At 42.3% G+C, this 143,367-nt stretch overlaps 4 protein-coding genes and 6 long non-coding RNA genes across 13 annotated transcripts; 7 read left to right on the forward strand and 3 right to left on the reverse strand.

Moving 5' to 3' along the window:
• The first annotated feature begins 8,544 nt into the window (after window positions 1-8,544).
• On the forward strand, window positions 8,545-17,198 carry LOC101482789 (26S proteasome regulatory subunit 6B). Its single transcript, XM_004571098.6, has 11 exons — window positions 8,545-8,700; window positions 9,199-9,297; window positions 11,851-12,037; window positions 12,347-12,493; window positions 12,663-12,772; window positions 13,395-13,488; window positions 13,597-13,764; window positions 13,870-13,946; window positions 15,631-15,799; window positions 16,238-16,293; window positions 16,763-17,198. Exons 1-11 carry the CDS (start codon window positions 8,668-8,670, stop codon window positions 16,874-16,876), a joined length of 1,254 nt encoding a protein of 417 aa, XP_004571155.1. The 5' UTR covers window positions 8,545-8,667; the 3' UTR covers window positions 16,877-17,198.
• A 374-nt stretch (window positions 17,199-17,572) lies between these two features.
• Window positions 17,573-18,346, reverse strand: LOC143412498 (uncharacterized). The gene is made up of 3 exons (XR_013093050.1): window positions 18,242-18,346; window positions 17,888-18,141; window positions 17,573-17,807 (listed from the first exon to the last, which is right to left on the reverse strand). It is a non-coding gene; the product is annotated as an uncharacterized LOC143412498 (long non-coding RNA).
• A 1,785-nt stretch (window positions 18,347-20,131) lies between these two features.
• LOC143419452 (beta-1,4-galactosyltransferase 3-like) lies at window positions 20,132-43,475 on the forward strand. 2 transcript variants are annotated; one of them, XM_076886210.1, is made up of 7 exons: window positions 20,132-20,302; window positions 30,521-31,755; window positions 35,088-35,323; window positions 36,293-36,480; window positions 37,980-38,102; window positions 38,449-38,553; window positions 40,587-43,475. In XM_076886210.1, the coding sequence occupies exons 2-7, from the start codon at window positions 31,482-31,484 to the stop codon at window positions 40,798-40,800; spliced, it is 1,140 nt and encodes a 379-aa protein (XP_076742325.1). In that variant the 5' UTR covers window positions 20,132-20,302; window positions 30,521-31,481; the 3' UTR covers window positions 40,801-43,475. The 2 variants fall into 2 exon arrangements, with proteins under 2 accessions (XP_076742325.1, XP_076742327.1); XM_076886212.1 differs by lacking the exon at window positions 20,132-20,302 and adding an exon at window positions 22,475-22,577.
• Window positions 43,476-49,092: 5,617 nt separating this feature from the next.
• On the forward strand, window positions 49,093-54,129 carry LOC143412567 (uncharacterized). Its single transcript, XR_013093107.1, has 4 exons — window positions 49,093-49,179; window positions 52,739-52,834; window positions 52,938-52,963; window positions 53,521-54,129. It is a non-coding gene; the product is annotated as an uncharacterized LOC143412567 (long non-coding RNA).
• A 3,059-nt stretch (window positions 54,130-57,188) lies between these two features.
• Window positions 57,189-60,192, forward strand: LOC143412621 (uncharacterized). The gene is made up of 4 exons (XM_076874064.1): window positions 57,189-57,295; window positions 58,276-58,467; window positions 58,561-58,586; window positions 58,885-60,192. The coding sequence occupies exons 1-4, from the start codon at window positions 57,238-57,240 to the stop codon at window positions 58,951-58,953; spliced, it is 345 nt and encodes a 114-aa protein (XP_076730179.1). The 5' UTR covers window positions 57,189-57,237; the 3' UTR covers window positions 58,954-60,192.
• A 10,895-nt stretch (window positions 60,193-71,087) lies between these two features.
• On the forward strand, window positions 71,088-76,551 carry LOC143412922 (uncharacterized). The gene is made up of 4 exons (XR_013093473.1): window positions 71,088-71,177; window positions 75,161-75,298; window positions 75,401-75,420; window positions 76,452-76,551. It is a non-coding gene; the product is annotated as an uncharacterized LOC143412922 (long non-coding RNA).
• A 5,230-nt stretch (window positions 76,552-81,781) lies between these two features.
• LOC143419454 (uncharacterized) lies at window positions 81,782-85,329 on the forward strand. The gene is made up of 4 exons (XR_013099431.1): window positions 81,782-81,939; window positions 84,283-84,366; window positions 84,469-84,494; window positions 85,109-85,329. It is a non-coding gene; the product is annotated as an uncharacterized LOC143419454 (long non-coding RNA).
• A 1,374-nt stretch (window positions 85,330-86,703) lies between these two features.
• On the forward strand, window positions 86,704-89,333 carry LOC143419456 (uncharacterized). The gene is made up of 3 exons (XR_013099433.1): window positions 86,704-87,354; window positions 87,749-88,005; window positions 89,220-89,333. It is a non-coding gene; the product is annotated as an uncharacterized LOC143419456 (long non-coding RNA).
• Window positions 88,452-98,517, reverse strand: LOC143419455 (uncharacterized). The gene is made up of 5 exons (XR_013099432.1): window positions 98,361-98,517; window positions 91,281-91,376; window positions 91,105-91,178; window positions 89,210-89,308; window positions 88,452-88,697 (listed from the first exon to the last, which is right to left on the reverse strand). It is a non-coding gene; the product is annotated as an uncharacterized LOC143419455 (long non-coding RNA).
• A 30,641-nt stretch (window positions 98,518-129,158) lies between these two features.
• On the reverse strand, window positions 129,159-141,975 carry hjv (hemojuvelin BMP co-receptor). 3 transcript variants are annotated; one of them, XM_004571095.5, is made up of 6 exons: window positions 141,146-141,975; window positions 140,482-140,727; window positions 137,083-137,133; window positions 133,895-134,014; window positions 130,844-131,388; window positions 129,159-130,474 (listed from the first exon to the last, which is right to left on the reverse strand). In XM_004571095.5, exons 4-6 carry the CDS (start codon window positions 133,971-133,973, stop codon window positions 129,842-129,844), a joined length of 1,257 nt encoding a protein of 418 aa, XP_004571152.1. In that variant the 5' UTR covers window positions 133,974-134,014; window positions 137,083-137,133; window positions 140,482-140,727; window positions 141,146-141,975; the 3' UTR covers window positions 129,159-129,841. The 3 variants fall into 3 exon arrangements, with proteins under 3 accessions (XP_004571152.1, XP_004571153.1, XP_076742347.1); XM_004571096.3 differs by lacking the exons at window positions 140,482-140,727; window positions 141,146-141,975 and adding an exon at window positions 137,756-137,925; XM_076886232.1 differs by lacking the exons at window positions 137,083-137,133; window positions 140,482-140,727; window positions 141,146-141,975 and adding an exon at window positions 134,155-134,243.
• Between the last annotated feature and the right edge of the window lie 1,392 nt (window positions 141,976-143,367).

Consider the following 143,367-nt stretch of genomic DNA (forward strand, 5'->3'; position numbering starts at 1 on the left):
CATAACTAGCTCTGTGCGTTTGCAGAGGTGTGAAGACCACTCGCTCTTGAACAACTTTTTTAGCCACTGCCTCTGCACACCTACCTGTGGTTAAGACATGTAAAAAAAACACCAACTTTGTACTCAGGCTTTAGAAAATGTTAAAAAATGTGTTAGCTGTGTTTCCATACTGCTTCTCCAGTTCAAACTGGCCTGTTTCTCACTGGTTCTTACAGATCTCAGAGCAAACCTCCTCATAGACTGTATATAAAAGATGGACAAAGCCAACTTTAGATTAGCTGTTGGTTTGTGAAGCCCAGTTTTAAAGCTACAGCTTTATAATTGTGACTGCTAACATTATGACCTGGACGGGAGGGTGGACTGCAGTGTTATTGGCTAACACTAGCTAGCTTAGTTAGCAAGTTGCTTTTATATTTTATTATTAGACAAAGATCACCTGACTGTAAAAACTGCAGTTTTAAAATGATAAACCACTTATTATGGGAATAGAGGTTATCCAAACCTACCTGGCCCTGTGTGAAAAAGTAATGATAACCTAATAAGTAAAAGAGCCACAATCAAGAATTTACAATACCTGGTGATGTATGTATGTATGTGTATATATATATATATATATATATACACATACATATATATGCCCCAGAGACAATCCAGCACATAACAGCAGGGTGCAAGATGCTAGCAGGCAAGGCATACATGGAACGCCATAACCAAGTGGCCGGCATAGTGTACAGGAACATCTGTGCCGAGTATAACCTGGAAGTCCCGAGGTCAAAATGGGAGATGCCCCCAAGGGTGGTGGAGAATGACCGAGCTAAGATCCTGTGGGACTTCCAGATACAGACGGACAAAATGGTGGTGGCTAACCAACCGGACATAGTGGTGGTAGACAAACAGAAGAAGACGGCCGTAGTGATCGATGTAGCGGTTCCCAATGACAGCAACATCAGGAAGAAGGAACACGAGAAGCTGGAGAAATACCAAGGGCTCAGAGAAGAGCTCGAGAGGATGTGGAGGGTGAAGGTAACGGTGGTCCCCGTGGTAATCGGAGCACTAGGTGCGGTGACTCCCAAGCTAGGCGAGTGGCTCCAGCAGATCCCGGGAACAACATCGGAGATCTCTGTCCAGAAGAGCGCAGTCCTGGGAACAGCTAAGATACTGCGCAGGACCCTCAAGCTCCCAGGCCTTGTAACGTCGGGTTGCGTTTAGTGGTTGAGAGGAGGCGGCAAAACACCTAGCAGGGTAGCCAAAAGAATACACACTCACGCTGGCGTTGGGGATTCCACAGTGTGTTCTTTAATATACCTTCTCTTCATCAACCATATAAGCCCGGTTGAACGGCTGCAGCTTAACAAACATAGCGCACAGGGTTCGTACAACCCATAACGTTGCAAACAAAGGTGTCTGGAGAGGTAAAACATAAAATCCGTCCCTCCTCATGTACTAGCGTGCAAGCACATGTCCACACCATCACAGAGAGAGAGAGCAGAGAGCAGTGGCACAAACTGATGACACCATCAACCCTCGACTTGGGTGTCTTAAAGGGACACCACACCATAGTGGCTGTTACATATTCCCCCCCGGTTAAACAAAGGCTGTCCCCAGCCGAACACAGCAAAGGTACAGTTCAAACTTAACCAGCCTCCATACATGGTCAGCAGGATAAGACGTTAAAACCAAAATAGGGGAATGTACAGTCCAAAATTGACAACCTGGCATACATGACAGTGTCCCACATGGTGAATGCCCATTCAAATAAATGTCAAAGAAAGAAAATAAGCTTAGGATAGCCAGGACAATGACAGAATGAAATTCCCTCTTATTGTTACATTGCGTTTCCACCGTTTCCCCAAAAATTGCAACAGTAAGCATGAACATATCATCACAACATGAAAACAGTGCCAACATGAATCGTAGAAAACTCAAACAACGGTCCTGTGACAACAGTAGACCACATGAAACACATCAGAAAGCAAACAAGGTCACTTTATGTCAAATCTGTCAGTATGAAAAGGGTTGGTCCACCTATTGACCGACCAGTCAGCGGTGACCCTAGGAACTCGTCTCGGTCTGAGGTCATAAGAACCTCTAACAGCACACCCATTGGCAGCAGGAGGTGAACTGTTAACCTCTGTCTCCAGAGCAACATCAGCAGTCTCTTGGAAAGAGTTCTGGTCCATGACAAGCGGGGCAGCGTCAGCACAGTCAAAGTCAGTCTCAGCAGGGGCGTTGCTAAAGACCGCGGGAGTTGCGTCAACCGCGTCACAGTCAATGCGGCCCGGGACTGAAAGAGCAGGAGGCAAACTGCTGTCCGGGACACTGAGATCCAAAGCTGCTGTAGCATTTAGCTTCGCACGCTGGCTAGACAAAGCTGAGTCCCAGGTACGGAATGGTTGCATGTTCGCAACATGAAAAACTCCCACTCTCTCCCCAGTGTCCACTGTGGTGAGAGAGTAATTCACATCCGACATCCTCTTGGAGATGCGGTAGGGACCCGTGTAAAGCGGGGCCAACTTAGCAGAGAAGCTGGACGATGCATCTGATTTTGGGTGTGACTTTACCCTGACGAGGTCCCCAACTTCATAAGAAACCGTGCGACGTCTCAGATCATAGTAGCGCTTTTGCCTTTCATGACTCTCTCCGAGCACCAAGCGAGCATGTTCGTGAGCATCCCGAAGCGAAGCTCTCAGGTTATCTGAGTGGGATGTTTCCGGGTCGCTCAGTCCCTCCCAGGAGGGTTGAGTGACAAGGTCCAAGGGCGTGTCCAACTCTCGCCCATACAGCATCATGGACGGACTCAGGCCTGTGCTCTCGTGAGGCGCAGTGCGCAGTGCAAAACAGATCTGGGGAAGATACTTGTCCCAAGAGGTGTGTTTATCCCCAACATAGGCTCGAATGGCCGTTTTCAAAGTGCGATTTACACGCTCAGTTGCATTCGTTTGAGGATGGTATGCAGTTGTTAGTCTGTGTTCAGTCCCAAGAGTCAACAAAACATGCTCAAAGAGTTCACTGACGAAAGGCGTTCCCCTATCAGAAATAAGGTGTGAGGGAGAACCATGTCGGGCAAAAATGTCAGTAATGAAATTGTTCGCAGCAACTTGAGCAGTGGCTTCTCTCACAGCACTCACCTCGACCCATTTTGAGAAATAGTCCACAAAAACAAGGATATAAGCATTCCCCCTTTGTGTGCGGGGCAGTGGGCCAACATAGTCCACCCCTGCGTACTCCCATGGTCTTTGTGGCTGGATAGGGACCATAAGGCCTGCTGTTTTTCTTTGACTCGGCTTAGTGGTTTGACACAAACAACATGAGACCACATACTTTTTCACGTCAGAGTTCATGTGTGGCCAGAAGAATCTGAGACGCAAGCGTGCCAGCGTTTTTGCAATGCCCAGGTGTCCAGCTGTGGGATGATCGTGGTAATATTTGAGCAGATAACCACGGAGGGCAGTAGGAGCAAACAGTTTAAGCTGCTTGAGTGGGTGGAGACCACACTTTGTCTTTGGGTCGAGGAAATAGAGGAGACTGTCATGGACAACGTACTGTTCCAGATCTTGATTATTCTCCCCCGTTTGTTGGTCAGTTTCCAGTTGATTGAGCAACGGGCCTGTGACTGGGTCCTCAAGCTGCAGCTGACGAACATGCAGGCGGTCCGAAACAATCACAGAAGGTAGAGCACGAAGGTCCATGCTCCCAATCACGGCATAGGGAGGGAGAAGATCAATGGGGGCATCCACATCTGGTAGAGGATTACGGGAAAGGGCATCGGGCACCTTATTACGTTCTCCAGGTTTGTGGATGATGCTGAAGTCAAAGTCTTGAAGGCGCAGAGACCACCGAGCAAGCCTGCCAGAGGGATTCGGTCGAGACATCAACCACTTGAGGCTGCTGTGGTCGGTGTAAATGGTGACGTGCAAGCCTTCGACATAGGGTCGGAAATGTTCCAAGGCCCAGATCACGGCCAGACACTCCTTCTCTGGAGTTGAGTAGGGCTTTTCCGATTTGTGCATAGCCCGGCTAGCAAAAGCTACAGCAACGTCTTTGTCATCCTCATCTTTTTGCATTAATGCTGCCCCAAGACCAGCATCGCATGCATCAGTGTGAATGAAGAATGGACGCGAAAAATCTGGGAACCTGAGGACCGGCGCTGAGGTTATTGAATGTTTCAGAAAGTCCACAGCTGCCTGGCACTTGTCATCCCAGTGAAACTGTACGTCCTTTTTAGTGAGGGCGAAGAGTGGCTCTGCATGGCGGGCATAGTCCTGCACAAAGCGGCGATAGTAGCCAGTCAGGCCAAGGAACTGTCGCACCTGCTTTGTTGTGGTCGGCACTCTGAAGTCAGTCACAGCTCTCACCTTGTCAGGGTCAGGATGAATGCCAGCCGGCGTAACCCGATAACCAAGGAAGGTGAGTTCTGAAAGGCAGAATTGGCATTTGCTCAGCTTTAAAGAGAGGCCAGCGGACTGAAGCCTACCAAGGACCTCTTTTAAGTCAAGCAGGTGTTGCTCAAAGGTCGGTGATGCGACAACAATGTCATCTAGATACACCGCGCAGGACTTATAAATCAGGCCAGCTAGAACATTGTTCATAAGCCGCTGAAAAGTCGCAGGGGCGTTACACAGGCCGAAAGGAAGGACTCTGAACTGAAACAGGCCACAGTGCGTGATAAAAGCAGTCTTTGGTTTAGCTTCTTCAGCAATGGGGACCTGCCAGTAACCTCGAGCGAGGTCTAGTGTTGTGAGAAACTTCCCTCTCGACAGAAAGTCCAGTGATTCATCCACTCGCGGGAGTGGGTAAGAATCCTTCACGGTCAGCTGATTCAGACCACGGAAGTCAACACAGAACCGTGGTTCGCGGGGGGGTTTGTTCACAATGACCACGGGGGCTGCCCATGGTCCTGATGCAGGTTCGATGATGTTATCCTGTAGCATTTTTTCCACTTGCTCTTCTATGATCTGCTTTTTAGCTGGTGAGGTGCGGTATGGTGGCAAGTTAACAGGCTTTGCATCCCCAGTTACAATGACATGTTCTGCCAGAGAAGTGCGACCAAGGTGGCCATCAAACAGGTCACCAAAACTATTTAACAACTCCAACAGTTCTTCCCGTTCCTCAGAATCCAAGTTAGCTTCTCCAGCCTTATCATGGAGTTGCGGGGTGTTCTGCAGGGTCATAGTTCCACACTCAAGATCAGCTTCCACAAAGCCATTTTCACAGAGTTCATCAAGACATGGGGGATTATCATCCATAATTACAGTTCTTGTTGGGACATGTATTGTCAGTGAAGTGCGAGTCATGAAGTCCATCCCAAGAACAAAGGGGGATGACAGGTCCTGCACTATCACAAACCGCTGATAGACTCGCTTGCCCATAAATCCAATGGTCAGCCAGGTTATTCCTAATGGACTGCAGTTGGTGCCATTGGCCAGTCTTATTGGGGGAGAATCCCACGGATTCTCTAATGACTGGTTTCGGTGTCTCTTAGATAACAGGTCTGCATTTACTGCTGAAAGAGATGCTCCTGTATCTAGTGTGGCATCCAGAGCCGCCCCATTAAAGTTCACTTTAACTCTGAGAGGGGTGTTCCACGATGCTTGCGAAGTTCCATCTTCAACGTGATTGAGCACTGGTGGCACACTTTGATTTGACAAAGGCGATGAGGGCTGAGTTATTGGTTGGGGGGAGGGTTGCCCCTGTGAAACACTCTCCCCCCCCTGAAGTTTCCCGGCCTCCTGCCCGTTGCTCTCGTCTCCCTGACCCCGCCAGTTTCATCTGGATCGGCAGGCTGAGTTACTGGATGTTGGTCAGGAGACAGCGTTTGGGGAAGCTCCGGAGCCATCCTGGGAGAGTGTCGAGCTCCCTGAAAATCAGTGGAACAGTTAGGGCACGAACGAGAGGTAACACCAGGCATGGCACATTTGAAACAGCGGGGTCCTCCCTCAGCTCTGTTTTTCGGCTGAGCTCGGGAGGGCCGTGAAAGGTTAGTGCCAAGAACAGAATGCAGCTCGTGGGCACGCAGCACTAGATCAATTACTGACTTTACAGGCGTTCCGTACAGCGCTACTCTGTACTTCTCCACTGCGTGTTTACAGATGAGCTCAATTTGCTCCAGTTCAGATGGTGGGTTCCTCAGTCTCCTAAATTCACTGAGCATGTGGGCAACAAACGTTGGCAGAGGTTCTTCGGGGTGCTGGAAACAGTCCAGGATGCCTCTCAAAATCTGCTCCTGGTTGTCAGCAGGCAAGAAGACGGTTCTGAAAAGTTCACAAAACTTAGCCCATGTAGATACGTGAGGAATGAGCACATTAGACCACTTTCTTGGTTCCTTAGCTAGGAAGTGTGGCAGCTCTCTGAGGATTTGGGCATCTGTTAGGTCTAAGGAGGTTTTATAAGCAGCAACAGACTGCAGCCATTCTTCCGGGTGAAGGCTGCCGTCATTAGCGAACACCTTGGGCTCCAATTTAGCTTGGTGCAATGCCGCAGCAAGGACTCTGGTTGTATTAATTAGCTCCAGTGAATCTGAGTGAGATTGTGACAAGGCTCTGGCGGGCTGCGTGGGGCCAGGTGTTGAGATAGATTGCTGCGTTTCCCTGGTTGGCAGGCCTGGCACATATGGGGTAGAGGAGGCCTGAGGAAAAGGGTGAGTAATCTGGGCAGCTGGCACTTTTGGGACTGGTCGTTTTTGTTGAGTCCACTGCTCCAGAATATTCCTCTGGAGGTCCAAAGAGTCATGAAGACACTGCTGAAGCATATCAACCTCTGTTTGCAGACTTTGCACTTTATGCCCAAGGTCAGCAGTACTATGTCTGGCAGTAAGTCGGTTGGGGTGTAACATAAAGTCTATATCATCACACATGTCATTCAAGTCAGGATGAGTAGCCATAATACACACTTATCAAAGACCCAAATCTATACAAGGTAGCAGTTAAGCAGAAATCAACTTCAGTTCTGGTCACACAAAAGTATATGAAACATGTGAATTCTGAAGTTTAGCTACACATGTCTTATCTGACTTTGAAACGTGGAGGTGGAAGGAGCAAACACCCTGGATCAAAAGCATTTAGGTGTAAAATAGATCCAAACTTACGAGTAACTGAGTATGAGCAACACCTTTTCAAGTCAGATGCACTTAAAACAGCATTTCAATAAGGACAGATAAGCCAGTGAGAATCAATAGCAAATCAGTTTGAAATATAGACAGCGGTCTTTTTTTTTTTTTTTTTTTTTTTTAAAATACACTCACTACATCAGTTCGGCGATTTTCCAGAGGACACCAAACTTGTCCAGTCCTGACGCGGTATAGAGGTTTGTCCCGTGGAAAAGTTCCCACTTGCAGAGACCGTACGAACGAAGCAAAGTCTGCAGCGTGAGCTCAGCTGGCGAGGAAGAAAAAAAATCCGGTGCGCTTTACTCCGCTTACGTGTACTTCAGAAACTATGAAGAAACGGCATCCATCTCGCGTCCAAGTAGCGTGAATCCACGTTAATCCAAAAATGTCGCAGTAAAGGCGTTCGGCAGATGACGATAATACATCCCGAAAACAGCGCTGCGGCGGCTCCACTCGTTGCCGTAGAAACACACTTCCGTGATCCGGCGAATCGGACGTCCGCGTCGAGGCCAGCCTGGTCTGTCTCCGCGAAGTATGGCAGGCTACTACTAGCTCTACTTTGCCGCTATGTACCTTTCAGTGTATCAATCATCCGCTGCTCGAAGATACTGCATACTGAGGTCCAAGAGAAGATGTTCGGGCGCCATTTTGTAACGTCGGGTTGCGTTTAGTGGTTGAGAGGAGGCGGCAAAACACCTAGCAGGGTAGCCAAAAGAATACACACTCACGCTGGCGTTGGGGATTCCACAGTGTGTTCTTTAATATACCTTCTCTTCATCAACCATATAAGCCCGGTTGAACGGCTGCAGCTTAACAAACATAGCGCACAGGGTTCGTACAACCCATAACGTTGCAAACAAAGGTGTCTGGAGAGGTAAAACATAAAATCCGTCCCTCCTCATGTACTAGCGTGCAAGCACATGTCCACACCATCACAGAGAGAGAGAGCAGAGAGCAGTGGCACAAACTGATGACACCATCAACCCTCGACTTGGGTGTCTTAAAGGGACACCACACCATAGTGGCTGTTACAGCCTCTGGTAGAGGACCCGAGCTCTAAGGATAAACCGCCCGCAGGGATATGAGGATATATATATGAGGATATATATATGAGGATATATATATATATGAGGAGGAGGAGACAATCAAAATCTCAGTAACCTAAAAATCGAACTGGATCTTGTTGATTTGTTGCGAAAGGAATCGGGAAGTAAAAGTTATCAGGCCTTATTTCAGTTTTTAAAAGAGGGAAACCTGTTTGGAAGGATTTGAGGATTTTTTTTTTTTTGAGCGTCGTTCCAGACCCTACTCCATACCAGTTGGTGGCGATAATGCACCTTTCAATTGTTTGCCAACCGCCAGTACAAATGTAAGAAAGAAAGAAAGAAAGAAAGAAAGAAAGAAAGAAAGAAAGAAAGAAAGAAAGAAAGAAAGAAAGAAAGAAAGAAAGGAAGGAAGGAAGAAGAACGCTTACACTCCACTTCAGCAGGTGGCGCTAACGCACCTCTACAGTGATTTCCCGACCGCACTACGGAAGCCGTAGAGGAAGAAGAAACTCGAAGATGGAGGATTTGGTGTCTGTTGAGAAGAGTCCGGTAAGAATCGGTTTCCCCGGTTTTCCTTTTCTTACAGTGAATTCTGTGTGATGGGCTTTCGTAAACTCACGTGTTAGAGTGTGTCTGTCAGCGTGTGTGTGTCGCAGTTTGTTTTGCTGGTCGTTAAAACGGTGAACCGCAAACCTGCCGATTCATTCTCAGCGCCGCTGCTATGTCATCCAGTTAGCCGCTAATGTTAGCATCACGTTCGCAGATCTCAAGGAAAATGATTTGTTTTCTAAGTATGTGAGGAGTTTGTAAACCCGTACTCAGTAAATGTGTGTATTAATTAGTCAGATGATGGTTTAATTGCGGAACTCGGTGTTTTAAGCACCGCAAAGTAGTCAGTTATTGGTAGCTAGCTGTGAAAGTAGCTAATGATTGTGATGATTGTGTAAAGCAGCTGCTGTGCGGGTCTCTGTGATTTTGGCTTTGTCCCTGAATGCTGAGGGCTGTTTATAACGCCACATGTTTGTGTTTTTATTGTCGCCTTCGCAGGAAGACATGCCGGCGGTACTGAGCTCCAGACCTCAGACGGGACTCTCCTTCCTGGCACCAGAACCAGAAGATCTGGAGGACCTGTACACCAGATACAAGGTCTTATTATCTGCTGTTTAAGTTTCACAGATTTACACACACTTAAATGGGTCCACTTTGGTAAAAAGACTACAGGAGTCCTGAAAAATCCTATCGTGGAAGGACACTGTCCTGGTTCTATAGGATTTTGCATTGAATGTTAAGTAGATGGTAAATGGACTGGTTCTTATATATATATATATATCTTTGTACAACTTGCGTCATTCACACACCTGAGTGCTTTTAATGCACACATTCACAACTTGGGGTTCATTATCTTGCCCAACTAGGGAATTAGAACCACCAACCTCCCAATTAGGTGACCTACTCTACTTCCTAAGCTAGGAACGGAAGGTGAGAGGTGGGGGACACAGGTTCATGTAGAAGGCAGTTAGGTCCAAATTAGTGGCTTTTTCTGATTTCAAAGCTCTTCTCACATGGGCATCAGCAGGTTTCTGCTGGGATGTGGTGGAAGACACAGGAGAAGAAGTGCAGCTGACTCAGTTGATCTGCTTCAGTAGCAAACAGCAAATTAATGGCGACTTCAAAACAGACCAAGTGAGAGACCCGTACTTATTTGAAGTTCACCGCCTGGAAAACAGTGGGCGGTGCATTATAGATCCAGGATTATACTTTGTTGGGTCCACTTGACAGAAATGTGGATGCATGTACCCTTAAGGCTTCAAACAAATTGTTGATGGTGTCATCAAGCTGCGCCTGTTTTGGTCGAAAGCATTGCAGCAGCTGGAAACGACGTCATCTGCAAATTATGGCAAATAACAAAGAGACAAAGCACTTTTGGAATATGGGGAAAGCCAAAAACTGCGCTTCCTCCACTTCCGTACCATTGATTCATTAATGTTGAATTCTCTCCAGCTGCTCTGTTCCCATGTAGTTGCACTATATTAATAACTAACCTCGTATTGTGAATGAATGAGCTCAGTTGTTCTCCAGGCTGAAGTTTGCCCCGTGTACAGCATCCTGCTATGCGATTGCATTTGTCCCTGACCACAGAATCCCTCACGTCAACTTTTATCGAGTGGAAAAAAAGTTGGCTTCATCCTCCAGCTTCACTGTGTTTATGTTATGCTAACATAGCTGTGTCGCTAGCAATCACGTAGCACAACATTATATACCAGGTAGTCCAACTTCAGAAACCCTGCAAACGCCACTGCTGTTTAGTTTCATTTATGTTGGAAGTGATAGCAGAGCTGTACGTTTGAATTAGTTTCAAAAACCTCTCAGTCAGAACATGCTATATCATGTTTAGGTGGAAACTAGCGAGCTAACTTCCTGCAAACTTCTAACTCCGTTGAATTTAATAAATTCTGTTTTCATGGATGTTAAACTTAATTGTTACACCTGGTAAAGCAGCAACGCTGATGATTTTATTACAGATGAAATAATTTAGACAGTTTTTAACTCTCAGTGATGCTGCAATGTTCGTTTGACTTTGGGACCTGAAGCTGATGGAGTTTAGGACCCAGATTACTCCGCGAAGCTCCTGCTTACGGCAGCCGTAATGCTCTGACAATCCATCAAGCAGGGCGGCTTCATAGCTTACCAAAGTCGTATAATTTTTGGACAGTTTCTGCGCGCCGTGTAGCACATAAAATCTGTTCGAGGTGAGTAAACACAACCACAATTCATACAAAAGGCAAACTGACGATTTTTGAGAAAATTAAAGGATTTTAAGTGTGCCTTATAGTGTGTGAAATACGTTATACAGAAGAAAAGAATATATCGCGATACATATCGTTCCCGCACATGCTTCAAATTATACCATGATATGGACTTTAGGGCATATCGCCCTAGTCTGCAGCTTTCTGTGTCCACATTGTCTTGCTGTTGTTGCCCTCACAAACTCTGGCGCTCTGGTGTCATTTCAGCTTGTTACACGCACACTCTGGTGTGAGTGGCACATCTGTGTTTATTTTCATTACAGTGACATATGTATACATGAGCAAGTAGTATTACTATGAGATGCTGAAAGAAAGAAAGAAAACAGAAAAACCTTCACCATCACTTTCCTGCTCTTTGAAATGTCGAGGAAAAGTGCCGAGCATGTACAATGTGTGGACGTGGCCTCAGTAACAGTACCAATAGTTGAAGTGTTGAGAGGATGTTCAGGGTGAACATTTTAATAACGGTTGCTTTTGTCTTTGGAACATTCAGTGTTTCTCAGCTGGGAAAAAAGGTTGGTTTCGGAGCTGTCAAACAAATTTCAAAAAATGTTTATAGAATCAAGTAAATAATTTTTTACTCAGAATTCCACGTAGTGTGTGTGTGGTTAGGATAAACAGCCTGTGCTACTGTGGGCTGGTGGTCCCTGCAAGACAAAGTTTACAGTCAAAACCCCCTCTGCTCAGGACTTAACTGTGTCCTTCAGCACTCTCACATTTTGCTTAGTTTGAATTCAAAATTTTGTTTCTAATCATCATGTTAAATAATCCAGGTGAAGTTATTGTGGCTGTTTTCATCGAGCAGCCTTTGGCATGGAAGCTGCAGATGTGACCTGCAGCTCCACCTTCATCTCCAGCAGGCTCTCACGCTGCTTTTGCTGTGTCTTTGCAGAAGCTGCAGCAGGAGCTCGAGTTCCTGGAGGTGCAGGAGGAGTACATCAAAGATGAGCAGAAGAATCTGAAGAAGGAGTTCCTGCACGCTCAGGAGGAGGTGAAGAGGATACAGAGCATCCCTCTCGTCATTGGCCAGTTCCTGGAAGCTGTTGACCAGAACACAGCTATTGTTGGTTCCACTACAGGTACTGTGGGGGAAAAAAGGCAAACTTTAATAGATCTACTAAACCAAAAGAAAGGGTTCTCTATTAGCATAAATGGAATATTACATCACTTGGAAATCAGTAATAATTGTTTTTGCTATCTTTCAGCAAGCCCTTTAACCTGACTCTGTGATAAATAATTAAACCCATAGATTATAAATGAATGAAGCTGCAGATGATGCATACGGGCTTTATCATGTTCCGGCTTTCAGATGTGCCATGTGCCGTGTACGCCTTAAATGTGTAATGAGCCCTGTTCCTCCTCCTCATTCCTCGTTGTCAACCTTTCAGGGTCGAACTACTATGTGCGGATCCTGAGCACCATCGACAGAGAGCTGCTGAAGCCCAATGCCTCGGTGGCCTTACATAAGCACAGCAACGCTCTGGTGGACGTGCTCCCCCCGGAGGCCGACAGCAGCATCATGATGCTGACGTCAGGTACGAAGCCTTCAGGCTCTGACATGTTCAAGCCCTGTCGTGGAAACTCATCACAGTGGGCCGGAGCTTTCTTTGTTTCTGCACTCGCGTCTCATTAAAAATATCTGAAGCTGGCGCGTTCACTTTAACCATCAGAGCTGGTTTAACTTGTGTGTGTTTCTGCTTCCAGACCAAAAGCCTGACGTGATGTATGCCGACATTGGTGGTATGGACATTCAGAAGCAGGAAGTGAGAGAAGCTGTGGAGCTGCCTCTCACACACTTTGAGCTCTATAAACAGGTCAGATATTCAAGTGACATTTTCACACTCGTCATGGTCCACACTGCTAAACGCCAGACGCACAAACGGTAACTAAAGCCAAGTGTTAACTACACCTGGTCTTAGCAGTGCAACACAAAGGTTCAAAAAGAAAGTTTTAAAAATATAAAATGAGATTTACACTGAGCGCAGTGGTCGTCTATGCTTCCTAGACGTGCTCCAAACTAGTCACATGACTTCTGGCCACAGGCTGTATATAAAATATGGACGTCGTGTCAGCGTTTGGAAAGTGAAGCCAGTGTAAACCTTAACCTTGATTCTTCATAATGACCTGCAGGACCATTATTGTATACATGTGTATGAGAGAACCTCAGTAAAAACCTTCCTGATAGGTTTATGATCTCAGTCGCTGTTGAATAAAACATGTTAACTTTGTACATTTTAGCTCCATGAAAGTTTAAAAAAGACTCATTGGGGGATACATGTAGACTGTAGTACACAGCTACGGCCAGAAGGTGGCAGAAATGCATGAAGATGTTTGTCAACAATGACTGTGCAACAAATGTAAACAAAGGATGTTACATGACTTATTTTTTTATCACGAACCACTCGGTCATATTCAGCCTTCTGACTCTTTCCTCAGATTGGCATTGACCCTCCCAGGGGCGTCCTTATGTACGGACCTCCAGGCTGCGGTAAGACCATGTTGGCCAAAGCCGTGGCTCACCACACTACAGGTAAGTGCAGCAGGACGTGATGTGCACCTGTAATACATTTAACTTTAAAAGGCTTTAATATGATTTTTATAATAAGTTGTGTTTCACCGATTTTCTCTCTGCCTGCAGCGGCGTTCATCCGCGTGGTCGGCTCCGAGTTTGTTCAGAAGTATTTGGGGGAAGGTCCTCGTATGGTGAGGGACGTGTTCCGGCTGGCAAAAGAAAACGCCCCCGCCATCATCTTCATCGACGAGATCGACGCCATCGCAACGAAGCGTTTCGATGCACAGACCGGAGGTACGAAACAGCCCGACTTTTATACATGTTGTTTTTAGCCCCTGTCCTGCACGCGACTGTCTGCGTGACGAACTCGGCCGTCTAACCTCTTTGTTTCCTCTGCAGCTGACAGGGAAGTGCAGAGAATCTTACTCGAGCTGCTCAATCAGATGGACGGATTCGACCAGAATGTCAACGTCAAGGTGAGCCGAGCCTCTTAACTGTTTCCCCCTGTGGCTGCACCACATCTCTGCGTGCTGACTCGAGCTGCATTTCATTCACTGCATCGTTATCACTGCGTCTGCTGCAATCCAGCTTAGAGAGCATCCCCGAGGCTCACGGCGTCATTCATCAGCACCTTAAATGGACATTTTGCCCTTGAGCTGTTTACACATGGAGTGCAGCTAAGACTTGTACAAAGAACTCCTTCCTGTTCTGATGAATGCTATAACCCAGAAAGGTTTTTGGGGCAGATTTGTTTTTCTCTGCCAAAATAGTTCTTACAGTGAGAAAAGTGCAGGAACTTGATGGTTAAAATGTTACAAATGCACACGCTCAGAAATAATCAGGAACACTGTATCGTATTTATTCTCATTTGTATCATTAACAGCTTTTATTTGTGCTTATTTATGTGAGCATATTTATCATATGTAACAGATTCATGTAGTGTAGGTAAATCCTGTCTACTCTTTGTGGTCTGAAGCTTGCTTTGAAGGTGATTGCTGTTCAATTGCAGGCAGACAATTCCAGGCTCTGGTTGCCTAGGTAACTCACTAATATATTTACTGTCAGGTTACATGTCAATCGGCCTTTGCTGTGCTCTCACTGGCAGTCACTTGAGGCGATCGCCTGAAAGCTGAGAAAAGTTTCTCGGGTTATTTTCTGTTTTTTATAGTCGCTCGATGTGGGGAAATCTCACTGAGATCATGTGGTCTTCAGTCGCCACGGTGCTTCCTGTTTGGACGCAGCTCAAGTCGAGAGTAGTCCTCCAAAGAAATGATTATCCACTCTTCCGAATCATTTCTTTGCCATATTTCCAAAGTGAGTTTAAGGCCTTTAATGAGGATCAATCTGCCTGTCGTGACGCTGGTTTGGACCACTTTCTTAGTATGTTTATCTTCTTCTAACTCTGGATGTTTTCCCAGAATAAATATTCTGAGACTGAATTCCTAACATATCACAGATGTTCTTGTCCAAAGTCTGAACTTTACGTGACGTACAGCCTGGAGTAAATCCTCCTCCTGTCCCGTCCAGTAAAAACAACACACATCTCTAAAGTTAAGTAACCTTTAGTTCATTGACATTAGTTTATTCTACCACAGTATCCAGTCCCATTCTTCATCATCCCAGCACAGAATAATATACAAAGACTGTGTTTTCTTCCAAAATTCAAAGTTACTGTGTCAAGAAGTTCAGCAGCTGTCGGAGCGGTAAATTAGATCTAAAGGGCCGTAATGGCAGATCGTGGAGGATTTATAGAAGCGAGATCCAAGTATTCCAAACTGGTACTTCATATAATAACCATTGTAAATAAATGGGAGATTAGTAATAAATAAAGCTCATTGTGCGTTATCTTTTTATAAATAGTTGAAAATGCCATGAAAAAGCAAAGATTTCCGACAACACGACGCAGGCTCACTGCAGCTCGACGGTGTTTACAGCAGAGTGATGTCACTCCCTGCTGTCCTCCATCACCTCCACCTGTTGGTTTTCTCTTTATTTTTTCTGTTTTTCATTTGAAGAGCTTAAGAGTTCAAGGAAACCTCTGTGGAGAGACAGTCCAAGTTAAAGAATAATCATCTGTGCCTTTATTAAGTGAACACATCACATGTCACGTTTACAATCATGTGCTTTAAGAACATGTCAACCCCTCTTCCCCGTCTTCAGGTGATCATGGCCACCAACAGAGCCGACACTCTGGACCCGGCTCTGCTCCGCCCGGGTCGTCTGGACAGGAAGATCGAGTTCCCGTTGCCCGACCGCAGGCAGAAGCGTCTCATTTTCTCCACCATCACCAGTAAAATGAACCTGTCGGAGGAGGTCGACCTGGAGGACTGTATCCTTTTGGCCCTTGAGCTTATTTTGTTCCCGCTCTGCAGCGTTCACCTCGGCACGTAGTAACTGTCTCACTTCAGGTTTTCTCATTTAAACGATTCACTGTGAGTTTCTACATTGTTGGGTTTCGTTTCCGACTCTGGGCTGTTGACTTCTTTGGCTGGAGGTTTTGTTGTGTTTAGTCTGCGAGTCCTTCCATCTGCGTTTACTTTTGCATGTCTGTCCTCCACATTATTCACTTGGATTCAGGGCCGAACTGGTTTCCACACTCGCGTTTGGCATAAAACACACCAATGGCTTGCTTTGCATTGTAAAGTGTTAGAGATGAAAATGTGCTCCCTGCGTACTGTTTACATCGCACCTCCTCCATAGACACCTCATCACTGCTGCTGATTCATTGAATGCTGTTTTTGTTGATTCGGCCTTCACTGACACACAGATGTGGCCCGACCAGACAAGATCTCTGGAGCTGACATCAACTCCATCTGCCAGGAGGTGAGCTATGCGCTACACCTACTTGTTTACACTTTTTAAAATAATGTATCCATTAAGTATGAGTTATTAGTGATAATGTCTTAAATACAGTTTGGAGACGTCTTAAAATTTGATCGGCTGTGAGCTGAATGTTACTTCGATCAGCCAGTTTTAAATGTAGAAGCTTTTTTGAGCCGTTCGCTCCACGTGTTTAAATTTGGGAGAGTTTTCCGTCCGATGCTTTTCCTGACGCCACCTAAAGGGAACTGAATCGGCGACCTTTTGTTGACGACCTCTTCCTAAAAGCGTCGGCTCAATTTCAATTTAAAGCTACAAGATCATAAAACGAGCGCCAAACGTGGCCAAAAACCACCTGTGTGAGATGTTGTGTTTACTCTGGGAACTTTAAATTAGACTTATAATGGTTTTAACCTTATTTACTTTCATTAATAAGATAAAACTGATTACTTTTCTTCTTGTCTTGTCTCAGGCCGGCATGTTGGCAGTGCGAGAGAACAGGTACATCGTCCTCGCCAAAGATTTTGAAAAAGCCTACAAAACGGTCATCAAAAAGGACGAGCAGGAGCACGAGTTCTACAAGTAGACGGAAAAGATCATCGGGAAGAATAAAGATGTCCAGACACACGTCTGTTATTGATTCCCGTCTGTGTCTGTAACTACGGCGAGTCTTTTGTGAATTCACGACCTGCGTTGATTTTTGGACTAAATTTACTCACTGTGGCGCTCGTGGCCTCACGTCAGCCCCGTGTCACACCACCATGTGAAGGAGTGTGTTTTCCTACATGCGCTCCTCTGGTTCCTAAAATATCTGGCCCTGACTGTAGCTAGGATAGAGCATTTGTATCTGTGTGTAGTCTGAATAACCCGAGAAATACATTAAAGATGTTTTCCATAAAAACAGGAAATGATGGTGATTGTTTTTCTACTTCTGGCTGAGCCATTAGAGCAGCAACAAATGTTTGTTATTCGATGGAGAATATTAAGCGGGAGTCACTTTAATTGATTTAAACGCAGTCTCGCATATTTTAGGGTGGACCTTAGAGCCACGGCAGTTTTAGATGCTTCGATGCTGACTTCATTTTTCAGATCCAGCAGTCGCTGCGTTGTCACCACTCCGGACCAGCACCAGCCTTTTCATTTCATCTTTGTGGCACCGAAGCACCCGTTTAGACCTGATACTCACTCTCTGGGTGGGACTTGGCTTCATCGATGGGGATCAAACAACACAAAAGTTACCTGTTCTTTAATGGCTGAAGTAATATCAGGTACAATCGCAACATTTACCAGATAAAATAGATACATTTATTAATCAGCAGCGGGAGCCATACATGAGATAGATGTAGTCCCGTGTGGATAAACTGCTGCCGCTTTTTGGCTTCTGGAGTTGACAGAGTCGACTCAGATGGATGCCGGTGCTGGGCCGAGCTTCTCGGCGCACCCCTGCCGGTCTTTGCGTCTCTGTTTTTAAGTTTGCCCGTGAGTTGAAGCATTGCAGCTGGAGGTTACCGCTGCCCCTTGAAGTGGGAGGAAGATGATTAGGAAATCAAATACACAAGTTAAAGAACCGCCTGTCCATCAGAGTGGTGGTACCTACAGGGGTGTGGTAGGAAGGATGTAGGTGACCTGGTCGAAATAAAAGGGACAGAGCTGCGGGATCGCTATTTCTGGGCAGGAGGACATCCTGGTGAATATTTGATCCACCCTGTGGTTTCTCCCAAAGCACTGTCGAGGGAAGAGTCTGTACCACAGGCCTGACACCACAACATCCATGCTGCTTTGAGCCGTTGAGGCGCTGACAGGAAGTAAGCTGTAGCGAGGTGGCTGGCCTGTCATCTCGATAACTGTTATCTTCGCGGAAACAGGTAAACAAAGGTGATTCAGTGCAGAGGCAGCCACAGCGATCATTCATCTAAACGCTTGTCTTCTGAAAGCATAAATGTTATCTTACCTTAAATGTGTTTGTAACCTGCTGCAGGCGATGAGTGAGTTGTTTATCTTTAAATTCCAGATCATCACAGTTTTAAATGACGACTTTGGAATGAGTATACAGACTGTATATTAAAGATGGATGGGTCCTAGCTGACATTTTTTGGGGGGGCTCCATGTGCCCGTCTATAGACACACCCTTACTGAACCCAAAATATGATTATCATACAGAGCAGCAGTTCAAAACCTGCTGACAGCTGACGGCAGTGCCTCCCAACGAAATGAATGTCAGCTTTGATTTCTGTGAACCAAATTCAGATTAAATGGAAATTACTGCAGTGAGCTTTCTCTACCAGCACACATCCTGCTATGCTTCCTGTGCCATTTACCTTTTAGCCACTCGCCTAGCAGGAAATTTATGCACCTCACGAAACTCATGGCCTTATTCTGGATTATGTAATTGCCAGGGACACCCTCAAAACCTAAAAGTATAAAATAAAGTCGAGCCCACCACTGATTGTATTACAGGTAATATTTCAGGGTAAGATTTATAGATTTGTAATTCAGATGAAATGTCTGTACAAAGGTCGGGAAAACAACTAATCTCCTTTAGGAACCTGTAAAAATAATAAAGCCATAAACAGTGAACAGAGGCACTGAGTTATTAAGAATATAACAGACTTGACTTCTAAAAACTGCCCTCAGGTTTGGCTGTGGAGGAATAAAGCACATTTACACAAAGACAGCACTCAGGTACAACCCTGAGGTACTTGTACTGGAGTATTTCCACGTTATACTACTTTATGCTTTCACTCAGTCCAGAGAGAAATGTTTAGTCTCTACTCCACTGTACTTACTAAGCTTTACTTCATGCACGATGGCTAACATAGCAGGCTTAAAAACAACACATTGTTGAAGTGCACTCGTTCTGCTCATTCTCAGCTCCACATTTTTAATGTTGGACTCTACTGGAGCAGCTTTGCATGAGTCACAGTTCAAAATAATGCTTATTTGTCTTACACTGGGCTTTTGTGCTTCCCCTTGGATTTTATTAAATGAACCCAACCCCCAGTCAACATACATATAATGTGCCACGTTTCCCAAAACTGAAGGTCTATGCTGACACTTCATTTTCTCGGTACCATTCATAATATTAATTACCTGTAACTGTGCTCAACCATCCAACGTGATGGACAGTGCACAAGAGAGAGCGCATCCAGGGTGGAGACGAGTGTCAGAGGTCATTTGTGACAGAAGGATAGCAGGAGAAGTGAAAGGGCAAACTTACAAGATGGTAGTGAGACCTGCTGTGACGCATGATTTTGAGACAAAAAGGTGGAAGGCTGAGCTGAAGATGTTAGGATTTCACTGGGAGAGACCGGGATGAACAGGATTATAAATGGACGTGTCAGAGGGACAGCTCAGCTTGAGCAGTTTGGAGACAGAGTCTGTGGAGAGCCAAGACTGAGACGTTTGCACATGTGCAGAGGAGGGATGATGTAAATGAGGGGCAACGAATGATGAAGAAGCTGCCACACAGGAGGAAAAAGGAAAAGCTCAGAGAAGATTCATGGATGTGATGAAGGAGGACATCCAGATGGTTAGTGTGACATAGGAGGGGGGTGACCCTTAAAAAGGGCAGCAGATAGAAGTACAGGTTAAAGATTACAGCTGGAGAATGTAATTAAAATACATCACAGACAGCAGTGATAAAGAAACATGTAAAAAAATAACCAAGGATGATTTCCATATTCATTGCTAGCTTTTATGTCAAAGCCACAGAAACAAAAAATAAAATAAAACAGTCCCCCGTGGGTCTTGGTGGCTGTTTTTGGAGCTCCTGTGGTAAAGCAGCAGCGGCCGTGGCAGGTTGTCGGTGTTGCTGAGCTCTGAGCTGTGACCGCGGAGGGGAGGAGAAAAGTGCCGAGCTGCAGCGGCTCTGCTCATTCAGCCTCCGAGCCAGCAACCAAACAGCAGCTCCAACTTCAGCGCACATCGGAAATACTGAGCAGGAAACGGGCAGCTGGAGGGACACCGACCGCTAACTGTCGCTTCACCTGCTGGGGGATAAAAACACCTTCAGGTAAGACTGAAAAAAGACGTTTGGTTGTTTTTATGATGGAGCCAAAACAGCTCCGTGTGGGGATGCTAGCCCGTTAGCTAGCCAGCTAAGTAACTAACTAACAACCTCCCCTCCGCGGATAGCGCGGCGCGGCTCGGCGTTCACAGCTGGCGAGGATCGGCTTGGAGTTGGGGTGGGAGCCCTTTTCTCGGATGTTTTTACATGATTTAAAAACCAGGAAAAAGTGAGCCCAGTTTAAAGGCAGTCGGGACTGTTGTTAGCTCCACTTAAAAGTAATCAGACCCCTGCTGGAAAACTGTCGATGCGAGCCCGAGTGTTACCAAGAATAAGGGCAAACACGGGGTTTAAATCAGTATATTAGCTCTTAGCAGCATTGCGTAAGCTAATGCTGATTAATACCAGCTCTAACTAACTTTGTGTCTGCTATAAAGCCCCCCGAAGTCTGTTTTTCTTCTTCTTCCGTTTTAGCTGATGTGTTGATCCTATAAGCAAAAGCCGACCCCGATAAAAGTTTAACGATGGCAGCTGCATTTACCAGGAAACTGGGTTCGTTATTAGCTAACTACTCTCTGAGCACTTTAACGTGCGGACAGAACTCGTTAATTTCGCCATTTCCCGCTACCTCCCTGCTATAAGGCAGGTTTCTCAGCCTGTCTTCCTGCCCATATGTCCTCGTATATGTGCTCTCCACAGCGGGACAAAAGGCCCAGCATGGCGGCCCCCTTCCCCCTCTGAACCCAGCCCACACTGGAGGTGAGAGAGCAGCAGAGGGGCTGCTCTTCTTTGTCCTACCGGGGAGAGGACCAGAGCTTCAGTCTGTCTCTGAAGTCGTCCTGCTCTTATCAGTCAGAGTAAACATGCTGTCACAGGTATTAAAGAGCTCAGAGTCCAGATTTATATCTTTATAAACTGAAGTGTGAGGTAAGCAGGATAAACAGTGATACAGATCATGAGGGCAGGTATTTTTTAAAAAGGTTTTCATGAAGATATAATACTTGAGTTTGTGTGTTTCAGGAAACTGTTTGGTCGAAGCCACTTCTCTATCTTGATTCTCACTTCTATAGTTTTTCAGGTTGCTGTGGTCGGGTGCTGTGAGCAAAGATCTGTCGGTTGGTTTTTTCTGTTTTTGAACACTTACCTTTAAATAAAATGAAATTGCAGAAACAAAATAAGTAATCTGTACTATTAGGTTCTGTTACCGAACCGTAAACGTGGGCTAAAATCACTAACGGCTGCTGGTTCTGCACCAGGTCTCATTTAATCTCTTTTTTTGTTGCTGCTGTTATAAAGTCAGATTAGTGTGGTTGGTGCTGGAGCTGTTATGTGTGACTTTAAAACACGCTTCATGCGGCCTTATCCTTTCTGTTTCAATATAACCTTGGGTCAGATTTGCTTAGGAAGGCTGAGACTCAGTATAAGCTCTTTCTGCAGAGGAGACACTTGACCACACTTTAAGAACGTTTCTGTTCTTTTCATGCCGTTTCTTCCTTTTTCTTTTAAATAGCACCCTCTGTGGTGCTTCCTTTTTTTGGCCTGCATGAAGCGTTAGGCTCAGACCGCGTTGTTGATAGCATCTCAGACAAGCTTTTCAGGATGTTGTTGTTTCAATACAGCTGAGCAGCTTCAGCATCATCTGCCTTCAGTGTTACATGGAGCTAGTTTTCGTTACAGCATGCCTTTTGTTGTTAGTGTAAAAAAGCCTTTGACACGTTTTTGTTTCCATATTTATCACGATAAAGATTTAGCTGCAGACGAATTGCATCATTGAATCATTTCAGTATTGCTTGATTTGAACTCTTATTTTTTTTAGGTGTTAACTTTTAACATCAAAACATAAATTTTTACTACCTTGAATCCTGAATGTTGAAAAAGCTGCTGTGTTGTTATGTTGTTGCTTCTGGGAGGCCTTTGTGTTGTGGGTTATCTATCCCTGAGGAGATTTTCTTATCCCCATGGCTCCCATCTACAAACTGGTGCAGGTTGCTTTGATTGTCATTAGATAATAACTTTCCCTAATGGTTTGGTGAGGAAGGCCTCACTATGGAAACAGCTTGAGCCACCAGAGGCAGAAAGAGAGGAGAGGAGGTGGAAAAAGCTGGAGAATGATGGGCTTTTTTCCACTCTGTTCTCCTTCTCATGTCTCGGTGGAGTCGGACTGAGGAACAGCCATGGCGACGTGTACCAGCTGCACTGTGATGAATGGTCGGGGCTCAGGAGGCGTTGCCATGACAGGGTCCCTGGCACGCGCTGCGATGCAGACGCCTCTTTTCTCAGGGCATGTTTACACATTATTTCATCGCCTGGGCCTGCTTGGTTGGTACTTGAGAGGAAAGGCCTGCCTGAATATGCAGAGTTTAAGTGTGCAGAGCTTTTAGGAATGATGCGTCGCTTTTTCTGTTGTTTTGGTTACAGCATCGGGAAAAATACAGCTGTTGTGTAACCACATCTGACTGCACCTCTCCATGGTCACTAACACTGTTAAATACTCCTGTCGCTCAGCCTGTTTTTGGTCAGGACGGAGCTGTTTGGGTGTTGAGCAACACCGCGAGGCGCTTTCTCAAACAAACTTGATGTCCGTTTGCTTGCCTGGCTCAGTGCTGGTCTTTGCTGGCACTAACGTGAGACTCTAACCTGAACGAAGCAGTTTATCTTGCCTAAACAGAATCGAACGATGAGTGAAATCGCTCCAGCTGTTTCTCTAAATGTTGTTCCAGTATAGGAGCCCAGTCAGTGGTCTCACACGGCCGGCTATGAAGAATTAAATTCTGTGGTCTACATTTGAGGCTCGAATTCCTAAAACCTCACTTTGAACGAGAAAATGAAAATGAATTTTAGTTCTTAATTCCCGAGTGAAGGGAAACGTATGTTCACTGTGGCGTTTCCATTTTTGTGTGTATTTCTTTCAGTGGGGGGGTTTCAGGTGTAGCTCACAGTGGAAAAGCACCGTGGCCAAAGAAGTATCTCTGGGGGAAATACTTCCCCACTTTCATTTCAGACTTTGTACCTCAGCTCTGCTCACAGGCTGCACTTTGGAAGCTCGTGATTGTGCTCCAGATAAGAAGTCGTCTCTGGTTTTTAAGAAGTAACGAGACCTCAAACATACAAATATTAAGAAGGTTTGACCCATCTGTGTGGATTTACAACGCCTGTAACTCTGAAAATATTCAGAGTGTAAAGCTGTAAATGTGCATAGCTTTATGCATCCATCCGTTTTCTGCAGCTTATCTGGGTCGCTTTGTTAAATGTAATCGATTGTGCACACACGCTGCCTCTGAGACGTTTGGGAATAACTGAAGTAAAGAATTAGTAAGAAAAACTTTTGCCTCAAAGGCAGTTGCAATCAGTTTTGAGCAGCGAAGCAGATTTAACGACTTGGGGGGCGGGGCTCGACGCAGCCAGAATTTCCTGCTCAGATAACCACGACATGCAAACTAAACCGCATCTAATTTCCATTGAAAATTTGTGATCAGTTTTCGCTCAGTTAAGACAGGAAGGTGTGTTTGTGGTGTTCGGCCTCTGTGGTTACCACCACGGCTGTTCTCTTTACCTCCCTCCGTGCCTGCTGTTCTTCACTTCTGTGCTGTGCCTTTAGGAATTGAACGACACTGCTGACCGTGAGCTACGTGATCTAAATATATCTCCGCTCTTCCCCCCTCGTCCCTTTTTATTTTCTCATCTGCTCTTCGTTTCAGCACTTTTGTTCAGAACCCTCTTGGCTCCTCTTCATTCATTCATGTGTGCAAACACGCCTGCACCACATGGAGCTGTTGCTGAACTTTCTTTACTTGATTATAGAACTAAAGTCAGAGAAGATGTATTTGCATATGAAATTAATAGATGCAAAGCTGCGTTTCCACCTGGAGCGATGTTGTAGAGAGAGGAATGTTAATAATTTGACATACTGTAATTAAATAAACATAAACAGTCAGATTTCAGCTGACGGTAAAAGTAGTCGATAACATCTATCTGCTCCTTTTAACCACGTCAGCCATTTATCAGCCTGTATCATACGGCTGCCTGGACTGATTTTGTAGTTCTGGCTGAGGAGTTGCAGTAACGTGAAGTGCACATGGTGAAATAGAGGCAGGTCTGTGGTTATGTTACGCTACCCCGTGGATACTTGGTGCTACCGTGATACACCGATTATCCCAGTAAAGCTCGTCATCCCTTCTTTCCGACACCGTTTGAATTTGGTCTGTAGCAGAAATGAGTAATAGAGTTAGGACGTGTCTAATACGTGCCTGTTGCTGGGCCTGGGCTGTCTTTGAGGCTTGGTAACGATCCCTTGTAGTTTGAGTCGTGTTAAAAAAGAACTTTTTATAGTGAGTAATCCAAACCACACGGGAACATTCATGACTAACCTCGTGTTGTGGTTGGATCATCTCAGACGTCTGTTTCTTTCTGCCATGATTGTTTGTCTCGGCCCATCTGGGAGCTTCAACCTGAAATTTCACTGAGAACAACTTAACCCTCATCCTCCATCTTCCCTGTGCTAATGTGTTCCTATTAGCCTGACAGTTGCTGCGGTTTAGTTTTCATCTTTAGACCCTAGCAGCTGGGCAGCTTGCTTTTGTAAATAGTTTAAATAAATAAAGATGGCTGGAGGTTGAAGTTTAATGAAGACTTTGGGTTTGGGTCAGTTTTTAACTCGGTGGTGCCTGAGACTGGACGAGCATTGTGGACATAAAGACATGCCTACATGAACTCACAGTGACATAACAAATGTAACATGAGTCTTATAAATGTCGACGGTGCTTTAATGGATTATTAGGAAATCATCATGCAGCTATTAGCCGGCCTTGATTCACTCAGGAAATTCCCCGCCCCGAGCTTATCATCTTACAGGGAAAAGCAGAATATATTAACAATGGCGAACCAGCACAACAAGAGGGACTAAAATCTACACAGGTCTTCTTAAAACAAATGAGGATGTTGTACAGAATAGACTCTTCCTCAGCACGGAAGCTGAAATGCTCATGAAACTGATGAGTCTTCATCCAAGGTTAATTTAACCTCATACTGAAGGATCGTTTTCACAGAGGACTTAGTTGAACTTTAGATATAATACAAGTGATGAAAATAAATTAGTGAGGAGAAAAAGGGTGAAGGACTTGGTTTTATCTGGTAAAATGTATTTATACAGTTGAAGCTGGTGACATAACACGTGTGACCAACATTTGTACTTAGGGCAGGGACAGCTCAGCAGGTCGAGTGGTGGCCCCAAGATCAGGGGTTTGGCTACCCTGAGGTACCCCTGAGCAAGGCACCGTCTGCACACACTGTTCCCCGCGCGCCCAGCGGCTGCCCACTGCTTCAGAGTGAGTGGGTTGAATGCAGAGAGGAATTTCCCCACAGGGATCAGTAAAGTATACATCATCATCACATCATTATGCTGGTGGGCCCGAGTCGCTCAGTAGGTTTGCTGCCAAAACACTAACAAGCAGCTGATTCAGCAAGGCAACAAAAGGAGGAGTGACCAGGAACAGAAACGGGAAACAGTGCTACAGAAACCAATTAGTCACTGCAGAATTTCAGTGTGACTCTTAGTTATGTTTCTGGGAAGCTACATGTCAGGATACAACCAAGTCTGAAGAGCTTGAAGTGAAGCAAACTGTTGCTGTTTGATGTGTGTAGATGTTCAGTCTCTCATCAAAGAAGGGTCTTCACTTCCAAAAACCAGGATCCCGTCCCAGGCTATTCAACCCCTGCTGACTTTAATAGTTCACATGATGGTGGTGTGGGAGCAGTGTGTCACACCCTCACCCTTGACCCTGAGATAGTATTGACTCGTGTGATCCTTTAAGACCTGTGATTTCAGGGAGGGTCAGCGACTCTCAGGACTTCTCTGTATGGAGAACCCACATGTTTGGGGCTCCCATCAGTTTTTTTAGAACTGAAGAAGTTTTGTTGATCAGAGGCGAAATATCTTCAGGAACCTGAAAGAAGTCCTGTTGTCTTTAGCTGCATAAATCTACCATGACCTGGCCTGTGGCTTGAACATCCAGTGAGATGCCTGTGGTGGCACAGGTCGCTCTCTAATGCATGTGATTGCTAGATAGAAAACACTTAAAACATGGGTGTGAATGAGGCATCTTGTATAAAGTGCTTTGAGTTCTCTGGAAGAGTAGAAAAGCTATATAAGAGTCGTTCCATTCAACCTTTCCTGTTGGGATGGACCGATTCGATATTACGTATCGGTATCGCGCCGATACTGAACTAAATTACTGGATTGGATATCGGAGGGGAAACCATTAAATATCTACGCAGCTGACGTAACTGTGCAGGGGCGCATCTAGCAAAGTTTAGCCAGGGGGGCCGATAGGGCATTAACAGGGAAAAGGGGGCACAAAGACATACTTTTCTTTCTTATTCTCATTTGAAATGTCGAGCTTTTAATAAATAATTATCGGAGTTTTACACCCAAAGTCTTCATCTGATGTAAAATGTATAGAAGTCCATTACTGTATATAGTGACTGTTAAGTCTAATATACCCTAGTAAGCTAGAGTACTTTTTCCTTTGGGAAGGTACCATCTGTGCAGTTTGCAGTTCTGTTGAAGGAAGATGTTGAATCTATTTAATTATTGTTGAAAAATAATTTCTGTGCATTTTTTTAACACATGCATTAAATTAAAATTGGGGACTGGTTCACTTTTCTTTTTTTTTTTGCTGGGAGTTTGCAACCCTGTTAGTTATGTTGTTTAATATTTCTGCTAAGTGCTCTTTAAAATGCCAGAATAGGGAGGATGCTGTAGGTTTACGTTTATGAGATTGATCAGTTTTGCTGAACTATGAAATATTTTAATGGTGTATTTTTTGCATACAGGTTTAACACAATAGCTTTAGTGTTTTTTGTTTGTTTGTTTTGTTAAAACTTGAGTATGAACTTTTCCAAATGCAGGAAGATGTTTAAAAAACTGTTTTATTGATTAAAAACACACTGTATCAGATTCACATCGGTATCGGCAGATATCCAAATTTATGATATCGGTATCGAACATAAAGTGGTTTGGTGCCATCTCTAGTTTCTTGTTGATCGGCGACTCTTCAGCCGGCTCGGCTCGAGTTGAACTAAACAGCGAGTGGGTACCACATGTGTTTGACATGTGCTAATGAAGGAAAATGTAGAGATTGTATACTTGGGTGGAAAATAAGAACACAGTAATGCTGGGAAACAGAGCAGAAAAGGGTCTCTCTGATGTGGCTCTAAATGCAGAGAGGAAGACCATCCGTGCAGGAGAGCCGATGAAGTCAAAAGCACAGAACGTCACCAGACTGCTGCTCTTCCTCTCTGTATTTAGTTCACTCCTCATCCTCAGCCAGCACAGAAAGATCCATGCAGCTCCGGGCCTCTTTTGTATGCGTGTAAGTTGGCGCCTGAGCTTTATTTAAAAGGCGCTCGCTGCCAGGTTCTCCCTTTGTGTGAACCAGCTCAGGTACAGCACGAGCCGCGAGCGCTAAAGTATCTTTGTTATTTCTGCTCTTCATAAAGAACGTGAGAATAGACGGGAGCATCACGGAGCGCATGAATTCATTCTCCAGGGATCTTCTCCAGTTGTCTAGTAGATCAAGTTGGCACATAATATTAACATTAATAGCCATCTTATCTCCTTTGGTTAAAAACTGGAATTCAAGCATTGATTTGTGTGCATTGTTGGATAATATGTTGAGGTGTCTCTCCCGTCCACCTATAGATTATATCATTTGTGGAAAATAATAGAAAATCGAGTATTTTGGATTATTTTTCAAGGCTCGATTCCCATACATTGAGTTTGAGTGATGCTTGGCAGACACAGCAGACTAATGTTCCACCCTGCTGTGCTACGACTGGCCAACACCCGACGTCCTCGCCCTGCAGTTTCAGGAAGTCTGTCAAACACCCTTTAAAGAAAACTGTGTGCGTTTGTTTTCCCAGGTACACGATGTGCTTCGTCTATAATAAAAGCAGGTCGACAATTATTCAGCAGGTGAACATGAAAATATTGATAGTGGAAACAACTTCATGGGCCGAAAACTCAGCTGCTGTAGTGGTATGTGGCACGCGCAAATGGAATCTGTGGGCAACACTGATCATAGCTGTGCTGGAATCACAAGTCGAACTGGTTCAGAAATCACATGATCATTGAAGGCGCCGCCCTAGCAGCCTCCTGTCGACTACAATAAAAGAAGATTAACATGATTAGACGGCAGGTACTAGCAGTAGGAGTTTATTCAGAGCTCCTTTGGCCCGTTAAGGCTCCAGGGTTGAATGCACTCAGTGCACTTGAGTAAATTTAGAGATGTGCAGACCTTTATTCCCTCTGTCCAGTCACATGGTTGAAGAGCAGCTTCAGACTCATAATCCAGTGAATGTGAACCTTTTAGAAAGCGTCAGCGATTACTTCAAAACAGATTACGTTATTTATTTATCTGCTCAGAGTGGTTGAGATGAATTTCCGTTCTGTGGGATTAGCCACAGTCTCTGACATATCATGTCATAAACCATATCAAGAGGTTATAGGTGCCGGGCGACATGTCAGGGGTCAATCCTCCCATCTGCTCCCAGCTCTGATGAAAGTCTTTCGCAGAGGATTTCCTCTTCTGTTTGATCCGCATGTTCTCTCAGAGGGGAAATGGGAAACCCATTTAATATCCTTCACATGAAAATCCCCCAGTCAGCTGTTAAAGAACGAGGAGTCAGATAGCATCAGTACATTTCTGCAAGTTGATCAAAGTGTGTTTTGTTTTTGCATTTCTTCATTTCCTGTCTGTCGTTTTAAAGTTTGCGTGGAGTTCCCGAGGCACTCGGTGTTAAATGCTCAGAATGCGTTCGCTTTGTTGTCGAAATGAGCAAGACTAACACGGCTTTGATGGTATGAAGGAACAAAAAGGGCTCATTTTTCTCTCAGCATATCTTTGATCACATCAGTGTCTCTTTTTTGTTTGCCTACCTTTACAGCTCTTTTTTTGGGTCGTCCACACACACACACACACACACACACACACACACACACACACACACACACACACACACACACACACACACACACACACACACGATTCAGCAAGCGGCTCTTATCTCCTGTTGCAGAGCAGGTGTGGGGAACTCCAGGGCCGGTGTCCTGCAGGTTGTAGATGTGTCCTTGATCCATCACAGCTGATTTACATGGCTTAATGACCTCCTCAACATGTCTTGAAGTTCTGCAGAGGCCTGGTAATGAACTAATCATTTGATTCAGGTGTGTAGATGAAGGGTGATGTCTAAAACCTGCAGGACCCCGGCCCTCGAGGCCTGGAGTTCCCCAGCCCTGTTGTAGAGTCTGAGCAGGAACAAATGTTCATAATGTGACCTTTTCCTGTGGGTACTTGATGCTGAAGTGCTGAAGATCCTATCATACAGTCTTCTTGGTGATGTTATACCAGAATTTTCATGTACCGATGATCTGCCTTGGAATAATTTCTGTATGTAGCACTGCTGCCACGGGTCTGTAATCTTTACCATTTCTATAGTTTTCAGATATTTTTGAGGTCTTGTCAATCTTTCTCTTTAAATACAGACCATATGTCCTCCTCTGAATGTTTTTCTATAAAAAATGTAAAAAGCAGAAGAATAGACATGGTGGCATTTCCACTAAATGACAATAAACAAAAATACACATTAAAAAATGTCCAGAAACTGATTACTTTTCAGTTAAAATAGGGTGAAATCCAAGTTCTTGTTCAGGATAAAATATCGTTTGATTTTGGGTCGCGGTGTTTGATGTGGGCGCAGGTTCTCTGTCCGTGTTTCCACCAGCCACGTAGCGTTCAGTAGGATTGGGATTAGGATTAGTGCTCCGAGTGCGGCTGCTTTAACGAGCGCTAATTGATTTGTAACTGAGGATGTGCTCGGCATCGCTGCAGCAGAGCTCGGGTCAGGAAGGACGACATCATCGGGTCCTTTCATCAGGAGCAGAAGGATGCACTGCTCCGGCTGCAGATTTTGGAAACTTCCTCGACGCTGTGATGCGTGGCTTCCCGTCTGCCGCCCACAGTGGGCAGCAGGGATCTCCCACTGAGTGATTAGTGCAGGCTTTCCAACTGTGCTGTTTGGTCTCTGTAAACAAACACAATCCATTTGTTTGCCTGTGCTGTAACAACAGCTCATTGTTTGTGTGCTGAAATCGCTGACTTCAACAGTTTCAGCCAAAGGATGTCAGTCAGTTTTAACACCCGCCCTGTTTCCTCTCCTGTCTTCCAGAGCCATGCTGGAGTGACCCGTCCAGTTCCTGTCGATCCAGGGTGACCAGTGAGCGGCTTAAGGTGGATCGCATCATCATGGAATAATAGCATTGGGAGTCAAAGCTCGACCTCTTCCTCCTCGTCCTCCTCCCCCTATTTCTTTTTCTCTCAGCCTCACTCTGTACTGAAGCCTCCCCCTAACAAACACTCACCCACCCACCCACTCACTCATGCAGGACCCTTCTGACCACTCCTCCCACGCAAGTCACGGTCCACTCCCACCGTCTCTCCAGCCAGTCAGGCGGTGAGCGGCTGGAAGCCGTGTAATCCTCTGTAAAGTATAGCGCCTATACGGCTGCATATGCTCCCCTTTGTCATGGCGGCTGTTGCTGTTGTGGAGGCCTCCCTCAGGAGAGAGCAGGAGGGACAGCAGAAGGCAGCATAAAGCTCACAAAGGCAGGAAGGGTGAGAGAAGGAGACGCTGCAGATTGTTCGGCTGGAGGCGAGTGAACTTCACAGGGCAGCGGATGGTGCTCAGTCGGTGTGAGACTCCATAATGTGGGGCTGGCATTATCTCCCCAAACCAAACACAAAGTGGACCAACAGTCAGCTCTGGAGATACCTACCACCTGCTGAGCAGCAGCGGGGAATGCAGTGAGGACAAAGTGGACCAGATTTTTTTCTTTTCTTTTTTTGTGTCTCAGTGTGGAATATTTTTCTACTTTTGTTCTGTTTGGGGGTCTTTGTGCTTACAGCCTACCAAAAGTGCCTTTTTGTGTGACATCTTCGCGTCTGACATACTGAAGTTAAATATTTCACAGATTGTCACTCACTTGACATCCGCCGTGCGCTGCCATATTCTGGATTATATAGGAAGGAAAAGGCTTGACGCCACCCTCCACTAACCCTGACAATCATCACCTGCTACGCCCGAGCAGCAAGTTCCACCTGTCTCCACTGGACCCATCCGAGCCGTCACCATGTTCAGTATTCAGTCCAAATGGCGCTACCTTATCATGTTCCTGGGCATCCAGCTGGTGGTGATGGCGCTGCTGTCCCGAGAGGGATACCAGAAGAGGGTCACTTACTTCATACGCATCTTCCGCAAGCCAGACGGGGGCGCTGTATCAGGCCGCAACCACACCACACCCACGATCAGTGGAGGGGACGTATACGCCAACCTCTCCCACCTGCCCAAAGCTCACGGCCATCGAGACGACACGCCCTACTGTCCCAAAACGTCCCCTCTAATAGGTGAGTGCTCATGCCACGTCTTCAGTGTCGATCCAAAGGTGGATTAGGCTTTTCTCTGTTTAGCCTTAAATAGATGTTCACTAGTTAAGTGGATCCATCGTAAAGGTTTAAGACAGCGATTCATACTTCAGGTAACCCTTAAAAGTTGAAGCTTGAATCTCTTGTTTAAATAAAGTATTTGGGACTTTGCGTCCTTGTAGGGCTCAGTGTAGCCTCTGAAGGTAATGCAGGCGAAGTCCCTAAAATTCAGCTCTGATTGATGAAACGTTATAGGTCATGAAAGTTTTTTGGCTTGTGAAGTTGAGCCAGTTGGGGTGGTTCAGGCATCTGACAAGGATGCCCGCTGGGCAAGCTGTTCCAGGCTTTCCCTGCCTCGGTGTTCCTCCAGACAGGCTGGGAGAGGGAGGTCTGGGCTTCTCTGCTTATGCTGCTGCGCCCACGACCCGGCCCCGACAAGTGGAAGAAGGATGGATGGAAATGTGGCTGTAATTGAACTTGTTCAGCTGTAGATTAGATGCCATGTTTTGGTGCAGGTGCCCTCGCCGGCAGTCAGCTGAGTGTGAGCGAGGACTGAAGTGCACTTTTATGCTTAAATGTTTCACCCTCACTACTGTAGTGTTCTCATATGCACAAGTTAGTAACTTCTGATTTTGTCTCACCTTTATTCAAATATAGTGTAAATATTCTTGTAATAAACAGGCAAACTAGACCAGTCACACGAGCCTCACTGCAGGGTTTTTCCTTTTTTTGCATATTTGAGTCACGTGACCTTTTTTTTTTTTTCCTTGTTTAGCTCTGCGTTCAGTCTCAGAGAGGATAAACAAAACAGGTGGTATTGACTTAATATTAACTGAAGAGAAGATGGAAATGTATGCAGCACTTTTGTGCTTTTCGTTCCCCCGTTATATAAAAGCAGTATGTTTGTTCCTGTGGCTGACAGTCATGTTAAACATCATTTGAGTCAATGCGAGTTTGCAAGTAATACCTGTGAGCTGAAAGCTCTAATCACTGTTCTACAGCTCTGGCTGCTCTTGGCTCCTGATATGGTTGTCATCGAGCACAGAAGCCAAACCTACCTGCTGCACAAACCTTCTGTTTTGAGGAGGCAGCCAATCAGAAGAAAGCTGGATTAAATGGAGCGGAGTCAAAACAGCTTGTTTCAGACAGAACTGACTCGTTAAAAGACGATGTTAATGAAGATGTTAAATAATGAATAAATACATTTAAGAAGTGGAAATAAAGAATAACAGCTTGTTTACTCTCAGCTGTGTGTCATTAACACGAGCCAACCAACCACATTTTTGGCGTAACCCAACAATAAGTGGCACAAACCGTCTCTCCTACATTCCAAACCAGTGTTGCCTCAGGCCAACATCGAGCCTCTTCAGAGCAGCCTCTGAACACGTGTCAGCGCGGCGCCATCACGCTAAATACCCATTGTCAAGAAGTTTCTACTGGTTCCTTCTGCTGTATCTTCAAGAAAAGAAACTGCAGAAGGAAAGTGAAGATAAATCCAGTGAGTGATAGAGGGTTTAAGTAAGAGAAATATTTCAGTTCACATTAAACTTAAAAAACATGTTTGTCCTGACCCAGACACGGGGCCTAACCAAATGTTACGTTTAAATGCTGTCCCTTTGAAATCAGATTTATTATCCGTGATGTAACATCTGGCTTCTGAGTGCCTTTTAGCTTTGAACCTGAAATCACGCACCTGGTTTCAGGTTTTATATAAAAATAGTTTGTTTTTCTCAGCGTGCTCTCTGTGTGGTTCCTTTCTCAGGATCAGTTCAGTTAGAATCAAAATACCTGTGGAGATGAGATGAGATTGACCTGGTTCAAGTTGCCTCTCAGATGAAGCCTGTACACAAACTCTGACCCCACAGCTGATCTGCACTCAGGTTTCCTGAGTGTGTGTGGATGGTAACAAAAGTCAGTTTTATTGCCTCCAGTTCACTTTAGTTTCAGTTTTTGTTATTGTCCTTATGGATAAAAGCCAAATACGGTTCTCACGTGTCACTCTGACCTCTTTAAAAATATTTAAATGTTCCTGCATGTTTCCTGTATGTCTGTCTGATATACAGGAAAGGATCTGTGTTTGATCACTAACAGGCTGGGGAAGGAGCGCCTGTGTGATCTTAGTGTCTAAAGGGTGTGACACAGTCGCTGCTTTTATGGTGCTAAGTTTATGTCCATCAATCATCTATAAAAACATGACGCTGCAGAGGGGTCATGACCTTCTCCACCCTTTTTCACCTGCTGTGGGGAAAGTTTCAGTCAACTCTTCATGTGAGTCGATGTCATCAAGTGAGCGCGCCTTACATTTCCTCTGGTTGTCATATTTCAGTGATTTTGTCCTTTCTGTAAAACAGATGTTTTTGTGGGGGCATTTCAGTGCGCTGACAGTCGTGTAGGCCACGTCTTTGGCTCTGTGGAAATGACGTGTGCACAATAAACGTAAGAGATGCCAACCATACGGCTGCCATCAAACCACTGAGCTCTGTCACACCGTGTGAAGGCACCATAAAGCTTGTGACAGTTTTCCACCTGAAGAGGTCTTTTATGCTCCGTGTTTGCCAGGATTTGACGTTAAAAGGAAACTGCTCTTTGTACCAGGAAGCTTTGACTATGAGCCCTGAGCTCGCTGCGCTCTACTTGAACTCTTCTGTCAGCTCTGTTCCAGCTACGCCGTCTAAACCCAGAATCCTGCCGCATGTTTATTCAGTAATTTGAAACCACTTGAAGACCATGAATTGATATGAGGGAAGAAAAAGACTCTTGAAGAAAAAACAAAGATGTTCGTCGCTGTAACACAAAGACAAACGAAACCTGCTGGAGGTTTGAGCGGCTCGGGTTCCTCCACTGGAACAGCTGAAAGGCTCGGGCGGGGATATTTGTATTTAGTCAGTTTGAAAACAGAAATCTGAAGCTTCCACGATGAGCTGACCTGGGTAGGCGGCACACCTGCATCTGTAACCCACCACCTGTTCACGTGATCTGATGAGTCAGCAGGCGTTGGAGCGACGTGGCTTTAAAAAAACAAACGTCAGCTTAACCTTGATTAATGCAGTGTGTATATATACTTTTAATATAGTGACAAATTTTCCTTCCTTTTATAGATATGTTTTTCTGTCCCCCTGACCTCAGGCGGGCGGCTGGACGAGCAGCGCGTGCAGGATTGTCAGACTGATCTCTACATTACAAACACGGCTGACTTAATGTCATTTCAAAGCTTGATGTCACAAAGGACGGCTCTCGTACCCTGACCACATCATTTGCTTTCTGTCCGGTAACTATATTCATTCTTGGACGTAATTAATAACTTCTTTCCACAGGAGGGCCGATCCACGTCAGCTTCCCGTCACGCCTTAGTCTGGCCGAGGTTGAGAGGAAGAATCCGCTGGTGGTGCGCGGAGGACAATACAGGCCGCCGGACTGTGTGGCGAGGCATCGCACGGCCATCATCATTCCCCACAGACACCGAGAGCACCACCTCAAGTTCCTGCTCTACTACCTGCATCCGTTCCTGCAGCGGCAGCAGCTCAAATATGGCATTTACGTCATCCACCAGGTTTCTATTATTTCTATTTTACACTAAAATTCAGAAGGCGGTTGGAAATTAATTTTACTGTCTTTGTGTTAATGTTTAGATTTATAATATTTGGAGTATTCAGGGTTTTTATTGTCTAAGGTGATGCACTAGTTGATGCTTGATAAAGAGCGCCCTCTGGTGTGTGGTCACTGGATGTGCATGTTGGATGATAAGAAATCTGAAGCAGCTCAGAGGTTTAATCTGTTTAGAGCTCACTGATGTTTCACTCTCAGCTCTTTATCTCCTGCGCCTCTTGAGCTGGATCGTACCATCACACTCTGTGATGATTTTCAATTAAATGCTTTTATAAATGATATTTTTATTAGTTTTGCTCAGCTGGATTCAGTCACATTCTGATAGTGCTGTTAAATGTGTGTTTAATGTGCTGCTAGCTAAACTTTCTAGTTCTGGTTCATTGGCGTCTTATTTATCAGAGTTTATGTTACACAGCTGAGTCGTGGCCCGCGGTCACAGGACATCGTTGCATTCGTCGCTCCATCAGGTCTCTCCTGGGAATGAGACACTGGGTCTCAGTGGGACTACCTGTGGAAAAGTAAATGAATAAAATACAAAAAATGTACGTTTGGTCCCGCTAGATCGTAACCCCCAGTGGGCGGGGCTTATGTCTCCTTTGTTCTTGGATTCTCCAGCAGCGCGTCGGTTCATCCTGTCTGAAACAAGCTCCTCCTCCTTTTATGCAACAGTCTTCTGATTGGTTGCTCGTTTCACACAAACTCCCTGAAATGCTTTTAAAGTTTACCTCACTAATCCCTGTTTAGCACAAACATCACAGCGTTTCTGTGGCTGAATATTTGACCTGCTGAAGTCTGTTGTGCGTCCTCCTTTGAGTGAGAACGTCTGGCTTTGTGCATTTTTCATTTACACAAATATTCCGTTTAAACTTGTTTCACGGTCACGTGAAGAAACATTTTTGTTTTTCTTCTGCAGGCTGGAAACTACACCTTTAACAGAGCCAAGCTGATGAACGCCGGTTTCCGGGAGGCCATGAAGGAGGAGGACTGGGACTGTCTCTTCTTCCATGATGTGGACCTCATTCCAGAAGACGACCGGAATACGTACGTCTGTGACTCGAACCCCAAGCACGCGGCCATCGCCATGGACAAGTTCGGCTACAAGTATGTCTGAGAACGACCGATACATGTCGTGGTTTCAGTGCAAGCTGTAGAATGAAGTGCTGTATGAAAGCAGTCCTGTGAGTGGGCAATATTTCACTTTAGTTCAAATAAACCAACCAATAGAAAAAGTCCACAAGCCTTCTCAGACAGCCCTCATTTGTCCTTCAGTGTAGCCCCTTTTCCATTAGCACCTGCTCGGATCGCCACTACAATCCGGTTCTACCTAACATGCATGATTGTCCTCGTAGCGACACGTCCGAGCGTCCTGCGACGTGACTAATATGCGGCACGAACGCTACAAAAAAGTGGATGTCGAGGTGACGATATGCCTGCTGCTCTGTCTGTGGCTTTTCACGGCCTTGTTTTTGTAGCCGTTCCCGTCGTTGCCAGGTTTCAAAAATGGCGGTTTCATGATGACTCATCGAGTGATACTGCTGACCAGCCAATCACTGACAAGCATTCTGATGACATCACATTTAGTACCTGTTCAGATCGCTTGGGGACCCCGAGAGAGCAGATACTAAAAGAAGGTACCTCTACCCGGTGCTGTGACCTAATGGGAACCCCTGAAAACTGTGGCGACCCAAACGTAGGTGCTGATGGAAAAGGTGCTGCTTTGCTCCAGGGTGTAACACTGGCTCAGTCAACACATTTAGATATTAAAATGAAATAAATTCAGATAAAATGTCCTGAAAAAACAGGATGAGTTGATTAGAGTAACTCGATAAAATGAATTAAAATATAATGTGACAAAAATGTGTCATGATGTCAGTTGTAGAAAAGGTTGCATTTAAAAAACAAATAATACATAAATAAAGCAGCAGAATAGTAAAGGTACAATAAACCTTACTGTTAATGTAGTTTTTCTATATGTAATAATTAATGTGCTAAAGAGCTCTGTAACTAAAAAAGCATCTATAATGTGTCCAAGTGAAATGTATTGAATATAATCTCTGTGGTAAAACGGTCCAATCAGCAGAATAAAGCAAAAATAACTTAATGAGTGAAGAATAAAATAATAATATTCTATCAGTGCAGGGTAGAAATACCCAGATGTTTCTCTGCTGGACAGATGTGTTGGCTTGTTTAAAGTTCTTACTGGAGGGGGCCTGAGGTAAAGAAGGGCAGGTTTTACTCGAGCTCGTCCACCCCACGTGGTTACTGTTGATTTGCTTTTATCTTTACTTGAATTTTATCTATACTTTAATTTGAAAACATTTCCCTTGACTTGAAAGTGTTTGTGCACTGCTGTAGTTTTAAATGAGTTACAGAAATAAACTTGGCTCAGTGAAACTTTAGCTTCTGTGTTTGCTGCATGGACCCGGCGACTCTGCAGAAGCTGCATGTGTGTGTTTTGTTATTTAAATGCCAGAGTTCAGTTTCCACACACCTGCCATATATTCTAACCTGTCTGAACAGTACAGAAACTAATAATAAAACCCTGATGCTCTTTATTCCGCTTTTAATTTGTCTTGTTTTCTAATCCTAACCCTCTCCAGGCTTCCATACAAGATGTATTTTGGAGGCGTGTCCGCTCTGACGCCCCTGCACTACCTTAAAATGAACGGTTTCCCCAACAATTACTGGGGCTGGGGCGGCGAGGACGACGACATCGGAGTCAGGTGAGCATCGTGCGGTTCGGTTTCAGGGTTCCTCATAGGCTCCACATGAAAGAGCGAGGCAGCCTCTGTCATATTGCATTTTATGCGCTCTCGCATCCATAAACTGTCCGGGGCAACAGTAGAAACCTGTTATTGATCAGGTGAATTCTCCAACAGTCACCAAGAGCACAAACATGGTCCAGAGATCCTGACACAGCTGAGTCAAACATTACTGGAGACCGAGGCTAGATGTCAGTCAAAGTGACCCCACCCCTGAATTTAACCCGTAATCATGTGGGAAATGCTGTGCGTGTCCTCAGTGATCAGGAGGGGTGATCGGTCTAACGCTTGTTTCTGGTCTCCACAGAGTCTCTCTGGCTGGCATGTACATCACTCGTCCTTCACTGAAGGTGGGCCGGTACAAGATGATCAAACACAAGCTGGACAAAGGCAACGACGTGAACCCAAAGAGGTACTGCGGCCCGAGTGCTCGCTGGGATAACGAGATCTCAAGTCTGAGCACAGAAACGACCAGACGTGACTCGCTGGCCATAGTTGGATACCAGAGTTAGACACACGCTACGTCACAGCTAGCTGGAAGTTGGGCTGCGTATCGTCACAGATTTCTAGAATTGATTCGATTTGAATCGAGGACATTTTGCTTCAGTCGGAAATATTATAATTCTTATTATTTATCAGTACATATACATATTTTTATATCTATAAAAAGAAAGCTGACACTTGTGAGACTTGATCAAAGGTGTGAGCATCACAGCAGATGCCTTTGTGTCAAAGAACTGGGGATAAAACTACGGAGCCCCGCAGGGGACATGGGAGAAAAAAATTAAGACGGGCTTTTGCGAGATCTCACAAAAGTCCGTCTTAATTTTTTTTTTCTCCCATGTCCCCTGCAGGGCTCCGTATAAAACAGAAAAACATGAAGGAGATTTTTTTTTTTTTATAGCAGATGACCTTAAAAATATTCAGCAGTAGATCAAAAACAAAAGAAAACCACGAATCAACACATGAACATGACCTGATGCTGCTGACGTGAAGCAGAGCAAAGTTAGAGGTTTGATTAGAGACACAGCTGAGCGTTTTGCAAGTTTGCATAAATTTAAACAGTTTAAATTTCTTCAGTATTGAACAGCAGAAATGAAAAAGTCATTTAAACCGCAGCGGCCGACAGCGCTGTAAACAGCTGTAGACTGGTGGGTAACAAGCAAGCGAATGGGAAACAGTTCTTGAAGTAAACAGCGAGAGAGAGAGAGCTGTGCATGAAGTGGAGGCAAAACAGCAAATCGGAGGGAGTTCATGACGACGTGTATGTGAAGCGTAGTTTGCTCTTCTTTGGCTGCTGGTTCAGTCAATTTTGACTGAAGAAAGATGAAACCTGCAGCTTCAGAATCTATCGCGAAAAAAGACGTAAACACGGAGCCGACGCATCTGATGTTAGCGAGCTTCATTATGTAAATTTTGTCCGGAGCCTGAATGATGCAGATTTTGAAGATATTAAAACCCCACACTCCAAAACATTTCCTTCTTCATTCCGACACACGCGTCCTGCAAAGATTTCCATACTTTGACACTTTCCCGACTCTTCTCGGGTCAGCTGGTCATTTTTCCCGTTATTCCAAACAGTCGTGCATCCTACAGGGATTTCCAGAGCGGTGCCACATCATCACCTCTAACATGTGTTTCTCCTGCCTCCCTTTGCATTTTCATTTGTTGGCATGTATAAATGCTGATACCGATGCAGATCGGCAAACTAAAATTAGTCGGTGTTGTTCAGCGTTGGCGCTTTAGGGCAGTGGAAACTGGAAACTGTATCTTCTAGATCGTCTAAGGAGCTCGGAAGTAAAAGAATCTGGACGTCTTTAAGTTTCTTGAAGATGTTTAAACTCTCATCTGAGACGCTTCTTCAGTTCTGAGAGTAAACGGTGGAGCGTCTCAGGTGTTTAACCCTTAAGAAGGTCGTTGACCAACTATTGGTCATGTGCCTCATCACATGAGCGACGGTGTGAAAAAAGGTCATTGTCAGCAGCGGTTTTGGGCGAGCTCATTGTGAAACCTAGCCCCACCCTATCATGTGACTGAAAGATGGCCATGGACATAGATGGCTTCTTTCACTCCTGTTTCAAACATCCTCAACGGAGTGACCTTTGACCTTTAGGACAGAGAGGTGTAATGTCTTCAAGAAACCTAAAGAAGTCCAGACGCTTTAGTTTCGTGGCTCCTTAGACCACGATGAACCTTCAGACATCTTTTAGAGGAAACCTGGTCCTGAGTAAATTACAAGTGAGGCCACAGGCTGTTTTTATTTAAGCCAGATTACAGTCTGTTCACATGTTTGCTTATGGACACCTGTCTACTGTACTCTCGAAGTGGAAAAGTGTTTGTTTGTTTGTAAACAATGAAACAACGAGGTCATGATTTTGCTGTAATCGAGCCGCTGTGCTGTTTCTCCTGGAAGAGTGAAGATGCTCTGCTTCGTGTGTCTGTCAGGTTCAACATGCTCGCTAAGACGCGTCAGACCTGGAGGGCGGACGGGATGAACACGGTGGAATACGAGGTCATCTCGCGGGAATATCTGCCCCTGTACACCAACATCACCGTGAACATCGGCACGGAGGCCGGCCTGCACCCGCCGCCCCGGACTCCCGGCCCCGCTCCCAAGGCTGAAGCTAAAGACGCCGCTGAAAAGCTCAAAGAGAAGTAGTCCTCGCTACTCTCACTTCAGACGGATAATCCTATCAGTACATGCTGTATGAAGGTGTTGGGTTTTTTTCCTCTAGATTTTTCTTCTGTAAGTTTTGTCGCCCGAGTGTCGCTCCGCCTTCACGTCGTCGGGCGTGCTGGACGATGAAACACCTAAATCTGTTAAAGATGGATCAACTCTTCTAAGTGATGTGCCGCTTCCTCCGGTCCTGCTCTAATTTATTCTTCTGAGGGAGCCGCAGCCGAGAGAGGGGGGCGGGGCTAACAGTTGGACTCTATGAGTTTATATATCTGCAGCGCTGTGGTCGCTGGTTTAACCGTGTGAGGCCTTAGAATCTATTTTTTTGTCTCGTCTTTTCACTCGTACCTTACTCTACCGAGGATGGTGGATTTGAAGGAGCAGCAGTCGCACTGTGTCAGCCTCTCGTCTCAAAGCACCGAAGGGGTTTTCTGTGCTTCTGTTACCGTCAAGGCAAAGTTCTCGCTTCTGCACACCTGTCTGTGAACACCTTTGTTTTACAAAGACAAACGTATCTTTTAAGATTATAGATGAGCTTGTGGAAGTACAGCGGGAGTGATTTCATGGTGTAGATGAAGTTGCAGCTCCTCTTTTTTCAGCCTTTTACACCATCTCCTTAAACTTCAGTATGTCTGACGTCTTCTCATTGAATTCATCTCTTCTGTCTGAGTTCAGTGGGGTTAAGCTTTGCATCAAAATGGAGTCTTTTTTTCTTTTCTCTGATGCTTTATATGCAGTGAATTTGGATGTGACACTAATTATCCTCAATCTGCACAAATCTGGGAAATTAAATGGAACGATGAAATTCAATGGTCACATTCATTAAGCTAATCAAACATTAGAAGAAAACTGTAATCAATATTTAAGGCCAATGACATTGGGCAATATTTGGGGTACTTTATGTAAATCCTGGTGTTTTTAATAATTGTTAAAATCCTTTGGAAGAGGTTTCAAGAGATGACGACACACTTTAGTGTAATGCCAGTTACATTACGAGTCACCTTAAATAAGAACTTGTTGATGGAGCTGAATAGAAATGCAAGAAGTTGGTGGTGAAACACTGCCCCCAGTGGTCAAAGTTGTAGTTACATTTTGTAACTTTAAGGTGCCTTTAAACTATTTTAATTACTGAAACAAGAACACTGAATGATGGCCTTGCAGGAAATGACAGCGAATCATTTTGGTACAAATTATTTGAGGAAACTGGCACCTGCTTTACCTATTAACCACAGCGATCAGCAGCCACCCACCCAAATAGTGTTTATGAGGCGAGTATGGAGGGCAAAGTTTGTGTGTGTGGGGGGGGGGGACATGCATTTACTTTTGTAATTTAAACTAAATAAATAAATAATGTGGTTTGAAAATGTAAACATTCAATTTCTATGTAATACAGATTATGTAGACGACATGAGGCGGACAGACATTAGCTCAGTCTTGATTATAACTGGTTAACTTGCCAAACAGACAGAATTGAAAAAACACTAATGTAAGTATGAATAATGCATGCAGGTGTTGAATATTATTTTTTTTAACAAACTGTGCACCAACACAGAAATGGCTCAAATGTAGTGTTTAACAAGAAAGTATTTATTTTCTTGTTAAATTATGCCTTTATTTTGTTAGTCCTCATTGTATCCTACATATGCCTCAGTTTCTTCCACTGACAGATCTGTGTGTGTGGGGGGGGGGGCATCGTCACCAGTGAGGCTGGCTGCAAAACCAAAGAGGATGCTGACGATGTGAAAAGCTGTGAAATAATAAAGTATAGTCCAAATATTTGTGTAACACTGTCGGTGCAGAAACACTACAGACCACACAGTAGTTTTCAGGTATCAGACAGAGACTGTATGTAAAAGATGGCAGATGTGTGGACTTCCTGTTTCATGTGGCGGTCCAGAATGAGCGGGCCTCTGAGGAGTCGCAGAACCAGCATGTACATTTATTAAAGTAAAAAAAATTTTGATGGGAAGGATTGATGTGATGTCACAGTGGCTCCGTCCATCATTTATATACAGTCCATTATGTACGATGCGATGAACAGGAAGCAGTCAGTCCCCTCGACTGGCTCTACATGTTAGTGCAGTCCTGTTTTTGGGGCCACCTGCTGGTCGTTAGAAAAGATTGCAGGTTTAAGGCACGATGCTACAGCCATCTTTTATATACAGTTTGTGGACGGGGATCATTTTTGACGTTTTTTTGTTTTTTTGCTCTGTAAAGACCTTCGTTTTGTCCTGTCCTGTGTGAAGACTATGACTTTACTCTGAAATCATATTCAACCTTTGGCCTTACACACTCATATAATATCGTCTATATATCTGTACTGGGAGTTGGCATGCATGGCCAAGAACAACTTAGTGCTGAATACATATCAGTGCTCACTTCAAACATATGAAGCATGCTGTGTTGTGAACTGGAAACTTGTATTTTGAGCATTTACTTCAGCGTATCAAGCCGCCTCTACCTGTGAATATGTTTGATTCTTTAAGCTGCTTAAACGTTTTCTTTGGTTTGACTCCGTTCTGATGTGAAAATAGAAATCCGTAGCCGCAGAGTGAAGTTACCCAGGATGATGTAATTGAGTTATTTCTGCGCCCCTTATGAATTCTGCACAGTCCAGAGTGGCCTTAAATTCATTAATAAATGATTACTCAAGAAGACGTGCTGACTCTACTTCTTTGGGGGTGAGTGTGTATCATAACTGATAACCGCCAGCCAAACAAAAATCACTTATTCAGCAGCTTTCAGTAAAAACAAAAGTTAAGGGGCTTTTTTAAAAACATTTACACGTCTTACATTTATGAGAAAGACTGGCAAAGTTAATAGAAAAAATGACACATTTATTAGGAAAAAACCAGCAAAATTCTGCAGAAAATTTGGAAAATTAATAATAAAGCTGGTAGAAGGAAGAAGCAACGCTAACACAGTATGTATGAAATGTTCACATTTAAAACCCCTGGAGGGTCTTGGGTCGATTTGTGGCTATTTTCAAATTTTGATTACATGCCATTTGCACAGTGTTGAATGGACTATAGCCAAATTCTCCAAAAAAAAAGTTTGATATGATTTTATTTCAAAATTCAAGTCTGACTTCCTTCAATTAGCTTCAGTGGCTAAGCTACAGACAAACTTACACTATTGGGCTTAGTGGTCGATTTGTGCCCATTGAAACCCATTATAAACGCTATTTTTCACTGCAAATTAATTACGGTCAAAGGGATCGTAGATGTTTAACTTTCATTTTCATTTTGCAGGACGGGCCTTAGAGTTGTAATTTTTTTATTTGTCCACCGGGTGGCGCCCTTGCTCCACATTTGACCCCGGGCTGGAAAACAGCGGGCTGCTTAGATAGACCTGCGGGAAATGAAGCCTCATTTCCGGCGTGCAGCAGCGGCTTCGCCCGCTGATCGGGCGGGACCATTTTTTGGTCCCTAGGACTGTGAGAGGGTGCTTTTTTTTTTTAGTCAACAGGAAATGACGTATTTGTTGTCACGTGGTATCGGGCGTGTGTGCTGGAAAAACGGGTCCCCGGTGATCGTGCCCCGGTAATCGTCGCGACTTACCCCGGCAAGATGCACTTATTTCGGCCTAGAGGAGGAGCATTTGCCGCCTGGAGACCATTTTCTGGTCCTGAAAAAAAATAATAAAAGGCGATCGAAATGAATGTTGGTGCCAATCTTTAGTCCATCTAAAGGCCTAATTATAATAACAATTGAATATTACCTCAAATGTTTTTTTTGGAAAATATTCAAGTTTTATGTTTTTTGGGGCAAAAAAAGCAGTGCGCTCATGTGACGAAACCGGGATATAAAGAGTTAAAATCCGCGAAATGTAATTAAAACTTAACATGAATATTTCAAGGAGAAGTAGGTCTAAAAGATTGGCTAATTTAAAGTGGAATAAAATATTAATATATAAATTTTTTATAGCACTTTTTTGGGCGTGGTCGATTTGTGGCTCTAAGCCCAATAGTGTATGCATTTTTCTAGGACCCTGAGAAACACTTAAAGAGGAATTTCTACAACACATTTTTCCACTGAGGACCAATCTCGTCGCACCTGATTGGCTCAGCAGTTCTTGGTTGATCGAGTCCTGAACCAGCTCCACTTTTAACCTGTACACACCTAAATGCATATCTGTGATAATGTGATATGTCTCACCGCTGAAACCACCACTAATATAGGAGCACGCGTAGGAGTCCTGTCACACCCCCAAACTCAAGGTGGTGAAAGAGAATTATTTAAAAAAGCCACGTGTGTGGCATTACTTTAGTTTTTGAGCAGGTGAAACTCAGGCCTTGGTTTCCAGCCTCAAGTTGGAGTGCAGTTGACATATGCAGTGTAATGATTGGGGTGTCCGATCTTTAATATGTTAAAAAAAGTAGCTTTATAATCTATCCTGGACTCAGAACTGTGCAAAGATGGGACTGGAGTCATCCACACTGGTGTTCAGGTCTCATCTTCTCATATCTGAGTCTTCGTCAGCATCTCAGTAAAACTGTCCACTCGACGCACAAACCAAAGCACCTGTCCAGTTACCGGAGCCTAGGTGTCTCTTCATTGTTCCTGTTTAAACAGGTTCCACATATAACATTTGGTGCCACTAAAGACCAGGATGAAGGACGTCACTCTTCTACACATCCAGCTGACCAATGTCAGCCAGGGCACAGTGTTTATGCTGCAGCATCCTGCATGGTAGGGCAGGGAGGCCAAAGCCTTAGTGGCAAATATAAATCGTTGCACATTCAGTGCCAGGTTTTGTACAAATGGACAAACTCTTCTTGGCCCTTGGAGGTTGGGTCTATGGGGTCCGAAACAGCAAAGGTTCTGTCCGGTTCAAAGCTACTCTGCGTCTTTGTTGGAGCTGCTGCTCCTCCTGAGCATCCACAAGCAAAATCCTCAATTATTAGGTCCGCCTACTAAAGCTCGGATATTCCTGTGATGAGGTTGTTGTGAAGTAACTCAAGAGACGTGTTCCTGACATTTAAACTACATTTTTATTAATGAAGAAGCAGAAAAAGCTTCCCATAACCTGCTGCAGTAGCCTCGATGTGAATCAGCGTCTTACACATCGAGGCAGTGACTCTGCCTCGATGTGTAGATATGATATAAAGACTGTGAGAAATTATGTTGAACGTATTCTGGAAACAAGTTCAGAGTTTTAACCTTGATGCTGTAACATTTTAAAACTTGTTTTATTAGTTTGAATCTTTTAACTTTATGCATCAAGCAAACATTTAATTATCTGCAACATTCTCTGACTGGAAGAAATTAGTTTAACATTTAACCCTATTTTCTGCACATTCCAGCACATAAAATAAAATATTTTGTGTGTTTACACTCAGTCTTTCAAATAGATGCAAGTAAAACACAGCAGAAAATAAATAAAGTCAAAGACTCAGCGGTCCTGTTGCTCTGTTTTCACCTGTAAAGCAGGAGTGGGGCAGGAGAGCAGGCAGTAGTCTGCTCTGTGTTTCGCTCTGGTCCTTGAAGGTTTTTCCAGCTTGTGGCAGCACTACACCAGCTTCTTACTACATTCTCACTTCTGTTTCGTCTCTTTTGACTTTGACTCTACATTTTTAGTTGATCCTGAGTGCTCACTTACTTTCTTATTGCGGTTTTCAGCTACACGCAACTTGTGAGAAAGACGCTGGTTGCCATTTTCACTTTGTTTGTATGAGTCACCATGAAGGTATCAGTCTGCTGCTTTGCTACGAGCTGCTCTCCCCCCTGAACGGTGCAGACTTCCTTTGTTCTTCCTTAGTCTGGGGAAGCTCTTGTTGCGCCTGATCATTGCTGACTTCCATACTTTCACTTTCACTTTATTGCTAAAGCACAGCTGACCAACATGCTGTACAAAACAATAGAAAAGAATTAAACAATAAACCGGCTATAAGTTAATACATAGGAGCTAAAGAAACAAACAGTGCAGGTACATACAAAAGGTAAACGTTTAAGACGGATGACAAGTCACTGGGTTAAAAGCCAAGCTCAGACATTAGAAGAGGCAAGACCATTACGAGACTTAAAACAAATAAAGGAATTATAAATGGATTCAAACTTGAACGGGAAGCCAGTGAAGGGACACTGACACCGGGGTTAGGAGCTCTCATTTGCTTTTACTGGCTACACATTGTGCAGCAGTGTTTTGTAGCAGCTGTAGACGTGAGAGGGAGGCCGGGCTCATTCCACTCAAAGCACAAATACAATAATCCAGGCGAGAGGTGATAAATGCGTGGATCAGTCTCAAGACTGTGGAGATGAGAACGTTATGGTCCACCGTGTTAAAAGCAGCTGTTAGATCTAAAAACACTGTTCCCTGAATCCACGGCTAAAAATAAGTCCTTAAAAAGCCTTAAAAGAGCAGATTCAGTGCTGTGGTGTGTTTTAAACCCAGACTGGGACACGTCCAAAATGTTAGACTTATCAGGATGCCCTTCAGCTGGGTGTAAACAGTTTGTTCCAAGTTGGAGATCGGCCTGTAGTTAGACAAAGTGGAAGGGTCAAAGGTCAGGTGTGTCGAACAAGGGTTGCATCACAGCATGTTTGAAACCTGGCCTCAGGTTTCACGTACCTGCGGTGCTCTCTGGTCTGCGCTGACTGCTCAGCTCCTCCTCGTAGTTGGTGACACTTTCTTCAAAGGTGCGTGAGAGGACGCTCGTCAGCATCAGCACCCGCATCTATAAGCACTCAGAGGAACACATACGCACACATCCACCTGAGCAGCTGCTACAGCACCGCTCGCCCGCGGTGACGAGGGAGACACTCCTCCTCTGATGAGGAATTCAATTCAATTTTATTTACACAGCGCCAAATCACAACAACAGTCTCCTCAAGGCGCTTTATATTGTACAGTACATCCTACAATAATACATACAGAGAAAAACCCAACAATCATATGACCCCCTATGAGCAGCACTTTGGCGACAGTGGGAAGGAAAAAATCCCTTCTAACAGGAAGAAACCTCCGACAGAACCAGGCTCAGGGAGGGGCGGGGCCATCTACTGTGATTGGTTGGGGTGAGAGAAGGAAGACAGGATAAAGACATGCTGTGGAAGAGAGACAGAGATTAATAACAGATATGATTCAGTGCAGAGACAATTTCAACCCTTAGAATGAAATTCTTCACTGCTGGTTGTTTTTATGTCGCCTGTATTGAACAACATGGTCGGAACACACAGTTAATTTTAGTTAGTTTTGTGAACACTTGTTAGGTTTTGTATTGTTGATTGTCATTTATGCTTAGAAATATCTACTTATATAGAGTTTTATAATTAGTTTTAGATTGGTAGAGGTTTGATCCTTGATAGTCTGCAAACTTTGTGTGTATTCCAGAGCACTCTGGGAGCATGGGAGAGGTCGTACCTTGTCTCATTGTTTTATGGTAGGATAAATGCTAAAAGGCGTTTTAGTCCAAGTGCCTTTTGTTTAGATGAACTGCTGGACTTCCAGACCAGCAGGTTTAGGGAAGTCATTTATGGGGACACACACACACACACACACACACACACACACACACACACACACACACACACACACACACACACACACACACACACACACACACAGGCAAGGTACTCTTTGTTTGTATGTAGACGTCATATGTTAATGCATATGACGTCATATTCATGTAACCTCAATAAAAGAGCAGTGTTACGGGGGAGCGGACGAGAGCAACTGGGGTCAAGCGAAGGAACGGCGTTTGTCCGGTTCTCTCCCGTGCACGAGAAACATGAAGAACTTTGCCTACTTCGTGTCTTGCTTGCTGTGTAATTATATTGTCTTCAACGTTCCAGCGAATAGGTTCAAGCTACAAACCTATCAACACTCATAACAGTTTTACTTAGTTTTCCTTTTTTCGCAAAGTCTCGTTTTTATTTCCGTTAACGAAAATGTTTTTTCACTTCTAGTTTTCGTTATTTCGTTAGTTTTCGTTAACGATAACCTTGGTCGGAACACACTGGGGTAAAATAAGACGCATACATTTTCAACTTTTTCATATATTTCTGAGGTTTTTTTTTTAATAAATTTGGCCTTTTCTCTTCACTGACCTTCAATTTCTTCTTATAGATTTATTAGAAAATTGTGAAAAAAAACTGTTTTTGTGAAATTTTACTCTCCTCATCCAGGCTCAAACTTTTTTCTTTGTTTTTTTCAGTGGCCTCACCTTAAAAAGCCTGTTGTGTCCGACTCACAAAGCTGAGGCTCGTTAAAGGCTGTAAGTTTTCTCTCGTTTGGAGAGTTTCCATTTAGACACTCCCCCTCTCTCTCTGTCTGTCTCAGTCAGTTTGTGTCTCTCGTCCAGGATGAATGTGTTGCTCTCCGTCTCTCTCTGGCTTGCTCTGATCATGTCGTCCTGTTGTGGTGAGTGACCTATGACCTTTGACACATCTGTGTTATAAATATTCAGGCTAAACCTACTTTTGCACTCAAAGGTCTGATATTGATCGAGAGATCCATGAAAGTTTTGTGTGTTTCATTCTTTCAGTTACAGGTTGAAGAGTCAATGAGTTTTTTGTTTGTCTGATAGACTAAAAATTACTAAACAAAACTGTAATCGATGACATGTCTTTATAAACTGCTTCTTTATAAACTGGCCTTTGAACTGAAAGCAGAAGCGACCACGAGACTCACGGTTGTTGACGTCTTTCTCTAGAAACCCGGTCATTTCAAAGGACTCAGCTACTTTACTTGTCATGTTGTGTTTGTGGGTTTTAGACTAGTTTAGGACATCGTCCTGGAAATACTCGAGTAGCATAAAATATAATCCTGTTCACATGTTTGTGATTTTATTGTTTCATCAGAAAGCTGGGAGACAAAACAACGTCATTGTAGCAGGCTCGTTAGGAAAAGGATCCAATGCTTCTGTAATATCCACAAACTGAAGTTTTTCCATGTTTTACAAAAATCTGTTAGAATAAAATCTGAGGTTCACTGTAACTTGTGCTTAAAATATATTGGAATATAAAATTATAGATACAAACAAGCACAATGCAGGCGTCAGTTTAAAACTAGGAACAAACTAAAGACAGCATAATGTGTCTGCCTGAAAACAAAAATGTTGCTGCAGATATGACTGCAGTCACGCCTCAGACACTTTGCATTGCATTGTGGGTGTGTGATGTGGACGTGGGTTTACCTTTAGATGTGAAGAAGACAGGAAATGAGGCTAAACTGTAGCTCTGTGGGTATAACATGCAGACACTGTGAAATAATCTGGCCTAGTTATACAGTGCATCTGGAAAGAACAGCACATCACAGACCGGCCTGTGAATGTTGCTCAGAACATGTGCACAGATGCTCACCATCCAACCTGATGGAGCCTGGCAGAACGTCTGCCCAAACTTCTCTGTGTCGGAGTTTAAGGTGAAAATGAATTTGATCTATTATGGAATAAGACTGTAACAATACACATGAATATGTAATGCAGCAGGTAAAGACGGTGTTGAACTCGTCTTCTATTTGCTCAGTAAATATATTTCTAAAGGCGCTACTGGTTGGTAACAACCCATCCAATCCACTCAAGCGAGATCGTGGATTTCATCTGGTGTTACTCACTGTCAAGCATTTTCTGGCTTCTCTGCAGCTTAACTCCCCCATGAGGGAGAGCACTGAGAGGAAATGTTTTGAATTTCACTTCTTTATTTGTTGGCACGAGCCCAAAAGCTACAAACATTATTCCCAGAAACTTGTGCATCCTTGTATTCACGCAGCAGGCTGTGTTGGGTGTTTTGGTCGTGAGCTGGCACAGAAACGTTTTAGGAAGTGGGGAGATGAACCTGGAGCATGAAGCAACTGCTGGGCTTCCAGTAAAGTTAGCAACAAATAAGCCAAGGTCTTGACCAGGGTTAAAATTGTGCAAGAATAAGATTTTGAATAGTAAAAGTCCTCTATTGAAGATAAATATAACATATACACATCCATGGTGTGCCCTGTGTCTCACAACAGACCTCAGAATTATTTCCCTGCTTAAGAAAAAACACTTTACAGCATCTAACCAAGTGAAGAAGACTCAGTGGGATGTCACTGTCAAACCCTCATGGTACTCCTGAGCAAGAAGGCCGGAGTAGACTTCACCAGAAAACATCTAAAGCTGCACAAAGAACAAAATAACAGAATAAATGAAACCGAGGTTGACGTCTATCAGAAGGAGAAACAGCTCTGAAGCACATGGGCTCTCTAATATGATGGAGACAATATTACTGCAGGGCTGCCAGTGGCTCGGGGTCACTGGTGTTTATTACTTCAACCAGGGAGGTTCTGGTTTTGGTAGCATTTGCATGCATTTGTCATTCTTCTAGTGTGTTGTCTGTGAAACGCCAAGACTGACATGATGAATTCATTAAATACATAATTAAATAATTAATTAAATGTGTCATGCATATTTATTTAATTATTTCCAATTTTAATTAATTATTTATTTATTTCACATTTTATTTCTTTATTTCCAATTTTAATTAATTATTTATTTATTTCCAATTTTAATTAATTATTTATTTATTTCACATTTTATTTCTTTATTTCACATTTTAATTAATTATTTATTTATTTCACATTTTATTTATTTATTTCACATTTTAATTAATTATTTCTTTATTTCACATTTTAATTAATTATTTCTTTATTTCACATTTTATTTCTTTATTTCACATTTTAATTAATTATTTCTTTATTTCACATTTTAATTAATTATTTCTTTATTTCACATTTTATTTCTTTATTTCACATTTTAATTAATTATTTCTTTATTTCACATTTTAATTAATTATTTCTTTATTTCACATTTTATTTCTTTATTTCACATTTTAATTAATTATTTCTTTATTTCACATTTTAATTAATTATTTCTTTATTTCACATTTTATTTCTTTATTTCACATTTTAATTAATTATTTCTTTATTTCACATTTTAATTAATTATTTCTTTATTTCACATTTTATTTATTTATTTCACATTTTAATTAATTATTTAATGGTGTATTTCATTGATTCATTATGTCAGTCTTGGCGTTCCATAGCTGTTATGTTGATGATCCATTCAAACTCTGCTCACAAAGTCTTCAAGGTCAACTTTATGATTTTATGTATGGAAAATTGACAAAATGCCCAATAGTGTGGGTGCATCATCAACATGTAGGAAGTACCATATAAAGATTTAGTCACCTTTGACCTCTGACCTCTTCTTCAAGGCCAAAACAATAATAATAATACTGAGGGAAATATACATTTCCTCAGGGGTCCAATATTACATCATGTATATTCTCATATTTATAATTATATATTACATAGAGCTATTTAAACTTGCTTCTTTTTCTGTTTGTATTGACAACATACAGACATGTTGGAAATTTATAGATACACATTCTGTATATCGTGTCCCTTTGGACCTCTGACCTCTTCTTCAAGGTCAAAATGAGGTCAAAGTTTTTTAAAATGTCTTTAAAAGTACGATTAAAATTCTGCTACCTTTGCTTGCGTGGCCAAGATTTAGGACATGATACTGAATACAAACAAAGATAACAATTTGTGAAATACAGTACTCCCCTCAAAGCAGATACGGCCCAGAGCCGGCGCGTGCAGATGAACTGTGACGTGTACGGAGCGAGGGATCGGACAGACCTTCATGGTGCAAACGCGTAACGATCCAAAGACACTGAAGAGTTTCTCAAAGCAAAGGAGTTGATTTTCTTCAACATGGGAGGGAGCGCGCTGTGGTCAGCTGCAGTAAAAGCACAGCATTTGGTAAAAACCATGAAAACGCTCGTGATTCCTAAACAGCTCAAACATCTCCATGAAAGCTGAATGGATTGTTTTAAAGTCTTTTAAAGTTTAGCACAGCCACTGTTAGCAAGAGGAAAACGGCCTCCTTTAAATCCCAGCTGCTCACATGTTGTTGATGTTTGCGCTTCATTTTCCTCCACAGGACACGAGACGGAAGAGCTGACCACCGATCACACAGTCACACAGCCGACAGACTACGACTACAACGACCACACCTTTGATTACTCCAGCTTCCCCGGTAACAGCAGAGACCCACGCAAACACACAAACTCTGTTTAGTAACTGAGACTTGATGGCACTACCATCAGCATCTGTGCTTTTCTGTGTCTTTGTGTTTTCAGAGGTACAGCTTATGATCCCAAACAAGGTGAGCGCTTTAAAAAAAAGGTTTTATGTCCATGTATGTTCAGACGCATTGTTAAAGGACAAATTCACAATATTTAACTCACATTTATATATATGCTGTATTCTGTTTATTAGTATTTTCTGACATTTTGTGTTTATCCTGGTCGAGGGTTCAAATAATAAATTCTAGTGAGCCAAAAATTTGGGCTTCAGATATTTTTTTCTACTCTTTTCTCGATGACATCATAGAATAAGTCTAATGTGGCTGTGTTCTGTTTTCAGTGAGACACAAAAAGCAATAAAATCTTTATTATCCATAAATCATCCTTAAAGTAAATGTTAGTCAACATTATTAAACTTTAAGAGAAGTTGCTCCTTTTAACATTTTAAATATTAATTAAAATACATGTTGATAGTGAGTACTGATTACTTATTGTTGATTATGTTAATTCCACAGCTTTAAAGGTTCAGAGCTGATACGTTTAAATTTTAGTCTGGATAAAAATAATAAAGTTCATAAATGTGGATCCGTGTCAAACATCACATATCAAAGTAGCTGAACCATGTGGCTTCTCTCAGGGCTCAGGGATTGGCCAGCTGAACCTGGTACTCCTGCTGGGATTGGTGATTCTTCACGCCTGGAATTGATTGGTGGGCGGAGCCAAGGACGAGCTATCATTTGATGATTTCTGAACTCACTTCCTGTTATGCATCTGCAACTTTCAGCTTCTTCTTTCACATCTCTGCACCTCGATTAACCGCAGCGGGGTTTCCTCCCGGAGGCCAGAGGAAGTCAAGCTTCCCCATTTTTTAAATTTAAGTTTCATTTTAATAAAAGCAGTTTTTTTTAAAGCAATAGATCCTGTATCACTCTCAACACTGGCATCGTTAGTGTAGTCCAATCATCTTTATGCTCGCCTCCTTTGAGCCAATCAGCCTCCGCTCTGCACGGTTTAAATTTCAGTGCTCTTCCTTCATTCTCCCTCTCCGACTCTCCTTTCTAAAAACCCGCCTCCCTCCTCCCCACCCCGCTGAGTCACTCGAGCTCCGTCCAAGCCTCAGGGTTCACCTTCACCACCACCAGCGTCTGACTCTGATGGGCCACCAGCAGCCATCGGAGTCCAGTCACCAAATAGATTCATCAAAATAAATTTCTTTCTCAATAAATGATGTTCAATTCTTCTGAAATGTTCTCTCTTTATTGAAATAAAATACAAAACACGAGGTTGGTGTCACACGTTTGTGATGGCGTAAATAACTGTTTTAAGTCTGAAAGGGAGCCGGTGGAATTTATCACTTATTAAAGTTTATTAAGACGCACATGAAGAAGTACAAACAGGCTGTCTACAGCCTCATTAGCTGTAAGTATGTGCACATAATATAATAATGATAATAATAGTCATATCCAGATGAGCAGAGTGGGAATCCTCTCTGTACATAATGTTTTTCCCCTCTGCTCATCCTGTGTTTTCTTCAAACAGTAGCAGCGTTTCCACTTATATCCTGTTGGCCAACAACGCCGGACGCCGTCATCGGCACCGTGGGCCTGATCAACCTGGTCCTTGATTATCTGCATCCTTGATTTCATGCACTTCCTGACTCAGCCCTCCACATTTATCCAGGTTTGCTGGCTCTAAGTGAACTCCGGCTTGTGCCCATAAAAGGTTAATATGTAATAAGCTCAAATTTCAACAGTACAAAATGCAGTGAGTAGTTGATCCTTACACATCAAACTAAGACAACAGTCTGCTTTGGTGATGGGAGGGTCATCGGCCGTCTTTTGCTCTAATCGGAAACTCTTTGAATCTCTGTGGATCTCCTCACTGAGATCCGCAGCAGACTTTGAGAGTATATAAATATGTGAAAGTGACAAATCTGTGTAACGTGTCCTACAGCATCACTGACCCCCGGTCCCGGCTTGTGACTGATGCTGTAAATAGCGAGCAGGTTAGGGTTTTTCACAGGAGTCAGGGGCAGAGCCAACAAACCGTGCACATCTCTTCTTCACAGCAAGTGTTTGTGCAGCATGTGGCAGACACTTCAACAAGTTCGAAGGAGCTGCACATCTTACCTTTGATGTAAGAGTGTTACAACAAAAGGAGCAGTCCGGCGGTTCCCTCGCGCCTTCCTGTTCATGAGGTCATCTTTCACACACTTTAAAGAGTCACTTTGACTCACGAGCAGATAAACCAACACAGAAAGTCAGACAACGTTTTAGTTTTGACAGTAACATCAGAAACAGAAAGTCCCAAGCTTTAAATTTAAAAGAAAATTATAACACTAATAATAAAATGAATCTTTCTTTGCCCATGTGACAGATCTCCACTACACTTCATTAAATGTTGCAGTTTTTTAGTTTTGTTATCAGATAAATACATTCAAATCTAGTCGGCTCAGCCCTCACAGACGAGTTTACGGTGAGTAACAGCAGCTTAGTTCCAGTGAGCACAAGAACCGAGTGAAGTTTTACTAAGTTAAATGGAAAATTAAATATCCATCCATCCATCCATCTTCATCCGCTTTATCTCCGGCTCCCTTCTCCCATCAGTCGCGAACAAGACCCCGAGATACTTGAACTCCTCCACTTGGGGCAGGAACTCATCCCCGACCCGGAGTGGGCACTCCACCCTTTTCCGGCTGAGAACCAAAAATCTGAAGGAGAAATAAATCTGTGCTGAAGGAAAAAAAATGTCCATCCCGGTTTTCCCTCCAAGGCACGAGCGATAAGCAGAGTTCTGTCCTTTCCTTCTAAGATTCCTAATTATTTAAAGTAACACTCAGGTATGCCATTCAGCGTGTTAGTACGAGCTCGGGAGCAGCTTGGGAGAACAAGAAAACAGAGACTGCTTTAGGTTGCCTTCCCAATCGACTCAAAGGTTTATTTAGTACATAACAGCTTATATAGAGGAAAAAAAGGTTCGTGTGTCAGCTTTCCCAGTTCAAACCGGTACAGACCAAATAAGGAAACGTCTTCCTGCCTTGTGAGCAAAGACGTATCCTGTGTGTAGTTTATCAGTTCAGCTACAATTTATGATCATCCCAGCAAAATACACTCCTAGACATAGAATACAGAGTTCTTTCATTAGTGAATTCTGAAACAAACCACCTGGCCTTTAACGAGCCTTTTTCTAAGAGACAAAGAAAAAGGGAGGATGGGAGTAAGGAAGTGGTCTCGTCTCTGTGGTGTTTTCGACCTTGGGGTACCAGCCTGTGAGTCTTACACATTAATTCTTGGGTCAGAGAGAAAGAGAAAAACAACTATTAAATGGGCCTTATTGAGTAACTCTTTTCTGTATAATATCACAATAAAACAATATCCTGTAAATGCTACCATGGTATCAAAATATCACAACATGTGCATTCACAGAAATACGAGCTGTTAACTGCTTATGGTAACTGAACAAACATGCAGACTTCTGTGTTTCTTGTACACAGGTCGTGCTGGTCTTGCACATAGCAACAGTTTAGCAACCACATGTCCTCTCTCCACTTAAAGTCAAGATACGTGTGAAAACCACCAAACCCTCTATGCACAGTGACAGTGCATCTACTTACACTACTTTCTCTGGTAGTCAGCAAGCGTATATGCAGGTATGAACACTCTTTGGCTGAAAGAAAAAAGAAAAGCAAAGAAAGAAAATGATTTTAAAGCAGAGTTTTTTCTAATTAATATTTAATTCATTGCTTATATTCCTTTCTTATACATTTTATCCTCATCTGCTGTTAGTTGCTGGTGTGGACTGCAGAAACACAGACGTTGGTGTGAGTTGAGTGACCATGAGGGAGATAGTCGGGACAACAAATGTGTGAAACAATATGACCTCCTCAGAGTATCAGTGAGCTTTCACTGGACAAACAACTGGAATCATGTCCTGCAGCTGCTGATGTTTTTGCTTCTGTCGTCTGCAGCTTTGTGCAACGCTGCTTCTGGGAGCATTTTTATTGGCTCTCTTCCACAGCATGTCTTGTTTGTATGTCTGTTCACAATAGTCTAGTATGAATGCCTGTTGGGTAGATTTTCATCTTTAGTAAAAGCTGTACGACTCATGAAAACACTTAAATTTATGCCTTTTTCACATAAGCAGCAGGGCAGATTGGGGTCCAATTCTGGCCCCCGAGCCTTATGTTTGATGTAACTGTCACATCTAGAAAGTGTTTGGCTCACCTAACGAGTCCGGGCTTGCTGATAACAGATAAACTCGTTTCGTGGGAAAATAAAGTTTTTGTTTAAAGTGTCAGAGGACTCAGATCTCATTCCCACGCTCTCTCTCTGCCAGTTTGTGTCTCTCGTCCAGGATGAACCCGTTACTGTCCGCCTGTCTCTGGCTGACTCTGAGCGTGTTAGTCTGCTGTGGTGAGTGAACTGCAACCAGAAGCTTAGATGTTATAAATTATAAATTAATGTTATAAATGTGTCTTTGTGAATAGGAGATTTTTAAAAAAAGTGTTTGTTCTTTGTTTGCACAGTCATCCGTCGCTGTAACGCGGTCTCGCGGATTTTTTTTGTGTGTGTGCGCGTGCAACTTTCCATGTTTAGGCTATTTTTTTGTTTTTGTTTTTTTGTTCTTTTTTTTTAAACCCCGCATTGTGTTCTGCGTCCTGATTGGCTGCGGACCGTTATAAATAATCGTGCCGTGTCTCCTGTGCAGTACAGAATGCGTTCAGCTTGTCAAATTTACATAAATCTTCCCTCGCTGGCAGCGTGACTCTGAAGTGCTGCACTGTATGTTTGTAAGTTTTCTCCACCAAACACAACAATGTCGATGAAACGTTTTGCAGCGTCAGAGGCTCCTGCGGGTGACTTTGATTCTATAACACTGGACTTATTTGTTTCTACGAAGGTTTGAACTTTGAGAGTTTAAACAAGAGAGAAAAGTGTGTAAATGTTCATGCCTGTCTGAGAAAAGTGTATAAAGTGTGTGGTTTGGGGGGGTTACAGTCTTAAAACGTCTATAACAATTGGAAAAAAATTAAGTTGGCTGCTTCGCGGATTTCGCTGGTTATTAATGGGATGTCCTGATGTGGCGCACAGGTCACGGCCTCGCCTTCAAACCGAAAGCAAAACTGACAGCCTTTTTTTTTCTGACCAATTAGCTCCAAACATCCAAAGACTTCAGACTGTTCAGATGACCTTTATTTTCCAAAGCTGTTAAAAAGCTTCATATTAATTAAATAAAATATTAATCCAGGGTAATACTATATTTAATAATATTTATTACATATACAGAATGAATTATAATTGGGTTGTTTTATAAAGGGTGTGTATGTGTATGTCAGCCAACTTCTGTCAGCTTACGTGCTTTTTATTTTGTTTCTGCTGAATTTTTATCACAGAAAACAGTGAAAAAGAAGACTGGGACCATTATGACCTCACAGAGTTTAACTGGACCGACTATACTGACTTCAACTTGATGGATTACAATGACTTCAACTTGACCGACCCTGTCGACTTCAACTTGACGGACCTTGACTACAGCTATGACTATATCGAATTCAGCACTGACCTTGTCCACACTTCTTTTAAAGGTAACAGCAGCGCACCAACACAGCACAGACACTTTGTCTATTATTGGTACTTTGGTACTGATGCCAGTATCTGTGCTTTCTCCTGTCTTTTAGAGGATGAGTCCAATTTCAGGAACAAGGTGAGAAATCCTGTTTTGTTGGGGTTTTTTTTAGACGTGTCAGTAAAGGACAGATTTATAGTTTTAACTTAAAACAAGAAAATATTTATTTATTGATTCTGCTTTTCTGTATTTTCCGTCACATACTGTCTGTCACTCTAACACAGCCACAGTTTCAAAGACAGTGTTTGCAAAACAAATCCAGATCTCACATGATGGCATCATGAGTCACAAAAGAAGCTGCTAGCATACAACATTTCACCTTTTTTGTGCCAGATAAACATGCATGTATGTGTGTCTGTGTCGTTCACTCTCTCAGGCCTCAGGGATTGGTCAGCTGAAGCTCGTGTTCCTGCTGGGATTGGCTGTCCTTCAGATGTGGAATTGACAAAGATCATGGTGACGATAACACGGTCATCAATGATTCGTTTTAGTTAAAATTACATTACAACATAATGTCACGTTATGCTGTAATGACATAGGACCGAAAATGGAACAAAAACCAACATCGTCCACTTATTGGCTAAAACTGTAATAAAATATCTGCGGACAAAAAAAACAAACCAACAAAACTTTTTTGACAACATTTGATTCATGGAGTCATTGTTTGCAGTTCCTCTATCCGGTCGTTAAGTCTGACGTCACTAGCCGTGTCTGCGCCTAAACTCCGCTGCAGGTCCATATATCAAACGATCACTGTGGCATTACTGAGAGTTAAAAACTGTCTAAAGTCTTTCATCTTTAATAAAATGATCAGCGTTCTGCTCTACCAGGTGTAACAATTGAGTTTAACATCCAGGCATCCATGAAAACGGCCATTTAACAGAGTTAGAAGTTAGCAGGGAGTTAGCTCGCTAGCTTCTATCTAAATACAATATAGCATGTCCTGACTGCGGGGTTTTGGAAACAAATTAAAACGTACAGCTCTGTTATCACTTCCAACATAAATGAAGACAGAAAACTAAACAGCAGTGACGTTTGTAGGGTTACTGAAGTTGGGCTAGCTGGTATATAATGATGTGCTACGTGACCGCTAGCGACACAGCTATGTTAGCATAATATAAACAAGCTAACTTTTTTTCCACTCGATAAAAGTTAACGTGAGTGTTCTGGGTGGTCAGGAACAAATGTAATCGCATGGCAGGATGCTGTAAAAGGACCAAACTTCAGCCAGGAGAACAACTGAGATAATCCATCCACAATACGAGGTTAGTCATTCATATACTGCTGCATGGGCTGGGCTGTAGTTACATCCTAAGGTTTTAAAAACTGAGCTTAAATAAATGATTAGCGGTAATAAAAGCCGAGGGAGGTCAACAGTGATCACTGACTGTTTCAGGAGCTTTTTGAGATCAAATAGAAGAAAATACAAAACATTAAACATGTTAACAACACAAAAGCCATAAACGCAGACTACTTTAGGCCCGGAAGTAGGATCCGTCGCGTCATCACTTAACGACCGGATAGGTCACTAGTGCATCTTTCTATGGTCACGTCTTCTTTCATCTTATTATGAAAGCTGAGTTCTTCTCAGGTTCAGTCTCGTATATTTGTGTTTTAGATTTTTAACTAAATGAGAAATTTAGTTATAAAAGAATGTTTGAATAAAAACGCACACTGATAAAAATATTTGCTGTGACTTTTTAATGATTACTTCATGCAGCTAATTTTAATTAGCTTTGGTCCTTCACAGAAACTCTTTAATAAAATATTTGATTTATTCATTACAATCTGTGCAATCTTCTATTTAGGTAGTGCTATTTATTACCCATATTTACTTCTTTACAAGGAAAATATACATCTTTCAATACAAAACTATCATAATTTAAATTTTAATCATTGAATCATTGAATCATTGCCTCTGAAATGCCTCAATGCATTTGTGTAAGTCATTTAAAGCGCAGCAATGTGAAAGACTTGAATAGTGACAAACAAAGGTGTACATAGTTATTAATCTGAATGATGTTTAAGCGTTCACATTATTGTTATCCTGCTTCACGTTTTTGTCAAGTTATTCGGCGCTTCTGTACAGCAGGAGTTTTTAGGGATGATGTAACTCAACAGGTTACAGAGGCAGGATGATAATCAAAATCTTAGCATACTGTACGTAAAAGGTCAAATGAGTGCATTCATGAGGCTAAGTGCTCCTTCTTTGATTGTAATCATGTCTGTGCCACTTTGTATCTGTGGGTTTGTGATGTTGTTACGTTCCCGTAAAAGGGTCCAGGCGATGAGGGGGGGAAGTAACAAAAAGTGTCCGGGTCAGAAAAAGGAGTCAAGGAGGCAAAAAGGTTAAATTAAATAGTTTTATTAAAGTAGCTCAACTAAAAGAGACGGACAAGCTGCTATCACCATTTAAGGAAAACAAACACAACTCAAGCGGTGGTCAATAAAGTAAAAAGTAAGTCAAAAAGAGAGCAGCTCACTAGCTGCAACCACACAACCACACAGCTCACTAGCTGCAACCACACAACTCACTAACTGCAACCACACAACCACACAGCTCACTAGCTGCAACCACACAAACACACAGCTCACTAGCTGCAACCACACTAATGGCACGCTGGCTCAGAGCTCACCTTTCCCTGGGATTAAATACTTTTAATTACTGACGAGAGTCAGCTGCACAAAAGAAAGGTGGCAGCTAAGGCAGGAGAGATGGTCGGACACGCCCACACAGACAACTTCAGGAGGCCGCTCTGCCAGGGCCGTAACAATGTTCACATCAGTTTGAATTTCGAGCACAGATGGTGTCTAAACGTCTAGCTTTGTGGGTATAAAACACAGATAAAGTACTGACACTGTAAACTCTGCAGCTTTTACATCCCCACCCCCTATTTTTTTTGTGTGTGTGTGTTTGTCAAACTTAATAATATTTAATAAATATTTCAGATCATCAAAGAAATTTAAATATTAACAAAGAAAACAGAAAATGCAGTTTATAAAAGAGGCAGTTTATTATTCAGGGGGAAAAAAATAATCAAAATCCAAACAGTCAATCTTCCCAAAAAAGAGTACTCCGAACTGAGGGGATTGCACTACCAGAAGGAAACATTGCAGACACTGAGGACGCCTACGAGTACCTGGGAATCCCACAGGAAAATAGGAACCATGAACAGGCTGCTAGGAAAGCTGCAACCACCAAGTACCTACAGAGGGTCAGGCAAGTCCTGAGGAGTCAGCTGAACGGTAAGAACAAGATCTATCAACACTTATGACCTGCCAGTCATCAGATACAGTCACAGAGTACTAGATTTATCAGAAACCTCACTGGAGTATCCTAGAACTAGGCTCAGGGAGGGGAACTAGTTTTTCAGCGTCACTCTGAGACAGGATATTTCTAACTTTAGAGATGTTGCACAAATGGAAGAAAGCAGTCTTACATATTTGTTTAATATGTGCGTTGAAGGACATGTCCTGGTCAAAAATGACTCCAAGGTTCCTCACAGTGTTACTGGAGGCCAAGGTAATGCCATCCAGAGTAAGAATCTGGTTAGATATCATATTTCTAAGCTTTTCAGGGCCGAGTACAATAACCTCAGTTTTATCTGAATTAAGAAGCAGAACGTTAGCGGCCATCCAGGTCTTTATGTCTTTAAGACATTCCTGCAGTGTAACTCATTGGTGTGTGTTATCTGGCTTCATGGACAGATAGAGCTGGGTGTCATCTGCATAGCAGTGTAAATGTATGCTATGTCTTCTAATGATACTGCCTAAGGGAAGCATGTATAATGTAAACAGAATTGGTCCTAGCACTGAACCCTGTGGAACTCCATAATTAACCTCAGTGTGTGAAGAGGACTCTCCATTTACATGCACAAACTGGAGTCTATTAGATAGCTATGACACAAACCACTGCAGTGCAGTACCTGTAATACCTACAGCATGTTCTAATCGCTCTAATAGGATATTATGGTCAACAGTATCGAACGCTGCACTGAGGTCTAGCAGGACAAGCACAGAGATGAGTCCACTGTCAGAGGCCATAAGAAGATCATTTGTAACCTTCACTAAAGCTGTTTCTGTGCTGTGATGAGCTCTGAAACCTGACTGAAACTCTTCCAATAAACCATTCCTCTGCAGATGATCTGTTAGCTGTTTGACAACTACTCTTTCAAGGATGTTTGATATGAAAGGAAGGTTGGAGATTGGCCTATAATTGACCATAAGGAACAAGTAGAAGTCAGCTCTACTATGTTTTAGTACAACGCGTTCTTCAGGCATTAGACTCATCAGCAAAATGAAAGCGGGATTTTAAAGCCACAGCAAGACTTTTACCATCTTGAGGCTTTTAAGCGGGCGACTTTCATTTTCCTGCAGACACAACGAAAGCAGAAGTGAAAGTTGTCAAATGTGCAACAGTTTTTGGTGGTTTTATTTTATTGGCTTGTTTTTTGAGCATAATTGTCTATTTTGTCTTCACATAACTGCGTGATGAATTTAGAGGCTGCATAAATGGCTATAAGCTGAATATGGACTTTTATTTCTTTTTTTTCAGTAAATACCTGAAGCTGGAAATCAGCCAAAAAGGTCAAATTTATTACAAGGAAATCAAACCATATAAAATCCCACTGTATGAGTCTGTATATTACACCAGAGTCTTGATGCATCTCAATCATCCAGGTAAGTAAATCTCCAAAAGTTGATTCTGTTCATCTGGTCGTAGCGTTTTGTGGGAGAAACGTTTCGTCACTCATCCAGGTGACTTCTTCAGTCTCAGCTGACTGCAGGTTTCAATCTTATAAACAGGACATTTGCATAATGACTGAAACCAGCCCAGTGAAGGAACAATGGGCTGGGAGGTCAGTTCCTTAATCATAATTATGCAAATTCTCATGACCATTGATCAACAACACATACGGATTACTATTTAAGGTTTGACTCTCATCATCCACTGGAGCATAAACTGGGAGTCATCAGGACACTACAACACAGAGCGAACACCATCCCCACTGACACAGCAGCCAGGGAGGCAGAAGAACATCACATGAAGAAGGCCCTGAGTAAATGTGGTTATCCCAGCTGGACTTTTGTCAAAGCTGGAAAGGCTCCTACAGAAAGCTCCAACTGATCCAAGAGAGAAGGACAACCGCTGCCTAAACGAAAACCTGTAGTGATCCCATATGTGTCAGAAGTATCGGAGCAGTTGAGACGCATTTTTTCTAAACATCGTGTCTCTGTGGCTTTCAAACCCCAAAACACGCTGTGCCAAAAACTGGTCCACCCCAAGGATCTGCTCCCCCGACACAAACAGAGTAACATAGTGTACGCTGTTAAGTGCAGGAGGATTGCCAGGATTTATACATCGGGGAAACCAAACAACCTCTGGCGAAGCAGATGGCACAACACAGAAGAGCCACCTCGTCAGGCCAGGACTCTGCAGTCTATTTACACCTACAGGCCAGCGGACACTCTTTCAATGATGAGGATGTAACATCCTGGACAGTGAGGAACGCTGGTTTGAGGGCGGAGTCAAGGAGGCCATTTACGTGAAAGGGAAAGACCATCTCTGAATCGAGGAGGGGGCCTAAGGGTACATCTATCACCATCTTACAATGCTGTGATTGCAGCCATTCCCCAACTCTGTGAATGGGACTCATGGTTATTGATCAGAGGTTGTTGATCAATGGTCATGAGAATTTGCATAATTATGATGAAGGAACTGACCTCCCAGCCCATTGTTCCTTCAGTGGGCTGGTTTCAGTCATTATGCAAATAGAATAGAATAGAATTCAACTTTATTGTTATTGCACATGTCACAATTACAAGGCAACGAAATGAAGTTTGCATTCATCCAGAAAGTGCTTTAGCAATAAAATAGATATACCATATTTTCCGCACTATAAGGCGCACCGTTGAAGACTGGGTCTGTTTTCATACATAAGGTGTACCGTATTATAAGGTGCATTAAGACAAACAAAACAGTCAGATAACTTGACCTTTAGTAAGCTCATTCACATTTACTCTTAACACTGTTAAGCTGTAACACATTCAATATTGAAAAATACACTTACTTTTGCCAGTACATTCAACTTCCACAATTCCATCAAATTCTTTACCTTCCGTGTCTGAGTTACGGTAAACAGCTGCGCAATTTCGGTATCAACGATGCCCGGATCCCTCTCACGCCGGATTAAAAGGCATTTAAAGTGCATTCAGCAAAATAAAACAATCAGATAAGTTAAACATCATTCATCATTATCTGAATCAGTTGTTGCGGTTACTTAGCTGTTCAGTGATTATTCCAGCCTTCGTGAAAGCTCGGACGACACTTGAGACTGATACCTTAACCCAAGCATCCACGATCCATTGACAGATAGCAGCGTAACTCGCTCGGCGTTGCCTCCCTGTCTTGGTGAATGTGTGTTCGCCTTCTGTCATCCAATGCTCCCACGCAGCTTGTACTTTAACTTTGAACGACCTGTTGACACCAATATCTAGTGGTTGGAGTTCTTTGGTTAATCCACCCGGAATGACAGCAAGCTCCGAATTAGTTTGCTTCATTTGGGTTTTGACAGCCTCGGTGAGATGGGCGCGCATGGAGTCGTAGATCAAAAGAGACGGAGATTTGTGGAAAAAGCCACCCGGTCTCTTGACATAAACTCAGCCACTCGCTCATCTTCTCCTCGTCCATCCAGCCCTTTGAGTTAGCCTTGACGATGACGTCGGCCGGAAACTTTTCTTTTGGCAAAGTCTTCCTCTTGAAAATGACCATGGGTGGTAGTTTCTGGCCATTAGCTTGGCAGCCCTGAACTACAGTGAAGGATGACTTCTCGTTCCCTGTGTTGCGTATAGATACCGTACTGGTCCCTGTTTTCTCGACAGTACAGTTCACGGGGATGTCAAAGTTGAGGGGGACCTCGTCCATGTTAGTGATGCGTTCTAGCTGGATCTTCTTTTCAGTGATCTTATTCTGGCAGTGCGTGCAGAAAATGGCCAACTTTTCTTTGTAATCGTTTGGCAGTTGCTGTGAGACAGTAGTTCTTGTGCGGATTGAGAGATTATGCCTTTTCATAAAACGGAAGCACCAAGAAGGTCCCCCTCGAAAGTCGTTGATCTGCATGTCAGGTGCTGCCGCTGTTGCCTTGAGTCGAATAGAGACTGTAGAGACACTTCTGCCTGCTGTTCTCTGTTCAATAACCCACTGTTCAATTTTGTCCACTAACTGCGGCCATCGCGCCTTGTTCCCTCGGAAACTCCTTTTGGTCATCTTTACTTGTTTTAGGTCATCTTCTTGCTTCCTCCACTTGCGCACCATCGACTCATTAATGCCGAATTGTCTCGCAGCTGCTCTATTTCCATTTTCTGCTGCATAACTGATTGCTCGGAGTTTAAAATCCGCTTCGTAAGCGTGTCTCTTCGCAGGTGCCATTTTGAAGTCGTTATACATACACAACACGGTAATGTTTTGTTGAAGTACAGTACGTATTACTCCGCGAGGCTCCTGGCAACAGTAACCGTAATGCTCCGAAAAGTGGCACTAAAAGTTTTTTTGAAAGATTTTTGAGCATCGTGTAGCACATAACATCAGTTCGAGGTCAGTAAGCACAAACCAAAATTCATACATAAGGCGGGGAAACCTGTAGTCAGCAGAGTCACCTGGATGAGTGACGAAACGTTTCTCCCACTGAAAATGTCCAGATGAACAGAACCCACTTTTGGAGATTACACCGGAGTATTATTGCTACATTAAGAAAATAAAAAATATTTTCGATCATTTTGAGAATAAAATTGAAATTTTAAAATTAAAGTTGAAACGTAACATGTTTGCTGTAATCTCTATGAAATGCCTTGTTAGGATGGGTCAGTGAAACAAATGTATTAACTGTATTATGATATACCACATCCTCTTTTTTTTTCTTTGTGTGCATCCCCTCTTCTGAATTTGTGTTTTTCTGTCTGAGCAGACTCAGCTTTTTCTTTTCAGCGTCCTTATACTCATCAACACACTGTGTTTATCAGCTAAAAGAAACCATTTCACTCACTCAGAGGGTATAGAAGGGTCTTGAAACAACAACTGTAATCTTGAAATTTTGCCTTTATTCTCGAAATGATTAATAATATGTTTCCCTAATACTCCTTGGAAGTATATTCAGTCTGTCTGCTTTCTTTCCAGTGACTCCAAACAAGAATGTAGATAGGATTAATTATGTTCATTACAATGTAGTGAGGCTCTCTAACCTGACCAGAGACGGCATGGAGGGGTTAGCGGAGCAGGTGGGTCCGTCCTCGTTAATGGGAGTGCAGAATAGAATGGCCCTTGACATGTTGTTAGCGGAAAAGGGGGGCGTGTGTGCTATGTTTGCCGACCAGTGTTGCACCTTTATTCCAAACAATACTGCTCCAGGTGGGTCGGTAACCAAGGCTCTGGAGGGCCTAAAGAGCCTTTCTGAAACTATTCTGTGTACGTGACAAATAAAAATTTGAATTTGAATTTGAAACTATGCATGATCACTCCGGTGTTGGTAATCCGTTAGAAGGCTGGCTGACCTCAGTGTTCGGACGGTGGAAGGGGGTCATCGCTTCGGTCATGTTTTTTTTGTTTGTTGTGGTGGGTATTATGGTTATTTGTTGTTGTCTCATCCCTTGTGCCAGAAGAATGTTCAAAAGTATGTCTGTGAGGGCAGTGGACCCTGGAGTCATTACTCCAATGTCCATGATGCCAATGATGCATGTGGAGCTGAATGTGTAGGCCAAGGAGGGACACAACTGTTTGTGACCTCTGGATTCTCCAGAGGTCAACAGAGGGAATTGTAGAATAAGGAGGGGATGTTTTTCTCATTATCATTTAATATTTTAATATGGCATTATTAGTTCATTAGAAGTATATAACCAGCTTTGCATTAAGCATAAATTGAAGTTTTTGATCTTACATTATTCTTTGCATTACAGTGATGGTGATAACTTTAGTTTGATCTTTTCTTACAGGTACCAGAATAATAACATGATTTTCCATTGCAGATGTAACCATGATCATTCCATACACATTGCAGTTTGTTGCTTATTCTAGAGTTGTGCTCAAGGTAATTAAAGGTTAAAAGCTACAGCCAGCGCGAGTCTGGCTGATCTATGGAGGGCAAAGGCTTTGAGCTTGGAAGGCCGCACGCGCTTACACAGCACTTATAAGATGTCATTCTTGGTGATTTTGTGCTTAGTCATGTTTTAATATGTTTTAAGTAGAAGTAGCTGATCCAGCAATATTCATTTAATATTATATACTTGATTTAGAGCAATACACACTGATGGTCTTAATAAATGAAAGAGTCCTTGTAGTTGCCATGTTGTGTCTTAGCAGGGTACAGACGGTTCCAGGAGACGGGGGGCAGTTAGCGTCTGCCCTCGGGAAGGAGACAATGTTATTCTTTGTGTTAAATAAAATTGTCAACATTGATTGTATTACACCTGTCACTACGCATGAGGGGGCGTCTAATACCCTGATTTCATAAAACTATGGAGATGTGTTTTTTGAGATGAGATCTGAGACTGTCTGCATACAGTGTCCATCTCCCACGTGTGTGATCATTAAATCATCGTTTGACTCAACCCGACCGGACCAGTGTTGTTATTGTGGGTTTTTCCTCTGGTGTCCATCCCCAATATTCTGAACCTTAACATTTTGGGAAAGCAGACAGACTGAGCTGATGAGGAAGTGAAAAGTGCTTAAAATAAACCTTTGTCATCTTGTTGAAGTCGTGAAGCTCTCTCAGTGAGTTTGTGTCTGTCGTTCAGGATGAATGCCTTGCTGTCCATCTGTCTCTGGCTGTCTCTGATGATGTTAGTCTGCTGTGGTGAGTGAACTGGAACCAGAACATCCTTTAATCCTAATCTGCTGCAGGTTTAAGCTGTTTTACATGAAAGATGTGATGCTGATTGAGAGAATGATCACGCCTGTTCTTTTTTTGGCAGTCAGGATGTTTTCTGCATTATTTCTTATAAACTGCTGCAGCTGCTTTGAAACTTTAAATATTAAAATTGCAAATCATTTTGCTAACTGATGGATTCACGTCAACAGTCCTAAAAAAGCAAACTTGCTCCACAGAGGTCGACCAGCTGATTGATCCATCGTGACTTTACTGGACGTCAGAAGATGTTTGTTGCATTACTGCAGTTACAGTTTCATAAGTTTTTAAAAAGATTGTTTAAAAAGAAATTTAGAGATCTGTTAAGAATTTGCTGGAGTAATTGTCCTGGAGACACTTGCTCTGTCAAACAACTTCATACCACTACATTAATGTCTGGTGCATGAAACCATGAACATCAAAAACTAAAAAACTAAAAACTAAAATGCCAGGCTTGTAGAGCAGTTTGTAGGTTGTCTGGAGTTTGTTTTTAGCTCACCTTCCATCAGGTCACATGAATTTATTGTTTCTGCTTAATTTTCATCACCAGGAATCATTGAAAAGGAAAACTTACATCATGAAGACATGTATGAATTCTCAGCGAATAACTACACTTCTTATTATAACTTATCTTCTTATTATGACTACGATTACTATGGTAACTTCAGAGCACCTGCACAACACAGACACTTTATCTAGTAACACAACTATTACTGAGCTGTACTCACAGCAGCTTCTGTGCTTTCTTGTGTCTTTCTAGAATTTGTCCCCATGAACAAGGTAAGCCATCTTTTTTCAGATGTACTGGTAAAGGACAGAATTACAACTTAAAACTGGAAAAGATTTATTTGATTATTTTGCTTTTCCTTATTTTTGTCACATACTATCATGTAATAAACACAGCTGAATTGCAAAAACACCTCCAGAAATCCTGATTACACATGTCACAAAATCAGTGTTTAACATCAGAAAATCCAAAGATTTTTTTTTGTGTTTGAGCTTAAATTTGTACTTTTTTAAACTTTAAACATTAATATTGGAAATAATTAGAAAAAAAACCCGACTTTATATTCAGGAGGTTTTCTGACAGATGCCCGCTGGATTCACTTCAACAATCCTAAAACTAAGCACAGCTAAGCAGAGATCAGCCATCAGTGTTTAGCTGACTTTTATTTTTCTGACGTTACTTCAAAACTACAAGTAAAGCTGGCATGTAAGCCCGTCACTTACTTGTGGCTTTTTAGTTGGTCTAACTTTCCTGCAGACGCTTGATAAACAGAAATGAAAGTTGTTGAGTTTCTTCCAGTCTGCATGTTTGTGGTTTTGTGTCACGTACTGTACTCGTGACACTGCTGAAAATGATGCGCAAACTCATCTCCTGTGCAACATATTTCTTTTTCACAGAAACTGTAGAAAAATAGAAAAACGACAGGTTAACCAGTTCTTTCTTTTAGTTCGTACGCTGCCTCTTCGCTACTGACTAACACTTCTTCTAGTGACAATGACCTTACTTTCTCTAAACTTTACACTTTCATAGTCACACGCAACACTTTTTTGTACTGCCCAATCACAAAAGTACATTTTACTGTATGCACGAATACCAGAGTGAACTCTTATTACAGTTTTATCTTGTTTTCATCTATTCATCAACCTGAACTGCATTTATCAACCTGCATCCTTTTCAACTAAACGTTGTTCTTGACTTGAACTGAACATTCAGTCACTTTCTCTTATTGTGCAAAACATATATTGTGGCTTTGACCCAAAAAATACCTGTATGGAAATCAAAGACTCTCGGCACAGTCTAACAACTGGATAAACTTGGGAATTAAATCTCCAGCCTAACATTGTCACACTACAAGACCTTCATCATCAGCCGCCACTGCGGTCTGTCACTTTTATAACATCCCACCCAGCTTACCTGTAGAAAAACAGAAAAACAGTCAATCAGTTCTTTCTGCGCGGGCCGTACGCTGCATCTTCACTACTGACTAACACTCGTGAAGCGCCAGCTACCGATGCGTTCGAGATTGAGTGCCCCCTGCTGGCGAACAGTACAATCGACATTAACAGTGGCCTTTCCAAAAGAAAGTGTCCGTGAGCATAAAATAAAATGGGGGGGCTACGATTTTCATGTCTTTATCTTTATCATAGCGCCACATATGTGAGGACGCATGCATCCATGCGTGTAACACGTGTCTCCATAATTTGGGCGTGCATGGCTGCCAGTGGCCAGTTTAAGTTTACTCAGTATGAAAACAATAAAGTTTATGGCGTGAAATTTGAACATTTCTGCCTGTGTGTTTGTGTGTGACCTCTCTCAGGCCTCAGGGATTGGTCAGCTGAAACTGATGCTCCTGCTGGGATTGGTTGTCCATCAAATCTGGAACTGATTGTGGGTGGAGCCAAAGACAGAAGCTTTATCTGCAATGAAAGTTGTAATAAAAAAGACAAAATAAAAGACTTTATTTTTGAAACTATTCGAGTGATTGTTTGTTTATTTTGAACAGCTCAGACCTGCCTTATGTTTTATTATCAGCGCTTACATCTTTCTTTAAGTTCAGTGGCCTCATCTTAAAAAATCCTGTTGTGTCCGACTCACAAAGCTGAGGCTCATTAAAAGCTGTAAGTTTTCTCTCGTTTGGAGAGTTTCCATTTAGACACTCCCCCCCTCTCTCTCTGTCTGTCTCAGTCAGTTTGTGTCTCTCGTCCAGGATGAATGTGTTGCTCTCCGTCTCTCTCTGGCTTGCTCTGATCATGTTGTCCTGTTGTGGTGAGTGACCCATGACCTTTCACATATCTGTTTTAATTAACAGACTAAACCTGCTTTTGCACTCAAAGGTCTGATATTGATCGAAAGATTCATGAAGGTTTTATCGGCTCTCAGAAGAAGTGTGTTGCAGTCTTTCAGTTACAGGTTGAAGAGTTATTGTGAGTTTTTTGTTTGGCTTATAGACTAAAATTGCTAAACAACACTGTAATTGACGACATCTCTTTATAAACCGCTTGTGGACTCGCCCTTGAACTGAAAGCCTAAGCGACTTGCTCCATGATGCTCACGGTTGTTGACGTCTTTCTCTAAAAATATGTCGTAGAAAACCAGGTCATTTAAAGGTGCTGATCTACTTTACTTGACATGTTCTGGTTTTTACACTTAAGAGTAAAACTGGAGTGTAAGCAGCATTAAAGATAAACCTAGAAAAAAACTAATGGCAGCATAATCTATCTGCATAAAAACAAAAATGTTGTCATGAAATAAAAAAAACATCTCTGAACAAAAAGATGTTTTAAGTCATATTTTAGCAGGCTGTACAAAAAAGCTGCACTGATGTTAGCGCACAAAATGTGTGTATTGATGAAAATGTTCTTTGCAGTCAAGCCTCAGAAACGTTGCATCTGTGGGTTTGGATTTAGAGTGCAGACATGAAGAAAAGAGGAAATGAGGTGGCTAAGATGTAGCTATGTGGGTATAACATGCAAACACTGTGAAATCATCCAGCCTCGTCATACAGTGCATCCAGAAAGTATTCACAGAGCTCCACAGGCCTGTCTGTGAATGTCCTTGAGGTGCTCAGAGTCCAGGCTTAAACGTGAGTTAGCATCTGAAATTGGCCTGAATGCTCGCCATCCAACCTGTTAGAACTTGAGAGGTTCTGCAAAGAAGAATTCTGCCCAGCTTTTGTGAACAGGTTTCTCTTCACCATGGAAATAATTCTGTGATCATCTACCACTGTTGTCTTCCGTGGATGTCCAGGTCGTTTTGTGTTGCTGAGTTCCCCAGTGCCTTTTATCTGACTAATTAATAATTGCTGGTGGCTGATGCCCTCAGACGTTGGTGTGTTGGTGGTCCTTGTCGTCTGGGGCTGGGCGCTCATGTATGTACCGGCTCACTCCTGGTGGCGGATTGGCGGGGCCGGGCGTAAATTTTTTTTTCTTCCACAGTAATTAAATAGATTCAGCATCTTCCCTCAACAGAATTGCAGACTGCACAGATGGTACCTTCCCAAAGAAAAAAGTGCTATAGCTTAATAGGGTATATTAGAGTTAATAGTTACTATATACAGTAAAGGAATTCTATCAGTTTTACATCAGATTAAAACTTTGTAAAATTCAGATAATTATTTATTAAAAGCTCGACATTTTAAATGAGAATAAGAAAGAAAAGTATGTCTTTGTGCCCCCTTTTCCCTGTTCATGCCCTATCGGCCCCCCTGGCTAAACCATGCTAGATCCGCCCCTGCACAGTTACGTCAGCTGTAGAAAAAGATCCTGGTGTAGAAAGTAATATTAAATAAATTCTAACAACAGCTTATCAAGCTTAAACGTGCTGCTGTTGTTCAGCCGCTGGTTTCCTCTTTCTGAGACGGACTCGTGACAGAAAAGCCGATCAGCTGATCATTAATCAATTTCATGATTGAAGTAGCAACAGGAGAGGGAGGGGGAGGCAGTCGCTCCATTGTTAAGCTTAACGTGGGGATGCTTGAAAAACATTCAGACATGAACTTACACACTTGCTTTACTTCTCTGGGATAGCTCTCTCAGAGATGAAATGCCGGTTTGGAAGGACGTAGCGAGGCTCCAAATGCTCAACCAGACCGCCATCAGGTCTCGCACGCCACAGCCGCTCTGTCACATGACGCATACTCTTTCGACGTGCTATGGTTATGAGCCGAGTTACGCCATGTCACAAGTTTTGTGAGGTGTTTTTGTGATATTTAATGGATCAGATTACATTTTTTATTTCTCTCCAATATCCGATCCAGTGATGTAGGTCAGTATCGGACCGATATGTAATATCGAATCAGTCCATCTCTACTCGCCACACATTTTTGTTTTTTCCTTGAGGGTCGCAGTTTCCCCGCGTACACTGACCACATATATCCAAATAGAATTACATCTGTAATCTTGAAATTTTGCCTTTATTCTCGAAATGATTAATAATATTTTTCTTTCTTAATGTGGCCCTAATACTCCTTGGTAGTATATTCAGTCTGCATGTGAAGTTAAAGCAGACTAACAAGAAGACAAAGGTTTATTTTCAGCGCTTTTTCACTTCCTCGTCAGTTGAGTCTGATGTTTAAAGTCATGAAGCTCTTTCAGTGAGTTTGTGTCTGTCGTCCAGGATGAATGTCTTGCTGTCCATCTGTCTCTGGCTGTCTCTGATTATGTTAGTCTGCTGTGGTGAGTGAACTGGAACCAGAACATCCTTTAATCCCTCTAAAATCCAGTGTGGATTTAAGCTGTTTTACATGAAAGATGTGATGCTGATTGAGAGAACGATCACGCCTGTCCTTTTTTGGAGGGAATCAGGATGTTTTCTGCATTATTTCTTAAAATAAGATTATTTGCTAATTATTTCCAAACTTTTGGCAACACTAACTGCTGGATTCACTTCAACAGTCCTAAAAACTAAGCATGCACAGTCTTCAGACGTGCTCCATGGAGGTCATCCATCAGCAGTGTTGGTCAAGTTACTTGAACATAGTAGTTAAATAATAATTATTGATTACTTCTCCAAGAAAATAATTCTGTTACTTATTTTCAGAAGTAATTAGTTACTTATTACTAGGGATGGATATCGTTTAGGTTTTATCCGATACCAGTACCAAACTGGTACTTTTGAAACGGTGCCGGTGCTTAAACGGTGCTCGAACCGGTGCTTAAACAATGGAAAAAACACAAACTTTGTCCAAAAACCTCTCATGTTTAACTGTTTTCCACTTTTTCTTTGGTCATTTTAGCCTTTTTGTCCAGGGTGAAGGGAGTATCTGCCATCAAACAAGAAGACAGCCGCATGTAGCTATGATGATGTTTGCTAGTTCACCTTACATGCATTAATGTAATAACGTGGTTAGCCTACTCAAGGTAAATTACACACGAACAACATTAAGCTACTCACGCAGAGAAGAACGGCTGCTGCTGCATCATCATCCTCATCATTCCTGCTACACTGGCAGGGCTAGGGGCCAGGACTCTCCTCTTCGGGTTTTTGGGGGATGTTGCTAACTCCGGGTCCGATAACAGGCACCACACCCGCAGTAGATGTGCACGGTGTGAGGTCTCGCAGCAAATACGGCGCATTTCTCGGCTTTTAACAAAATGCTATACGTCGCCAGGTGTTTCATCGGATTCGAGGTGTTACCTCCTTTGACAGTATCACAGTATCAGCTTAAAGCACTTGTTGCTGCTGAGTTTACATCTTTTGCTGTGAAGTACAGCCAGACTTTTGACCGCTTCGCTTTGGGCATTTTTAATCTGTAGCTCTGCTCTAAAAGAACGTACGTACCTGGGCCCGCCTACTATCCTCGGAAAGGTAAAATGATTGGCTAGAATCCAAAGTGTATCACAGCTCAGGAAAAAAAAAGCACCGAAATGTGCGCTGCTTTTCGGTCTGGTTACTACCGTTTATGTCAGATCCGGTGCCATCCTGTTGGGTTGCTCTTACTCTGCTCATCATAACGTCACATCAGGGTTCACTCCCACCGGTCTTGACCCCAACTGCCATCTTAACTAATTACAGGATGTTTCGTTAACATCCTGTTTTTTTAATGCAATTACATGAGAGAGATCAGTACAGGAAATTTGTTAAACAACGTCATACCACTAAATTAATATTTGGTACATTAAAACCAAAAAGTTCAATAACTGAAAAACCTGCCAGGCTTGTAGAGTTTGTTGGTTGTCTGTAGTTTGTTTTTAGCCCACTTTCAATCAGGTGACATGATTATATTGTTTCTGCTTAATCTTCATCGCCAGGAATCGTTGAAAAGGAAAACTTGCACCATGAAGAAATCGCATTCCTGCAGAATTATTACTACAGTTATCATGGCTACGTTTATTATGACTACGATAACATCCTAGAGAATAACACTGGGAATGACCACAATAACTATGGTAACTCCAGAGCACCTGCACAACACAGACACTTTATCTAGTAACACAACTGTTACTGAGCTGTACTCACAGCAGCTTCTGTGCTTTCTTGTGTCTTTCTAGAATTTGTCCCCATGAACAAGGTAAGCCATCTTTTTTCAGATGTACTGGTAAAGGACAGAATTACAACTTAAAACTGGAAAAGATTTATTTGGTTATTTTGCTTTTCCTTATTTTTGTCACATACTATCATGTAATAAACACAGCTGAACTGCAAAAACACCTCCAGAAATCCTGATTACACATGTCACAAAATGAGTGTTTAACATCAGAAAATCCAAAGATTTTTTTTTTGTGTTTGAGCTTAAATTTGTACTTTTTTAAACTTTAAACATTAATATTGGAAATAATTAGAAAAAAAACCCGACTTTATATTCAGGAGGTTTTCTGACAGATGCCCGCTGGATTCACTTCAACAATCCTAAAACTAAGCACAGCTAAGCAGAGATCAGCCATCAGTGTTTAGCTGACTTTTATTTTTCCGACGTTACTTCAAAACTACAAGTAAAGCTGGCGTGTAAGCCCGTCACTTACTTGTGGCTTTTTAGTTGGTCTAACTTTCCTGCAGACGCTTGATAAACAGTTTCTGTCCCGTCTGCATGTTTGTGGTTTTGTGTCACGTATGTCACCTGAACTCAAACACAAGCCTGTGAGCTTGTTGTAGAACGATGATGTGGAGCACCTTTGAGCTTTTATCATCTCAATGTGGTGAAAATATCTGAGTGATGTTCGCTTCATTGAATCTGTGCTGTGAAGAATAAAGGAAGCTGTGAAGGAAATAAGGATTCTGATGTGGTACCAGCACGCCATCTGTAACAAACTAATCACTTATGTTGATGACAACAACTTATTTTTATCTGATGACAGAATTTTAATGACATTACAATCCATGAATGTTGGCAGCATCACCCACAAAAGAAGCGTCATCGGAAAATTCCAGCATTTTTAACCTTTGAGTTTGGGCGTGCATGGCTGCCAGTGGCCAGTTTAAGTTTACTCAGTATAAAAACAATAAAGTTTATGCCGTGAAATTTGTGCCAGAAGAACATTTCTGCATGTGTGTTTGTGTCACATCAGTCAAATAACTATTTGACCTCTGTGTGACCTCTCTCAGGCCTCAGGGATTGGTCACATGAAACTGCTGCTCCTGCTGGGATTGGCTGTCCTTCTGATCTGGAACTAACTGTGGGCGGAGCCAAAGACAGAAGCTTTATCTGCACAAGTTGTAATAAAAAATAAAAAATAAAAGACTTAATTTTTGAAACTATTTCATTCATGGAGTGATTGTGTTTATTATTTTTGGCCACAACCGTCTGCGTCCCTGCACTATGGACCACCTTGAAGTTAAAAGGCTGCAAAGCCAGATTCCACCGGGTGATCTGGGTGTTGGGATCATTTATGTTGTGGGGCCACTGTAGCGAGGTGTTTTCTGAGCAGAGGGTGAATGAGTGTCCCAGGAGGTAATAATGCAGGAAATCACCGCGTGTCAGATTGCCAGAAACTCCTTCTCTACAATGTTGTACCTCATTATTTGGTCGTTCAATTTTCAGCTCATGTACGGCCGACCACCCTTACCTGTTAGGACAAAACTGCCCCCAGCCCTCTGTTCGAGGTGTCCGTCTGCAGGACGTTAGGCGTGTGGAGAAGCGGCTCCCTAAACAGAGACTTTTTCACCTTCACAAATGCTGCCTGGCACTGCTCCGTCAACTAGACTAGATCTGGGGCACCATTCTGGGCTGGTTAGGTCCTCAAACCCGGGCATGAACCAGCAAAAATAATCAGCCAGCCCCAGGAATCTTCTTACCTCTGTCATAAACATGTTTGAACATGGGGTAACAAAATACGGTTTTGCATCTAATCAGAAGTGCAAGAGTAGTAAGTGCATTAAGAGCAATTATATAGATGTACTATGGGCAAATGTATGTATATGCTGGTATATGCAGATATGGGTAATATAAATGGCTGAATAATTATAAACAGATTATGTGCAGAAAGACCAAACATACAGATTTTTGGTCTTGGAGTGCAGACATGATGCAATTACTGCTGTTTTCTCCACCTGTGGACGCACCTGCCCCAAGTGCTACCTCACATACTGTACCTCCCTCCGTCCAACTGCATACTTCTTTCGGTTGAATACAGTGTCACGAAAAATTGAGCTCGTCCACCCGGGGCATGGGATACACATCAACTTCGTTCACCTTGTGGTAGACACAGAATCTTTCTTCACAACCAGAACTATGGGGCTACACCTCACCCTGTGCGATTCTTTTATCACTCCCGTTTTCAGCATTTTAGTCAATTCTTTCAAAACAATTAGTCTCTTATGTTCATGTAGGGCCGTGAACGTACCGTCACACCAGGCTGCGTTTCAAAACGATGCTCTATGAGAGTCGTACTGCAGCAACATCTGCTCTCTGTGTGAGATGGTTATCAAAATAGATATGTGCAATTTGGCACCTCTGGCCCCAACTTATCTTTCTTAAACCATCCTCACCAGAGAAGCAGGTTCAGCTTCTCTCCACGCTTTAAGGAGGTTGTGCGACCATATCACTTCATAGTCCATAGAGCTGCTCACGGTGACTTTCTTTCACTGCACCCGCCTGCACGGAGAAAGATGCAAAAAGCTGTTGTGAAAGGTTCAGTCCTGTACCGTGTTGAGTTAATGTATTCCGTGAAGAATATACCGGCTGGTTTTTTATGTGGTAGAAATCTGCTGCGAATTATTGTGGTGAACTACATGTTTGCAATAATTCAAATGGTTTGGGTTCATGTCGATGTGTTTTTGGGCAATTTAAATGTGTGAATACACTCAAATCTCTTTTCTCCTTTAAGTCATTGTCAGTGTCTCATTTTGAGTGGAGGGTTTTTCTTCTCTAAGTTGAGTTACCACTACGATCCTGACTGAACCCAACAAGAGTAGATTCCACATATTTGGTTTTTATTCGACTTTAGATGACAGATTACTGCGTATTTGATCAATTCAGATTACTCAGTTAAAAAGGGTGACAAAAGCAATGCAGTCCACTGAAATGGCCCAATGAAGCCCATGCATATGCACTCAAACGGCAGTAGGCACAAAGGTGCATTTGGGATGGCCGGCTGGTTAACCAGCTGACACTCCGGGCAGGATGCGCACCATCGGCACACAAGTAGTCCCTTAACTTTAAAGGACATGAAGTTGTTGCTCTTACGTTCATAAAGAATGGTGTGGATGCTGTTCAACATTTTTTTAACCTCAGGTTTTCTTTTTCCATTTCACTAGCAGGCACTACTTCCTTGATAACGATGGGAAATGAGGAATGAGGAAGTGTGATTAGTAGGGATGGGTATCGAAACCCGGTTCTTGTTGAGAACCGGTTCCCACTGTTTCAGTTCCTTGGAATTGTTTGCCATTTTTGCAAACGATTCCCTTATCGATTCCAGTCGCCCCGAATGACGTCACCACGTTGCGGAGCGTCATTTACCTGGCAGGAAACACGGCGCGTAAGCGGCTCAAACGCTCAAAAGTTTGGTTACACTTTATGAGAACAGATGACAACAGGGAAACTTGCAATACTTGCAAAGTAGATATTTCATTTAAGGGAGGAAACACTACGAATATCAAAAGCATTTGCTCACAAAACACGCGATGACCTTAAATGAATGTCGTGTTTTTAATTCCGCTCCGGACTCGTGAATCTCAACCCAGCAGCAGCGGTAACGTTTGCACGTCCTCTCCCGTTAATGCGGCAGGTAAATAATCAACTAACAGTGCATATTATGTTAGCGCGATCTGCCTTATTACAAACCTGCCATTACTGTGCATTTAGTGACCATGATGAGAGACAGAGTCTGGCTCAGATGCTGGCAGTTCTCGCTGCAGTCTACCGGTAGCGTCTCCTTTCAGGCAGGATAGACGAACGTCACCGAGCAGTGACTAAGTTTGTGGTCAAAGGCTTGCACCCGTTTGCCACAGCAGATGATTTTCAGTAAGTGAATGTGTTTAATTGTAGGCAGGGACATTACTGGATATTCTTGTGTAATTGCTACAGAATAATTTATGTTATACTTTGTTATTGCTACAGAAGAATATTTATTTTATTATTTTACATTTACAATGTTTTTTCCCGGGGACCCTGTGACACCCCATTGAAGAGCCGCAGGCTGGATCTCTTAAGATCTCACTGCTGGGTTTGTAAGGCCATGTTACTCCTACATTTCTATCTTGTTCAAAGAGAAGACATAAAACAAAGTTCTGAGCTAATCGACCTTAGTGTTCTCCTTTTTAAAAAGAATCGATGAAGAATCGAATCGTTAAACAGAATCGAAAATGGAATCTGAATCGTGAAAATCTTATCAATTTTTTTGCACATGTCGAGGAGCGTGTCAGGCTACATTTCACTGTGTGTTATACTTGTATAACTATGCATGTGACAAATAAAGAACCTTGAACCTTGAACCTTGAATCAATACCCATCCCTAGTGATTAGTGCTGCGGTTTGGGGAAGGGCTTGAAGGGGACTGGCGACGGCTCTCGGGCCGGGCGGATCCCCCTGTACTAACGAGAAATAAAGGGAGGAAAGAAAGGGAGGAGAGGAGAGGAGAAGAGAGGAAAGAAAAAGGGGGGGGGGGCAGGGGGCATGAAAATGAGAACAGCGGGTGTTGGAGAAGGGGTTTTTCTAGCCTGAGGCCAGACGGGGCGTGAACGAGGAGTGGTCCCGCTCCTGAAATTCAGGTGATATCTCCACTTCTTGAGTGTTTGTGTGGAACACAGACATGAGTGAGTGCATGTGCCAGAGGTAGATCTCACTGAAGTCATCTTCAAAAAACTTCTTGATCACTATGGGTGAAAATATCTGTATCATCCTCTCAATGCCTCGGAGCAAAGCTGTGAGAAAGCATTGTTCTGTTTTCAATATCAACAAATTCACAGAACTTCAGGTTCTCAGTGCGCACTGTGTCAATGTGGAAGTACTGAAACGGAAAGAACTATGGTGTTCCTTGATGTTATCTCTTTCTATCGACACCGATAACTGTTTGCCTTTCCTGGACTATGCCGTGCACGTTGAAGAGAACGGCAACCTCAACATTAAAGTTTACCAGAAGCCCACACACACGGACCAGTACCTCCTCTTTGACTCCCATCACCCTCTGGAACACAAACTTGGAGTAATTAGGACCCTACACCACCGGGCAGAACATGTTCCCTCTAAGCCTGAAGGGAAAAAGAAGGAACACACACATGTAAAGGAAGCACTCAAAACGTGCGGCTATCCTAATGGGGCTTTCATCAAGTCAGTGAAGATGCACAGAAAAGAAGACCAGACACCAGCGAGGGAAGAAGGACAGACAACAACATTGTCATTCCTGATGTAGCCGGTGTATCAGAGAAACTCAGGAGAGTTTTCTCCAAGCATGACATCCCAGTGTATTTCAGACCAAGCAACACGCTCAGAGAGAAACTGGTTCACCCAAAAGACAAAACGCCAAAACACAAACTTAACAATGTGGTGTATGCTGTACAGTGCAGCGAGGAATGCTCAGACCTCTACATTGGAGAGACCAAACAGCCACTTCACAAGCGCATGGCACAACACAGAAGAGCCACCTCCACAGGACAAGACTCAGCAGTCCATCTGCATCTTAAGGATAAAGGTCACTCTTTCGAGGATGCCAGTGTTCACATTTTGGACAGAGAGGACAGATGGTTTGGAAGAGGAGTGAAAGAAGCATCTATGTCCACTGTGAGCGACCATCTTTGAACAGAGGCGGGGTTTACGACACCAACTCTCTGCCATCTATAATCCAGTTTTGAGATCCCTTCCCAGACGCCTTAACGCCCACTCACATCCTGGGCCAAATGACCTCAGGAAATCACATGATAAGGTGGGGCCAGGTTTCACAATGAACTCACCCGAAACTCTGGCTGATTGGGACCCACACCCAGTTTCACACCTCGGCTTATGTGGGATCTGGGACTCTCCACCATTTGACCTTAGAACTGAAGAAGCTTCTCGGATGAGAGGTGAAACGTCTTCAAGCAACTTAAAGAAGTCCAGACGCTTTTCTTTCCAAGCTCCTTAGACTTTCTATGACAATGTTTGTATACTTATTAAAGGTATCATTTTTGGGCATGTCAAGTGTACACCACTTTGTTTCAGCTGGGAGTTGTTCTGAAAGTGCCATAAATTCCTTGCTTGCTTACGTTATGCAAATGTACTGTTGTTGAGATTGGGAAACTCTGCAGTCAGCTGAGACTGAAGAAGTCACTTGGATGAGTGACGAAACGTTTCTCCCACTGAAAACGTCCAGATGAACAGGATCAACTTTTTGGCACTTACTTCTAAAGTTCATTACTTGCTTCTTTCACGTCGCTCCTCCAGGCCCTTAAACTTTTTTTCTTTAACTTACGTGGCCTCATCTAAAAAAAAGAAAACCTGATGGGCCTGACTCACAAAGCTGAGGTTATTAAAGGCTGCAAGTTCTCTCTTGTTTGGAGAGTTTCTATTTGAACACTCCCCGCGCTCTCTCTCTTTCAGTCAGTTTGTGTCTCTCGTCCAGGATGAATGTGTTGCTCTCCGTCTCTCTCTGGCTTGCTCTGATCATGTTGTCCTGTTGTGGTGAGTGACCCATGACCTTTCACATATCTGTTTTAATTAACAGACTAAACCTGCTTTTGCACTCAAAGGTCTGATATTGATCGAAAGATTCATGAAGGTTTTATCGGCTCTCAGAAGAAGTGTGTTGCAGTCTTTCAGTTACAGGTTGAAGAGTTATTGTGAGTTTTTTGTTTGGCTTATAGACTAAAATTGCTAAACAACACTGTAATCCACGACATCTCTTTATAAACCGCTTGTGGACTCGCCCTTGAACTGAAAGCCTAAGCAACTTGCTCCATGATGCTCACGGTTGTTGACGTCTTTCTCTAAAAATATGTGGTAGAAAACCAGGTCATTTAAAGGTGCTGATCTACTTTACTTGACATGTCGTTGGCATTAAGGATAAAATTTGTTAAAAAACAACAACAAACAAACAAACAAACAAAAAATCTAATGACAGCATCATCTATCTGCATTAAAACTAAATTGTTGTCATGAAATAAAAAAACACTTCTGAACAAAAAGTCATATTTTAGCAGGCTGTACAAAAAAGCTGCAAAAAAAAAAAAGCTGCACTGCAAAATGTGTGTATGAGTGTATTCATGGAACTAAGTGTTCTTCTTTGTAGTCAAGCCTCAGAAACGTTGCATCTGTGGGTTTGGATTTAGAGTGCAGACATGAAGAAAAGAGGAAATGAGGTGGCTAAGATGTAGCTATGTGGGTATAACATGCAAACACTGTGAAATCATCCAGCCTCGTCATACAGTGCATCCAGAAAGTATTCAGTGCTTCACAGGCCTGTCTGTGAATGTCCTTGAGGTGCTCAGAGTCCAGGCTTAAACATGAGTTAGCATCTGAAATTGGCCTGCAGGAATGCTCGCCATCCAACCTGTTAGAACTCGAGAGGTTCTGCAAAGAAGAATGCTGCCCCAAACTGCCATGTGTCAACTTTTGAGATGAAAAATGAATTTAATATTTTTGAAATAAGACTTCAACATAACAACACGCATGAATATATATTGCAGCAGGTAAAATAAGTGTTGAACTCTAAATGGTGCTACTGACATGAAATTCTCACCAGATGTTGGTAACAACCAATCCACACAAGCAAAGAAATAAAACCATTAGATGTACATGAGTCATGTGCAATGATGAGAAATGAGATGGGGAAAAAGTATTGAACACATGAAACATGAAACATGACACCAGCTGAAATCTATCTGTAATTAGAAACAGACCTATAAAGTAATTAATCAATCTGATCAATCACCAGTGACCACTGATCAGTTACCATTGATCATTGATCAACAGCTACTGATCAATGGTCATGAGTCCCATTCACAGAGAGGTGGGGAACGGCTGCAATCACAGCATTGTAAGATGGTGACAGATGGACCCTTAGGCCCCCTCCTCGATTCAGAGATGGTCTTTCCCTTTTCACGTAAATGGCCTCCTTGACTCCGCCCTCAAACCAGCGTTCCTCCCTGTCCAGGATGTTACATCCTCCTGGCACTTAACAGCGTAAGCTATGTTACTCTGTTTGCAATTTTTCCACAGTGTGTTTTGGGGTTTAAAAGCCACGGAGACGCGATGTTTAGAAAAAAGGCGTCTCAGCTGTTCCAATACTCCGGACACATAAGGCATCACTACAGGTTTTTGCTTAGGCAGCAGTTGTCCTCCTCTCCTGGATCGCCTGGAGCTTTCTTTAAGTGCCCTCCCAGCTTTGACAAACGTCCACAGAATGATTTCCTTGTTTAACAAAACTCCCTCACAACATCTAACTGAGCGAAGAACACTTTCAGAGGCACATGACTGTCAAAATCTGCACTCAGAAGGCAACTTCTGTGCTTGTTTGTGCTTTGGTATGAACCTTCCAGATCCCTCAGGTCATCTGGATCCGGTCTTTTATCAGTTCCCAGAGTCAGAACCAGACACGGAGAAGCTGCATTCAGCTTTTATGCTCCTTATATCTGGAACAAACTCCCAGAAAGCCTCAGATCAGCTGAAACACTCAGTTTATTTAAATCCAGGTTGAAGACTCACCTGTTCTCAGCTGCATTTGAATAAAGCACCAAATCCACACTTTTAAGCTTAAATTTCAAAACTTACATTTAACTACTGATTTTATCTGTTTTGATTTTATATACAGATATATATATACAGGTTTGTTTGTTTGTTTGTTTGTTTGTTTGTTTGCTTGTTTTAATCAATTTTTAATCATTGTTTTTGTTTCTAATATATCTGTAAAGCACTTTGAATCACCTTGTTGTTGAATTGTGCTATACAAATAAACTTGCCTTGCCTTTGGTTATAGCATCGTCCCATCAGGTCATTTTATTGTTTCTATTTAATTCTCATCACCAGGCAACAGTGAGAAGGCGGGCTCTCCCAATACAAGAATGATTGACCCGGAGAATAACAATACAGACTATGACTACAGTAACTACGGTAACTTCAGAGCACCTGCACAACACAGACACTTTGTTTAGTAACACAAGTATTTCTGAGCTGTACTCACAGCAGCTTCTGTGCTTTCTTGTGTCTTTCTAGATAATGAGCTCGGCCTCATGAACGAGGTGAGTCATCTTTTTTTCAGATGTATTGGTGAAGGACAAATTTGCAATATTTAACTTAAAGCTTCCTTTCCTTGTTTTGTCACATACTGTATGTCATGTAATAACGATCAAATTAAACACAGCCAAACTGTACGTGTGTTTAACATCAGAAAACCCAGATTTTTTTATGTTTGAGCTTAAATTTGTATTTTCTAAACTTCAAATGTTAATATTGGAAATAATTAGTAAAAAAAAAAAAAAAAAATCCGACTTTATATTCAGGAGGTTTTAATTTCTGACAGTTTACTTCAACTTTGACTTCAACAATCCTAAAACTAAGCACAGCTAAGCAGAGGTCAGCCATCAGTGTTTAGTCGTGTTCCTCAGTGTTTTTAATGACATTACAATTCATGAATGTTGGCAGCATCACCCACAAAAGAAGCGTCATCAGAAAATTCCAGCATTTTTAACCTTTGAGTTTGGGCGTGCATGGCTGCCAGTGGCCAGTTTAAGTTTACTCAGTATAAAAACAATAAAGTTTATGGCGTGAAATTTGTGCCAGAAGAACATTTCTGCATGTGTGTTTGTGTCACATCAGTCAAATAACTATTTGACCTCTGTGTGACCTCTCTCAGGCTTCAGGGATTGGTCAGATGAAACTGCTGCCTCTGCTGGGATTGGCTGTCCTTCAAATCTGGAACTGACTGTGGGCGGAGCAACGACAGAGATCAAAGTGATGATAAGACGGTCATCAGTGAAACACTGTGTGAAAATGCAACAAAAAACTACATTATCTTGCTATCTGGGATGAAAACTGTAATAAAACGTGGAGAAAATAAAAGCTTTGACGTTTTGATTTGTGAAGTGATTGTTTGTGCGTTTTGGATCAGCTCTGACCTGAATTATGTTAGCGTGCCTAATAATTATCAACACTTACTTCTCAACTTCTTTTAAAATATTTTGCATAACCAGGTGAATTAAAGCTCGATCGAGTGTCTTTCTGCTGTACATCCTTCAGATGTTAGACTTAGCAGTAAAATTAAAGCGTTATTTAAAAGGCCGTAAAACCACAGCCAGTCTTCTTTTCCTGCAGTGACAAACGAAGCAGAAATGAAAGTTGTTGGATGCGCCGTGCTGTGTCCGTGTTGGCCGTCAGAACTGAAAGGAACAAAAACACTGCAAGCTTAACTAGGAAAAAGGAAAGAGCAGCCTGACAGCTGTCAGTCTGTCCAGCCTCATGTTAGAAATCATCATTGCTCTTCACAGGTGATATTTTCTGAAAACTGAACTTCCAGTTCGTCAAATGTTGTTGTTGTTTTTTACGGTTGCTTTATGAAGCTAATTTGTAACCATGTTTTATGGTTGTACAAATCTGCTTCATGGACACTCGTTGCTGAAATATTTGTTTTATTTTATGAAGAAAATACAATTTTCTATTAAAGTCGTGCCATAAATCAAACATTTCTAACCAAGAAAATATATTCACCTTTTAATTAATAAAATATAAGTACAGGGTAAGTGTCAGAGACCAACCAGAGGCCAGAACTCCACAAGCAAGAAGCTCTGTACAGAGTTATGAGCATCTAAGAGTAAGTGAGTAAAACACAGCAGAGCTCCTGCAGCAGGCTCAGCTCAGCAGCACAGAGACTCTGGATGGTTCAAGCTCAGACATGTTCAAATAGTTTTGGTAAATTATCTGCAGAAATTATGTCACTCAGCAGGTTTACCGGTTTTGTTTTGTTTTTTAGAAACTCTGCATAAGCAGGAGGAGAAGGTGGGTGCAGCCCCTCGGCTGGCTTCCAAGAAGACTTCTTTACTTAGAAGAAAGTGGACGTTTGATTCAGTTCAGTCTTATTCATGTTGCTCCAAATCAGAGCAATAACAGCCGCCTCAAAGTGCTTTAAATCATAAGGTAAAGACATCCCCCCGTCACCATCTCTCTCTGCCTCGCTCTGATCACGGCGTCCTGCTGTGGTGAGTTACTTTATCCCAACATGTTCTCACTCCCTAAGCGTAATATTTGACGCTGGGTGAGAAATCGTAACATTTTACGCTTTTGCAGAAGGTCACCTTTCGCGTTCCTCATGAACGCCGCGGGACCTGACAAAACGTCGGTATAGTACGCCCCGAGAGTGAGAACGGGCTGGTTTATCCACCCTGGTTTTATTTGTTGTTGTTATGTGTGCGTGTGTGTTTAAGTCACAGTATTATTTTTCTGATGTAAATTAAAAATCACTGAACTGTTACAAACAAATTCAGCTCTTTTTATGTTTATTTCTTAATCATGAAAATAATTAGAAGAACAGTCCTGATGTTGTGTGTGACACTTACACGAAGAGCAGAGTCAGTGACAGCCTGTTTCACTGTTACCGACGCTGCTTCATTTACTTCAATAACATAAAAATAAACACATTAAACTTGCTCCATAGAGCAAGGTCACACCTGGAATCGTTAAGGTTCTGGGTCAGTTTCAACCCAGTATTTTGAGTTCCTTATGTTTTGGTTTATTTTGCATGTTGGAGTGTTTTGGGGTTGTCTGGTGTTTTGATTATTTGTGATGTATTATATTACTGTGATTCTGGTTTAGGGTTTTTGTTCGCAGGTTTTGTGTGAGTTTAGTTCTGTGTCCTGTCTGCGTCCTCGTGTAGTGATCTCTTGTTTCCTGTTTTATTGTGAAGGTCTGCGTCTCATGTGAGTGTGTTCAGTTTTGCAACTTGTCTCGTTTTGTTGATTACTCCCAGCTGTGTCCCCACCTGTGTGTGATCTCCCTGTGTTTCTCTGTCGTTGTAGTTGCTGGTCTGTCTGTCCACCCACCACGTTTCATTTGTGTGTTTCCTGCCGTCATCGTCATGTACCATCGTCTTCCTTCCTTTATGTCCAGGTTGGTGTTCTTGTTCATGCTCAGTAGTTTAGTTGTCCCAGTATAGTTTTATTTCTCCGTTTTGCCGTTTGCCTATCTATACTTCGTGTTCAATAAATCACCTTCACGGCTGCCTGCGTTTGGATCCTTCTTTACCTTTTCCACGCGGCTCTTCTCACTCGCCGTGACAGGAATTCTGTTTAAATGTGGAAAGCAGGCAGTGCAACATTTATAAAGAAAAAGATTTTGGACCCAAAAATATTTAAATGAGCATTTCTGAATATCAATAAAACATCTGCATATTTACCAAAAACCCCAAAAACAACAAAGAATCAACCAAACCAACTGCATGAATACAGGTGTGGATGTGTGTTGTAGGCAGTGTTCCAGTTGAACCTGTTCTCATTTTGGACAGATGTTGAGTTTGTGAGCTTCTCTCAACTTAACGTCTGCAATAATCCCTGAAGAAGCTGTTTGGAGCATCACTGGATGTTCTGCCGTGCAGAGAAATAAAAGTGCAAACCTTTGAGCTGCAGGTGAAGCAGCTATTCGACTCTCATCATGGCAAAGCTTCTCTGAGTGGACTGTAGTTCCCGTTTACAGCCAAAAGGGGGCACTGCTGCACCTCACAGACCACAATGTGATTCGTCTTGATGCATCTCAATCATCCAGGTAAGTAAATCTCCAAAAGTTGATTCTGTTCATCTGGTTCATCTGTTCATCAGCATTTTGTGGGAGAAACGTTTCGTCATCATCATCCAGGTGACGTCTTCAGTCTCAGCTGACTGCAGGTCTCAATCTTATAAACAGGATATTTGCATATTGACTGAAACCAGCCCACTGAGGGAACAATGGGCTGGGAGGTCAATGGTACTCATGGCCATTGGTCAGTGGTTGTTGATCAATGGTCATGAGAATTTGCATAATTATGATTAGGGAACTTACCCCTCCAGCCCATTGTTCCTTCACTGGGCTGGTTTCCTCCTCCTTCTTTATCCATCCTGCTTCGTCTTTGTGTTGGTGCCACTGTCTCCAACCTTACATCCCAGCAGCTCTCACTAACATCTTCTAAACCTTCACGTTCTGATTTTTTTCTCTTAGTAATTTTACACTGCCTCTGCTGTTTGATCATTAACCTCAGACAAATACAAATATTTTATTACACAAGCAGAACTTAAACATCCAAATAATACAAAACTGCAGAGATGCTCAGATAAAAAACAAAACCTGCTGCAAGAATCCATATAAACAAACAGGAAGTGCCGCGGGCAGGTAGTTGATGATCGATCATTAGTGAGGTCATCGATGACACTAATGACCATCAGGAAGTGTCCCGCTGTCTGGTCCTGTGTGCCCTCAGCGGTCTGGAATGCAAACAGAACATGTTCATTATGTTTGACCTTAAAGAGAAAAACCATTCAACCTGTGGAGTCGCGTGTACAGCCCACAGGGCCAGGTGGCCCACGGGTTTCTTACATGCTACCACAATTTCCCACAATTTCATGTAACTTTAGAGGATTGTTGTAACTTCTGGCTCTTTTTATTACCATGCATCCACATATTCAAACCACTAAAGGTTATTTAAAAGGGCAGAGGGAGATGCAGGATGCTGAAAGGAAAGACTGCTCACAGCAGTTTTACAGGAAGTTTGTTTTGGTATCAAAACCATCAAACTCCTAGATGAATACCGAACCAATAATAAACTAAACAAGAAAACATAATTAATATAAGAAAATAATATTGAGTAATACATTAAAAAGATGAAATATTGAGTCAGTTAAAAACCAGTTAATATTTTCTGCTTTTTATGTGACATTTTTATCTCGGTGTCTATCTGCTGTGTTCTGCCATCATCGTGATGAGTCTCTGTTCTCACCTGGTGGCAGGTGGTTCTTTCCTCCGGCAATCAGTTCCAAAGAAGAAGGACGGCCAATCCTAGTGTGAGGACCAGAATCGGCTGACCAGTCCTCGAGACCTGAGAGAGGTCACACAGAGGTCACACATATTTATATTTGAAGTTTGTGACACAGACACATTTTTAAAATATTTATTCTTTTGTTATTTGTTGTATTTTCATTCTTTTTTCATTCTCTGTATTGTGAAGCACTTTTGTGAAATTCGTGAAAAGCGCTATATAAATAAATTTTACTTACTTTTTTTTTTAAACTTTTATTTAACCAGGAAGATCCCATTGAGATCAAAAACCTCTTTTGTTTCTGTGTCTCACAGTTATAGAAATTACTCAATTAAACACATGCAGCTACAACACACATGCAAAAATAAATGGAAAGTAAAATGATAAAATAAAAATCAAACAAATTTAAAAATTCAGTTAAAATGACAGTCAATCTAATTGAAACAGTTGCATGTTATTGACTTGGCCTCAAGGATTCTTAGTTTAGATTTAAAAGCACTTAATGTAATGAATTCAGCCTTTTCTGCAACGACTGTATCGACTGTAAAGTGCGTGTATTTAAAATATTAACTGTAAAAAACAATCTTTTAAAACTTTAAACTTGTCCTCCGACCAGCAGCCAGCTGAGCAACATTTGTCTGCAGTTTATACAGAGAAATAAAAACAGTGTTTAAAAAGACTCATTGCTGACCCCTCGTGGTGAAGCGTGAAGAGAATTGCAGGCAGATAGTCAAAGGAGCTTGGAAAGAAAAGCGTCTGGACTTCTTTAAGTTGCTTGAAGACGTTTCACCTCTCATCCGAGAAGCTTCTTCAGTTCTAAGGTCAAATGGTGGAGAGTCCCAGATTTAAACCCAGTGGAAGTTTACCCCCAAAGAGGGACAAAGGACCCCCTGATGATCCTCTACCTAATCACATGAGCCGAGGTGTGAAAATGGGTGTGGGTCACAATCAGCCAGGGTTTCGGGTGAGCTCATTGTGAAACCTGGCTCCACCCTATCATGTGATTTCCTGAGGTCAGATGGCCCAGGATGTGAGTGGGCGTTAAGGCGTCTGGGAGGATCTCAAAACTTGATTATAGATGGCAGAGAGTTGGTGTCGTAAACCCCGCCTCTGTTCAAAGATGGTCGCTCACAGTGGACATAGATGCTTCTTTCACTCCTCTTTCAAACCATCTGTCCTCTCTGTCCAAAATGTGAACATTGGACAGAGAGGACAGATAGAACCAGCTGTTTAAAACAGGCGTGTCCAACTCCAGGCCTCGAGGGCCGGTGTCCTGCAGGTTTTAGATCTCACCCTGGGTCAACACACCTGAATCGCATGATTAGTTCATTACAAGGCCTCTGGATAACTTCAGCACATGTTGAGGAGGTCATATAGCCCTCTGCATCGGCTGTGATGGATCAAGGACACATTTAAAACCTGCAGGACACCGGCCCTCGAGGCCTGGAGGTCCCACTCCTGATTTAAAAAGTAGATATTGTTCTAATTTCCATCTTTTTATTCTTGGCCAGATTCACTGTTCACAATAATCCGTATTATTTTTTTGCAGCTCAGTTGATCCTCTCATAAACAAAAGATTTAAACTACTCTTAGTGTGGCTTCTGTGCTTGACATGACCATATAACGAGACTGGTTCTCCATAGTAGGAGGATCTGAAAAAAATCTGTGTGAAACTGAGTGTTTCTGAAGCCTGAGACTCACAGTGATTGTACGTTTCAGGTTATGTTTCATTGTGAACATTGATTTAAATGAAATACTATGATTCTGTCCTTTCCCAAAACATGTGAACACCAAGGAAGGAACAAATAAAAATGTAATTTCTCACCGTATTACTGGGATTATACACTTTATTGTACCTCATTTGGGATGATCATGGTAGCGGAGACTTCATTGTCCTCTGCGCTGTTTGTGGCGTTATGAGCCATGGTCACTAAGAACACAGACACAGGAAGCACAGATAGGGCTGTCAGTACTGCAAAGTGCTACTTCTGTTGTTAACAGTCGCTATGCTGTGTGGCTCCTGTGCTGTTACCGTAGTAGTAGTCGAAGGTGGCATTGTAGTCATAGTCGTCATATTCAGGCGTCGGTGTTGGCGTGTAGTTATCATCTTGAAGACTTCCTGTATTTCCTGTGGAGGGAAATAAAGAAGAAACATCAACGTGTTGAAAGATGGATTTAAGGGAAAGAGTCTTTTTTTTTTTTTTCAGTGTGTAAAACGTAGCATCAAATAAGTGAAATGTTAGCATAAAACGCGTGGTCCGGATGAGCTGCTGAAGTTCAAACTGTGGTTGTTGGTGTCAGACAGGCTGGTCTCAGTATTTCAGACAATGACACGAGTCCCAATTCATGTCTCGCCATGCTTCCTGTTTTATTTTGAAAGTCTCTTGTTTCCACATTCAGTGTCTTTAGTTTTGCTCCCGTGTGGTGTCATGTTCATTGGTGCCAGCTGTGTTTCCCAGGTGTTTCCACTTCCCTCATTCTCTCCTGTGTATTTAAGTCCTCAGTCTCTTATTTCACGCTAAAGTTTGCATGTGCTTGTTTAGTTTCATGTTCTAGTTTTCATGCTTGGGTATGCCCCTGCCCGCCCTGCCTTGTTTTGTGTTCATGCATTCAGCCTAATAAACTGCTCGCTTTTTGTTATACTTAGTTTCTTCTCTTCTGCGTCTGCTTATGAGTCTGCTTCACAGACACACCGTGGCAGGAAGCATGGATTTATCCTGCTTTGTGTCAGCGGTTCAGGCTGGAGATGCTGAGGGTGTAATCGCGTGTTGGACGTGATGAAGCTTTTCTCTGTTGCAGACACACATCCTCATTTTATTATGAAAAGAAAATCTAAGTGACTGAGAGCGGGGACTTCAAAACTCCTGTATAAAAGAAGAAAACTGAGGTTTACCAAAATCCCCTCTCTCATTTTGTTTTGTTATCTAATATCTACATTTAAGTGGATGTGAGTACCGACAGTCCTGCTCATATACCAATGAGACGGTGACTAAAAATCACTTGAGAGTTAATGATTTGCAGCTGAGATTGCACTCCGATTACACACTCGGGGTTAGACTCGGGGGACTTGGCGGTAATGTGATCACCTTCCTGTGGTTGTATTTTTAGACCTCGTTTACCAGAACAATCGGCCACTTCTGGTTTAACCGTCTGTTACGCACATTTTTAAAGACCTGATCATGAAAGAAATGATCATCAACAAAGCAAATATTATATTCCCTTCATGTTCACTTCTCTGTGTTCATAATACAAGACCGAAACATTAAGAACTACAATTTAGCCTTTTTCTTTAACCTTATGGGAATTACAGAGACATTTCCATTTATATTTAGTCTCTAAACTAAGAAGGACAATTTTGTCCAGAATTTATTTTTATAATATTTTATAAAAGATATAAAATTCTAGGATGTATTAGGAAGAACCGTCATCTAGTTATTTAGGTTTGGAAGATGGCTTTAAGGGAAACAGTTTCCCTCCAGTAAACTGGTTTTTACCAAAGATTGACACATTCAGGAGGAAAGCTGGAAAATAAAATGGTTAGAGAGCAAAGGATGGACGGATACTGAAATGACAAACTGAAGAACTGCAAGAATAAATAGTAGTTTATAAAGTTCTGGAATGAATAAATCTGAGAAAAAAAACCTGCTTTCTAGTTTTCATGGTAATATTTTGAATATCAACAACAGTTGGTGCAAAATGTTATCCAGGAAAAAACAGAAAAACACTTTTATTGTAGGACAATTAATGAATTCAGTTGACACCATGAGCGCAACAGCAGAGACTCTGAGAGTGAAAGTGTTCAGAAAATGTGCCGCAGCACGCTGGATGAACGAGCGCTTCGACTCATTCTGACAGCTTGGCTCAGAGACTCGCCTCCCTCAGTGAACTTGCATGTTTAGATAAGAACGAGGACTCAAACGCTCCTCCTCCACGGGCGTTACCATATGGACTGAGACGTGTCGGGACCCGCAGAGTGAACTCAGGAACTCAAAAGAGCATTTACCATCAGCTTAATGAAGTCAAAGCTCACTCCATTAATGTTCTTTTAGGAATCCTGAGAGGTTGGCCTTTAAATACTTAAACTTTTTAATTATTTATGTAAAAAGGTCACGTATTTGGGGCGGGGGGGCTAAAACTTGAAAAACTTGAAGCTGGAGGACTGATTCTTGTCTACTTGCATCCACAATCTTTGCAGATCGTTGAATATGTCGGTCTGTCAGCAGGTGATATATCTCCCATCTCCGTCCTCACCAGCTCGCAGGTCCCAGCAGGTTGGGAAACTCTTGCTAACTGTGTTTAACACAGTTGTGGAAGTGCAGATCTGCATGTCCACATGTTTTAAAGTCAAAATTATAAAACTGGTCCGTGCATTACTTCTAGTGTTCAGCTCCACATCAGTCTATTTGACTCACTTTTAGTTTATTCACCAAATCTTGCTTAGGGTCACAAAAACATGAAGGCTTAGCGTTAGCTACACGCTAAGGTGGCAGGGTGTTGGTGCAACGGGTGGAGAGTCTGGACCTGATCTTCTCAGACACACTGGGGGGGTTTGGAGTTTGCGTGACCCATCGGTGCCCTGCAGGCTGTGCGGGAGATTACAGAATTACCACCATGAAATGTAACAAAGCAAACGTGTTGGTAACTGTTTCTGTGCTATTTGATGCTTTGATCTGTTCGCCAGACTCCAGCTCTTGTTTATACGTCATAAGCAACTAAAGTTACTGTTAATTCACTGGTTGTGACAGCTTGCTGGTTCGTGATCATGAAATGTTTCATCTGTTCGTATTACTGGACATGAAGACTCATGTTGCACACATTTTGATCTTTGTGTTTTGATGGTATCGTTGACAGACTGTGAAAGCAGAGACTTTCTGTCTGATCTCATCCAGGAGACAAAGTTTCACAATTCAGCTTGAAAAAATTCACTGGAGGGCAAAAATGAATCAACCTGCAGCTTGCTTACAGTTGGATGCACTCCGACTAACTCCCTTCATTATCTGAAAACACTAAACTAATGGAGACATCGAAAAGGTTCAGATGAAACCCAGATAAAGCTTTTCCCATCTTTACCCTCAAGGCTAAGCTAAGTTAATCATATCCTGGATCCATTCATTAGTTTTAAGTTTTAGCTAATTTTTTTCTTTTACTTGTTTGTCTTAGACACAGTATACTAGTCAGATACTTATATGTGGAGATATAACATGTTTAAAACAAGGTATGGCCTCCTCCAGATGTACTGCAGGCTGTTGGGTGTGTAATCAGGCAGCGGAGGCGACGTCTGGGTTCAACACTTTATTTTAGGCTTTACAGCGGAGCTCCATCTTGTTCTCGCTCTCTACTTTCTTCTTCTCTCCTCTTTCTCTTACCCAGCCTCATTAGCGGCACCCCTGGTCTGACAGGGTAACAGCATGTACTAATTTTCTTCCCTTATTATAGAACCTTGTAAACACAACACAGGCAGTCACCCTCCTGCACGTGGACAGCATGGTTTGCTTTCGAGGAATCGCTCTCCATTTCTGGATGAGTGCAGCCTATAGGTGTGTGATGGTAATGGGCTGTGGCTGAATCTCATATCGCATCAACCCAGTGAGTCTCAGGCATGTTTAATAGGAGATGTATCAGGTTTAAATACTGACCATTGGAGTGTGTGAGTGTATGCTCCTGATCCAGAAAGGCCTGTGTTGCTGTGGCAGTGTGCTGATTATAGATGGTCCACCAAAGCATGGTGGCACTCATCATGCCTGTTGTCTATAATGTGAACCAACGCTACAAAGTCCACAGTGGAGTGTTAGAAAACAAATTACCAGTCACGCCATTGACTAACATCAACAAACACTGCTATGCAGATGATACTCGACGGCCTCTCCTGCCTCACTGATGTAGATACTGTACTGTATGTATTCAAATGTCCTCCACCTCAGTTCCAGCTTCAGTTTCAGCTTCTCTAACAAAGTCTGTCGGTACATCGCCCTCCTCGGCAGTAACAACGTCCTCAATTATCCAGGTAAGTAAATCTCCAAAAGTTGATTCTGTTCATCTGGACGTCACTTGAATGAGTGACAGATGGTTCTCCCACTGAAATCGCGACGTCCAGATGAACCGAATCAACATTTGGAGACCTGCTAAGAACCCCGTTATCATCTTTGGTAACAGACGCTTATTTAAAGAACAAAAAGGAAGAATTACATCTGAATTTTGCATCTTACATCTCAAACTCATTCAGTCTTTTTGCCTTCACCTCAGAAAAATTGCAAAAATCAAACCTGGAACTTACTGTCAGTGTTCCTGTGACTCATCCTCCACAGCTGGTCTCTAATTGGTGCAGAATCCAGCAGCCCGGCTGCTAACTAAAACTAGCCAGTGCTCACATATTTATCTTATTCTTGCATCCCTTCACTGGTTTGCAGTGAAACACATACAGTTCTAAACTGACAGGCGCCTGCTTCTGTCACTGCAGATGGCCCCTTCAGTTGTATAACCAGGGTCTCCTAACTTCAGTTCAGTTTTATTTATATAGCGCCAAATCACAACAAAAGTCCCCTCAGGGCGCTTCATACTGTACAGTAGTACTGTCCCTCTCTCTGATTTAAAAGCAGAATGTGGGATGTTGGAATCAATGTTGTTTGATTGATTGTATGTCTATTTATGTGTCTCTGTGTTCAAATATCTATACTTGAATTTAATGTTCAGCTTCTTCGTAATATTATTAAACTGGGTCGTTTGGTACCGGGCCACGAGATAAATTTATGGTTTTCAGGGTTTTTATTGTTAGCTCAGTTTCCCTGGGCCTTTTCCCGTGTTGTAGTTGTGTGTCTTATTTTGAAAGATTGGAGACCGCTGATCTAAGAGATCAAAAAATGTGCTAAGAAATTAATTTAAAACAAAGATTGAAAACATATTTTAAAAGATTTTGTTTAGTGCACATACAGAAGATTTCTCCGTACAGGTTTGACGGGCAGTTCAAATATCTATGGATGTTTTCACAACTGACAGGAAGCCGGGTACTGTATGAGACGGAGCGGCGGATTGCTGCAGAGATAGAGTTCAACTTTCCATTTGCACATCAGTGTGTGCACGAACCCTCATGAGCTTTGGGAGGGACTGAAAAAATGAAGTCACACATGAGTGGCTAACATGAGCTTCCCTTGTGCAGAGGTCAGGCTCATCCTGAAGCTATGACCATATTTAAAAGAACATGCTTGGAGTGTACCACTTTCCAGCTAATCATTGGGACAGTTCAGTCTGTTTAAGTTGTTAAGTCAACAGCAGTACCCACTGACAGTCACACCACGTGCACCCAAGCTGATATTCCACCTTCTCAAATTACTGCAACTACCCCTGAGTGGAAACCCCTTAGAGATGAGGTGAGGACCTGCAAAGGGAGGTTGGCGTGGAGAAGCAGCTTCTTTGAGTCCCAAGCAGTCATTTGAGATCAGGAAGCCTCCTGGGTGCTTTTTGCCCTGAATATTTTCTCATAGAAGATTTCAGTATAGAATCAGAAGTCGCTGGAGAGACTGCAGATCTTGTCTGGCCTGAGATGGCTTTGGTTCCCCGGGGGAAACTAAAAATTCTTTGCTAGGAGGCAGGATGTCTGAGATAGTCTGCTGGCACTGTGACTTTACGCTTTCTACATTTAAAATAATTTTTTTCCTCTGGGTCATTACTGTTAGAGCTGCTGGTTCTGGGCCCAAGGTCAGTCCCTGAAGCTGAGACAAAGCAAGTGGAAGAGAATCATCTGGATTCAGGGCTGAGCCATGCGTACGATTGGAATTCATGAAATATAATTTAGAAAGGAAAATAAAGGAAAGGCTCATTTCAGCTCTATGACTGCTGTCACATCGTGTGTATTTAAGTGTGGAGCTTTTTGAGTCACTGCTTTATCCACAGGAGCCAGGTCAAAGGACCAGACGCTTGTTTAGAGAACAAAAAGAAGAATTACAGCAGTTTCAGCTCTCTGGGCCTCACCATCTAACCACTGGAGACTTTTAGAGGAGTGATCAGTTTAATGATGCAGCTAATAACGACCCTCAGGAGACATCTAACTTATGACAAGAAGACAAAATTATGCTGAGATTTATTTATTTATTTGTTTGTTTGTTTGAAAATCCACTTCATGAGAAAATAAAGATTTGTTCCATGACGTGAATTTCTCATGTCTGATTATAATCCGAAAACAGACTAACTACTGTCAAAATGAGTGTAGTGGAAGAAAAGGTCCTAACACCACCAATCAGAAAGCGCTTCCTTCATGGCTTCTTTGCCATGGCAACATGTGGTGCGTTGGACAAAATGTGTGCTGCAGACATGAAATACACTTCCTATTGAAAAACACGAGTTACGTGCTGACTATCAACCCGAGGAGCAACACAGTAAAAGTCCCAACACGCCTGAGGGACCACACACTCAGCAACCTTCACTCCTCAGGCGAAGACGCGACCATGAAAGCAAACAGGTCTGATAAGAGCTTCATCACATAGCCCCAAACTCATCCACCCTCTTATTTAACACCTTTGCAACATTCATATCATTTTATTTTTAATAATAAGACAAAGTTACATAAATAAAGTTACTTTTAATTTAAATGTAATTTTTTAACTTTAATGTTTAAGTCTTCAACAAAATGATAATAATAAAGTGTAAGGAGAGGTGATGTCATATCGGAGGGGTGTGGTTAGGGTTATGTACAGCGATAAAGCTGTCATCACTACATTTCCTGGAAAATAACCCACAACATGGTGGCAGAAGAATGTATCAAATCAACTAAAGTGGGCGGATCTTTGAAATGACCTGATTTTCCTTTATTATTAACTAAACGCTGATGTGATTATTTTGACCCAAGAGCTGGTCTTTAATCTTTGACACCATCACAAATGCACACAGTGACAGGTAAGGACATGTAAGAGCTGCAGGAGGCTTTTTACAGCATGATAACCTGTACCTGAAATAAAGCAACACACCTGTCAGCAGTTAAAGCTGGGGCCGACTCCCTGCATGAATATTACATTTTAGCTCGTTTATCTGTGCTCTGCTTTCTTAAAACCTCCTTTAAACTGAAGATATTTACAACACAGAGACTGGAACTAGTTTAGGTCAAAGGTCGCGGGTCACTTACCACGGCAGGACGGCACTACCAGAGCGAGCCAGAGAGAGATGGAGAGCAACACGTTCATTCTGGACGAGAGACACAAACTTTCTGAGAGAAAGAGAGAGAGCGAGAGACAGCCAGAGGGAGGAGGTGTGTCCTCAAACACACTCACCGAAAAGTAAATTCTTCCCAGCAGAGAGAATTTACAGGCCTGTAACGAGTCCTGACGTGGTGGGTCAGACTCAGTCTGCATTCACACTGGTTTGTCTCTCCACAGATGGACACTGTGGGGTTTATTAAAGTGGATCTAAAACAAAAACAAACACATCCTCATAGAGCAGTATGTAACCAGCTTGTTTTAGCCCCTGTCCATTTAAGGGACTCAGCCCACTTTCTTCTAATTGGAAGGCTGTGAGGAAGCCCACAGAGGGGCAGCACCAAGTGCATATGAGCCATTCTTAAACTGTAAATCTTCCAGGCAACATAATTACTCATTGTTGATGCAAATGGAACTTTTCAGATGCGCCTGCACATGTTTAAGCTTGAATCTCATCAGGAATATGAGAGTGTACAGCTTAAAGATCCACAGGTTACCTGCTTACTATCGGACAAAGTGTGGATTAAGTCCTTCAGTCACAAGCTGTGTATAAACAAAGCCCATCATACTGAGTGAAGCAAGAAACTGTGCATAAAAGAAGAAATGCAGCCACCTTGATGTCATCTATTGTTTTGTGGACTTGGGTTTTGAAATGTCAGCTTTAGTGATTTGGCAGGATGCAACCAGCTAATGCTAGCTTACTTAGTTAGCAAGCTGCATCCAGCAACTGTATGCATGCAATGCAAACACACTTGATAGCTGACACTAAGTGCAAAGTAACAGACCAATGAAATACTAGAATTTCACTGATTAAAATTGGAGCTCAGACATATTAATGCAATTAGCAGCCATGCTATTTGGGCTTTTGGAGCCAGCCTCAAGTGGCCACTCGGGGAACTGCAGTTGTTGCTGCTTTGTGTTGGTTGGTTGGTAGGCTTGGCCTGCAGGTACGAAACATTGATGTAGCCAAGATAAATTACCTTCCTGCCGTCAAAGCATCTATCTTTGACACCTCTATCATATCTCACTGCATCACTGATTTATCTGGAGCACAAGTCTTGATACAAACTTAAACTGAAAGTTAATTTAGTACAAAGCAAATCCTGACATGCAGAGAGAGAGAGTGTGTGTCATCAGCAGAGTTTTTCCAACATCTCAGTTTTACAGAACCAGACATGCAAACTCACTGTGTTCACTTTTTAAAATGTTTTTAATAACAAAAATGAATGTATCTGTACTGTACATGTAGACAAAAACAAAGAAAACTCCCCCATAAATCACACCTCTGTCACAGGGTAAGTACATGAGCTCATCTTATTCCCATGCAAACAGGAGAATTTGTTTAAAATAAAACACCAAAATTATACTTTCTCTTTTCAGGTATCCTTAAAAGAGAAAAATCTGAAGAGTTTTTGGGCACACCTGATGCCACATGAGGCGCTTATAGGGATAATAGGAGGTGTCCAAAGTGATCAGGAGATAAAAGGAGCAAAGATCTGGCTCCAGTTAGCTCCTCTTCTTCTTACCATGTGAGTCTTTCAGGCAGAACCTAGTTGGCAGCACTTTGAGGTCAGACGTTAAAGACGCCCTGCGCTTCTGTTACAGTGAGAGTGAGTTGGAGTTTGGGGGCATTCTGCACTCTGAGCTTTGTCTACAGCTGTACACCTGAGTGCCATGAGGCTCATCTGTGTGTAAGAGCAGCAAACTGTCCACACTTTGATGTACACATTTTGTATGACGTCAGGAAATTGTTGCCACAAAATAATCAATTTTTTGAGTCATTTCCACAGTCAAACATTAGAGTTGACATCATCATGTTGTCAAGTTCATTCATTTAAATTTGTTTCTTCTATTTAGAAAGACAGTAGAAGATATCAAACACATTCATATTTTTGGAGGCTTTTCTAATTGTTTGAATGTTTTCCATTCATTTCTATTTAAATATATTCGATGAGGGGGCTGCAACTCGCCACAACTTAAAGTTGGGAAATTATCCAATTAATTTTGAAACTATGTATACAAATGTTTGTACCTTCCAAACAGTTAATGCAAAAAAAAAAGTTGAATAAAAGCTGAAAGTTTTTTTTTAATGATGGTGATTTAAAATCTGTTGGTGAACAAAACTAAAAAAACTGTCTGGCCAACAGATGCTGGACCATTCACACCAACTGAACCAAGAAATCCCTTTAAAACCTTTGATGACTGCATATTTACATAAATTATACTTATTTTGATTGTATATCTTTATAATGAAGCCGTACAACCACGTAAATGTGAAACAATCTGATGACCATCAAACCATCTACCACCTTATTGTGTATATCATGTCATCATTACAAGAAACACCTAAAGAAACCCAGAACTGTCTCAGTAACCTCCTGCTGAGAAACACACTGCAGGATATTCCATTATACGGGACTAACTGGTAATGAGTTAATTACCAGTTAATGAGGTCTGGTGTTGAAATCCGTTCTTCTTTCATAAATGAGGCAATTTACTGAATTTTATGTGTGCTACAGCGCCTTCTGCTGGAGCTACTACTGTAATCACATTACTGGATTTAGTACTGCGGCACTTTAAGATACTGTGTTACAGGTAAATGTGATGATGTTATTTGAGCTAAATATGTTCTTTAAGCATCTGCATGATGGATGGATCCTTTACATGCTGTTTGCTCAACAATCGCCTGACCCCAGTTCATGCAGTCTTCTAATTGGAAAACTGTGAGGAACAAGAATGCGATTGTAAGAAGAAAAACGATCCACCACATGAGATCAACGCACCTGAGAAGACGCTCACACAAAGCCTGCAGTGAGAAACTCCTGTAGCCACAGACATGTTCGAGCAGAGGGTAAGTCGACTCCAACCAAGCAGCCGGCGCTCGATTCACTGCTCGTTCCTGCAGCCGTAGGTGTGAATGAGTAATGGTTAGCTCTGACTGCTGACCTGTCTGGGATGAATCTCACTTTGCAGCTGGTGTAGGCTCTTATGAATATCCTGATCTTGTTTTAATAGTCAAATAGAGATTATGCTTATTTACTGTGTTTCATTGCTCTATAACGTCTTTAGGGTTGTCACAGCACATCATCACTATCTCTCTCTCTCCCTTTCCTCCTCTTCTGTCACACCAACCCTGCCTTCACTGCCTCTGTGCCTTTTGTTTTTACCCAGCAGTGACGAGCATCACCTGTGGTAGTTGTTGCTAACCTTCACCAGTCCATTGATGATCCTCATACTTGTTTGGCACTGAATGCCCTGGCAGCCCGCCCCATCCATCTGCATTTGGCACGAGCACGAGGAGTCTCATTTAAACATGGTTGCACTCCTGTCAGAGTTTGACTTGAACAAAGAGCTGCAGATGAGTCACTTGGCTCAAAGTTTCTTATCCTGAAAGCTTTCATCCATGTTTATCTTCTAATTAATCCAAACACAAAATAGGTCTGAACCACACTGTGCACTCCTTCATGCTTCTGTAGCCGCGGAGCTAAGAATCATTGTATTCATTTAATCTTAGTTTCATTTCATTTATCCCTTTAGCGTTCCAGTCAACCAAATGGTAGAGCACATTTTCACTGACATTCACCTACCTTGTTGAGTCTTTGGTTTTTCATCTGTAATGCCAAAGAAATCCACCAGAAGGCGCTGTGAATGGAAACTGTTGGCTCTTCTCTCCCAACCAGGGAGTCAGAAACAAAAAACCATCCAACATATTTTGAGGGTTTTTGATGAAACTAAGGTAGGAAGATATAATTTTTTGATATATGGCAGTTAGAAGACTTATTAAACAGATGTATGTCACTTGACAGCATTAAAAAAGTGAAATTAAATGTTTAATCATTTTTTTAAAAAGTGGTGAACCAAACGGTTGATTTGTCCCTTTATGGTGCCAATGCTAACATAACCTAAATGTTATTAAAATTGATTATTTGCCATTTTGTTTATCCATTGCTATTGATAAATCACATTAAGTGTTAGCAAAGCAAGAATATGCTGAAAGAATTTCCTCAGTAAGTCTTTTTTGTAACTTTCTGAGTTAATATTAGTAAATATGGTAAAAAAACAAAAAAACAAAAATGACATGTGGAAATCACAAATATCACAACTGATTAGCTTTTGACCAAATTACAGTAGCTGGTAAATTAATATTACTAAGTATTACTAAGAAATTATAATTTGATGTTGAACAAGTGCTATATGGACGCTAAACAATTATATGGCTAAAAATCACATGGTCCTGTGGCATGACACTCATGATACCATCCACCTTCAACCACAGTGTGTTTGAGTTCATGGTTTTATGGCACTCTCCACCAGTATATTGCCAACAAACCAGATGAGTGGGGCTTTAAATTGTTCACCTGGCATCATCCACGACTTGCTGCTGTGTCAGGAGGATCTACATTCTTCAATGCTCCCCTGAGTGAAAAGGAACACAAGCTCCCTTTAAGGGGCCAAAGCTGTAAAAAAAAAACACTTTGCAAACCCATAAAAGAACCTCAGCTCTTCACAAGTTTCAGCTTGGTCCAGAACTTGGGGGTCAGGTGCATTGGTACTGTATGACCAAACTGCACCGGTGGAGCTCCCCTGATGGCAGACAAAGACCTGATGAAGAAGGGCCATGGAGCCTGTGATTACCTGTATGATGAAGGTCTGATTGCAATAAAATGGTTTGACAAGAAATGTGTCAACCTCCTAAACAAGGCCTGTGGGGTTCATGGTTCTTTCATCGGTCAAAAGGTGGAGCAAAGAGTCCAATGCAAAGATCACCATCCCATGCCCATCACTCATCCCTGTGTATAATTATCATATGGGAGGAATTAAACTTTCTGGTATGCTATTACACCTGTATAAGACAAGTTATAAGTTACAAGTTAAGGAGATGGCATATCCCACTGTTCGGATACATCCTTGACTTGAATACCTGGTCTACAAGAGGGACTGTGCCCTGCTGGACCAGAAACTAATGGCTCTCAAAAGGTTTCCGCCTGGCTGTGTCTGAACCAAGTTAACAAGCCAGCATCTAGAGTTGGACAACCATGATCCAGCTCTTAAAGACCGCAGAATCAATGCTACACCCTAAGACCCCAAAGACAGAAACCACAAGCAGATGTGATTGATTTGCACTTTTTATTTTATTTTTTAAAAACAAAACTGGTTTTGCAGAGTAGCATTCAATCAGAAGTGGCCTGAATGTGAGTGTTTTGTGCTGCAGCACATTTTTCACATTTGCAGATGAAAACTATGTATTTTGTTGTTTGATAGAATACTTTCCTTGGAAAACAGCAATGTTCACTGGCATGCTACTAGAAATAAACTGTATCCAATGGCCTGGACAGTTTTTGTTATTAATGTAATTATAATTTGGCCCTTTATTTGATTTTTTCAACTGTATTATCTAATGTACTTGTATTTGCATGACATTTCATACTTTTACCATAAAGGGACATCTCAGCCGTTTGGTTGAGATCAATATTTTAAAACTACAGAGTCTAATCAATAAAATGTATTGATTGTGGTTATTACTCACCCAAATCAATATGAAATGCAAACAAAAAAGTTTTCCATTGCTTTTTTCTTGGTGAGGACATTAAAGGGTTATTCAGATTAAATCAGTAAAAACTGTTTATGGGAAATGTGATCGTTCTTTCCTGTTGCTTAGTCTGGTATTTCATACAGAACCAGGCTGAACCTGCCATCAGACCCTCTGAACAAGCCTCAGCACCAGACATGCAGCAGGATCAGCATGCAGTGGGTTCTTATCTGCAGCTTGAACACATGAAACTCTCAGCTGACATCAGCAGGTGACCTCACAGAAACAGCTGTTTGCAGCTTGTTGTCCGATGCGTGCCTTTCTCTGTGTGTTTTTATTCCTGCTGTTTATTATTTATATTTTATTCCTGCACAGCTGGTGTGGAGCGCCCACAATTCTGTAGTGCATGTACAATGACAGTAAAGGGCTGTTCTATTCTGTTCTAGTCTATTCTAATGTCGCCTGAAGCTGATTGGCTGATTGGCCAGCAGTAAAAACATGCCACCACCACTGCTGATGGATGTGGGAACGAAGCTGAGCCGGGACCTCAGACCGACTCTGTAATGTTTTTCTCTTTAGCTCGGGGTCATAGGTCACGCTGACTGTTTGTGGTTGTGATTAACTGCACTCGGGCACTCACGCTGCAGTCTGAGGTCCCTCCTTTAAGACCCCCTTGAGGTCCTGGGTGCAAACAAAGCTGATCAAAAACAGTCAGTCTTTCTGGACTTTTTTTAAACACACTGTGCAGATAAATTTTCTTTTCTTTGCCAGACGGAAAACTTGCGTGTTTATTTTTGCTTGCCGAGCCCGTGCATCTATTCAGCTTTTTATTTTATTTTCAGTAAAAGACAGAGGGAGCTGCTCTGGTTTACAGCTGTTTAAAAAGGCTCTTTATGCTCGTTGCATTTATACTCTCCTCAGAAAACTACAAGTGGTGAAGACATAAAGCAATAATGAGCATATCTGGTGATAGACTTTAAACTTTTACTTTAAATTGTGAATGCAGAACTGGTACTCATGCACAGTGTTTCGCTTCCTCCCGTGTTCATTACAGGGAGTGCAGAATTATTAGGCAAGTTGTATTTTTGAGGAATAATTTTATTATTGAACAACAACCATGTTCTCAATGAACCCAAAAAACTCATTAATATCAAAGCTGAATGTTTTTGGAAGTAGTTTTTAGTTTGTTTTTAGTTTTAGCTATTTTAGGGGGATATCTGTGTGTGCAGGTGACTATTACTGTGCAGAATTATTAGGCAACTTAACAAAAACCAAATATATACCCATTTCAATTATTTATTTTTACCAGTGAAACCAATATAACATCTCCACATTCACAAATATACATTTCTGACATTCAAAAACAAAACAAAAATGAATCAGCGACTGTTGCGAGATCGATCAACTTTAGACCAGACAACAAACGACGGCGGCTCTGGAAAAGTGCAATCAAACGATGAGTTTTATTATCACAGAACAACCAACCAGCAACATAGGGATTGTTTTGCTCTGACAAGAATACATTGGGTTCTGGTTTTATAGGACAAAATATCACACCTACGTCAATACAGTTCAAAAATACATGGTGACAGACGGGCAACAGTTCAACCCGTGCAGACAAGGGTACATCACGTACACTTCTATTAACCCTTCACCGACATATAACTTCTCTTTTCTACATTGCTTGCCTTTTAGGGTAATAACTTCAGGTCTCACCATCTCCGAGAGCTAATAATGGACCCTCGTCATTAATCACTAAGTAGAGTACTTTTGCAGCCAGTCTCAAACTGAAGCAGAAGACGCTTAGGCCTTCGCTCAGACCTGCTACTAGATTAATATGTGTATTGTAAGCGTGCATGCAATTAACCTGCTATGTTCTCATCTCCCCTCAGCATGGATCATCTGGACACTCTCACCAGTGAAGCTTAAAACCTTCTCAAATGGAACATCAACTCTAACCAAGCACATTTATGCATTGTGTATAAAATGAACTCAACCTATAAAAATAGAAAGGTCAATGTGATGACAGACATATTCAATGCAATTTTATAAACCCTGCAGGAAATATTACTGATAAATGATACTGTAAAACATGTTATTAATACATTCTTCATAAGGCAGATTATATGGTAGCAATAAAAGAATCTCTGAATCCCAACACGACCAATATAGCCACCTTTCTTTGCAAGGACACTCAAAAGCCTGCCATCCATGGATTCTGTCAGTGTTTTGATCTGTTCACCATCAACATTGCGTGCAGCAGCAACCACAGCCTCCCAGACACTGTTCAGAGAGGTGTACTGTTTTCCCTCCTTGTAAATCTCACATTTGATGATGGACCACAGGTTCTCAATGGGGTTCAGATCAGGTGAACAAGGAGGCCATGTCATTAGTTTTTCTTCTTTTATACCCTTTCTTGCCAGCCACGCTGTGGAGTACTTGGACGCGTGTGATGGAGCATTGTCCTGCATGGAAATCATGTTTTTCTTGAAGGATGCAGACTTCTTCCTGTACCACTGCTTGAAGAAGGTGTCTTCCAGAAACTGGCAGTAGGACTGGGAGTTGAGCTTGACTCCATCCTCAACCCGAAAAGGCCCCACAAGCTCATCTTTGATGATACCAGCCCAAACCAGTACTCCACCTCCACCTTGCTGGCGTCTGAGTGGGACTGGAGCTCTCTGCCCTTTACCAATCCAGCCACGGGCCCATCCATCTGGCCCATCAAGACTCACTCTCATTTCATCAGTCCATAAAACCTTAGAAAAACCAGTCTTGGGATATTTCTTGGCCCAGTCTTGACGTTTCAGCTTGTGTGTCTTGTTCAGTGGTGGTCGTCTTTCAGCCTTTCTTACCTTGGCCATGTCTCTGAGTATTGCACACCTTGTGCTTTTGGGCACTCCAGTGATGTTGCAGCTCTGAAATATGGCCAAACTGGTGGCAAGTGGCATCTTGGCAGCTGCACGCTTGACTTTTCTCAGTTCATGGGCAGTTATTTGGCGCCTTGGTTTTTCCACACGCTTCTTGCGACCCTGTTGACTATTTTGAATGAAACGCTTGATTGTTCGATGATCACGCTTCAGAAGCTTTGCAATTTTGAGACTGCTGCATCCCTCTGCAAGATATCTCACTATTTTTGACTTTTCTGAGCCTGTCAAGTCCTTCTTTTCACCCATTTTGCCAAAGGAAAGGACGTTGCCTAATAATTATGCACACCTGATATAGGGTGTTGATGTCATTAGACCACACCCCTTCTCATTACAGAGATGCACATCACCTAATATGCTTAATTGGTAGTAGGCTTTCCAGCCTATACAGCTTGGAGTAAGACAACATGCATGAAGAGGATGATGTGGACAAAATACTCATTTGCCTAATAATTCTGCACTTCCTGTAGAAATGAAACCTGCTCCAGAGGCCTGACAGAGACCTCTCCCACCGTCTCAGCTCCACACGCTGAAAACACTCAGAAGTTATTGATAACTCACAAATCACAAAAAACAGAAAGCTGAAAAATAAAGAAATGCACAAAGAAACGAGTGAGTAAATACAAAAATATGCAAGAACAGGTTAAAAAAATAAATGTATGGGAAAAACTAATTTTAAAAGATGTGACATAAACTAAAAACAAAATTAAAATCGAAAACATGATGGAAAATAGAAATGAAGTGAAAATAAAACTCAAAATAAAATTAAATAATCTTTACTTACAAAAGTGGAATCAATTATTTATCATTTAGTCATTAAAGTCGGTTTTTCTTTTTGTGGTTTATTAAATTCTTTATTTTACTTGACTGTATTATGTTCAGCTGTTATTACATTTAGAAAAATGTAAACACATTTAAACTGTGTTAATTATGTTTAATGTTGAGCTCTTTTGTAAACTCCTTTGTGTCATTTCCATCCTGATTTATTATGTTGTTGTGTTCTTTTACAGGTTGTGTTTGAGCGACACTCCTGTGAGTCTTTCCAGCTTTGTGATGAATAAAGAACATCTTATACAGTGACATCACATCCTGTCATTGTGTGTGTGTGTCTGACGGTGGTGAAACTGCAGTGGCCTGATTACTGTGATGACACTTCGCAGCACTGTCTCAGAACGACTTTATTCCTGGCCAACATGAAGCTGCTGCCTCTCATCTGCCTCAGCGTCTCCGGTAAGTGTTTCTTTTTTACCGCTGCCGTCTTTCACATCCTGCAATAATCTATATAATCAATAATCATTTCCTGTAATGATTAGCTGCTTTAATATTCAGATCAAAGGCTGAGCCACATAAAATCATTTTACAAAATCTCAGTTTTTTAAAAATAAAGTTCCATTAAAAACATTTGTATGAGTTTTTTCTGATGAAAGTTTTTCTCTTTGGGGAAACTGGTGAAAGCCTAAACCTGACCACAGCTGGGCAAAAACATCTGGGGTCTGACAAAAACATCATTTTTACTTTATATGATAATGTCATCCTGTCCCACATTACCGTCTTTGACCATTTGTCTTGTTTTGCTTATGATGTGACTTATTTTATCTTTTAACTCGTTGTATGTACAACTCAGGCTCTTAATGAATATCATATTCTAGCCTATTTAAATGTTTAACTCAGCGCTGCTGGCACGGACGCTTTTTACATTATCCACAGAGATGCATTAGTATCGATCAGCACTGGCAGAGCTCACAGGACTCGTTGGGAACAAAACTTCACAAGCTCGACCCGAGTCTTCTTTCCATTTTCAAAAGCAGAAGCAGCCCAACTAATCAAAGTTGAGTTAACTTCAATAATTACTTCCTCCAAACCATCAACGTGTCTTTTAGACCCCATTCCTACAAAACTGCTCAAAGAAGTCCTGCCATTAATTAATTCTTCGATCTTAAATATGATCAACCTATCTCTAATGATCGGCTATGTACCACAGGCCTTCAAGCTGGCTGTAGTTAAACCTTTACTCAAAAAGCATCTCTAGACCCAGCAGTCTTAGCTAATTATAGGCCAATCTCCAACCTTCCTTTATATCAAACATCCTTGAAAGAGTAGTTGTCAAACAGCTAACAGATCATCTGCAGAGGTTTATTTGAAGAGTTTCAGTCAGGTTTCAGAGCTCATCACAGCACAGAAACAGCTTTAGTGAAGGTTACAAATGATCTTCTTATGGCCTCTGACAGTGGACTCATCTCTGTGCTTGTCCTGCTAGACCTCAGTGCAGCGTTCGATACTGTCGACCATAATATCCTATTAGAGCGATTAGAACATGCTGTAGGTATTACAGGTACTGCGCTGCAGTGGTTTGTATCATATCTATCTAATAGACTCCAGTTTGTGCATGTAATTGAATAGAATAGAATAGAATAGAATAGAATAGAATAATCCTTTAACTGAATTTGGGAATTCGGTTGTAACAGCAGCAGAATAAAAGCACATTTACAAACAGAACAGAAACAATTTTAATAGAAAAAAATATTTGATTTACACGAGAAGCTAACATGGACAATTGTTACAAAAACAGAGTACTGTACTCGCTCACCATCACAATCGTTACACAAGTTTTTAAAGTATAAAACAAATATTATTACTTTAGTCCAGATAAACGGAAAAAAGAAGAAACCTGCTTTGAGGCCTTTGCATTTGCAGCTGAGTGAATCTGAGCAGTGATGAAATCTCTGTACTTACAGTCACCGCTGGAATACACCTGGTTCAGTCTCCTCCTCGTGTGACTGTGATGTCAGGGTCAAAGGTCAGCCTCAAATGTAACATCACTGGGACTGGTGAAACACATGGCTGCTCTCGAGTGACATGGCTCCATATCAGGCAGGTGAGCGGTCTCAGTGCCACTCCTTGGTTTAATTCTCGAGTTCAGAGCAGGCTCTGTCTGCTGGAAGTCCCCAGAGCCACCCAGCAGGACGCCGGCATGTACTTCTGTGTCTACATCGATGGGGTCACGCCAGTGCTGGGCAGCGGGACAACGGTGACGGTCACAGGTGAGTGGTGGTCTCTTTATAACACTTCCTGACTCACAAGTCAAACAGATATTTGCCTTGACCCACTGGGTTTTGGTTCTTCTTTTTATTATCCTAATAACAATAAATCTGTTACAAATTTTTTATATATTTAAACAATTTTAGCTTTTTAGGAACCAAGGAAACAGCTCAGCTCAGTGATAAAGTGATAATAGTTGAATAAGAAGGCAGCAGCAGAGCGCAATACTGAAAAATTCTTAGTTATTACCACTCTATTACTAAAGTAATAACCGGTAAATACACACATAATGTCATGGTAACAACAGCTGTTACAGCCGAGTGATGACACTCTTAAAGTTGTATAATTGGACAATAAGGGCCTGAAACCTGTGGTAACAATGGTTATCACGTTGTTACCACGGTAACATGGTTATTCAGCTCTAACCTCCAAGCATCCAAACATGCAGCCGCTCCTGCAGCAAGTAGCACTGAGCCAAGGAGGATATGTAAAGGTCAATGAGTGTGTGCAGCTGATCAGTTAGTTCATTTTTTTATTGATACCCAGACTGGATGATCCGTTAAATGTTTATCATCTGCAAACAGAATGTGACATAAGAAAGCCGCATTTAAGCCGAGTGTAAATGTAAATTCACAACAGGAACTAAGAGTTTTATGTGTGTAAGATCAGAACAACATAAAGCTGGCTCAGCGGTTCTTTTCATATATTAGAGAAACAGCTCTTTACTGCGTTGCTACCTCGTACTTAGAAACTTTCTTTATTAAAAAAACAAAAAACAAAACTGTGAAATTTTTTTACCTTTCATGTTCTCAGTTATCTGTACGGCTGTTACTTTGTTGCTTGTACACAACCAACAAAACGTGACAAGGCAGATTTATTGAAAGGCTTTGATGTAAAGTCAGCAGAAACATAAAATAGGATATTTTCACCTTGATATCAGCCCGCTGGTTTGAACTCGGCCGCTCACACCAAGATGTTTTTGGAGGCCAAAACACCAAAAACGTGGGTGTCGTGTGAAATTATCGGCTCATGCTTGTATACAAGCTTGTAAGGCTGCATCACACAAACACAGATATCTGCTAGTTAGTGCTAAGTCAAACCCAAATAACACTGTGTTCACTAAAACTGGAGCACAGAGGCTTCTTGGATGGTCTATTAGTACAATTAACTGCACAGTAAACTGTATTATTTATCAGAAAATTGCAAAAGGCACCAACACCACACACAGTGTAAATGCCACATTTGGGGGTTTCTATAAGCAGAGACAAGAAGGGACTGAGGCGCATTAAAGTGGCCACAAAAGAGCTTTTTCAGGCAGAAGACAATCTTTGTAAAGCCAGACATGCGAGTGTGGTGACTGACTCACCTTGGTGGTAACTGTGCAGTTAAAAAGAGAACCTAAATGCAGATAAAGCACGAATGACAACAACAACAAAATCATACGTTTCATGATGCTTACTGTGGATTTAAAGGTGCTGTTAAAAACACCAGACTAAATCCAGGACGTTCAAATAAGTTCAGTGAGGGTCTGAGGAAGAATAGAGCTCAGGGAAGCAACACACCGAGGGGCGACCGACAAGGAAACACAGGTGGGAACAATTAGAGTGGGTCAGACGAAAGGTGGCAGAGATAATGAACCAAAGCAATGTGCACGATAATACGAATTCTTTCAGAATAAAACAGGAAATGAAGAAAAAAACGAGATTTTTCAAGTGCCAATCGGCACAGAAAAAAATGATAACAAGAAAACATCTTTAAAATCGCAAAAAGACATGGAGAGGCTGCGATGATGATGCAGGGTCAGTTTTCTTTGAAATCATGACCATTAAGTTTCTCACCCTGTCCTCAGAATCAGAGCTCCACAGTCCTGCACTTGATCTCCTGGCTCCTTTACACGTCAACTCGCCCCTCCCCGTCCCGTTGATCTGCCTGGCGTCCGGGCTGAACGACACCGGTCGGGTCAAAGTCGACTGGGAGGTGGACTCTGAGGAGGATGTGCTTAAGGAACTCAGTCCCACAATCCTCCCTGACACCAGGGCGGGAGTCTTCAACTCGCAGGTTTATGTTCCTGCAGAAACCTGGTCTGCAGGTGTGAATGTGTCCTGTGTGCTGAGTGATGGAGAGCTGAGGATCAGGAAGACCATCAGCAGCAGGACAGATGAGGTCAAACGTAAGTCATTGTCTTTGGAACTCACACCAACACAATCTGAAGGCTTTTAGTGCTTCATTTATATTCCGGAAAAAACAAAAGGCAGCAGACACACAGCTCAAGTCTCAGTTATCTGGAAGTAACAATTATAATTAAATCAATCTGCAACATGTTTCAATCAGCAAGTTGTTCCGTGGTTGTGGTTCCAAGGTGTGTTTGTGTTAAACGCATACACCTCAGTATTGTAGCAACAATGTCATTATTATAAAAAGCCAGTTTATCTAGAGTTTAGGTTGGGATAATATTCACCCCCATGCACGTCTGCTTGGTTTGAGCACCAGTATGAAAATATCTCACACTTTAGTTTCTGCTTATTTAGCATGTGGCCAAAACAAAACCAACCCGCACTCTTGCTTCTAACCACACCTGTGACCTCTTTGATGCTAACCAGTCACCGTTTGTTTTTTAACTTGCTGAACTTTTAAAAATCCCTGCTCGCGCTTCCTGTTTCTATTTTTTTCATGTGTGTGTGAAAGCATGTGCAGGACAAGCCAGCAAGTGTAAAGTTGTAAAGGTCAATAATGAAAGTCGAAAGACATCTGGAAACGTAGAGATTATTCTCTGACAACAGTGTGTGTTGATGTCATCTGTAAACAAAATGTGACGTGAAAGTTGCATTTAAGCAGACTGCAAATGTAAATATTAGTGCTGTCAATAGAAAAAAAAAACAACGAATTAATCTCACAATTTTCCGTAATTAATCGCGATTAATCGCAATTACTTGATCAATAGCCTGGCTGCAATTACATTTTTTCAACTTTATATTTAAGCTTGTAACTGACATTTAGGCAATATAAGAGAGCGCAGCTTCTCTCCTGTGAAATGCAACTATTTAAAAAACCTATGTACTAATAGGTAAGTATGCACTAATATATATTAGTGCAGTCAAACTCTTAACATGTTTAATCAGACTCATCACAGGGTTACTGTGGATTAATTTTGATTAATCACGGTTAAATATAATTTTTATTCTATATTAATCGCATTTCATTTTGCATGAGCAAACAGACTCGAGAAAAAAGGGAAAATATACGAACTTAACGTGTTCATTGAACATCTTGAACATTCATGTTAACGATAAACTCTGTAAACATGTATCCTCTCTCTCTGTCACTCTTGGGGAGGCTTCAAGTCCTTGAAACGAGGAACCAAAGCTTGTAAAGCGCGTGTTCTCAGCGATATGAACACGTCTGCAGTTTGTTGCAATCCACTTGGCGTCAGTAAATATGTCCGAGGTCGACTTACTGAGCCCCGATGCTCCGTGAGTGGTTTGTCCAAGCTGGGTGACGCGTTAGCCAAAGTGCTAGCAGCATCCCCGACTAACGCATGCTTCGAGTCAATGTGATATTTTAAGCTGGAAGCGCTGGGGTGAAATTTCCTTCTTGCACAACGTGCATAAGACTTTATGTGGGTCAACTGTTCCGTCATGTTATTTTTTTAATACTCAAATTTCCCATCGAGAGGGCCGATGTGTGTTTATCATCTTCCATACTGAGCAGTGTTGCCAACTTAGCAATATTTAGCGAGTTTTCAGGCCCCTTAACGACTTTTTTTCTAAAAAGCAACTAGCGACAAATCTGGCGACTTTTTCTGGTGTTATTGGAGACTTATTTATGACGACTTTTTGACGTGAAAGAGCGTGTTGCTCTTACTCTCACCAAGCAGCGGTGCTGCCGTGGGCACCTCACCCGTGCCAAAGCGCTCACGGGCGGAGGACAGTCCTCCCCCAGCTGCAGGAGATGTTCACACCTGTGCGTCCAAACTGCAAATGAATCGCGCATGAGCGAAGCCGCTGCTCCGCACTGACTGTAACGCAGTCAGTTCTTTTACTGTTGTGTTGTTTTGTGGATCACAAGGTTTAAAACTACTTATAAACACACACACAAAGTAACTCCACCAGAGCGCCTATTTCGGGTCACTTTTGCCGGTCCAGGCCCGGGTAAAGGAGCAGAGTTGGAATTTTGACATTAAAAAACAATAATTGCTAAAAGAAATTTAATTTGTAGTTCTAAATAAATTCTAAATGCATTTAGGACGTTTTTTACTCACTTTATGTCTCTTCCACGATGTTATTTCTCTCTCCAACAACATAGGTTACAATTATATTAGCACGACCAATTATGCAAATTAGGTGATGACGTCATTTAGCGACTTCTAGCGACTTTTAGGACAACCAATAGCGATTTTCCTTACTGAGGAGTTGGCAACACTGATACTGATTTGATTGGCTCAGCTGCCTGTCACTACCAGATCAACTGCCCGTTTGTGCGAAGGTAACTCTAAAACGGACATAGATGTAACGCTGTCTGTGAAGCTGGATTTAAGAAATAAGCGCTTAAAGTTTGGCACCATCTTCTGTCAGTACGGAGCATGACGTCATGTGGTTGGTTGGTTGCGGCTAACAGACCTACATTTGTTTGTTAGCTCACTAGGGAGAGAATCGATGACTCAGAGGACAATAACGACACGAAAACTAAAAGTTTGTAAGAGGGGATCACATTTGTGCAGCAACAATGAGCTTTATGTTAAGAAACAAGGATATTTTGTCCACTTACACTCTCTCGCTCTTTAGCAGTACTTGGCTGTTTGGCTAGCTGCAGTCAAATGGAAAAATCCAGCTGTTAGCCACAATGTTCGGGTTCGTTATGGTATCATTTGTCTTCTAAACTTGCTGAACTTTTAAAAATCCCTGCTCAAACTTCCTGTTTCTATTTGGTTTTTTTTGTGTGTGTGAAAGCATCCAGTCAGTGTGTGTTTCTGACCTCCATCATTGGCACTGCATGTGCCGCCTTTTTTACCGCCACCGTGGCACTCTGCGCCCTGCTGTCGCGCCGACACAGTGAGTACGGCGTTTTTATGTTTTATGTATTTGCCGTCTTTTACTCATCTGAAGAATTTTGGTTTGAATCGCACAATTTGTGAGATATCAGCTGTAGCTGAGCAAACACATTAGCGAGCTTCACACTCCTGTTTGTTGGTGAACATATTCAAAAAAGTTTTCTAAGTAGAAATTAACAGTAGCTAATGTTTCCTGAGGTCTGTACCAGGATTTCACGAGGGCTAACCCTCGGTGTTCTGCACCATGAAGGGGGTCAACTTTTTACTGCTGACTGTCACCATGGTAACTTATGCTGCTACTTGTTGATATAGATTAGAGATTAACAAGTATGAAAGGAGCGCCATTATATGCTTTCTATACGAGAAGAAGCACACTACAGCTGATATCTTCAAAACTCACTTCAAAACAAACTTGTTGGATGAGTACACTGCCTTCCAAATCATTATGCAAATTGTATTTTAGTGTCATAAAGATTAAATTTGTTGTTTTTCAATTAAACTCATGGTGGCATTGTGTGTCAGGGCTCTTTGGATCATCAATCTCGGACACCTGGTATAATTAGTTTTCCAGGTGAGCCCAATTAAAGGAAAAACAAATAAATAAGGATGTTCCACATTATTAAGCAGACCAGCATTTTCAAGCAATATGACAAAGAAAAAGGATCTCTGCTGCTGAAAAGCCTGAAATAGTTGAATGCCTTGGACACACAATGAAAGCCTTAGATACTTAGTGTCAATACTTTGTAGAACCACCTTTTGCTGCAGTTCCAGCTGCCAGTCTTTTAGGGTCTGTCTCTACCAGCTTTGCACATCTACAGACTGAAATCTTTGCCCATTCTTCTTTGCAAAACAGCTCCAGCTCAGTCAGATTAGATGCGCAGCGTTTGTGAACAGCAGTTTTCAGATCAACTATGAAAACTGCTGATCAAAAACACGCTGTTTTCATTGGGAGGTTTGTTTAGTAAAATTCAAATTATAATCTAAAGGTTGATGACTCGAAGATTATGCTGACTGTCACTTGCATTGACTGTTTAGTAAAATCAGAGAAAAATATCATTTGCGTAATAACTGGAACGCGGTGTAAGTCCACAACTCCAGAAGAAAATGTTTGAAATGTTTTTTTGTAACGAGCAAAAAAAATCCAACACCCTAAAAACCTTGAATCGTGAGTTTTTGTGTTCGTGAAAAAATAATAACACATTTGATATTTTCAGAAAATGTGTAAAAATCCATGTTGAATATATGTTTTTTATTTTTTTTACAGAAAAAACGCCAAAGATCAGTGACGAGGTAACAGAGAGTTTACAGTGTGTTGTTGTTTTGCTATTTCTGGGTGTGACCACGGGGAGGGGGCGTGTCCTTACTGGATTTGTGGACATTAAATATTTACCCCGAAAAACCAAAGAATAAATGACAAATCTGTGTAACCGTTCCCTGCTGATTTTACAAACTTCTACTTAATGCTTAGTTACTTCTCACGAAAAGGAATAAAATGAAGAAGAGGCTCCTGCTAATAAGTGTATAAAACATAATTTAAATGTAGACTCGCCTGTCGCGTCACTAAATACAGACTCTGATTGCTTTTGACCTGATGATGTGTCCACAGACGTCTCCGGAGCTTCATTATGCTGCTCTGAGGTTTTCAGCTTCAGGTGGAAGAAACATCAGATGACTGAAGCTGCTGCGATTCGTCGAACACAGTTTTCACCGAGCCGAGGACGCAAAGAAATGCCAACAAATCTGATTGGCTGAAGATAGATAGATAGATAGATAGATAGATAGATAGATAGATAGATAGATAGATAGATAGATAGATAGATAGATAGATAGATAGATAGATAGATAGATAGATAGATAGATAGATAGATAGATATTGTATCGATCTGACTTTCTCTCTTTGCCAATTTTATCTGAATTTTTCCAATTCTAAAAAACCTCAAACTCTTCCATTTAAAATATGCAGATACTTAAAGAAAGCTGTTTGATGCAGTGACCACAGACAGAAGCTACGGAAGCAGAACCGTGTAATGTTTCTAACATGATGCTGACATTTTTAGTAAATCACTTTATTATGATTCTGAACTTTACAGCTGTAGATGTTCATATTACATCAAGTTCTTTTTACAGTGGAGCCAATTTGACTCATGTATTTGATTTAAAAAGTCAAATTTTACCTGTTTTTTAATCATAAATGTATTCATATAACTTAATTATTTTTTTATTCATTGTGTCAGAGTTTGAAATTTCCCAAATGTGAAGTTATATCTGCTGATTGTCTCTTGCTTGCACCTGTCTGTATAAATGGTTTCCTCTAAAGATTCTGTACGGCTTCAGTTCTCTGGTATTTACTCTCAGGCGAATAATAAGATCTGATGTCCTGTCTCCACTTCACGCTTTTTTTTTAGATAGTTTTAGGGCATGAACTGCAACGTAGGTTTGAGGTTAACCAGTGAGATGTTTCCTGTGTGTCTGTGGAAGAGAAAAGGGGTCAGAGAGGCAAACCGAAGTGTTTGAGCTGCAGACTAAAGACCGACCTGTTTCTGTTCACTCAGCTGTTTTCTGTTTGCTGCAGTGGAAAATTATTTGTGCGCATTTGAATTTTGGGTTTCCGTTGCATTGATCAGTGTCTGTCACATCATTTTACAAGCTTCAGCTCCTGATACAGCAGTATGTGCAGTAAAAACCTGAATGCAAATATTTGCAGTATGAAAGAAAAGAGTTGATATATGTCCACGAGGACATAACATTAACTGTTCAAAAGTCACTGTGCCATGTGCCACCAAGGAACCGCAAGAGGCGACAAACTTTAAACTAAAGCAGTGGAAATGTACAAAGTTTGCAACATCAGTATGAGGGACCTGACCTGACCTGCCTGAGGACGCCCCGTCTTGTTCCCATTGCAAGTGGTGTGCATGATTCTGACCTTGTGCTTGACCTTGTGGTATCTTCCGTGAGAGTGAGTTGGTGGTGCTGGTATCTGTGTGCGCAGCAGAGACTCTGATTCGGGAAACATTTGCACAACAACTCCAACTGCCCCGTGAATCAGCGCTGCTCGCCACTAATCCGCTCACATCATTTCCGAGGTTTATGCCCCAGGGGAGAAAGTTACCATCACCACCTGTTTCTTCACTGCCATTTACAAAACAGCGAGCAGCTGCAAAAATAATAGTAGTAGTAATAACTAAAATATGCCGTTTCTAGTGCATTTGTGGTGGGACTGGTGAAACTTTCCTTTTTGCTAAAGCATATAGTTAGGGCTGGATCAGGTGACCCTGAATCCTCCCTTAGTTATGCTGCAATAGACGTAGGCTGCCGGGGGATTCCCATGATGCACTGGGTGTTTCTTCTTCACTCACTATGTGTTAACAGACCTCTCTGAATTAAATCATATCTGTTATTAATCTCTGTCTCTCTTCCACAGCATGTCTTTATCCTGTCTTCCTTCTCTCTCCCCAACCAATCACAGCAGATGGCCCCGCCCCTCCCTGAGCCTGGTTCTGCTGGAGGTTTCTTCCTGTTAAAAGAGAGTTTTTCCTTCCCACTGTCGCCAAAGTGCTGCTCATAGGGGGTCATATGATTGTTGGGTTTTCTCTGTATGTGTTATTGGCTTTCAATTTAAGGCTTTTATTTAAAAAAAAATGGGACACTCTAAACTAGAGTCCCGGGGAGATTCTGTGACTGAATTTGAAATTCCATGTGATTGGAATTTCAGCAGCTGTTGAATTTAATGACAAGTCTCAGAAATGTTTCTCTTCTTCAAAAGTTTATTAAAAACAATATTCTGAGAAAGAAAATGTCTATTTACATCTGTAGCAATACAACAGTACAAAAATTCGCTGGCAGCGCCCTCTGGTGTTCACACAGAGGATCACATTGTCCGAAACAAACGCCTTTAAACAAAAAGATATAATTTGACATTAAAGTTAAACATGGGCAGAGCTTATGCTGAGGAAAAACATGTTTTTCTCCAGTAATTATGCATGAATGTAATATAAATGTTATGAATATGGTATAAATAATTTGAGAACTACAGCTGTGATAAATCTACATCTTGTAAATACACACCTGTGGTGTGTATTTACGTCTATCACATAAACACGTTACATATTAAAACAGAATATATATGATAATTTTGTAAGATATTGTGTCGGTTGGTTGGCGAGTCATCTGTGATTATTATTTGTATTTATTAGCTGGCTTTGTTGAAATCAGATATTTCCCAAGTATCACAGTGTGAACACACACACACACACACACATACATATATATATATATATATATATATATATATATATATATATATATATATATATATCTTGCCCTAGCCTCCTTTAGAGGGCAAGATAAGTAGATAAGTGTTCTTTCTTAACATTTATATCCACAAGCAGTTGAATTTTTCCTGTTTTACAAATGCTAAATTTCCTCTTAGTAGCTCTTTGGTGATGCAGAAACAGGTTACTGTGATACTAAAGGGAACCCCACAACCTTTTTTCATCCTGTCTCTACATGCACTCCTGGATTTGATCCTGTTTTCAACACAAACTGTAAGTGTAAATTAAACTAAAGCTAAAAACGTGTTTAATCTCTGTGAGTTCAGATGAGACTGGATTATGACTGATAATCCAGGGTGGGGGGCACATGATCTTGTTGCTTGCTCCACACACTCCAGTTGAGGTGCTTTTGCATATAAATGAATTGTTCACACAACCCTGAATAAGCAGCAGATGTCGGTATCAGTTAGTATAAGTGTATATATGGATACAAGCACAATGTGCTCTTTCTTGTGGTTCTTCTATCGATTAAGTTCGTAATCACTTTAATTTATTGAAGATAAAAGATGTTATGCTCTTTTTGAATAATTTTAGTGTTGAACCATGTCTGACCATCTCAAAGTTGTTTGTTTCTTGTATAAAGATTTATTTTGCTAACAGGGGTGCAGGGATATAGTAGCAGCAGCAACCCTATGTTTTAGACACATCTCCTTAATGGACTCCTGAAGCTGTGAAGAAGTAAGTTTGATAGTAAATGTGCCCCGCCCCCTCACAGTCACTAACACTGATCACTGAAATTAAAATCTGTGACATTAATCTATTTTTTTAATATTCTGTGGTTTCTAATCTGGAAAACAAAAGAAACAAAAACAGGAAAAATCTATCGTCTTGATGCATTCTCGTTTCTTCAGAAGTCACTTGGATGAAACGATTCTCCCGCTGAAAACGTCCAGATGAACAGAATCAACTTTTGGAGAGGAAACGGCTTCAGAGGGAGAAACAAACTCGTTTTGGTTGCTGTGTCAAATCCTGAAAGTGGGCTTGTCTTTGATTCAAGTTAGGGTCAGGTTTTTGGTTATTGAATAGGGTCACACAGGGTCCCCGTGAAGATGGAAGGGCGAACGTGTGTTTGCGTTATCTGCGCAGTGCTGCCACCTGCTGGATCCAGCAGTCAACACACTGCATGGATTTTAGTTTGACGTGAAACTCTAATGAAGAGGAGGTGAGTGGGGGGGAGGAAGTAGAGGACTGTTCCGATCCCTTCTGAAAAAGAAGGAAAAAGCATATTTCATATCATAAAATTATTAAACTAATCAATCTGTTTAATTTCCTAATAATAAAACAATCCCAATGACGACAACATAACAATATGATCTTCTCCATCATTGTTTGCTTTTGAGCTGTTTTTTCTTCCTCGCTTCTTTGTAACTCAGTTACCCTCCTACCCTTTCATCCACTCTGCTTTAATCTTCCTTCTTATCAGTCTTTTTTAATTTGCGAGTATTTACTTCCTTCTTTTCTGCGCTTTGTATTTGTTGGAATCAGCCAATGAGCATGCAGAGACTCACCAGGTGTTGCAGCAGCTCGTAGTTGTGTGTGATGACTTGGTGTCTGATGTCAGGAAGGAGATCTTGAAGCTTCTTTGTGCATTGCTCATACTGAGTGAGTCTGTGGGCCACCGTGGTGCTCTGACCAAAACAAGGACCAATAAATAAAATGAGCTTTGAATCTGCTGAGTGCATCTCACACAACATGTCAAAGTTCAAAGTGAAATTGTGTGTTATTATTGTGTAATAGCAACAATTATTTTGATACATCTAATCTGGATTTGGATTTTTAATGTGCCTCCTGCTGTTAAATAAAGACATATGATTTGAGTCGTACCTGGTTCAGGTAAGCAGGCGTCTCTTTGCAAGGCTCAAATGGCAGACCTTTCAGATGCGCCTGCAGCAAAAACACAGGTGTGAGCGAGACTCATTAAATTGTTTCAAATGGGTAAAAATGCACATTTATTCAAAGAGAGTGTTGTGTGGACGCCTGCACGGCTCGTGTCTCACATCCTCTTTCAAGTAGCTGTTGTATTTTTCCAGCGCCCCGTGGAGGTCCTCAACGATGCTCTTCATTTCAGCGTTTGGTGGTAATGCCCGACCTGCAGCAAGCTCCACCAAACCCCCAAGAAACAGGATGAGCAGGTACTCACAATGCACTGCAACAGAAAGAAGAGGGCTTTGGTTTCAAACCGCAGAAGCGAGACTTGTTAATGCCACCTGACCCTGAGATAACCGGGGTGTTTGTGGGCTTTACATAAAATCCTGTGACCGCTGACTCAGTCAGCCACCGGCTGTGAGATGGAGATATTAAAAACAGATGCTGCCATTTCACGAATGACTCTGCTAAACAAACATTCCGTAGGATGTCTTTGGCTTTATTGGGTGATAACAGTCTATTAGGCACTAATGACTCACAGTGAACAGGATATACTGTAAAAAATACTTTACTGTCAGTGGTGGAGTTTAAGTCTAATTCAGTATGGGAATGAGACCCCTCCCCGGGTCGTGTAGGGCCGTCACGCTATCCTGTGTCCCCCACACATTAAAACATTTTACTTCAACGACGTTATTTTACCTATGAATAAAAACAAAGTGTTGTCTGTCAGCTGTCTCCCTTCAGTTAAAGACTGAAGCTGTAAAGAATTTAAATCTATAACTACAAAATTAAAGGGAAAGAAAAAGGGAGAACGATTTCTTAGGACATATTGTGTCATTCGCATATTTTTCGAATATCGTGGTAATTACAAGTTTATAGTGACTGTTATAAAGCTCAAATTTCTCTACCTTGTTTGTCTGCAGTGAAAGTTCTTCAGACTACAAATGTAAGTAGGTGAACCCTCAAACACAGTCACAGCACATACAGGCGCTTTTTGACTATTTTTGATCGACCTGCTCCGTCGCTGCGCTTTTTAAAATGTGTTTTTCTCAGCTCGTCCTTCACTCGACTTTAACTTTACGCGCAGAAAAACAGACATCGAACATATTTGTAATGTATTTTCAGTTTTTTCTTTCATTGCTTTATTTTGTGGAGTTTCGTTTTCAGTTCAGTTTCATTTACTTTAGTGTTTAGTTGTTTTTAGTTTCGGTGCCTTTGCTTGTTTCATCACCGTGGCGAGCGGAAGAAATATCAGAATGTAGATTTCGACACACGCTCCATGCGTCTGTTTAAGGGTACGTGGGAGTTAAATTTGACCAAACTAAGAAAGAATAAATTAAGGACGTTTCCTGTTGAATTTTATTCATGCGCAATATCATTTAAAAACATTTTTTTTGTCATCACTAGTTTGTGGTGTAGTTTTATTTAGTGAAATAGAAAGACCTTTGCGGACTCTGCGCACCTGGTCTTGAACCACAGAGAGAGGGGCACGTTCTGTGCGCAATTTACGCGCACACACGCGCGCTGCTGGCGAGAACATCACCCTGACATATCGGTCAGCGGGGTCACAACGACCCGCGGACCCCTGCTCTGCTCACCGTCAGGTTGTTAGTAAATGTGAAATTTTCAAATAATTAAAAAATAATTCGGTGACATTGCTGCACCTGTCAGATTAAAAAAGACCAACTTTAATCTCGCTTCATATTCAAAACACAAAAAGTGGAAAAATACAAAGCAAATGGACGTTTTTACCTCCTTCCAAATAAACCATAAATCTATAAAGTGTAGAGGAATTATTTGTCGGATTTCTGAAGTGTTTTGCAAAAACTCCACCAAAAGAAAAGCACAAACTTTTCTGTGCTGCGGAAATTAAAGTGAAAGAATTTTTTTTAGTTTTTAGTTTCAGTGTCAGGCTTATAAAATATATCGTGTAATCTGAGTAATTCCAGGCTCAATAATGAAATCAGAAAGTCACGAAGTCAAAGTTTGACTCTCCCCAAACTTCATGTCTCCTAAATCAAAGAATCTGTTCGGCCTTTTTCAGACTTCATTCAAATAATAATTCGTTTCGTATTCCACAATGAGATTCCAAGAATCCACAGCAAACACCAACTCAGTGTGCATTTAAACACTGGTGGCACAATATTCTTATTTTCTTTAAATCATTTTCTAATCAAAGCAGCCTCAGATATTTGCTAATGAAAACCAGTTTATTTGTCATCATGAATCCAAAAACTGATGGAACCACTTTGCACATATAGGTGACCACTGATGACTGTATCACATATTTTCATTTAATGTTTATTCTAAGCAACGATCAGGGCATTTCAAACTACACCAAGATCTCACATACTTTATATAACAGTGCCTGTCACTGGGAAAACTGCACACACTTCTTGTGCATGACAGCATCTTTTTGAGATAATAATAATAATAAGCTCCATTAAATCAATTCTTAGTTTTTGCCCTTCTGTATCATTCTCCTGATTTACCTTCGAGCGCTTTCCTTTTTGCCATTGTTTCTTTTACATTCATTTCAGGTATTTCTGCTTGTTCAAGCATGCAGATGTTTAGCTGTGCAGCTTATCCCAGCTGCTGGGAATAGACATGCATTTAGTTGGCAGACAAATATTGAAATTCAAGCACAAACTCTAAAAAATGGTGCAAAAATATCAAGAATACTAGTTTTAAATGTTTGAAATAAAAGGTAAGCAAAGGTAAGAAAGACATTTAAAACTGACTTGTTATCCTGTGATGGTCCAGACTTCAGTTTGGTCCCTGCTCCTCTGGTCTGTGGTCCTGTCCTGTGGAGGCTGTGATGTGAGGTCTTCATGCTCCTGATGCTCATATTTAAGCTCCGTCCGTCGTGTGTTGAAGCAGATTCCGAGGAAGCCGTCGGCTCGCTTCTCAGAAGGTTTGACATCAGTTTTTTTTTCTGCTAAGTCACTTTCCAGGACAATCCGGAGACTCTCAGAGCTGAGTCAGAGTTACACTGAAGGTGTTTACTGCCTGCACGTTATATCACATCATTAAATAAGGGGATTTCCTGATCTTCCTTATTATTCACATTTCACAATAACTCTGCGTTTCATACTTGTAGTGAGGCACTTACTCATACATACATTAAATAACCACAAAGCACAGGCACAGGGATGTAAAAGGAAAACAATACTTTAATACTTTTTTCACTCTTCATCATCATCATCATCATCATCATCATCATCAACTTTATTTATAAAGCACTTTAAAACAACCACAGCTGGCACAAAGTGCTGTACATTGGAACTGTAAAATAAAATTACATGAGATATAAATAAAACACAAATAAAAGAAGAGTGAAATCATTAATTAAATAACTACTGCATTAAAAAAAGAAACTAAGTCTCACTGAGGTTAAAAGCCAAGGAATAAAAGTGGGTTTTAAGACGTGATTTAAAAGTGGACCGTGAAGGGGCCTCTCTAACATGCATGGGCAAATCATTCCATAATTTTGGAGCCACAATAGAGAAGGCCCTGTCCCCTCTGAGCTTCCTCCTGGATCTCGGTACGTCCAGGAGCAGCTGGTCAGCTGACCTGAGAGACCGACAGGGTGTGTGGGGATGAAGAAGCTCAGAGAGGTAAGGCGGGGCAAGACTGTGAAGGCATTTAAAAACAAACATAAGAATTTTAAAATTAACTCTAAAAGACACAGGCAGCCAGTGCAGAGAGGCCAGCACAGGGGTTATATGCTCTCTTTTTCGAGTTCCTGTTAGGAGTCGTGCAGCCGCATTTTGAACCAGCTGCAGACGTGAGAGCAATGACTCACTGACCCCCACATAAAGTGAGTTACAGTCGTCCAGGCGGGAAGAAATAAAAGCATGGATCACTGTTTCAAGGTGCTGCCTCGAAAGAAAAGATTTTACTCTTGCCAGTCGCCTGAAATGATAAAAACTGGACTTCACCACTGCTCTGATTTGGTTGTCCAATTTAAAATCACTGTCCAACTTAAAACCAAGGTCAGTAACAACAGATTTAAAATAGACTTCCAGGGATCCTAAAACAACAGAGGAGGACTCACAGGGACCACTGGGTCCAAACACCAACACTTCTGTTTTCTTTTCATTAAAATTTAAAAAGTTTAGAGCCAACCAAGCTTTAATGTCATCTAGACATGTCAAGAGAGGTTTTATGGAGATGCCATCCTTGCGTTTTAGTGTCAAATAAATTTGGCAGTCATCGGCATAACAGTGAAATGAGATCCCATGCCTTCTAAGGATAGAACCCAGAGGCAGTAGATACAGAGAAAAGAGCAGTGGCCCTAAAATTGAGCCCTGTGGGACACCACATGACAGAGGAGCAGAAGACGATTCGTAACCGAGAAGGCTGACAGAGAAAGTTCTATCTGACAAATAAGACCTAAACCAATTGAGTGCAGTGCCACCAATACCCACTACATCATGTAATCGAGAAATTAAAATATTGTGGTCTACTGTGTCAAAGGCAGCAGTTAGGTCAAGCAAGACAAGAACAACATGGTTACCAGAATCACATGCCAGAAGGATGTCATTAAAAACCCTTAGTAATGCAGATTCTGTGCTGTGAAGGGTTTTAAAACCTGACTGAAAAACCTCAAAGATTCCATTTTCATCTAGAAAATCTTTCAGTTGACTAAAAACAATTTTCTCTAAAACCTTGGAGACTAAAGGCAGCTTGGAAATAGGCCTATAGTTCGCTAAAACTGTGTGATCAAGGCCAGGTTTCTTAAGCAGTGGCTGTACTACTGCGTGTTTGAAATTTGCAGGAACCACACCAGAAGACAGACTGCTGTTAATAATGTCAAGGACATACTGTTGTATACTAGGAAAAATTTCTTTAAAGAATTGTGGAGGGACAGGATCCCGTGGGGAACCTGTGGGCTTAATATGGCGAACCACATCCTCTAAAGAGGAGAGCGTCACAAGCTCAAACTGAGTGAAAACAGCAGCGCAAGGGACAGAGACAGAGGGGTCAGAGTCAGGAGCTGTGATAAGAGCCCTGATGGTGACAACCTTTTCAATAAAAAACTTCTAGTAGAGAATATCGTACATGGCACATAAAGACATGCTTTCAGAGAAAATGCTGATTGGACAATATTTGAAAGCCTTAAAATTCACACATTTCATTCACACGTTTTGCAAACCACTGTTTGCTGCACTTGGTAAGTGGACTGGCATTTCTAGTGTCACTGACATTCAAAAACACTTCACACTGCACGCATGCAGGGATTTATTTTATTAATAGTGTTTAAGTGCAGGCGGCACAGTGTGGATGGCTGTCTGCGTCTATGTGACAGGCTGGTGAGCTGTCCAGCTGTACCGCGCCTCTCGCCCTAAGACAGCTGAAACAGGATAAGCGGAAGAGAATGGATGGAGCGTGTTTATGTATTACATATACACGACAATATAGTCACCATCACAGGAAATGATGAAGCTGGAAAATAGTTGCCTTTAGGGCTTTTTAATAGTAAAAAAAAGCATATAGGGAGCTGAAAATAGTGGAAAGGAATTTTTGCCCCAAGTAGAGGACAAGTAGAGGAGTGTCTGCAGAGCTTTGCTACAGTAGCACCAAAAATGTGATCAGAGCGCTGTTTTATGCAAATAATGAACATTTGGGTGGTCGTGAAGTTTTTCAGTCCTCGAATGAACACCTGCAGGCTCAGCGGATCCAAATTTGGAAATAAGTCATACGTCTGAGGAAAAGACCTCAGGAATGCTGGAGAGATTAGATGTCTCAGCTTGGGATTGCGTCAGCGCTCCCCTAAAAGAGAGCGAGGAGCAGGGCTGTCGGCTTTGTGAGACAGTTTGAAAACTTACAGTAAGTGTTGAAAGATGGCTGCAGGGTGATTTGGGTCCAGGTTCATGTTCACTTCTGATTAAATGAAGGTGGATCATCAGCCTGAAATGAAATTATGACAAAAAATCTTTAAAAAAACAAATGAAGTAAAATTATGAAGAAGAAAAATAAAAGTGTCACCATTTTTCTTTTTAAACTGACACATTTGACATGAACATCCTGGATTATACTCGCAGGACTTTGCTGACTGTTTGAATAACCCCTGAATAATCCAGCCTGCTTATTAATTCATTGTGTGTCTTTGTTTTCTCATGGTGAGTCACGTTGTTTGACCCACGTTCCCTTTCACTTTGTGATTTTAAAGTAGCTTTTCCTTGGAAATGAGGGTTTACAAGCACTTCACTTTTACTGCAGCTTTTTGTGGTGGGCACGAACGTGATGCAGCTCACTCAGTCATCCTGCTCGGTTTGCTGTGCACTTCTGTTCAACATTACTCTGATTCAGCGATTAATCAGATCTGAGTGATGATGAAATTACATTTAAATTTGTAGAGGAAACGTTTCAGGCTGCTGGAATGCCATGTCGTCATTTTCCCTGCTTGGATGTGATTCTTTGGAAGTCTGAGGCTTTTAGCTTCATAATGTTTCAGACAAACACATAACAACCCCGTGTGTCTCTGCCTCTGTGACCAGGACCTGTCCCCTGCTATTCTTACACTGAAGCACACTCTTACACTCTCTTTGTTTTCAGGCCACTGCAGCTGTGTGCGAGCACTTCGGCTGGTGGCTCCTCCGGGAACGTGAAAGAATCCAAAGACACACAAAAAGATGCAAAGCAAGCAGAGAGAGACTCTGTCGCTAGAAAAAACCCAAAGTGAGACAGAAAGACAACGAGATGTCGACAGCACGTCTGCGTCTCCACACTCGTAATCTCCTCTGTGAGTTTACTGTGGATCGCTTTTGCTGCGCTGCAAACAGGAAGATTTAAACGATCTTTATTGTCAACAAAATAAAGTGCAGTCCCTGCAGAGTCAAGAGAAACAGTTTGAATATAATTACAAAAGAATCCAATACGCAAGAGTCATAAACACGATGTCTGCGCAGTATTTGTGAGATTGAATTGGAGGAAATGACTTGTAATTCAAAGCTGCTATTTAGATCCTGTATCTTTTGCCTGATGGCTGCATTTGGGTGTTGCTCCAGAGGAACAGCCGAGTTCCTGCTGTGCAGCTGGGGACCCGCACACAGAGGCAGTAGCACAGGATGCTCTCGATAAACATCGATAGCAGGACACCGGCAGCTTTTGACGGATGTTATTTTTAATGTATTCTATTTTGTTTTGTATAGTATGATATTATTTCTAATCTTATTCTATTGTTGCTGTTCTTCTGTTTCTTAATCTTTGCTGCTCTTAAATTGTAACCGTGATCAAAACATTTCCCACTCGTGGGACTAATAAAGGTTTATCTGGTATTAATTTTCCTGAGGTTTCTCAGGAAATAGAGCTTCTGTTTTTCACCCAAAGTAGACACACTGCAGTGCAGTCCTCCAAGCTCCGGGGGAGGTTTACTGAACAAACAGTAAAAAAAAGAACCGGGGTAACAAAGGACTTCTTTTTTATCCTGGGTCCTCATTCAGCCACAAACACATCAGGAGTGGAGTTGATGGAAATTTGGGTTCAATGTTTTGCATCAGGACATTTCAGTTCATTATGGTAGAGCAGCTGAAACTGTCTCGTCTGAACTTCATTTGATGCCGTTTGTCTAAATAGTAAAAGCAGACAAAGACTCGCAGCAGAAGAGAGCCAGAGATGAAAAATAACTCAGATCACATGCAGTGAGTAAAGAAGAACTACTCATGTGCATCATGGGAATCCCCGGCAGCCTGCGTCTATTGCAGCATAACTAAGGGAGGATTCAGGGTCACCTGGTCCAGCCCTAACTATATGCTTTAGCAAAAAGGAAAGTTTGAAGCCTAATCTTGAAAGTAGAGATAGTGTCTGTCTCCTGAATCCAAACTGGAAGCTGGTTCCACAGAAGAGGGGCCTGAAAACTGAAGGCTCTGCCTCCCATTCTACTTTTAAATACTCTAGGAACAACAAGTAGGCCTGCAGAGCGAGAGCGAAGTGCTCTTGTACTGCACTGGAACATCAAAATAAAACAAAATCACAAACTATTCAACATTTCACGAGGAAATCTTTATTATCAGATTGTTAATTAGCAGCTAAATGAATTTCTTTTTTCTTTTGCACACAGATTTTTTTAAGGTTCTGGATCAGCTGCAGTGATCCACAAACATTCGGGGCTCCGATTAAAGTCTGCGGCCCCGGAAAGTTTCCAAGCGGCTCCGTTCCATCCAGACTGTCACCATCAGGACGCCATCTGCTGGTTTTATGGTCCCACAAATGTCTCTGTGGGGTTTTCATCCACGGTAGACACACTTCCATGCAGTCCTCCAAGATGTAGCGCAATGCTGAAATTACATGATGTGAGTAACTGCCTAATGTCGACTGGTCTGGATACAAGAGGGAGTGAAAAAAGAGTTTAACGGGAGAACCGTAGCATAAAGTTCAAAGAGCGAAACAAACAGGCTGCAGTGACACTCTCAGTTTCAATTCAGCTCTTTGTGTTTTAGAGCTTGACTTTTCTCCGTGGCTAGCTAACGGACCAACAACAGCACAAAGACAGGCAGACGGGCCACGCCCGCACGGGAGCTTCCTCTGTGGGACCATGAAACCAGCTTCAGGTGTCAACAGTGATGTCAGCGTCTGGGACGTCACGTTTAGGTCCTCTTCCAGGTGCTGTGTTTGGGAAATTTTCCAAACATTTCCTTCAGCTTCACAGTCTGAGGTCACTTCCTGTTTCTCAGGGCCTGCTAAGAGTTCCCAAAATGCTAAGCAGCAGCAGCAGCAGCAGCAGCGTGAGGTGAGGTCGTGTGTGCCCTGCAGATCCAACCAGCAGCAGGTGAACCCCCTCCCTGTCTGGGATCATGGTTTGGGCATCCTGCAGTGCACTGACAGCGGCCATGCTGGAGTTCAGGTCTCCGCTGGCGATCAAGTCGAACACGCAGGCCTGATAGTAGACGTCTCGAGCTGGAAGCAGAGCCGCGCAGTGGTCCTCAGCGCTGATGGCGGTGGACATCAAAGGGTCTGATGGTGGTGGGTGAAGCGTGTTGAGTCTCTGGGAGGGGGGGCAGCCCCACACGCACAGCTGGAGGTCCTGCTCAGGCCTGAACGCCTCAACGACGCCACGTGGCGAGAGGACTGAGAGGCCGAGCGAGCGGCCGCTCTGACGCACCACCAAGACCGTGCCGACGTGCACCGCTCGGATCTCGGCGTGCCGGCCGGGATTCAGAGACCGAACCGTGAGGCTGCGATGACCTCGCCACTCGCCGCTCCACATCGAGCCGTCAGCGAAGGCGGCGGGGACGTTGTCCAGTTCGGCCTGGTACAGCTGCTGGTCGATACACTGACGCCAGTTCTTGAAGATGATGGTGATCTGAGAGGAAAAAGAAGACATTAAATGCCGTTTTCCATAATAGCTCTGTGATTATTTTCATTTTGGGGTCGTAAATGTTTATTTCTGCTCACTGTTACATTTTTATTTGCTGTTATTGGGACATTTTGTCAGTTTTCAGCATGTCTGACATTCATTTCTCTCTTTTCACAGTAAACTGCATTTTGTGCACTGGGCTGTAGTTTGAGCACAATGCGACGGCGCTCTATCGGTCAGCCCTGCAGCAGACTGACGGCATGCAGGGTGTACCCCACCTCACCCTCTGCTCGGATCCCCCCCCTGACCGTAAGTTGAGGTTTACATGAGAAGCTGATGGTGCATTTGACTGCTCCTGTAAGTGTCAGCACTCACCTTGGTGAGAACTGTGGCGTACATGCCTCCCCTGGCTGGTGAGCTGGTGGCTTGTACGTACAGATACTCATTGTCAATGAGAGGCCACGCCCCCGGAACGGCACATGTGTGGAAGTCATTGTTGAAAGTTCTGATGTGCGGGTCTCCGAACACGCTGCAGTGCAGGTATTCGGGTGTCTGCCCCTCCCTGCTGAAGAAGCTCCTCTCATACAGGCAGGTGTCCCCCGACAGCGTTTCAGCAGGGGGGGCCCGGGGCTGTGCCGTGGGCCCGACCCGGGGGCAGCGATGCTGGATGAGCAGATCTTCGATTCCTTGGACCGCAGAGTGGTAAGCGAGGTCACCACGACACGCTCGCGACAGCCTCTTGGTGCACATGGCGTACGAGCGCAGGGCGCTGCAGTAACCGGCGTTCGCCGCCTGCCTGCTGACAGCTGCTGCTCCTCCTCCTGCTGCCCCGCCGCCGCTGCCACTACTGCTGCTGCCCAGGTCCAGCGTTGCAGCCACAAAATCCGAGTTACACCTCAGGATATGACAGGAAGCTGTAACTGATAAGAAGGAGAAAGTGTTTAGCATAAACAGGCTTGCGGACACTCGAACTAGGGCTCCCACCATGCAGCAGTTTTCACATTTGCCTGATCAGCAAATTCTGGAAGGAGATACAAATCCCTCTGGAATTGCATCAGGGAGAACATCAGAACTGCTGTGGCAATCCTTTGTGAATAAAGGAGAAGCTCAAAGTAGCTTCTTCTTATACGGGGTTGACCCTGGAGACACAAGTGGACACTGGAACTGCAAGTTTTGCCACGTCCACATTGACTTTTAGACTTTTACTGTCACAGTTCTGGAGGTTGCTGAAAACCAGCTTCATGCAAGTGAAGCCAAATAAGGAAAAGCTATCCTGGGTGTACTGAACTGGCTTCCTAGTTTAGTCTCCAGGAGCCTGTAATACAATAATACTGCAGTCTCAGCATTTTCTGGACTGAAATGATGTGAAGAATAAATATAAAAATACATTTCAAATGTAGGACTAGCTTACTTTGAAATTTGATTTGGTAAATGGTAAATAGACCAGACAGGTCGCATCACTAACAGAGAGAGAAAGACAACAATGGGCACTCACACTCACACCTATGGACAGTCCAGGTCTCAAACTCTCGGCCGCGGGTCACTTGCAGCTCCCTTAACCTCTACTTGGTGTGAAGAAATATTTTTTTAATCATTATTCAAAAATTCTATTAATATGAAGGCAATATGAGCAGAGTGCTACAGGCATGGGCAGTGTAGTCCGTGCTGCAGGGAGCATGGACTGCTGTTATGTGTCTGTGAGCGAGGGAGGGAGAGAAAGGAAAAGTACGAGCTGTCACCGAGCAGAAACGGGAGCTGGAAGCATGTAAATATAATAATAACCACTGCAGCCAAGAAGAGAGCCTGACGAGCCCAGCTGTAAGTAAGCTGTTAAGACTCGACTGTACACTGTGTTCGTGTTTTCCTCCGAAACAATAAGCAGCCTTTCAACGCCTCTCTCTGTCTCTCGCTAGCAAAGTTGACCCAGACAACAAAGTAAAGCTAGTTTTCAGCTACGAGCCCGATGTATTAGCCAGAGGTCTCTTTACTACCGTGGCGATCGTGGCTCAAGAGTTGAGAGTTCGCCTTGTAATCGAAAGGTTGTCGGTCTCGGTCGTTGTGTCCTTGAGCAAGACACTTCACCCGTTGCCTACTGGTGGTGGTCAGGACGGCTGTGGCTACAATGTAGCTGCCATCACCAGTGTGTGAATGGATGGATGACTGGATGTGTAAAGCGCTTTGGGGTCCTTAGGGACTAGTAAAGCTAGTAAAGCGCTATACAAATACAGGCCATTTACTATGGCTCGGAGCCGCGCACCTGTCTGAGGTACAGTAAAGTACAAACATGTTGAGGGATTGGCTGTGTTAGTTCAGATTAATGTGTACACTGATGTCTGCATTTTTATTTTGTTAAGTACGAACAAAATGATAGAAGTGCTGCCACGAGGAGAAGGAGCTTTGTTTAGTTGGTGGACCAGTGAAAGGCTTCAGTTAGTTGAGAAAAGGAGTGAGAAAACAATTCACGTTTGCAGTTTTGTCGTGTTATACAATATTTGAAATTTATTTGAAGCAAACAAACAAAACACTACATTTCAGGAAATATCAGTGGGTGGTTTCTTGTTTGTTTGATTTTTTGTACTACTTAAGCACTAAAGTGGTCCTCCAATGAGATGACGGTGCCAGCAGCGGCCCACGGCTCATTTGAGTTTGAGACCCCTGGTATAGAATCACCATTAACCTAACCGCACTAACTGCATGTCTTTGGACTGTGGGGCTGGGAGAGGACCCGTACATGCCACACAAAACAAGGATTTGAACCCAAGACCTTCTTGCTAACCACAGCGGTTTAAAACTCTTTACTGCTTGCAGTTAAATTTAAAAAAACAACAGGCATAAAGACACATCTGAGCATCTAAGACAAAGACTGTTTGGGATGCATTTCCAGCCATACATCCGTGTTTGATGGATCTTCCAGGAATTCTGCTATTTTCGGGAGAACTGGTCAGCAGGTGGTGCTTTCATACATGCTGATCTATGACAGAGTCTGCTCTGGAGCAGGTGTGGAGTGGTGTTGTTGCTCGGAAAGTCCGAAAATTCTAGCAAAAAATAAATCTTCAGGAGAAAAACACAAGCTTTTAAGAATCCACTGGCACTCTGTCTCTCTAATGGGAAGCTTTTATTTTGAAGGCCCTAAGCTGCTGCTAAAGACTGATACCTGAGACATGCATTGATTAATGCTCAGCTGAAAGGCTGCTGGTTAAAAATCCATATTCTTACATGTTGGCAAATAAATATTTAAAGGATCAAAATAACAGTTTGTGGTTATTATTGCTAATGGCTTTCCACTTCCTGTTGGGCTCTCAAGATGAAGAACTCTCCTGTTTTGTCTGTAATGTACTGGGCAGTCTTTTGTTTATCTTTGTGTGTGTGTGTGTGTGTGTGTGTGTGTGTGTGTGTGTGTGTGTGTGTGTGTGTGTGTGTGTGTACCTTCAGGTAAAGAAACCTGGATGAGCAGCAGAGTCAAGTGGATCCAGCACTTCCACAGCAAGGCAGCCCAGAGCGCCATCAGCAGGCTCACAGCAGGTCGTTCAGTCAATCAGCACCAGTCTGAAAAATGCCACAGACATGTGCCACACTCACCTGTTAGCAGCCAAACCCTGTAACCCGCCTCCACTTGTAAATGAGCTGGTTTGTTTGCTCTGATAAGGATTTCTGATCATGATGATGCTCTGAGTGGGAACTGGTACCTCTCTTCCCCTCTCATGATGCTACTCAGCATGATTCACTGGCAGGCTCATGTGATAATTAAATATTACAATCCATCAGTGATTTCACTGCACATGAGTTCATCTGTCTGATTGCAATCATCATTCTCTTTAAAACTGATCATCAGAGTTCGTATTAATTCTGTGGTTGACTGAAACCAGTCACTAACATAATTTTGACTTCCAGGTAGGGGTGGGCGATATACACGATATATGATAGAAACGATATAAATTTGGCCAACGACAGAGATTTTGACTATATCGCTCTATCCCGATAGCGCATGTTGATGACGTCACCAAGCGGCGCCTGTTTTGGTTGAAAGCATCGCAGCGCTAAAACCATTATCATCTGCAAATGATGGCGGGCGACAGTCATAGCAAAGAGGTGAAGCACTTTTGAAATATGGGGAAAGCCAAAAACTGCGCTTCCTCCACTTCCGTAACATTGATTCATTAATGTTGAATTCTCTCGCAGCTGCTCTGTTCCCATGTTGTTGCAGTATATTAATAACTAACCTCGTATTGTGGATGAATGCTCTCAGTTGTTCTCCTGACTGAAGTTGCCCCGTGTACAGCATCCTGCTATGTGATTGCATTTGTCCCTGACCACCAGAATCCCTCACGTTAACTTTTATCGAGTGGAAAAAAAGTTGGCTTCATCCTCCAGCTTCACTGTGCTAATGTTATGCTAACATAGCTGTGTCGCTAGCAATCACGTAGCACATCATTATATACCAGCTAGCCCAACTTCAGTAACCCTGCAAACGCCACTGCTGTTTAGTTTCCTGTCTTTATGTTAGAAGTGATAACAGAGCTGTACGTTTGAATTAGTTTCAAAAATCTGCAGCCAAAATCAGTTCGAGGTCAGTAAGCACAACCAGAATTCATACATAAGGAACACTCTCGATTTTTGAGAAAATTAAAGGATTTTAAGTCCTTATAGTGTGGAAAATACGTTATACAGAAGAAAAGAATATATTGCGATATATATTGTTACCGCACGTGCTTCAAATTATGTCGCGATATGGCTTTTAGGCCATATCGCCCAGCCCTACTTCCAGGCATGAATCCCTCCTTTCAGCCTTTTTGTCTCTGAGTTGGACATCTTTTATATAAACTATTCATGTGAACAAGAATTCAGATAGACATAAAAAACAAATGCACTGGGATGTCATGCTTGGAGAAAACTCTCCTGAGTTTCTCTGATACACCGGCTACATAGGGGATGACAGTGTTGTTGAGTCTGTCGTTCTTATCCTCCCTCGCTGGTGTCTGACCTTCTCTTCTGATGCACAGAAAAGAAGATGACGACATCCTGGTGTACTTCAGACCCAGCAACACACTCAGACAAAAACTGGTTCACCCGAAAGACAAAACTCCTAAACACAAACTTCACAGGACAAGACTCAGCAGTCCATCTGCATCTTAAGGATAAAGGACACTCTTTCGAGGATGCCAATGTTCACATTTTGGACAGAGAGGACAGATGGTTTGAAAGAGGAGTGAAAGAAGCATCTATGTCCACTGTGAGCGACCATCTTTGAACAGAGGCGGGGTTTACGACACCAACTCTCTGCCATCTATGATCCAGTTTTGAGATCCTCCCCAGACGCCTTAACGCCCACTCACATCCTGGGCCAGCTGACCTCAGGATTTCACATGATAGGGTGGGGCCAGGTTTCACAATGAGCTCACCTGATTGTGACCCACACCCATTTTCACCCCTTGGCTCATGTGATTAGGTGGAGGATCATCAGAGGGTCCTTTGTCCCTCTTTGGGGGGAAACTCCCACTGGGTTTAAATCTGGGACTCTCCACCATTTGACCTTAGAACTGAAGAAGCTTCTCAGATGATAGTCATGTGCTTTTTGTATGCGCTGTGGTGTTTTTTTTTCTGTTCTCAAACTGATCTCCCTGTTGGAGCTCAGTCTGGGGGGAGTTCTTTTTTCTCCTCGTCTTTCCTCATGTTGTGCATTTTCCATTATTATACCTCTCTGACCTGATCGTCTCCATGAAAGTGTGCTGACATCCTGCATCTGTGTGGTTCTCCAGCTGCACCATGGCACACAAAAAGGCACTTCAGAGGATCATTATTATGGCCCAAAACATCCTCTTCCCTCCCTGAAGGACCTGTGCAGCACTCGCTGTCTCAGGAGGACACGCAGCATCCTACGGGACTGCACACACCCAGGACAGCGGGTGTTTACGCTGCTGCCGTCTGGCTGGAGGTTCAGGCTGCTGAGGTCCCGGACCAACAGACTTAAGGACAGCTTTTACAACAGGGCGACAGCCCTAATCAATGCTAACAGCTGACCTGATTGGCTACATCCCTGGACTTTTTGGGTGGGCAATAACAATAACAATAATAATGTGCAATAAACTTTCACTCACTCTTTTATTTTTTATTAAATCATTACTTTTTTTGCTCAAACCTTTCTTGCACTTGGACAAATCCACTTAAATTCCTCTGTTGTATTTGTTGTGCTTAGTTGTGCTTATGCCAGCGTGGGACATTTTCCAGTTCCATTGTACTATTGTGCTAAGCATGACTGTGCAACGGAAACAAAGAGTTATCTTATCCTATTCATGAAAACCTCAGGAATGGAAGAATGACCAGTTCCTGTACTGTGAGTCAGCCACCAAAGACTCCTCTGTGAAAGTGTCCCGACTTTTACAGCAGAAAAAAACAACACATTTTGAGCCTTGTGCAACAATGTTTGGGGCCTTCGGTGTGAGTTTCCCCCCCTCTAAACAAATATACAGACGGATCTTTTCAAACAGCGATTCACACATCTGAGGATAAAACATAAGAGTCACATTCCTTTTTTTGACTTTCTGTGGAATCGTGTGACTGTTTTCTCACAGTAACACAGATGTGACAGAGCGCCACCATCGGGACCTTCAGCTCACCTGCATGATGCTCGCTGGAACCTTCTTCTTCTCCAGGAGCCATTAGAAAACCTGCACACACAAATGTCACATGACTCATGATCACCTGAACGATTCTTTAACATTTTTTCAACCCTTTGATTGATTTTTTTATGTCATGGTCAACTTAGCCGAAGCTGCACCGACACTTTCACTGTAGACTGTGACGTTCATGGATTCCATTCCTGTTACATTCTTTTATTGTCTGTGTAGTTTTTGGTTGTCTGCATTTTTATTATTAAACGTGTTTTTCCAGTCTGTGATTTATATCACACTCTGGCAGATGACTGGACCTCCCCGAGTCTGGTTCCCACTGATGCCAAAGCGCTTTCTCATACGGATCGTGTGATTGTTGGGGTTTTCTGTTTACTCACCCGTGAGCTAACTGTTGTTGGCATTTGATTTGCTGGCTTGAAGGGGAGGGGCTAAAAACAGCTGTTTTCTCTGTTCTCTCCAAACCACATTTATTGTCCCATTTCTCTCTGTTAACGTTATTTATATGTTCAATGCAAATGCTGCTTAAAAAATGTAAGCAACTGATTATCTTTTGTTAATTAATGATGATTTATCACTTTTATCTGTTTCACGCTAGTTTTTGTGGAATAAAGAAGTTAAAGATGTGAAATTTGGTCAGAAGCTTTAATATGAGGCCTACCTGCTCAGAGTTGGTCCTCACTGATAAACTCAATAACAAAATTACTTTAGATCCTTAAATATCCTGTTTCTGCAGTTTCCTCCAAGTTAAGCAGATCTAAGTATTAATAAAAGAACGATAAATATTCAGCCCGAGTGATTCATTCAGGTCAACCTGCCTCCTTTTTTTCTCTCTGCGCTGTAAAATGGACTCTTGTCTGTTTGTCTGTGTTTTTTCCTACAGAACAAACAGCAGCGGTCAGTGGGCGGGGCTTACTGCGATGGTTCCACACAGAACTTTGCGGACCGTCGCCTACACGTCGTCCCCGTGTGCTGTTAGCAGGAGGCAGTGTCAAAAATACGTTGAACACCTCAATAAATGATTGATGTTGTTGCCTGTTCCGTTGGGTTTTAGCTGCCACCACAGATCAACCTGAAGGCAACTAGTTTGTTCAAAAACCTCCACAAACACATGAAGTCAGCACAAATGTGGAACTACTTCAGTGCTTCATAAAAGCAGCAAATAAGGAATAACGGTGTCACCAGGTCTGACCGGGAGACGCTAAGGCTGTGACTACAGAAAGGTGACCAGACTGCTCTCTGGAGTTGGTTACTGGGACACACACACATTTGGGAATGTGGGAATGAGGGGCCTCAGCAGGGGCCCCCGGGTAGGTTCCAAATATGTGACGCTGAACAGGGAGCATGCCGGCTGTTTCCAGCATTTCCAGTCTTTAAATTGAGCTTTGGGGGCTTGAAATTGATCCTCAGTCAATCAAAGGATTTATATAAAAACACTGAACTGGTCCTTTAAAATAATGACCAGCATGAACGGTGACAGACAGCTGTCAGCTGACCTTTAGCCCTCTTTAACAGCTGTGTGTGTGTGCGCGTGAGCTTGTTGTACTCGTCTGTTTACACAACTGCATGGTGAGGACTCGACCTCCTGTTGATAAGCGAGTCCCTATAAGGTGAATGATTAAATCTGAAGGTGTGTCCTCGGTTTAAGGTCTAATGCGATACATTAATATTAATATGCAACGTTAGGTCTGCTGCAAATGCTCCTGGTCAGCGTCCTGTGTTTCCAGTAATGCAAACGTGACTGTGTGTGTGTGTTTTGGAGTGTGAGGCTAAATTTAAACCTCAGTTGCTCTGCAGAGTTACAGTCACACAGGCTTATAAATACCCACACACAATATGAGCAGTTTATATGTATGAGCACACACACACACACACTGGGAATATTTTTTGAGCATGAGTCTCACTGGTCATACTGGTCACAGAATTCCACCCAGGCTGAGTCACAGGTAATTTGTTCGTGTTTCTCACGTTTTCATCGCTGGTGTCCGAATGTAAAACGCAACCTTTACCAACCCTCTAATAGCCATCAGAGTAACGTCTGTGTGACCGGCGGGTTTAAAAATCCAAAGGATGTGATTGTTGTGCTCTTCAGTGTCTCTCGTCTCAGTGAGCATTACTAGCTGCCACTAACTTTGAAACAGGGTGAATGACTCTCTGCACAGAGAAAGCAACACTGAAGGGTTAGAGAGCTGCCCGCTGTGTTGGGGCACAGCTTAATCTATACCAGAAGCTTCCTCACGTTCTTGCCTTTCACAATAAAAGCAGTTGACAAAATGTACATTTTGGTGATACACAAATGAATAAAATGTCTTATGAAAGTACGCCAAAGCAGTTTACCTTAAAACTCATGATTAAAATAAGAATATTAAGAAATATAGTAATTAAAATTTTCTTGTCTTTGTTGTTGGACAAATGCACTAAAAACACTTTTGGTAAATAAACAGAAATAATTTGGATAAAGTGTTTGGGGAACTACTCTGGAGAAGTCAGACAATATCTGCTTTCATAGCAGTACTGTGGTGTGCTGCGAAATCACACACAACCAGTTTACAGTGAAATCGCGTAACTAAAGTGTTTTCTGTTGGACAGCAGCTGCTAATTATTAAACCACATGAATTCACTTCTGCGAGACTGTATTCATCAAACAAAAAGTGAAAAAGTGTGTCAGGGTTTAACAATTACACCAACGTGATGGTGAAACTACAAAGAGTCTCACTTAAGCCATGAAGGCGATCGTGGCTCAAGAGTTGGCAGTTCGTCTTGTAATAGGAAGGTTGCCGGTTCGAGCGCCGGTCGTTGTGTCCTTGGGCAAGACACTTCAGCCGTTGCCTACTGGTGGTGGTCAGAGGGCCCGGTGGCGCCAGTGTCCGGCAGCCTCGCCTCTGTCAGTGCGCCCCAGGGTGGCTGTGGCTACAATGTAGCTGCCATCACCAGTGTGTGAATGTGTGTGTGAATGTGTGGATGACTGGATGTGTAAAGCGCTTTGGGGTCCTTAGGGCCAAGTAAAGCGCTATATAAATACAGGCCATTTACCATAGCCAAAAGAAGAAAAACATAATTCTATATTTTTTATACTTTTAGAGCCTGAAATGAAATTTGCTAGAGGTGTGAACAAAAAGTTTTCCATAATTCATATTACAGTCCAAAACTACATGTAGGTGGTTTCTTCAGTGTAAGAAAAACTCTGTTCTGTGACGTCTGGAAGTGTTAGAGGTGATACTAAACCATAAATATTCAAATGCTGCTGAAAACACACAATGATTTTATATTCTTTATGTTGAAGGTAAATTAGCGATACAGCCTCAGGTAAAATCCTAACAAATAATAATAAAAATCTGATCCAAGTTTGTAATTTTCTAATTATGTACTTTGTTTTTTGTCTCTTACCTTCTGCCGGTTCTGTCCGTCCATGTCTGCAGTTTATCGAAGGGAAATCGATCCGAGCTCCTGAACCTGCTGCTAAAGGTCTCGGTCCAAAACTCTCCTAGACTCGACTCAGATCTCAGACTCAGTCCAGGTTAGTGTCTGAGGATCGACCCACCCCAGGTCCTGGTCTGGAACTTGTGGTGCGTTCACACTGGGAGCTTCAGTTGTTCCTAAATAAGTCTGCAACAACCACCTGCTGCACGACAACTGTCCTCGCGCGCACACGCACACACACACACACACACACGCACACGCACACACACACACACACACACACACAGCGACAGTTTATTTATATTTCAGACCTCCATAAGTCAAACTCTATTTGCATCCTGCTGCTGTTTTACTTGCTGTTCCTTTTTTCACATCTTTATAAGCATGCATATGTGTGGCTGACATATGTAGATAGAGCATTAGATGTAGAATATGAAAAGTGGCTGCACAAGACTTTAAGCTTCTTTTTGTACAATGCAGTGAAAGAAGTATAATTTTACTACAGTACAAAGTGTTTAAAATACATTTTATTTTAAAGTAAGCTTTAACATTAACCATATGGAGTACGATATCTTTATTATGCAGATTAGTCGAGGAAGAAAAAGTATAAAGTGTTTTAATGTAGACATACCTGCTGCTAGGGGGTCAGCTAGCTGGGGACACAACAGGCCACCCCTGTGAGGGTAATGAGGGGGAGGGCCGGTGGTGCTGGGGGCAAACGCGGTTCCACGTAGCGGCAGCAGGGGGCAGCACTGTCACTTTGAGGATGCAGAAAATCACCTGCTGCTGTTTTAATGTCATCGTCATTCAGACTTGCGGCTGATGACGTCAGAGCTTAGGCAGGTGGGAGCTACAATCAAACACTGCGTCTGCAGGTAAACACAGGTGATTGGCTCCTGCTCCATCGGCCCTGGGTGAAGTTCTGCGAGTGTGAACGAGGATGTAAGCGAGTGCAGATGGACGCTGCCGCAGGGCTTCCCAGGTTAAGTTGTTGGCCCTTTAAGCGTGAAGCGGGGCCCCTCTACGCCTCACTGAGCAGCTCCCAGAGCCTTTGTTAGTGTTTAGAAGTGGGGGTTTGTGGGTGTGGGTGGGGGTTCGGATTAAAACCAGCACTGACTGACTGGGACCCTCCACAGACCTGAAACAACAAGGCGACATGGACAGGCAGAGGGAGGCTGCACAGAGGTGAGCTCTTCTTCGTTTTCGCTTTTATCACAAGAACCTGAACTCATCACGTCAGCATGTGACGATGATCTGGTAAAATCACGTCAGGAGAGAGAAGCAGAACCTTTTAAACACTCGTCATGACTCGCGTCTCTGTGAACCTCAGAGGCGAAATGTTAAACATCCAGGACATCCAGGAGCTCCTAACCGCGGATGGGTCAGCTGAATCACAAACAGCTGAAAGGAAACTCTATACCCGCCAGAAAAAGTGCGTTTTTATCAAACGCTTTTTAATCATCAGTATCTGAGTGGCTGCTCTACATTTTTAGGGGGGGGGGGGGGTTCTACTTCATTAGTTTGTTATAATATAATTGTGATGGCTAAATGTTTATAAATGTTTATGTCCAATCGGAAAATGACTTTTTGCATTGAATATAAAACTCATCATTTTCTGTATAACATGTTCATTTAGTTTTTATAACATCTTTCGCTGGAAGATGTTTAACTAAAACAACAAGTTGTTAAGTACAAGTGTATTTATCAAGGTACAAAAGTGTAAAACTTGTTTTCAGCTGTGTTTTTCCTCAGTGTTACCGTTTAAAATAAATTAAAGATAGCGACATGTGTTCCACAGACAACTTTAAAGAAAGACGTGTGTAACCTTCACACACACACATAAATCCTGTGAAGATCCCTTATGTGTCACATGCGGAATCGCAATCCTAACTTTACTTTTCTCTTATTTACCTGTAACTTTCTGTAAAGTCATGATAACTAATGGACGATAAATAAGTTATAAGTTGTATTACTGGCAGCTGAATGTTTTGTGTTTGGTTAAAAATTAAAAACAAACAAATAAAACCTGATAAATGTACAACAATCTTAAAATTAACGTGTAGCTTTAAACAAAATAATACTGCATAATATTGCTACTCAGATGCATGCATTTCTGAGTTGTATACAATTACTATTATTACATGCAGTAATCCAAACTTTGTGTGTTGAAAGCAAAGTGTGCATCAGGGTTTAGTCTGAGGAGAGATTAGGATTACGAGGTTATTAAAATGAGCTTGTTCAACAATGTCAGCTATGATGTAATATCCTCTGTAGTCACGGAAACACGGCTGTGCGTTTCAGGGTGTGTGGCGAGTTTCCTCCCGGGGTCGGGCAGGTCCGGGATGTGGTGCGCTGTTGTCATATCTCCCCTCCAATATTGCACTCGTCCCGGCCTCCCCGGCCCAGGGGTCACGACCCCGCCCCCTCCCCTCCAGGCCAGCGAGAGAGCAAAAGCAGCGCTGGAGCTCAGAGACGAGGTAGATTACAAATCACGAGCTAACCCACAGTTTTGTCCTCCACGTTGTTACGAAGTTTAAAAGCTTAAACAAAAAGCTTTCATCGTTTCATTTCCAGTGATGAGGCCGCCTGACTGAAATAGCTCCCAAAGCTTAAGAGCAACGATGAGACGTGGTGGATATTTAGCCTGAGCAAAGTGTTTAGCTTGTTTGGAGACGCAGACAGCTTTCACGTCATTAGAGTGACGCTGCCTTTACGTCATCAGAGTGACAGCAAAGCTGTGCGGCAGAGACGAGGCTGCACTTGCGTCGCTGTGATATCAAACAGCTTGTTGGGAAAACAAAGGCTGATTCTTTTAACGCCTCTTTTTCACACACCTGTTCCTAAATACATTTT

This window comes from Maylandia zebra, linkage group LG1 (genome assembly GCF_041146795.1).
Source record: "Maylandia zebra isolate NMK-2024a linkage group LG1, Mzebra_GT3a, whole genome shotgun sequence".
NCBI classification, from domain to species: domain Eukaryota; kingdom Metazoa; phylum Chordata; class Actinopteri; order Cichliformes; family Cichlidae; genus Maylandia; species Maylandia zebra.

Bases quoted from the DNA above. Each gene is read 5' to 3' on its own strand.
- LOC101482789 (XM_004571098.6), top strand. From the start codon at position 8,668: ATGGAGGATTTGGTGTCTGTTGAGAAGAGTCCG. The intron at 8,701-9,198 runs GTAAGAATCGGT...TCGCCTTCGCAG, and splicing joins TGTCTGTTGAGAAGAGTCCG to GAAGACATGCCGGCGGTACT. The intron at 9,298-11,850 runs GTCTTATTATCT...GTGTCTTTGCAG, and splicing joins ACCTGTACACCAGATACAAG to AAGCTGCAGCAGGAGCTCGA.
- LOC143419452 (XM_076886210.1), top strand. From the start codon at position 31,482: ATGTTCAGTATTCAGTCCAAATGGCGCTACCTTATCATGTTCCTGGGC. The intron at 31,756-35,087 runs GTGAGTGCTCAT...TTCTTTCCACAG, and splicing joins CAAAACGTCCCCTCTAATAG to GAGGGCCGATCCACGTCAGC. The intron at 35,324-36,292 runs GTTTCTATTATT...TTTCTTCTGCAG, and splicing joins GCATTTACGTCATCCACCAG to GCTGGAAACTACACCTTTAA.
- LOC143412621 (XM_076874064.1), top strand. From the start codon at position 57,238: ATGAACCCGTTACTGTCCGCCTGTCTCTGGCTGACTCTGAGCGTGTTA. The intron at 57,296-58,275 runs GTGAGTGAACTG...TTTTTATCACAG, and splicing joins GAGCGTGTTAGTCTGCTGTG to AAAACAGTGAAAAAGAAGAC. The intron at 58,468-58,560 runs GTAACAGCAGCG...CCTGTCTTTTAG, and splicing joins TGTCCACACTTCTTTTAAAG to AGGATGAGTCCAATTTCAGG.
- hjv (XM_004571095.5), bottom strand. From the start codon at position 133,973: ATGGCGCTCTGGGCTGCCTTGCTGTGGAAGTGCTGGATCCACTTGACT. The intron at 131,389-133,894 runs GTACACACACAC...CCTTCTTATCAG, and splicing joins CCAGGTTTCTTTACCTGAAG to TTACAGCTTCCTGTCATATC. The intron at 130,475-130,843 runs GTGAGTGCTGAC...TTTTCCTCTCAG, and splicing joins ACGCCACAGTTCTCACCAAG to ATCACCATCATCTTCAAGAA.